The 120,156-nt window shown below is 46.5% G+C and overlaps 1 protein-coding gene across 3 annotated transcripts; it reads left to right on the top strand.

Moving 5' to 3' along the window:
• Nucleotides 1–3,070: 3,070 nt before the first annotated feature.
• On the top strand, nt 3,071–107,409 carry HisT (Histamine transporter). 3 transcript variants are annotated; one of them, XM_050188593.3, is made up of 10 exons: nt 3,071–3,272; nt 76,472–76,537; nt 83,153–83,358; nt 87,083–87,247; nt 88,014–88,178; nt 91,395–91,548; nt 93,422–93,556; nt 99,157–99,439; nt 104,017–104,234; nt 106,116–107,409. In XM_050188593.3, the coding sequence occupies exons 2-10, from the start codon at nt 76,507–76,509 to the stop codon at nt 106,187–106,189; spliced, it is 1,431 nt and encodes a 476-aa protein (XP_050044550.1). In that variant the 5' UTR covers nt 3,071–3,272; nt 76,472–76,506; the 3' UTR covers nt 106,190–107,409. The 3 variants fall into 3 exon arrangements, with proteins under 3 accessions (XP_050044550.1, XP_054932838.1, XP_050044549.1); XM_055076863.2 differs by lacking the exon at nt 3,071–3,272 and adding an exon at nt 67,138–67,228; XM_050188592.3 differs by lacking the exon at nt 3,071–3,272 and adding an exon at nt 67,398–67,699.
• The last annotated feature ends 12,747 nt before the right edge of the window (nt 107,410–120,156 follow it).

Raw genomic sequence — 120,156 nt, 5'->3', positions numbered from 1 at the left:
TTTAAATTATGCTTTCAGTTTTAAACGATGAGTGAAGTGTTCTATATATATATATATATATATATATATAGAGAGAGAGATTTCGCTGGTCTATCAGACTCGGAGTTCCTCTTCTCTCCTGCAGCAGAGAATTCGCATTCACAACTGAAAGTAGGTTCGCAACAGATCATTTCACATCAGTGGAAGTTCCGGAGTGCATCGTATTTTGCCAGTTGTATGTGACAGCTACCACCGTGGTCCAGCACGGAGTACTATTTCTACTGGTAGGTTTGTACTTGCAAAATCCTATTGTTCCTCTAGTGTTTATGCCCGGATTTCCTCTAACACTAAGGGAATTTTCACATGATAAAATGGTCGAGTGATCAGTTATGAAATGGTGTGTTTAGTAACCTATAAGTAAGGTTCTCAGTTCTCGGAATTTATTTTTGGGCAGGTTCGAAGGGTGTCTTCTTGATTTTTTTTTTATATTGATCCTCTTTTGGTGTGTTCGAATTTAACATAAAATTACATGCCTCAAATTTCAAGTTTCTTGCATTTTATTTATTCCAAAATACAAGAAGACACTGTTAATAGTAAAAAAGCTTCATTGAGCAACACCTACCAGAAATATTGTCACTGGTTACAAGTTGTAATATATCATCGTCAGCCTATTTATGTCCACTGCAGGATGAAGGCCCTGTGATCTCCAATTACCCCTGTCCTGCGCCAACCGATTCCAACTAGCGCCCGCGAATTTCCTCATTTCATCGCTCCACCTTGTCTTCTGCCGTCGTCAACTGCGTTTCCCTTCTCTTGGTACCCATTCTGTCACCCTAATGGTCCAACGGTTATCTAATCTGCGCATTACATGACCTGCCCAGTGCCATTTTTTTCTCTTGATGTCTATTAGAATATTGTCTATATGCCTTTGCTGTCTGATCCAAACCGCTCTCTTTCTGTCTCTTAAAATTACGCCTAGCATTCTTCGTTCCATTGCTCTTTGTGCGGTCCTTAGCTTGTTCGCAAATTTCTTTGTCATTCTCCAAGTCTCTGTCCCATATGTCAGCACTGGTAAAATGCACTGATTGTATACTTTCTTTTTCAATGATAACGGTAAGCTCCCAGTCAGGAGCTCATGGATGTCTTCCGCATACGATCCAACCCATTTTTATTCTTTAAATTTCCTTCTCATGGTCAGGGTTCCCTGTGATTAGTTGACCTAGGTAAACGTACTCCTTCACAGATTCTAGAGGCTGACTTGCGATCCTGAACTCTTGTTCCTTTGCCCGGTTATTTATCATTATCTTTGTCTTCTGCATATTAATCTTCAGCCCCAGTCTTACACTCTCCCTGTTAAGGTTGTCAATCATTTGTTGGAACTCATCCGCAGTGTTGCTGAATATAACAATGTCATCGGCAAACCTAAGGTTGCTCAGGTATTCGCCATCGATCCTTACTCCTAAACCCTCCCAGTTTAATAGCTTGAATACTTCTAAGCATGCAGTGAATAGCATTGGAGAGATTGTGTCTCCTTGTATGACCCCCTTTCTTTATATACAAGCATACTTTCCCATGCTTGCACCAGGAACTGTGGCACACTTGTTCTTGTTCACGACACCGAATATAGCGAATGCGGCTTCGACATTCGCCTTTGGTACTGGAAATGCTAGGAGATGCAGCACACAACATGAAAGGAGAGGCCAGTTGTGGGCATGCGTGCGTCGGAATACGTCGGATTGGCTCAACAGTTCCTTTCACATCATAAGCCCCATACAGCAAAAAGTATGCTGTAAGGTGAGGGATATCATTGTTATCTGCCACAACTAGGGCAAAAAGTGTTCAGTAAGGTCTCGGATGTCTAGGTCAAATCAGTTTTTATGTTGGGGTTTATAATTTGCACCCAGTACCAGAATTAATCGCTATTATACTGCAGTTCACTGGCAGTGTACCTTTCGACAGTCCGATTCCACTTCTCGACCACTATGTAGAAGTACTTCCTAAAAAAACCAACTATGTCACATTGCTTTTCCACAACAATGTCAAGCATGCAATCGACTTCCTCACTGAAGTTCACTAGCTTGTGTTACGCCGCTGCATGGGAGGGAGTAGCGTGGCCAGTAGCGCTTTGTCTGTACACTCCTTCCCCATCTACTTGCACTTAACAAACATTTCCTTAGCAAGGAAACTTGTTTTGATTATGTCTTTGTATCACCATTCCAGTTTGTTGCGCTATGGTATGTGGCGTTTTTCTGAAGACGCCATGCATTTCGGTGCTTGCGACGCAATGCATTGCAAAGTTAGACAAACGAAAGTTATCCCCGAGTATTTCAAGGCTACATGCCCTCGGACAGACAGATTTTGCTGGGGTGCTGAACAAAGAATGCTGAGGCATTAAAAAAAGGGAGGAAGATTGTCACAGCATTTACGCCCAGCAAGATACCGTGCTAAATTATGAAATATTAACGAACCACACTAAACAGAACACTTAAAATAACTTTTTTGTGTAAATGAACTTTTCGCTAGCCGTTATAATTATATTAATTAGTGCGGGAAACTGGACTCAATTCGGAGCTATAAACGTGTCCGCCTGTGCGTGCGTTGCGCAAGTGACGGGCTGTCATTTGCGTGAAGAAGCGACCAATAGTTTCATCTCCCAAGCCGCGTAATTTTTCAAATCACGCACCCTGGTATGTTTCTTTCATTAGTCAGTTGTTCATTGACAAAAAAGCTTAGTGCTATGACAGAAAAAAAAAAAGAAAGCACCGAATACAATAGCTGTTCGCTTAATAACGCCTGTCCCGTCGTTTTTACACCACCTCTGTTGTACTTGTGCAGTCCAAACGATACTTCTCCGATGATTTCAATCTTATTTTTATTCATCGTACACTACAGTGGTATTTCGGGCGCGTTCTAGTCAATAAGCAATCACGAACTCGTTGCATTATGCAAGGTCGTCCTGTCTATGAACCACGCATTGGTGTGCCACGACAGGCGAGGCCACGTTGTGCCGTGGTTGTGCGAGCACGCGCCGTCATTGTGTGCGGGATTCGGATTTGCCGTCTGGCAACGTTCTAGCATCCCTCAGTTCCTTCGCGGCGCTCAAGCAAGATGGGGCGTTGATCGCGAAAACATATCTCACGGTGGTTTGCGTCGTTTCCGCGTGTACACTCACAGCTGCGTGATATGAGCACACGCAGTGGCTCGCGGCTACTGACAGAGGTGATCTTGGATAGCCGTCTGCGTCCGAGGAAGGCGAGGACTCTGGTGGTAGAGGAGAGCGGACAACGTCAGTAGTGAGTATCCGAAAGCTATCTCCGTTCACGTGCTTCGCGGCACGCTGGATCGAGTACGCGCGGAGCAGAAATGAAGGAAGCGGCGCGCGAGCCTATCATCGCACGATCGACTTCTCACTTCCGCGAAATTTGAATACTCCATTGTTAAATCACGCGTGGACCGACGTTACGAAGTTCTAGCATTTGTGCCGCATCCGTTCCCATGCCGCTGCGCACGTGTTGGTATAGTTTCTGCGTTGGTTTCAGCCATTGATTGATCCTTTCTTTTTCTCCTTTTTTTCCCCCCTCTTCCTATCCGCGTGACTCTGCATTGGTTCATCACATTTGCCACTGTCAGTTCAGTGCGCTTGCTGTACAGTTTGTTTGTTTGTTTTCTTTCTCGTTACTGGCCGTTGAGCTGCTATTCCGCGATCCACTTGTCGCGTCTGAAAGTGATCGATGTCTGATCGATGTCTGTTTGATCACCGATCAGCCGATGTTCTCATCTCGTTAACAATCGTGATACCGCTGCACTCGTGTCCGCTTCGGCGTTTACATATACCGTGCCAATAGAAATTGCCGAACGTCAGCAGTAAAGTGTACCTAGCTTCACCTACTTTTGATTTGTTTCTTGTTCACTTGTTACTCTGATATCGCGTGAAGACTGCGTTTAACTGAAACGCCTTCACGACGCTCGTACGATTTCTTTTTAGGTTTTCGCGAAATCCGTAATTGTGTCGGTTAAAAAAAATGAAAAAAAAAAACGCGACGTTTCTTCTTTCCTCTACGTTTTCGTATTGTTCGATGCCCCTCAACATTCTAGCAGGCCAATCGTGTAGTGCTTCATTCAATGCTGTAGCTTCTGCGCCTGCTCTGTAAGGCGTGATACGTATATCGTGAAACCAGGGTCACCTTAACCAGAGCGCTTCTATGACGTGCTGAGAAGTAGCAGCAAGTAGCAGGGTCATTCCGCCTTGCGGCAGGCTAACGTTTGCACTTTATGCTTACCGTCCGTGATATCGTTAGGTCATGGCTCAGCACGTCCAAACAGCTGCAAGGTGGCGGCGTGCAAAGAAAGATAGTGTTTGTGCAAACCAACCGAAAAAAGAAACCTCATGTCCAACGTATCGGATGCGTAGTGGATGCGTAGTGCTCTAAGTTCAGCTCCGCTTACTTTATTATTAGTTTTTTTTACCTTGTCGCTGTCTGGCGAGTGGAAATTTTCCATTGTCGACCTAACCAGGAACGTTGCTAACCACCAGCAGCTGACATTTGTGCGTGAAACACATAATGCAACTGCTGGAATCCGCCCGGTAGTACTCTTCAGCAGAAAGTCGAAGTTCCCGGAACGAATTTGATTCAGACGTTGTTCTTTCATTCTTTCTTTCTGCACCTTCTGTCCCCCCACCCCTTTATTTACTAAATGAGATGCATCGCTATATTCTCTAGAACGGCAAAATCGAAACCGATACAACGACATAATTCGCAGCATATTTTGTGCGCTGTGCACATATTTCTCGAAGCTGACGCCATATACAGGGTGATCATTCTTAAGTTTTCCGGAATTTTTAAATATCGTCTGTAGCAGATAGCAAATAATTCTTGTCCTTGAGCTGGATTATTCGAAGAGGCGGACATTTCTAGCAGGAGAAATCGAAACAGGCATTAGTTAATTAACAAAAATATTAATTATCTTACGGCACAAATTGCAATTTACGAATTGTATCCTGTGAGTTTGCAAGACGTAACCATCTTAAGTGAATCCCTAGGATGAAACCAGTTTCGGGATATTTCCCAAAGAGTGGGAAGAAATACATGGACGTTCCAGTTACTTTTGTGCTTCATTGCACAAAATAGCATTTTCTTAAAAAGGTAAGTGGAACAACAGTGCATTTGATGGCGCATACAAGGTAAATATACCTGTAGCGAAGCTTCCATAGGAGTCCATACATACCCATACTATACCCATGCATTCAAAACATGGCGGTTCATCGGTGGGTGACAGTGTTGCCAGGTCGGACAACGCGGCGTAGCCCAAAGCTAGAGGAACTGTAGCCCAAATGCAGCCAAACACAAAAAAGGGCAAAACAAATTTGTAGCCAAATATAGCCATTGTTATCTTCAGTTTTACCTGTATTATAGTGAACTAGAACACTGTACCTGTATATACATTTTCACATTCGACTACGGTCATCCCTTTTTGTACAACCCGTCGTAAAAAATGTCCGTGATGCCATGATGGTCGACCCTTGACATCTACAACAGCTAAACATCTTGAGGGGGCAGCGCGATTCAACGAAGACAGAAGGCAGGAACACACAGGACAGCGCTGATCTCACGACTAACTTCATTCGAAGGCATACACAAACTTATGTACACAACCCACAGCCACGTGCTCTCCCATCGATGGCGCCATTATTAGTGCGGAGGCAAAAAACGCAAAACCCTGTAATCTAATGTTACACTATGAGGCGGCTTAAAAATTCAAATTCACTGTCATGCAAATTTAGCGATGGCATGCTTACACAACGCGACCCTTTTTTCCTGATATAGTGGGCCTCAATAATCTCCCTCGTGGTCTGATTTCTATTCGCGGTGGTATTGTGGTGTTCTTATAGAGTGGAGTGCACCCATGCTCAGAGCAATGCCGCGCGACATGTGAGTAGACATTACCCGTTAGCGAGCGCCTACGCTCAGACAATCTAACGTTCAGGCAACAACTTGTTTGGCCGATATAGACGTGACCGCAGGAAAATGGAAGCTCGTAAACAACTCCCATTCTACAGTGCACAAACGGGGAAGTATGCTTAACAGTACAGCCTTTCCCAGCATGAGTGGAGGCAGCCTGGGCCTAGAAATCCGCGCATATAAATCACACCGCGAGGGAGATTATTGAGACCTACTATATAAGGAAAAAAGGGTCGCGTTGTGTAAGCATGCCATCATTAAATTTGCGTAACAGTGAATTTGAATTTTTAAGCCGCCTCATAGTGTAACATTAGATTACAGGGTTTTGCGTTTTTTTTTTTTTTTTTGCCGGCGCACTGATAATGACGCCATCGATGGGAGAGCGCGTGGCTATGGGTTGTGTGCATAAGTTTGTGTATGCCTTCGAATGAAGTTAGTTGTGAGATCAGCGCTGTCCTGCGTGTTTCTGTCATCGTCATATTGCGCTGCCCGTTCAAGATGTTCAACCAGTACCAACTCGCCCAAATGTCGATCCTTCTACAACACTTTTATGTTGACCCCGGAGGCTCAAGTTCTAGCGAATCGCTGCTGAGGGAGAACCTATCGAAATGAATGCCGCACGGAAGCACGAACAAAAAACTTGGAGGACGCTTGGAGGACAACTGGCCAGAAAGTGTTGTGAGACGTTGATGGAAATGAACTGATCATGATTTATGGCGATAGAAACAGGTACGCTGTTTTGGATTGAAGTAGGGATTATAATTTTAAATTGGCAAAGAAAATCTCAAAGCCCAGTAAGTGGCGAGGCCTGGCAATGAAATCTTGGTACTTCGGATGTAGTTTATGAGATTACTGCAAGTAAGTCGGCTGTTATTAAGTACAACATAATTATTGCTTAAAATTGCAGTTGCTATTATTAGACACTTGCGCCTTCATTCTATGCTTCGTAAATCAAAAGCGCACGCATGACTACGGCAACACGCTGAACTGCGTATCACGCGTAAAATTGTCGTTTCGTTTTCAGTCCGATTGGTTTCGCTTTGACTGTTTAAATACCAAAGCAGATGGGCAGGAAACAATGAAAACACGCAGTTATTACCACAAAACTACTTAACACTTCGGAAAACATGAATCGCAGGAACGTCGAATTGTTAGACAAAATACTTTGTCACAATTACGACCGCACTTGTCGTCTGCCTCCCACTAATGCCGGCGTATAATCACCATCGCACTCACCTACCACCGCTGTCAGGAAGCTGCCAGTGAAAGACTACATCCTCACTGGAGATCAAAAAATTCTGATAAAAAATTTTCCATGGCATTTTCCGCGTTACCAGTTCCTGATTACACACTCTGACCAGTAAACTTTCCATTGCATTAAAAATAAGTACCCTGAATATTGGCTCTGAGCTCTTTAATCTTCACATTTAAGAGTGTAATGGGATAGCATTCAAAGATCCCTGACTGCTTCTCACGCTTCCCGGCAACTGCAGCGTATGCAACCATAATGTTTACCTGCAAACGCTGGATGCGAACAATATGCACGAAGGCAAGCTTTTTGGTTCTTTTTTTTTCCATTCCACTCGCATATGGCAGGCGCCGCCGCTGCTGCGGAGGCGAGTGCCATCTGGATGGTGCTGCATGGAACCGAGCGGGGCGCGCCGCTCCTGCTTGGCAGTAACCGCTTGTCCTCGTTTTTTTTCCCGTGTCCCCTTTCCTGCTTCGCGATGCACCACTCAGTCTCATGGAAAACCAACTAGCCCAAACCATCGCCCCCCCTACTGAGATGTCGAACGGCAGCTGGAAAAGGTGTTTGTGTCCGAGGTTCCCCGTAACAAACATGTTTTCTCGTATATTCAAATTACAATTCGATGCTACCATGTCTGTAGGCTGAGTGTAAGTCGTACTTTACGAATTTTCTGACGCATTTTACTTTGAGAAAATCAATTACTTCAGTAATGCATATGCGCCAGCCGAAGGGCCTACGTGGTTCGGGATCATTTTTTCACACGGCAACGGCGTCGACGCCGGATTTTCTGCGACACGGGGTCCTTAACGCCTGTCGCGTTACAGGTCATTTCACACGCAAAGGAAAATGGCAGTAAAAAGCTTACCGTGATAAACGCGGCCTAGGTCGAAAACTATGCCCAGCGCGATAATTCAACCAGACGCCTTCGCCTTGGATACACTGGAGCGTGTCATCTACCCATGCTTCCCCTCTTTCATGTCGGCGCCACGATCGCCCAACCATATTGCTCTCTGTTTCTCAGCATAACCATGTTAGTACAGTACATTGTGAAGCACCCTTCCCTCCCAGGCTCACCCCGATGTCCGGTGATTGAGCGTCGGGATAAGACGAAGATGAGACATTGCTGGAATAAATGTTAACATGGTGAAGCGCGGTGTAAATTTAAGTGCGTCAAGGATACAATCATCGGCTCACAGAATGATGCACTGAGGTATAGGGGGCATTTGGCGCACACACGCACAGCCGCGCTGCTGGCTCAGCCAGCTAAAACAGTCTTCAAGATTTGTTACTACTCTATGAGAGTCACCTCTGGAGCGTGGATTAAGGTGCCAGTCATAGCCCAAACAAAGCCAAGTCGTAGATTTTCAGTAGCCCAAACATAGCCACGTAGCCAACTCACACAAGTCGACGCCAAACATTTTTTTCTGTAGCCCAATTTGGCTGTATATAGCCAAACCTGGCAACACTGGTGGGTGAGTGGATGGATAGATGGATGGATAGATGGATGGATGGATGTTATGGGCGTCCCCTTTGGAACAGGGCGGTGGGTTGCGCCATCAAGCTCTCGCTATTATGCTGCCTAATGTCCTACCTAGGTTAAAAAAGAAAAAAAAAATGTGGTGAACTCCCACAACCAAGATAATATTTGTGGGAGATCAGAACGTGGTTCATGGGGCTTGGCGCCATCTGTGTGACGAGGGATCACTTCTGGCGGAAATATAATGTGACGCCATATCCGTTAAAAACAGAAGCGGCGTCATTTTGTTCTCAAAGGCGCGAAATTTGTTTTGGTGGCCTACCATTAGAGCTGTATATTCAAATGCCCCGCCATTTGATTTGATGGGCGTTTCGTGCTTTCAGCGCGGAAAGCGATGCTGGAAAAGGTCAGCCGTACAGGTGTCGAAATCGCACCCCTGCACAGAACATACTTTCTTTGGAGGCCGACGAAACCCTTGGGTGTAAAGCAGTGGCGTAGCCACAAATTTAGTTCGGGGGGGGGGGGGGGGGGGTGCTCACGTTGCAGGTGGACCACCTCCTTAAGAGGAAACATTAGGTCGGATGCTCCGATCTAAATACACGTAGAAGGAGAATTCGTTTTTCTCGACAACCACTGCACCAAATTTGACGAGGTTTGTTGCATTTAAAAGAAAAACTTGAATTCTAGTGACCATTTGTTTCGAATTTTCGATTTAGGTCGTCAATATTTTATTGAAAAGTAGAAAAAATCGAAAATTTTCAGAAGACGATACAATTAAGTTTACAACTGTGTAAATCAGCAATGAAAATTGATATCACAATTCTGTGAATTGCACATAATAGTACATCTACAGCGGACTAAATTGATATGTTACACATGAGTCTCAAAAAATTAGGTATTATGGAAATACGGCTTTTGCAGAACCCATGTGCATAAGATAACCAATTCACGGAAGATACAAATTGACATATCGAATTTCTCCGCTTTGAATGGTGTAATGGATGCCGTTTACAGAACCGCGATATCTGTTCTTGATGCAGAGCTATTAATACTTAAACTTCGTGCTTCTATTTTTTTCGAACTTCCGAATTTTTCAAAACATATTAAACAAAGTTCAGGCCCTAAATCGAAATTCCGCTTCCAACAGACACTAGAATTTAACATGCTGTCTCAAATGCAACAAATTTCATTAAGAGCGATTCAGGAGTTATCTCAGAAAACCGTTTCTGCGTTTTACATGTATCTGAATAGGCCGCGTCGGAGTTGGGCCCGAGCTAAAGCTTCCTCTTAAACAATTTGCCTAGGGATCAAATACACGAATAATAACTGCATTGCCATTGCCAAAGATGATGCAAACGTATTGTTGAACGCTACGCACTGTCAATACAAGTAAAATATGTATTCTTTCATAAAAGAATGTACTCGTATGTGCCAAAAATTCTGCCCAACATAACTGATGTCAATGCTTCCATGTATTTTGTCTATTTAATAAGTAAAGAAAATATCACACGAACTTTAGAACTACATCAGTTCGAAGCCAGCAAAGCAGTGTATGCCGCTGATATGAAAAATGTAAAGCCCATGGAATGAACAAGTTGAGGACAAATATGTTAATGACACTTTGTCATTCAAGATCCTTGTTTACATTCTTGTACATATGCAACGGCCAGTGAAAAATCTCAATGACGCTGTCATTTGTTCCAATGTATTACGCAGCAGCAGCTGTTACCGGTCGTGTATCGTGAGTAATTGCACCCAAATTATAGTCGCAACAGAGACCACGTATAAAAAAGCAGGAGTTCTGCAGAATATACGAGGGCGAGTCAAATGAAAGTGAGCCAATGCGAATATATAACAAACGGGGTACTTTAATTAAAAGTAGCCCCTATGAGCATTTAGACATTTGTCCCATTGACTAAAGAGTCGCACAATTCGCGTCTCATAAAGCTCCTTGGGTTGCTGCTTCAAAACGTCTGCAACTGACTTTTACGACATCGTCCGAGACGAATCTGGTTCCCTTGAGCTGTTTTTTCGGTTGCCCCAAAATGTGGAAGCCGCAAGGTGACAGGTCTGAGCTGTATGGCGGATGTTGCAGCGTTTCCGGCTTGAACTTTGCCAGTTTTGTGTTAACCACGTCAGCGACGTAGGAACGGTCATTGTCGTGGAACAAGATGACCCCATTCGTCAATTTTCCACGTAGTTTGTTCTTGATTGCGACACGCAGCCGATCCGGCGTTTCACAATATCGGAAACAATTGATAGTATCTCAAGATTTAGCAAATTCTATCAGTAATGGCCCCTGACGATCGAAAAATAAAAGTCAACAACACCTTTCTGGCGGAAATCACGGCCTTTGCTTTCTTTGGGGAAGGTGAATTTGAATGTTTCCATTGTAAGCTTTGACGTCGTGTTTCAGGCTCTTAGTAGTGGCATGATGGTTCGTCTCCGATCACAATTGCAGACAAGAAATCGTCACCTTTATTGTGATACCGGATCAGATGAGTAAAGGCAGCGCTGATCTTCTCCGTATTCTGGCGGTGGTTCAAAATCTTGCGCATCCATTGCGCACACAAGAGCCGATAACCGAGATGTTCATGAATTATGGCGTGAACCAAACCGTGACTGATGTTCATACGCTCTGCCAGTTCATCGATGCTTATCCTCCGTTCTTGTCTCATCAGCTCATCAACCTTTGCAATTTTGTTAGGGGTGATTGCACGATGGCTTTGGCCCGGTCTGGGATCGTCTTTGCAACTTTCACGTCCTTCTTTGAACCGTTTGTTCCAACGCTTCACAGTGGCCAATGAAATGTAATGTTCAGTGTACACGGCAGCCATACGGCGACTAATTTCTTTCTGGGAAACACCTTCAGCTGTCAAAAACCTCACGGCACCACGCTGCTGAACTTCTGGAGCTTCCATTACGGCACACAACCATGTTCAACCTAGTGTATGAGAGCATTAAAGAACATTTATCCTCACACCTGCGTGTCACTTTTGTAAATGAGAGATGCCTGTGTGCTACGCGCAGGCCTTGCAGATAATGCACAGAACCATAATTGTGCGAGGTGGGTAGGCTCACTTTCATTTGACTCGCCCTCGTACATTATAAATGCGAAGATGCAGTGTAATATACAAATGCGAAGATACAGCTTGATAAAGAGCAAGAAAGTGCCACTGGAAATGAAGTTCACTGCACGTATACACAAAACCTCGCAACAAGACATTTAAACATACGTATAAGTAAGTCTCCAATAAATCTACGTATCTAAGAAAAAGTCACGGTATATAATGCGTCAAACAAGGCAAATAAACATGTTGCGCAACCACAGATTAACAGAATCCTAGATCCTGCCCCCATTCCATCCACTCTCCCCGATGTATCGCGCGCGACGGAAGGCGGCGCGCTTGCTCCTCACTTTTCTCCCTTGCGCACACAAGACTGAGCCACTATCGTCAGCTCACCCATTCCCCCACCCTCCACACGCTTTCACTCGCACATACAGCATGTGGCGCGGGGTCGCGATGTTATCGCACTTGGACTTTATGCGGAACATGAGGGCGACGGCGACGGCAGGAATGCGCCTAGAGTTATTATATTATTGCTATCGCAATAATATAATAAGAGCATCCGGCAGCTCAAGCGTCCCATGGCCCATTACTTTCCGCAAAAGAAGTAACAAAATAGCACTTTCACCATGCGACAACTCGCTGCACCGGAACAACGCTTCTTTTTTCCTCTTGTGGGGCGTAATGAAAAAAAAAAGCGCAAAGTATTTTGGTTACAATAGAATGCCTACTTTGGGCAACTGATATGGCTATTAAAGGAATATCGAAGAAAACACGAGTCGCTTGGTCCACCAAGAACCATGCGCATACTGCTCGGTATCCTACACCGGCGAGACAAGACTTTCTGGAGAGGTTGCGCTCAAGCGAACGCGCTGCAATCCGTCGAGTCCCCACAGTGATGGCGGCTAGCGACCATTGTTTCTTTTTCTCGTTTGCTAGCTAGAAAACGTCCAAAGCTCTGCCGGGCGAAAATGTACTCGGCCAGAGAAAACCGAACGCGCACCGAAGTGCGCCGCGCGGTGGTCGGGGCAACACGAGAAAAACGCATGCGCTCTGGCTGGCTCTGGCAGCGCGCCGGCAGGGGAGCGAGAACAAAAAAATTGAAGAGGCTCAATGTGTCCTCGCGATTAAAAGTCAAAGTAGAAAAAATAAATAAGAACGTAGTTGCCTTGGCTCTCTTTAGTGTCTTCACTGGATGCTTTGGCGCAGGTGAAAAAAAATATTTTTTTTTTTATGTGACATGACGGCACGAATGAACCACCACAACGCTTCGTCTCGTCGGGCCTCGCTGCGGGCTTTGTCAACTTGTCTGATAGCGACGTGTTCATTTGGCTTGTCTCGTTGTATGGCCCGATGTGCGACTTTGGAAAAGTCAATGCACTTTTGGCGTCAAATGTATATGGGAGCATTAAACTTACAAAGTTCCGCAATCGAAAATCTAAAGCACACGTTTGGAAATGTCAATGCACCTTTCACATCAAAAGTTTGAGAACTTTATACCCATAAAGTTTCGGAATTGATATCCACGCGCTCCGTAAATTCCATGATAGAGTGTAGATTCCGCGGCCTCCGCGAAAGGCAGCGGCGAGCCCGTTCGCCATGAAACCATCCTTGAAACTTTGTGCTCGGATGGGGCTGCTTGCGTTATGTGACTCCCGCTGCATGGGCGTTGCCGCGAAATTCAGCCCGAGTTCGCAATTTTCGCGGTGAAATGGCTTTTCGAGCGTGAAAAAGACGCTCTAGACAAAATCCAGAATGATTTCCGGCGCCGAGGGTTGCTTTTGTAGGCGGTGCATGGACAGCACGAAAAAAATTTCGGGGGGGGGGGGGGGGGGGGGGCTGAAGCCCCATAAGCCCCCCCCCCCCTGGCTACGCCCCTGGTGTAGAGTTCTGGTCCTGTCGTCGGAAGCCAAACCCGTCGGCCAGCGCTATCACACGAAAACATCTAAAATAAACAAATGATCTAGCTGTCGTAACTCACTACTTTTAGACTGAACACGTTAAGAAACGATGAAGCTACCCGAGTCACGAAATAAACTTCGACAAGTAAAACAGCACAACCTGTCAGGGGGCGTATTGTTACAGGTGAACTTTACGAGCGCGCCTTTCTGCACACTCCAAGAACTGCATTGCATTGCAAGTGATAGCGGCGTCAACGCAATTATGGGCGCTGAAAAAAGGTACCTATTGATAATTATAAAATAAAATAGTCTTGTCATTTCTTTACTCGTCACGCATATATAAAATTGATCAGGAACTTTATTTTCGTTGAATGAATCTAACGATGTCTCATTCTAATTGCTTTTTTTAAAATCGGAACCATTCCACTTCGTGAAGGTGGATGACCAGCGGAGCTGTATATAACTATGAAGAAATTAGAATGAAACAACAAAACAATATAAAACAAATATCCAGGTTGTTGTGTTTATTTGTATTTACGTTTATATCGCGACCACAGTAATTATGGCTTTGGGGTCGCTATGATAGACGGCTACGGGCTCTTTGACGACACTGGAGATCTTCTTAGCGAACGTTACGTCTGTGCACGACCGATGGCGCGTCGTGGAGACATATTGGTCTCAGTGTAACATTAAAGGCCGAACCTTTCCAAGAGAAACGCCAAGAACCACTTTCCGTCGGGACGAGACACATCGACGTTAAAGTCACCCACAATGACGATGGGACTGCGGTACAACGAGAGGATCCACCCAAATGTGTCGATCATAAAGTCTTCAAGGTCCCGCTTTGACGTTCCGGGATGAACGTATACGGTGGCGACAACGATTCCGACCCTATATATAGTCCGTACGGCGCTCACGTCGACACATTCAACGGCAAGGCTCTCGCCCGTCGTCGGTAACGGCCGCGCTGTCGTTGTTTGCATAGATCGCGACGCACCAAACCATCATCAGTCATCCATCACCAGTTTTCCCACATTTGGCCTCAGACGCAGCTAGGACACATTATGCTTATGCCTTTGCTTATGCCTGCTTATGCCACATTATGCCTTAGGCTTAAGCTATTCTAGCTCTATAGACGCCGCCATCGCTTTTTGCGTACGCGCATCACTATACGCTGGGAACTAGCCGACAGCTCCGCTGTTAAAAAGCATTAGCATAATTCCAGTGCCGCTGTTGAAAAGCGCTTTTTTCTTTCCCGATGTTTGTTCCCTCGAAACTCAGTCGTGCTTCGATCGCTGCTCCCATCACCACCCATGCTGGTGTCGGCGACAACTTGTTCTCAACCGCTTTTCGCCAGAAGCTTCGGGACCTATTTGGACCGACCTTGGTGCATATCTCCAAACCGGTGACGTTATGAAAATTTACACCAGGTGTATACGCCTTTCAAGCTCACCGGCTGCAATTCGTAAATTGCAGTGTGTGCCGCAAGGTGATTAATGAGTTAACGAATTATTGTTAATTAGTTGAATATGCACGTGTTTCGAGTTCTCGTGCAAATAATGTCCGCCTCTCAGAATAATGCGGCTCAAGCACTAGAATCATGTTATCTGCAGCAGGCGATACTTAAAAATTACGGAAAACTTATGATCAGCGCGTATATATATATATAGGCAGCAAGTCGTATGCTTCGCGTGTTACCTTTGAGCGAATGTTGTAACAGACTTTACATATATGACGTACTGTATCTTAAATACTTTTGTTATCATTTTGGCGTTTTACAAATACTTTTGCAAAACAGTATTTAGTTCTAATCATGCGAAGAAAAAAAAAAGAAGCCTGTGAGAGCATAGTAAATTAATAATTAACTATGCTATATCTGCCCTAATTTTCATTTACTTTAATTAACTATGCTCTAACTTTATGGTAAATTAATTGTCACGCTAAATTTAAATGTAGGAATAATAAGGTAAAGGTAGATGAAACTGGAGAAAACGATAACTTGCCGCGGGTGGTGCTTAACCAATTAAGCTTGCCAAATTAAGGCATTTTTTTCTCCTAGTATTTAGCATCCGAGACACTTTCTTTTAGTATCTCGTGCACATCTGCTCAGCGATCGAGCGCGAGCACAGTGAACCCACCAATCAGTTTATGACAGTATATTAATCATGGACGTTCGCCGGTGCGAATTATACGTTGCCGATACCTTCTCTTGGATCTGTGCTGCACCGTACATGATAATCATACAAAATCTACGCGGAAAACATCTGGTAGAACTAAAGGCGGCATGTGCAGTTCTACACGAGCGTTCGTTTGGGTTTCCAAGCCGAATTTGCGCGGAGCTTTACAAAGCCGAGTGCGAATGCTCGCATCGTCATTTCGAAAACGGAGTTTGTCCAGAAAAAAAAAAAAAAGATAAGAAAAACCTAGAATCTCAGTAAAAGGCTTGCACTCCATGGAGATGGCTCTTGTCGAACTTGGCACTCTTAACTTTCGCATAATTGCCCACTCCGCAGTGTCGCATGGCGCGCGGCCATCGTCGCGTGGTCTGCCGGACTCTGATAACGGTTTATCTGCTATGCGCGGCTGTGGAGGAACTTCCGCCGATGTTGCATATGCTTTGAGTCGCTGGTTTCTCGATCTAGTCACCGCTAGACGGTATGAATGGCGCTGAAAGAAAAGCTCCCCCAGTCAGACTGCGTACGTAACTGGCTATGTAAATGATTCCTTGTAACCAATCGCATTTTTTTTTCTCGTAATTATGTATTTGATCGACTGCAGCATTAGCAATGTAGCGATGGTGGCAATGTAATTCAGTGACTTTCTTTTTCAGTAGTCAATCGGCTACTGTAGCTATCAGTTGCATTATTCGGAAAGTTTTCGTTAATGATTGAGCAGCGTATAGTTACGTTTCAATCGGCCAGTCTAGCGCCGTATTACCAACCATTTCGTTTTTCATTTTTTTTTTCTGTTCACTCTTTGTCATTGGCTCGGACGCCACGGCGCCGCTGTTATCACTGGGGTCGGCCACTCGACACATCGCGTGGCTAAAAAAAAGAAAAAAAGAAAAAAAAGGAAGGAAAAAATATGCAGTAGTACTATACACAGTTGGGGCCGTGAAAATTTCTTCCTCGATGTTATCTTCTTCATTAAGCAAAGAAATCGTCTACCTATCCGGCAGCCCTGCTTATTGATTAATTCGTTTATTGATTATTCACGCACAATCTACTGTGCTTGAATACTGCCTCGCTGCTTTGCGGGCATCGGAAACATCCCTGCGGCTCAAGATATGAAAGAGAGCATTATGTGAATGCATGGTGACGGCAGCGTGGGAGGGATATTAGATATGAATGAAAGATGTCAGGAAAGAGTATAGGGGAGAGAAAGTAAACACTACGAGATGACACGGGTCGGTATTCTCGTACGATAACTTTCGCGAGATTTCGCGCGACTTTAGCATCGGGCGCGTCGTCGTCTACGAGCGACAGCGTTTCCGTATACGCTAAAAGACAGCGTGCTTGTCACTGCGCCATGAATGCAGTTGCTCGTAGACTCCGGCGCTATATCCCCGATAAATATCACCAAACTGAAAGTAACCCCGACAGTGATCGTCCGAGGATGCATCCCCTTGGGTCCTTCATCTGTTGTCCGAATACGCTCGCTGTCACGCACCGTGGAACAGTAGTCATTGCATGGGCAATCCCGACACTTATTTGAATGCCGCCATTCTTTCATGCGCACGAGTCCAGAATTTGGCTTCGACTGCGGCGAGAGAGAGCACAGAAGCACGTTCGCTGCATCGATCCGCCGCGTGTCTCCGATTGCGGACCTATCGACGCCAGTCAGATTTTGTACCCGCTCGCGTGGATTCATATATACGGACGTTGACGGTTACCAAACTTGCCTGCTGACATGTACCACGCGCTGGCAAGAACGAATCGAAAGTTTGTACATGGTTTGTACACTCCAGGCGCGTTACTTCCTGCTCGAGATGGGAGGGCGCGCGTTTTGATAAGCCGGGCGTGCGCAGACCATATCTTGAGTGGCCAGAGAGCAAAGACGCCGAAACTAGCCGACTAGCCCACTAGCTGCCGGAGAGGCGGCTAAATAAAAGGTTATATGCCACACACACGCGCGCACGCTCTGTCTGCTCATTGGTTTCAGATGTTCAGATGTTCTGTCTGCTCATTGGTTTTTGGCTGATATGCTGTTTTCCGGCAGGCGGTATACTACTGAGGTGCAAAACGGCGTCTACAAACGCGCCGTTGAATTTAGTATGGGCGTCTTGCACTGGAGCTTTCTATAGGCTACATGTGGCAGTTACGCTACATATATAGGGTGTCCTAGGTAACGTTAGTCAAGCTGTTCAACGAGAAACATGATTAAAAAAAAAAAAAAACAGGGTGCAAGATACGAGATTAAGCCCTAGGTGTTCAGTTGTCGGTACACTGACGACCGAACACCGTTTTTTTTTTCTAATACTGGCTAACGTTAGTTCGGACACACGGGCACAGAACACAGAGCCTATAGCGATCGGAATCAGATCAGGAGAGACGCGACGCACATTCGCAACGACACGTCCGATCTTTTATCGCGAAGAAAGAGTGTCCGAGACCTAGAATGTCGAAGTGCGCAATACTGCACATGTCTTGGGCAATGTTCGCGATTAGAAGCGCGAGCATTGCTTGAGCTCGGCCAAGCTCGGTGTGTAACACAATGACAAACGAAGTGTATGGGTCGTTAATTGGCGTTTGGAATGTCATCTCATTTTCTTCGCACCTCTATAGCGGCCGGTGTCGGCGACGCTGGCCTGATAAATAAAAGCGTCGCAGGACTGACAACTTCGATAGTGGGTTTTTGCAACTGGATTTGCGCCAGCGCCACTGGGTGGCGAATTCCCCAGAACGAATGTGCTACCGATAACGACACACGTGACATGAAGCCCTGAAAACATTTAGATGTGTCGTATACTTCTCTCTGCTACAGGCAACGAGCTGTTCTCGTATCATGAGAAGCCAACAAACAAAGGCAGCAAGGAAAACACAGGGCAATTTACTTGTACTTGCTAAGTGAATTAAAGAAATGATAAATTAATGGCAATGAAAGTGGACGAAAAAACAACTTGCCGCAGGTCGGGAACGATCCCACGTCTTCGCATTACGCGTGCGATATGCTCTAACCAATTGAGCTACCGCGGCGCGGTTTCCCCATCCACTTTCTTGGGTATTTTTATGCGTTACTACTAGAACTAACATAGGGAGTGTTAGCCAGCGTCACCACTCACAAACCTTGGTGGCGGATGTGGAACATCCTTTCTGCTGCAGGCGTCACGAGTACGTGACGCCTGGAAGCTGTGCTCGTGTCATCCAACTACTACTTCTGCCTCGCTAACTCACACAAGCTTCGCGTGGCTAAGATCACATGTCGTTCACGTGTGAGCCGCAACCATCATCTCGAAACACGCCTATCTATCTATCTATCTATCTATCTATCTATCTATCTATCTATCTATCTATCTATCTATCTATCTATCTATCTATCTATCTATCTATCTATCTATCTATCTATCTATCTATCTATCTATCTATCTATCTATCTATCTATCTATCTATCTCCTCTCTCTCTCTCTCTCTCTCTCTATATATATATATATATATATATATATATATATATATATATATATATATATATATATATATATATATATATATATATATTGTTGGGGTCTCGGTGCTGGCGCCCGTTATTGCGAATGGGTCGCAAGCCCCAAGGGTAGCGTTGGCCTGGCGGCCTGGGGCACTGGAAGCATCCGAAGGTCCCGGCAAAGCATGAGAAGACTGGTAACAGAACAACTTGTTTATTCTAACATAGCAAAAGAGCGGCCGGTCAGGTCGACCGAAGTGGAGAGACGGGAGAGCACGTAACTCAACAGTACAAATCGGAGCCTCTCTCCTGGCGTCCGGGGGCAGCTGCTCTTATACTCTCGGCGTCGCGGGCCAGAAGGAAGGTCACGGGATGAGCCCACGCGACGGCGGAGCATGAGCCCACGACGGCGCGCACGGTCGAGCCGAGAGACATGGTGAGCCGAGTGTAGTGACGCATCGCCAACCCGCCGACGGACAGACCTCCTGGCACCTCACTTGGGGAGCTCCGCTCCCCGGCTGCCGCGCTTTGACAAGCGTGGGCACACACACACACACGCACATACGAAGACACGTGGCACTGAAACACGCCTGGACACGCTTGGCGGGGAGGCGTTGCGGCGGCGTCGAACGGGCCAAAATGTCCGCCGCTTTGAACGAAGCCCCGGCGTCCGTTGCATCCGCGCCGGCATTACCGCGCGTTGTAGGCGAAACGTAACAGACCGCCCCGCCGGGGGAAGGAGATCCCGATGGTCAGGGGACTGCATCCGCTGTCCGGAGGGATGTCGCTCGATGATGCTCATAACCGAAGTCGGGCGTCCTTTGGCGTTTCTTGAGCGCAGCGCACAGAGAAGGCCTCGTTCTCACGTTCAGGTGCACACAGGACACTGCAAAGTGACTTCGGGAGAGTTGACATTTTTGTTCTCGTTTCCGGCAAGCGTTAGAACTACGCCGAAAGTCAACCGCTCAGTCAGCAAGCACGGCACAACCCTCACTAAGCACTGCCAGGCTCTTTCCCCTTTTATACTGCTGCCTAGTTCCTTACAGTAGTTTAGCAGCACTCAGAACGCGTCCACAAATCGGAAAATTGCACTAGAAAGCACATCATCACTTTGAAACACTACACGAAAGCAATAGGTTAAAAATCCTGCCTCAGGAAGAAAAACATCAGTAACAAGCAATTTTGAGGCTGATTCCCACGTTAGGGGCTTCGACTTAAGCCATCGGCGTTACCGTTGAGACTCCCCTTTTTGTAACGCACCTCAAAGGAATATTGTTGCAAAGCGAGGCTCCAGCGCAGGAGGCGGCCATTTTTGGGAGAGATGGTCTGCAGCCATTGGAGAGGGCAGTGATCCGTTTCAATGATAAACCTCGAGCCAGCTAGGTAACATGACAATTTCTGAACGGCCCACACGATACACGCACACTCTTTCTCGGTGGCGCTGTACGCCTGCTCACGACTCGTCAGCTTACGACTAGCATACAGGACGGGGTGTTCTACTTCTCCATTTTCCCGTTGGCACAGTACAACGCCCATGCCTCGCTCACTAGCATCACACTGAACAACGAACCCTTTTGTGTAGTCGGGCGATCGTAGCACAGGCTGGCTTGTTAGGGCGCTCTTTAGGGCGCTAAAAGCTCTTTCCTTTGCCTCGTCCCAGACGACTGTTTGCGGCTCTGTCTTTCTTAGAGCATCCGTTAGGGGAGCCGCGATATCAGAGTACCTGGGGATGTACTTCTGATAGTATCCGGCGACACCTAAGAACGACCGAATATCGGTCTTCGTGCGCGGTTGCGGGAAGTCTCGCACAGCGGCCACCTTTATTTCAGAGGGGCGGCGACGACACCGACCAATCACGTGTCCGAGGTAGACAACCTCGGCCTGTGCTAACTGGCACTTGGGAGCCTTGACTGTCAAGCCCGCATCGCGCAGGCGGGTTAGCACTGCCCGCAAGTGCGCCATATGCTCAGGCCAGGATGCGGAGAATATCGCTACGTCGTCTAGATACGGTAAAGCGAATTCTTGCTGTCCCCGCAACACTTTATCCATGAGGCTTGAAAAGCAGTATGGCGCGTTCTTCAAACCAAAACTCAAAACTTTAGGACGGAAGGTCCCCATTGGTGAAATGAACGCCGCATACCTACTAGCCTCTTCTGTAAGTGGAACCTGCCAATAACCCCTGACAAGATCTAGGGTGGAAATAAACTGAGCGCTACTCACTCTCTCAAGGCGCTCCTCGATGTTAGGGATCGGATAAATTTGATCCTTAGTGATGGAATTAAGCCTGCGGTAGTCGACGCAAGGACGAGGTTCCTTGCCCGGTACCTCAACTAAAATCAAAGGGGAGGTATAATCACTCTCACCCGCTTCAATAACACCGAGCTGTAGCATTTTCGTTACCTCAGCCTCCATAATATCGCTCTGGCGGGGTGACACCCGGTACGCCTTGGATCGTACTGGCTCTGGGGAGGTAAGTTCTATGTCATGAGTAAGGACAGAAGTCCTACCAGGCCTCTCAGAGAACAGACCTTGAAACTCTTGTAAGAGCTGGTGTAGTTCGGTTTTCTGCTCAGGCGACAGCGATGCTTTACTTATTAAGTCACTAATGACTTGATCGGTGTCTTTCCTGTTCGTCACTGAGCCTAGTCCCGGAAGCTCGACCGGAAGCTCTTCTAACTTTCCCGCATCGGGAATTTCCTCTCCAGTATCTGGTGCCTTTAACGCTACAGGCTCAATTTTATCCCGTTCGGGCGTGCTCTGAATACCAGCTTGCTGCGCCTCTGACCCTTTCTCATCGTTCAACAACGTCGGCCCCGCAACTACCGCCTTTGCAGCGAGCTCCCGAACCTTCGATCTGGTTAAGGTCTGAACGCTAGCCTCACCAAACAAAAGCCCCTTCTCGCGCAGGAGGTGATCGGACCTGTTCGAAAAAAGGTACGGGTACTGGGGGGGCAGCATAGATGACACTGCGGCCTCCGTCTCAAGTGCTCCGAAAGGTCCTTCAATAAGCACTTTTGCTACCGGCAGACACACGCTATGAGCTTCCACTGCTTGCTTGATCCATGCGCACTCGCCCGTGAACATATCGGGTTCTACGTAAGAGGGGTGAACGACATCCATCGTAGCTGCGGTATCGCGAAGCACTCGGCACTCTTTCCCGTTCACGAGGAGGTCTCGCATGTAAGGCTCGAGAAGCTTGATGTTCTCGTCAGTGCTGCATAAAGACAAAAACACGACTTTTGGTTTTGTTTCTGGACACTGCGCCGAAAAGTGACCCGGCTTCTGGCACGTATAACAAACGCGCGCTTGCCTCGTCTCGAACCGCTTTCTGCGTTCGGCTTCGGTTGCCGCCGTCTCCGTACGTTCGGTCGGACACTGCGCCGAAAAGTGACCCGGCTTCTGGCACGTATAACACACGCGCGCTCGCCTCGTCTCGAACCGCTTTCTCATGGGCGTGAACTTTGGCCTCTCAAACTTGGAGCCAAATTCACCCTTTTGACCGTCCTTAGCTCCGCGAGCCCGACGCGTCACAAACTCCTCGGCTAACTCAGCGGCTCTAGCCACCGTACTAACGTCTGGCCTATCCAAGACCCAGTACCGCACGTTCTCAGGTAACCGACTATAAAACTGTTCTAGCCCGAAACACTGCAGAACTTTCTCGTGGTCACCAAACGCTTTCTCTTCTTTGAGCCACTCCTGCATGTTTGACATCAGCCTGTAGGCAAACTCTGTATATGACTCACTTCTGCCTTTCTCGTTTTCCCGAAACTTCCGACGGAACGCCTCCGCTGACAGCCGGTACTTTTTTAGCAGACTCGATTTCACTTTGTCGAAATCCTCTGCCTCCTCTCTATTCAAGCGAGCGACTACGTCGGCCGCCTCGCCGGGTAGCAAAGTGAGCAAGCGCTGTGGCCACGTTTCCCGAGAGAACCCCTGCTTCTCGCACGTTCGCTCAAAGTTAACCAGGAACAAACCAATGTCCTCTCCAAGCTTAAACGGCCGCATCAGGTCAGTCATTTTGAACAATACTCGTTCTCCTGCACCGTGTGCCTGACTTCCATTACGAGCGCGTTCCATCTCTAACTCGAGACGCTTCATTTCCAAAGCGTGTTGACGGTCGCGCTCTTCTTTTTCTTTCTCTTTTTGTTCTTTTAGTTCGCGCTCCTGTCTTTTTGCCGTCTCCCTCTCCTCAATGGTCTCAAGGCATTCCGACAGCTCGTCATCCTCAGCTTCTAACTCAAGAATAGCCCTTAGCAGTTCTGGTTTTCTGAGTTTGTCTGAGACATCCAGACCCAACTCTCTTGCAAGCTCCAGCAATTTCGGTTTGCGCAACGACTTCAAATCCATGGCTGCTCTGAATGCTGCTTTCTCTACTGCCTACTATTGTCTTGCCGCAAACTAACCCGGCAGCAACGACAACCACAATTACCAGCTCTGTTTCTGACACTAACAAAAGCCTGGCAAAACTCAGAAGAAGAAAGTCCCGCACTCACCAAACCTCGCAGCCAAGAATTCAGCGCAGTCGTTCCGCTGCAGGCAACCAGTCATCACACGAGGAACGCTGCGTTCGCCGAAGAGTGCGGACGTGCTTCACATGCGCTCCGTGATTTTGGGGTCCTTTGACCCGGTTAATCCCATCGGACTACCGAAATTCTGGTCGGAATCGACGTCGGAAGTGAAGAGGACCACGAGGATACCAATTTCAAGCCGGTGGGTCCCCTTTTTTCGGATTTTATCGGCATTTGAAGTTCCCACGTGGTCGGCAGGGCGTTACGTACGGGGCTCCGCGTCCTTCCCGGCTTCGGCCCGCGGTGAAGACGCATCGGAGCGATGTCCCGAACGAGCAATCCGAGCTACGACCAACCCGTGACCTTAAGACCGACAAGATTTTCGGCTGAATCCCAGGAAAACATGGAAGAAGACTTCCACGACACCATCGAAATGGCCCACATGCAGCAAGACCGAGACGGCCTCGCTGCAGCAGGGATCCAAGCCCCGGGAAGCAGCACCTCAACGATCCAACGCTCACAAGTAAGCGGAATCGACAGAGAAAAAGAAGACGACTGGATAGTCGCCATGTCGAAGAAACAACGGAAACGCCAAGACGGCGGCGGCAAGCAGCAAGTCTTGGCGGGAAACGGCCTAGATTGCGCGCCTTTTTCAGGGGCGACGAAGAACGCAGCTGGCGCGCCAGCCGCGGCGGAGAAGAAGGAGAGGGAGGGAGCGCCGAGGCGACGCCTGCCTCCGCTCCCCAGAGACGACTTTAAAATCGTCCTCCGGCCGAGAGGACTCGCAGTCAGAGACTTGCACCAACACCACGTGGCGCGGGCGGTAGTCGCGGCTACCGAGCGGGGATGTAAGGAAGAAGACCTGATCATCCGGCTGCGCATTGGATCGAACATCATAATTGTGAGCACCAGCAACGAAGAAGCGGCCAAGAAGATTATGCGCATCAAGCAGCTGAGCTTCGGAGGCAAGAACTACGCCGTAAACGCACACGTAGCGGCGCCGGACGGCACGCTACGCGGGGTGATCCACGGAGTGGATCCGGAGACTTCGCCCGAGGAACTCAAGGCAAGCCTCAGAGTTCGCACGCAAGGCGTGAAGATCCTAACAGCCAGAATGCTCGGGAGATCCAGCACGGCCATCATCACCTTCGACGGCCCCACCCTCCCGAAGCAAGTTCTCTACCACAGCGGAGAATTTTGGTGCTACCCGTACCGGCCCACGAGGCAGGTATGCTACACCTGCGGCCAACAGGGGCACCGAATGGACGTCTGCCCGAATCCGGAGACTAGGGCCTGCAGACAGTGCGGTCTCCAGAACCCGGCGGCAGACCACCCATGCACACCCAAATGCCTGCTGTGTGGCGGCGACCACGTGGCGGGCACGAGAGACTGCAAACAGCGACTCAAGTCGGCGAGCGAGCTGCGGTGGGGCCCCCTGCAGCAGCAACGCCGTAGCCGGGGCCGCAGCCGGGGAAGAACACCAAGATGGTTCCGTGACGAGAGTCAGGAGTCGGGCCGGAGCAGCCGCGGGGGCAGCCGGAACCGGAGCCAGAGCCGGGGATCCGAAAAGGACGAGTCCTTCCCACCCCTGGGCGGCAACGACAAGCAACAGCAGAAGCAGACGCAAGGGCAGAGACAGCAAAAGAAGAAGAGCGGCGGCGTTAAGGTGAGCTGGGGAGACGGCCCTCCCAAATCACTCTTTGCTCCGCACTCGAACACAAACAACACACAAACCGCACGCGAGAAACAGCTAGCGGAGGAAAATACGACACTTAAACGTGAACTTGAGCAGCTTAGGAAGCAGCTAAGCGAGGTTATCAGAGAACTACGTGAATCGAGGACAGGCTATGCCCCGCCTAGGACTCTGACCCCACCGCCTAGGGCGATGGAGACGGGGCAACAACACCACGAGGGAGGGACCTCCAACGATGACCTTAAAACCTTCATGATGAACATGCAGAGGCAGATGCAAGAGCAGATGCAGCAGTTAAAAAGCGAAATGCAGCAGGGACAACAAAAGTTTGCCCTGTTAGAACAGAATGTCAGGACGCACATCAAGAGCCAAAACACACAGAGAATAACCAATGATGCTAGAGACAGATTACTTAACGAACGCAGGTTCGGCACAGAAACCCCCAACGCAAATAATGGTAACCCATCATGGCAGAACGCCTCCAACAATTAGAGATGTGGCAGTGGAACTGCAGGGGGTACAGGCAAAAACAAGGCCTCCTGCAGCAATTCATCTATGCCAGAGGAACCCCACCAGACGTAATTATGCTACAGGAAACAAACTGCACCCCTACGCTTAGGGGCTACACGTGTCAGGAAAATGGCCGTACGGCAACTCTCATTAGCAAACAAGTAGTAGCCATAGCACATAACGAAATAAAGGACACCCGGATCGAACACGTGATCACGGAGATAATCCCCAAAAAGAAAGCACGATCTAAAAGCACTTATATTATAAACCTATACAGCCCGCCCAGACAGAAAGATGGGGACTTTATTAGGCTCTTTACGGAGGCGAAAAAGTTCGCGGGGAACAACACCCTAGTAATAGCAGGTGATTTCAACGCCAAGAGCCCGAGGTGGGGCTACAATAAAGACGACAAGAAGGGACGTGGCATTTGCGCTGCAGCAGAACAGGCAGAGTGCGAATTGCTAACCGACGAACACCACCCAACTAGACAGGGGAACAGCGTCAGTTCAGACACGTGCCCTGACTTAACCTTCGTAAGGGGCGCCAGACAAGCAGAATGGGAGAACCTGCTCGAGAACCTTGGAAGCGACCACCACATAATAAGGATCAGCACAACCGCAAACAATATCAAGCGGAAAATAGGCAAGGTCCGCCTAACGGACTGGGACGCCTTCAGAGCACACTGCAAGCAGATCAAGGGCGACATTGTATCTGCGGAGGAGTGGAGCCAGCAACTCAGACAGATCCAAGAACTCTATACTAAAGAGGTGGATAGAACCGAACAAACTCCGGAGGTGGACAAGCGGCTCCTCAAGCTATGGGAGGCGAGACGCGGCCTCACCAAGCATTGGAAAAGACAGAAGTTCAATAGGAAGCTAAAGATTAAAATAGCCGAAATAACTAAACAAGCGGAGGAGTATGCAACGCAGCTGGCTAGGCAAGGATGGCAGCAATTCAGCAACGCGCTGAACGGCACCCTCAGCACGGCCAGGACGTGGCAGATCCTCAAGTCCCTCATGGACCCGAGCAAGAACAAATCAGAAAGCGGCAAATCGATTCAGAGGCTGGTGCACCAGTACACGGGCACGGACGAACAGCTACTCGAGGAAGTCCGGGTCAAATGCTACGGCAGAGACCAGGTCGAAAGCTACCAAGAAGAGTACCAGGGCGAAGAGAATCCCACCATGGATCGGCCCATAACGAGAGAGGAAGTCGTCGAGGCGATCAGGTCGGCAACAAAAAACACAGCAGCGGGGGCGGACAGAATCAAGAACTCGCTCATACGAAACCTCAGCGATGGCGCCATAGATCAGCTCACAGCCTACTTCAACAAGCTCTGGCACGAAGGAAAAGTGCCGGCCGAGTGGAAACACGCGGTAGTGGTAATGATCCCGAAGCCAGGCAAGAAACTCCAGGTCGAGAACCTCAGGCCGATCTCCCTCACGTCGTGCCTGGGCAAGATGTACGAGAAAGTAATCACAAGAAGGATCCAGTCGCACCTAGAGAGGAACCAACTGTACCCAGACAGCATGTACGGGTTCCGAGCCCACCTGTCTACGCAGGACGTACTACTCCAACTCAAGGAGGAAGTACTCGAGAAAATGCCGAGAAGTGGCGAAAACGTTGTCATGGCCCTCGACATTAAAGGGAGCCTTCGACAACGTGAGCCACGCCGCCATCATGGAAGGCATCAACAACACCAACTGCGGGGGAAGAACCCACGACTACATCAGGGCCTTCCTGAGCGACAGAACAGCGACCGTGGGACTAGGCGAGCTGAGAAGCGACGTCTTCACCACGCCTTGCAAAGGAACACCCCAAGGCTCCGTGATATCGCCCGTCCTGTTCAATATGGCGATGATCGGGCTAGCAAGACGCCTCAAGGAAATCCCGGGGATCCAACACGCGATGTACGCCGACGACATCACGGTGTGGGTCACCCAAGGATCGTTAGGGGAGAAGCAGGACAGACTACAAGAAGCTGCGACCTGCGTAGAGACCTACGTCAGGGAGAGAGGCCTCAGATGTTCGACGGAGAAGTCGGAAATCATCAGGATCGGAAGAAATCCTACCAAAGCCTCGCTGGAAGTAGTTCTAGAGGGGCAATTGATCCCAGAGCAGAACATGGTACGAATCCTAGGCATGTGGCTGCAGAGCAGCCGAAAATGCAGCCATACCATCAGCCTGCTGAGAAGAGCCGCGGAGCAGGTTGGCAGAATGATCAGTAGAGTCTCCCAGAGAAGGTACGGGATGAAAGAAGAAGATACCCTCAAACTCGTCAACAGCCTAATCGTTAGCAGAGTTATGTACTCCTTGCCCTACCACGCAACAACAAAGGCGGAGCGAGAGCAAGCCGACTGTATTCTCAGGAAGGCATACAAGATTGCTCTACACCTGCCCAGAAACGCATCAAACGAGAAGCTACTCCAACTCGGAATCAGCAATACCTTCGATGAGCTTGCCGAGGCTCAATTGGGGGCACAACTCATCAGACTCAGAGGCTCCTCTACGGGAAGGGCGCTCCTGAGAAGGTTGGGTCGGAACACGTGCGGACTGGTAGACAGATACGCGGACGTACCGGACGACCTTAGAAAGACCTTTAATGTAGGACCCCTGCCTAAAAACATGGATCCTAACCTACACGAGGACAGACGAACAGCAAGGGCCGAGCAGCTAGAAAGGAGGCTAGGCCGGTCAGAGAACACAGTCTATACGGACGCCTCCATGTACGTACATGCAGGGAAGCGCTTAGCCGCTACGGTGGTAGTTAATAGCACAGGAGACATGGCCACATGCGCCTCAGTGGAGGTCGTGGGCATAACGGAGGCCGAGGAAATTGCCGTCGCGCTGGCGGTAGCAGAAGGCTATAGGAAAGGCCGATCCTTAAACATCTTAACAGACTCGAAAGACACGTGTAAAAACTATACGAAGGGCAGAATTAGCGGCATGGCCCTCAGGATAATCAGTGGGGCAGCAGCCTCTGCTGAGCAGACACCCATACAACACATAATCTGGGTCCCAGGCCACGCAGGAGTAGCGGGGAACGAAAGAGCAGACAGCCTAGCTCGAGGGCTTACATACCGAGCAGGCATGTCAGATGTTCTGGAGCTTCAGCTACTAGCATGCGAGGGGGGATACACAGAGACATTACAACTATACAGGGGGACTAGATTCAAGTACCCACCACCACACAAAGCCCTCACTAGGGAGGAAGCAGTCGGGTGGCGTAGGCTACAAACAAACTCCTTCCCCAACTTGTACATCTATAACAAGATGTCACCAACACAATACAGAGCAAACTGCCCCTGGTGCGGCAACACACCCACACTATACCACATCACATGGGAGTGCGAACGAAATAAAGCATTCCACCAACACGAATTCCCGAGTGCGGAGCAATGGGAGAGCCGGCTCACCAGCAGCGAGCTCGCGGCCCAAAGGGCCTTAGTGCGGCACGCTGCTGATGCAGCGCGACTCAGTGGAGCCCTGGACTAGGGGCCCAACCTTGCTGAAGAGAAGCCTCAAGTCGCCGGCGCCAAGAAGACGACGGAGGCTTCGAATCCGCGAATCTCTTAAACGATCTCATTAAAAGTTTTCTACTACTACTACTACAGTCATCACACAGGGCTCGTTGCACTGCTCCCGGATGGTCGTTGTGCTGCTCAGCATACATTCAACCGCATCTCTTCGCTGCTGGCCTACGTTGTCGCGATCTCACCGCTGGCAACCAGCTGTTGGGGTCTCGGTGCTGGCGCCCGTTATTGCGAATGGGTCGCAAGCCCCAAGGGTAGCGTTGGCCTGGCGGCCTGGGGCACTGGAAGCATCCGAAGGTCCCGGCAAAGCATGAGAAGACTGGTAACAGAACAACTTGTTTATTCTAACATAGCAAAAGAGCGGCCGGTCAGGTCGACCGAAGTGGAGAGACGGGAGAGCACGTAACTCAACAGTACAAATCGGAGCCTCTCTCCTGGCGTCCGGGGGCAGCTGCTCTTATACTCTCGGCGTCGCGGGCCAGAAGGAAGGTCACGGGATGAGCCCACGCGACGGCGGAGCATGAGCCCACGACGGCGCGCACGGTCGAGCCGAGAGACATGGTGAGCCGAGTGTAGTGACGCATCGCCAACCCGCCGACGGACAGACCTCCTGGCACCTCACTTGGGGAGCTCCGCTCCCCGGCTGCCGCGCCTTGACAAGCGTGGGCACACACACACACACGCACATACGAAGACACGTGGCACTGAAACACGCCTGGACACGCTTGGCGGGGAGGCGTTGCGGCGGCGTCGAACGGGCCAAAATGTCCGCCGCTTTGAACGAAGCCCCGGCGTCCGTTGCATCCGCGCCGGCATTACCGCGCGTTGTAGGCGAAACGTAACAATATATATATATAATGTGTATGTATATATATTTAATATATATAGTTACTTATATCACATTACCTTTTCTCCCAACATTAATCGTAATGAGTCACGCACATTGCTCTCGCTGATGTCGGGAATGGCACGTGGCAACATGTCAGGAATCACGCGGCAACTCAGTGAAATTCTCAAAGCGTAATGCAACTGTCCCGGCGGTTTTCGCTTTAAATCCGAGGGAAGCGCTCACCCAAAGACGTCACGCGCGGTCTCTCGCTGGCTGCTGGTTTGCTGAGGCGTCCTGGCGTCATCGAGACTTCAATTATCCAAAGCCTAAGTGGCAGCGGTGGCGTGAGCAGCGTTGACTGGACTGCCTGCTCAATCGTTTTGCTGCAGGTTGGTGCTGTTCTTCCTTCCTTTTTTTTTGTCTTTTATCGCAGTTAATTGTATTGCGCTACGCCACTGCTGCCATATCGTTCTCTCAGAGGCAAAAGCAACTAGGAAGTGACCTTGAAGAGCGAAGGAAATCGGGGCCGAGCTCGAGAATTGCAAAGATTCCCTGGAACGATAATTTGTAGCGAGTTCAGACAATAAATTTAATTTCAAGTACACTGATGCAAGTTCGGCGAAGTGGTAGCTGATGGGAAAACACTTGTAGAAGAAAACAAGCGCTTATATGCATAGCAAAATGTTGACGTAAGACTACGTTGTGATCACACAAAGCCCAACGAAATCTAACGAGTCACGGATCGTGGCCTGCGAGCAGCACTCGCGAAACTCCTGTATAAAAATCAAATAAATACCGCAGTTGATACTTATGAGAATTTGATGGATATAACGACGAAAATTAGGGGGAGCCTATTTTTTCCGGGGTACCGCTCCGGTACCCTGGAAGAAATGGTACGCTGGTACCCGGGCTTGAAGCCAGCCGGAGAAGGCGCACTTTACATTCCTATATTCTTCCTGTATTTGACTCCCGCCGTATTATTACCCGCCCTTTCTGCGAACGACCTCGTCGCTCCACTACGTCGAGAAGTAACCTTGCTCCTTTGCCATACTATTATTTACGGAACTGATGCCCCTCCGCCCAATACTTAGTACTTTTCGTCGTGTAAAAATAAGTATTGTTTGAGTGTATGCCGTTGTTTGGCCTTATTCGCCCGAATCGCCGTATTTGGATATATATATATATATATATATATATATATATATATATATATATATATATATATATATATATATATAGGGCGTCCCAAAATTCACGCAAGATTTGATTTTTGAAAAGAAGGATAGCGTGACTGCTGACACTTCAGGGTTATTAAAAATGGAGCGCTACACGAAAGAACAATGCGTTTTGGCAGATTTACCGTTCTGGTGGTCAGAATTGGCTGCCCAGATGATGCGATTTTACGCCACTGGACTCCTTTCTTTGGGGTTTTTTGAAGTCTAAGGTTTGTGTCAACAAGCCCACGACCACCCACACCTTGAAGAAGGAAATTGAGCGCTGTAGCAATGAAATTCAGCCAAGCTTTTGCAAAACGGTCACAGAAAATTTAGCGAAAGAATGCGTATGTGCCAGCAAAGCCGTGGAGGCCATTTACCCGATATGTTATGCCATATGCTTTATGAATCAATGTAAAATCTACGAATTTTCCATCACAATTACTTTTTGCGTGAATTTGGGACACCCTATATATGTTTGGGTGCGCGACTGCACGTAAGTACGAAAACAGTATCATACTGCGAGCTCGAACGACTTGGAGCAGCCAGAGGCATGCGCTTCTTTCTTATATCTCAGCTTTAAAAAGATTTTTTTAAAAGAAGGAAATCACCATTTCTCATGCGTACGCTTGTGCTCTGTTCAAGAAGCCTGATGAAATACACGACCTTCTTAGTTCTCGCAGTATTACATTCCACATTATAACGCTTAGCGAAACCTGGCACCATGGAGGATGATTCTGCGTGTTTTTTTTTTATAGACACTCACATACACTTTGCTAATAACTGGTAAACTCGCAGAGATGATACTATATCGCTACAAATTCTTAATTCTTTACACGCAAAAGTGATAACATTGCGACTTCTGTGTGAGATGCTAACGGATCCAAGCGATAAAGGTATTTTCCCTGTCTGCAACTACAACTCTATATCTGCAGCCTCGGCTCCCTGTAGCCGTCACGAGTTTCGTCGCGGTGAGATGCAGAATCTCGTGACATCCGATACGCTGTACATGTGCTGCGTGCGCAATCCATGCATAGGCATTCGCTGACGCTTCGAGTGGCTCCCGGCGCTGGTGAAACTGGGGAGCGTTTTCCTCGTTTCGTGCGGCGGGCGCGTTGTTCAGCAGACGGGTGACAATACATCGCTGTATACAGGCTGTGCGCACACACTCAACCTTCTAACCCCTGCAGACGAGATTCAGCAGCCATTGTAGAACGTGTGGCTTTGCGTCGATATATTTGCGCAGTGTCATAGAAATACACGTACGTACCGCTTGATACGCAGAAACGCAGGATGTGTGAGGTGGTCTGTGTGTTATAGCGCCTCGTAGATAAACCTGCAGACCGAAGAGCAGCTGCATCTATCGCGTGACACCCGCTGTGGTGGCTTTGCGGCTGTGGCCTTGCGCGACCTCCTGCTCAGCAGGAGGTCGCGCGATCATGATCCCGGCCGCGGGGCAGCTGCATTTCGATGGTAGTGAAATGCAAAAAAAGAAGAAAAAAAGGCCTGTGCCTCGTGCGCTGGTTCACGTTAAAGATCCCCCAGGCGTGCCTCATAATGAGATAGTGGTTTTTTGCACGTAAAAACCAGGAATTTAATTATTTTTCAAGCGAAGCTTGTCATAGTGGCTCACAAGTGGCGTTGTTGTGGTCACGCAAAAGCCCAGTTGCTCCAATAGCAGTGCAGCTGCGAGAAAGAGCGGTTTGATGAGTTGACAGCTGCGCCGGCGCCGAAGAATGCGTAATTAGCAAGGATTCCAGCTGCATGGGCGCGCGCTCACTCCACGCGCGCAACCAATCAGAGCCGTTTCGCTTCCGCCGGGGAGGGAAAGGGCAGGAGAGGGTATCGCGCGCGCTGCGTCGGCTTTGTTTGCATTCAGCTCAGTCTCCGAAAACGGATCGGACGGTCGAGCGTTGTGCTTTCCCCCAAGGAACGGGCAGCGTTCGACGAGCGGCGGCGAAAACTCGCCCGTGAAAGGACTTGCCGTCGTCGCGCTGATCCAGCCGTTAGCGAGCCCAGACAATCCGACAGCAACGAGAAGATCCCTAGCTGATGGAGCGGGAGGCCGAAGCAATCCGGCCTGTGGGTTACTTAACCGTGACGAATGTCAGGTGCTCGCTGGAGTAGCTTCACTTACGCCGATATTCCGGTAGGGGAAGGCATGGTCAGATTTTTTATCGTGTGCTCAGCCGTTTGTTTATTTCATCCACTTTCATTTCCATTAATTGAATTAGTAAGTACAAGTTATTTTCCCTGTATTGTCCTTGGTGTCATTGTTTGGTGACTTATATATATATATATATATATATATATATATATATAAATTAAACTCTAGGGTTTCACGTGCCATAACCACAATCTGATTTTGAGGGATACCGTTGTGCGGGTTTTTGGAATAATTTTGACCGCCTGGTGATCTCTAACGTGCACTCAACGCCTGACATGCACTCGGGCGTTGTTGCATTTCGCGCCCAATTGAAATGCGGCTGCTGCGGCCGGCGTTTGATCCCGTTTGATCTCTTCAGAACGCTGCCGACACCCGAAGAATGGTCAGCAGGACGGGTCGCCCAAATGACAAGAGAGCGAGTGAGAGCGACAGAGAATCAACTTTATTTTACGTACGGTCGCTGCAGTAACGCCTGATGTAGCGTAAATCGTAAATGTTCTCGTGTGGCGAATGGGGCTGAAACGCAGCCTCGCTGGCGTCTCTGTCAGTGTCTGCAGCAGTGTCTGAGGGCAGTGCCCATATAGACACCGCTCTCCTCCTCCTCCTCTTCCCCCTCCTCCGCCGCCGCCATTGTCTGCTGCCTGATGAGGATGTCCTCCCGGCCGATTGGTCCGCTGCGTCCGCGCGCGCGCACTTTGCCACCACCGCACCTCCGCCTGCGTCGTTCGATGATCGCTCCCGACACCTGAGAGCAGCGCTGTCGATATATCCGTGCCCGAGAACCGCGGCAGTGCGTTTTGCTCGGCGTAGAGCTTCCCACAGAAAATTGCTAGATCGAATGCTGGCGCGATCGTTCAACTACCATGGTAATAATGGTGGTAGCTGGTGAATGATACCACTCGTACATGGATTTGTGTAACCTTCGTGCTTGTGACTTCACACGTTCGTGAGTGACTTCACACGTTCTTGCGTGAAGTCACGCAAGAACGTATTTATTAATAAGGACGTACGTATTTATTTAGAATGTACTAGTTACGTTTTAGGGTGATATAAACTTTTAGGATTTTTTTCTAAACACGCGAAGGTAATCAGTCTCTACGCGCATTCACATACATGGATAATTTCTTTTTTTTGCATTTACAACGTAGTATTTTGTTAAAATGACCAATTTTCTATGTCACGAAGCCGTTTGAAACCGGAAGGATGAAACTTAGGCAAATCAATGTACTACAAGTAATTTTCATACCGACTGAACTGACATATGCCTGCAGCCCCCGTATATGTTCGTGCCTGATTTCATTCTATAGTAAAATAGGAGACTTTGTTGCCTAGTTGTTACGGGTTCATTTGTAGATGTCGATATCCTTTAATTTGGGGGCATCGGCTAAGGACAGATTAGGTAAAAAAAATTGGAAGATTTAGGAATAAAAAATTAGTTGTACAATTGGCAGGTTAGGATATATAGGTTGGAGAGAATTACGAAAACGTAGGATTAAATGGCAAACACGCAAAAAAAAAAAAAAAATACGCCAGTCGACAGTTATCCCACGATGACTGTCGACAGTAATGCGTATAGACATAACGTGACAAACCGTATTCCTGGAGTAACGTTTATTTAGCACGTGTAGTGGTAATTCTGATACTTTCCTTGCTTCAGAGATATGCCACATACCGCGATATCGTCCCACTTTGCTATGCCACTCGCCTGCCAAGGTAGCTCATGAGCATGGAGGCATGACGATGAATGTGTGACGTCGACGCAATGGCGATGGAATGAAGAAGGAATGGTATCAAAATGATTACAGAGGTGGTATAAAGACGGCGACAGAGAGAGCGATTCCTTAAATCATGACGATGGTGTAACGACAACAGCGTGACGACGAAGACGTGAGGACTGTGAGAGCACGGAGATGGCATGACAACGACACTATGAAAGCGAATGCCTGAGAGCGCTTGTGTGACGACGACCCAACGGCCACGATTGCATGACAACAGTGGCATAATCGCGAGTGAATGACGACATGATTGCGATGGAAGGACAAATAAAGAATGACGTCGATGGACCGACGAAGGTGGTATGACGAAGACTGCATGACGACGACGGTATGACGACAAATGCATAACGATGACTGTGACGACGATGGCACGACAACGGAATGATGACTAGTGTGTGATAGCAACGGCGTGGCGATGACTGTCACGCAACCTGTATGACGACGATGGCGTGACGAGAGTCGCATGATGTAGCCAGAGTGACGACGATGGCACGACTAAGACGGCATTACGACGGTGGTTTGACAATGGACGCATGACAGTGACTGCCTGACGATGACGGCATGACAAGGGCAGCATAATCACGATTGAATGATGACGGTATGATTACAGTACAACGACGAATAAAGATTGACGGCGACGGAAAGACTAAGGTGGTATTACTACAACGGGATGACGTTACTGAAGTGAAGGCACTGATAAAACGATAACGTGACGACGCCGATTGGGTGATGACAACGGAAGGGCGACGATGCAGCGACCATGACGGCATGACGACCCCGAACGCATACCTATGGCCCAAGCTATTAGATAATTTGGACCACTGGGTCGCAGTTGAAGGCATGACAACGACAGCATGACGAAAGTCGGATGACGGAGCTGAAATGACGCTGACGTGTTACAACGAATGGTGAATTGAGTTGCATGACGACTGTATGACGACGATGGCATGACGACAAAGCTCGGATGGCCGCGATGCGACGACCACGACGGCATCGAAACCATGGGCGCATACCTAGTGGCTCAAGTTATTAAACAAATAGGGCCACTGGGTCGGGGTAGAAGGCGTGACGGCGACGGCATGACGAAAGTAATATATCACGAAGATCGAATGACGACAGTGGAAATAGCACGACAGCATCACGGCCAGTACCTATAGTGGCCCAAGCAGGTAGACCGCTTGGGCCACTGGATCGGCGTAAGATAGATAGGTTCAAAACGGCTGAAGTATACGCAAAGAATGCTATTCGCATTAAAATAAAATTAATATTGGAAGAAATGGCGCAAGGAAAGAAGATACATGAGGCTATGTTTATGTTACAGGAGAACCGCCTGGGAGAGCTAGCGGAGAGCGCTGGTGTGATTCGCTGGTGTGACGGGGACGCGTGACACCATGCAACCGTGAGCGTCTTGCGAGGAGCGAGCAGATACTGAGCGTTCCTTGGGGGGACTTGAATGGCGCCTCGCTATCGCCGTAACGCGCGGCGTCGCGCGACAGAGACAGACATTTCAGCGGCGATATGGCCGATAAGGTCATGGCCGCGCTCCTCGCCTCTGTCGGCATCGGGTATGCGTTCGCGCTCTTAGGAAGAAGCGTACCGTGTGCTCCCGCCCGGCCGTGGCCTGGCGTATCGCTTCCGCGCTCTCTTTTACAGGGGTGAGGACGAAGGCGAGGGAAAAGCACTTGGCTGCTGGGCGGCTTTGCAATTTGCCACAGCATTGCCTCAGCAAGTCTTTCTTTCGTATTCTTAGGGACGGCGCCACACGACGATGCGCTGAGCTACGCAAATGGATGGATGAATGAAGCAATGATTAAATAATCGATCCTTATACATTTTGCGGTACGCTACACCAAGATGCGAGTGCTACGACTTGAATGAATGATTTGGACATTTGTTTTGTGCCACATCGTGACGCCAGGGGGCCGATCCGACCCGACTCGGACATGAAATGTTTGTATAATACAGGCAGTATTCAGAAAACGCCATAGGCTTTCTTTCTTGCCTTGCCTTAGCACGAAAAAAAAAAGAAAATGCTCCAAACTGGTGGATGGCACATTCGGTAGATCTACTAAAATATTGAAGAGGGTGTAATTAAATGGGCCCCTTGGTACAACAGCAAATCTATGTTATTGCGTGCCGAAGCAATAAGGTAATCGTACACTTTCTTTCTTTCTTTTTGTGCAACGTACGTGTGCATTTCGAAGTTGAACATCGTCTGAATTGCTTTCCTTGCGAAATGTCTCAAAGACAGAGAGCGTTTTCCTTCAATCGTGGTGAAGAGAGAGGTAAGGGAAGGCAGGGAGGTTTACTAGACGTTGGCCGTCACACGTGGAGAGTGAAAGAAAGAGAGAGAGAGATAGACAAGGCAAAAATTTACATTAATCACGTGCACTAAAGGCACAGCGTGTATATAGAGTCTGGCCACTCAAGTCGATTGCCTTCAGATACACTGAGGAAGCGCTCATACGCCTTTCTGGGCTAATGAGCGGTGAACGGGCTCCCAGGACGTTAGCTTCGCTAAAAGCCCACACGTCCAGCCTGTTCAACGTACACCGGAGAGTCGCGTTGTTCGTTTAGGCGGGAACAGTGTCAGGGAGGTGATCGATAGTTTCTTCGTATCTGCACTGAGTGCACGTAGCTGAGTCTCCCATTCCATTGCATTAAAAGAAGAGCGTCTTAGGTATACCTTATATTCGCTCTGTCACGCATACTTAGAAAGTGGGTAGTGAATAGAGGATCAACTTTGTGTTTACGGCTGGCAATGAGTTAAAGATGTGTGCCGCCGTGCAGAGGGAGAGAGCAGTTGAGCTCCAAAAGGAGACACAAGTGATTACGAAACACATGATATCATGCTTGTAGAATGCCGTAGAAAAGTAGTTTATAAAGTTTCTTTTAGCTGCGATCGGCCACAGGTCGTTCCATCAATCGCAGACTAATTGAGTACAAACGACTCTTGACTGGTGACCCGCCGTGGTTGCTCAGTGGTTGTGGTGTTGGGCTGCTGAGCACGAGGTCGCGGGATCGAATCCCGGCCACGGCAGCCGCATTTCGATGGGGGCGAAACGCGAAAGCACCCGTATACTTAGATTTAGGTACACGTTAAAGAACCCCAGGTGGTCGAAATTTCCGGAGTCCTCCACTACGGCGTGCCTCATAATCAGAAAGTGGTTTTGGCACGTAAAACCCCATAATTTAATTTTTTAACTCTTGACTGGTGGAACGCCGTTTAACCTTTCGATGCATGCCTGCGATGCAAGTGTACTCCAAGATTTGCAGACAGTTATATGCAGTTATATGCTGACGGCGTGGCATGTCAGCAATAGCGATAACATGCGTGTGCTTAAGTCAACCCTCGATTACCTTGCATAAAGATGAGTTGTGCTTAAACCGTTATCCTTCGAAAGATGACCACGCGTGTCCGTAATTATACAGGATACGGAAATAGGTTTTGTGTCTTGTTTCTTCTTTCCCCACTGCGCCACCTTTCAGTGCCGGCATTTGTGTTGCCTTTCTCGTTCTTCTTGGGTCCTTGCTTTGTGCGCCTGCCTTCCTGTGCCACGAGATTTATGAATTTAGTTTAATTTATGAATTAGCATTCACTCCGACCCTCAGCCCATGCACCAGTGTTGTTTTGCAGCGTGAGAGATTTGGTTCCTGCTGTAATTGAATTGACAAATCGAAGCGATGGTTGTAGTTCTGCGGAGCATTCAACGTCCCCTCTTGATAATGTTTTAAGGAGTAACCGCGGCGCTTCATCGTGAGCACATCGGGCGCTGTTATCGGCAAGGGGGTTATCAGCCGACGTTTTCCCGGCGCATTTGACACTGACAACAGAATGGATACGTACAGCGTTGAACTGACAATTGATACTGTATTTTCCTGAATGCAGGTATAAATGCGGTTTGTACCAGGAAAAAAAAAAGCAAAGCGAGGGGGAAAAAGAGAAGAAAAAGAACACAATCTACAGTAAACATCCCGCCGCACGTGTCACATATTTAGGGATAGGAAATTGCACTTCTTGGCACGTATACAGCGGAGTCACACTGACACACATGTTTTCCATTTTTCAAAATTTCTAGTGCGTCTATGATTTCGCTTGTAGCCGTATCTTTGTCCTTTTGCGATTGCGCGTCGCTTCATCAAAAAGAGGGAAAGAAAAGCAAAACGCATTTACACCTGTGCTTAGAAAAAGAAAGTTCCTTTGTTAGTTCAGCGCTGTTTGTTTCTGTTCTGTCGGCAGTGTCCAATGCTGTGGGAAAACATCGATTATGCGTCGCCAGCTATAGCCCAACGCTTAACCTTGGTTGCCAACGACGCTGCATTGGGTCCCGCAAGCCACCGAAAGATTGGGTCGCAGTGAAAAAAGTGCCTCTATAGCATGGATGCCGCAGTTATTACACGGCGACCAGAACAGCGCCAGTCTCAGTGGCGCCATTAAGAGCTTCGCGCCGAGCAGTTCGGTTCCGCGCGGCTCTCTTAGCGGGGAGGTCGGGAGACGTGAACCACAGTTCCCGAATCCCGACGTTGCCGAGACCGGCCACGGTCGCACCACCTGAACCTTTAGCTGCGACCTGTGGTAATAGCTTAGTGGCGCCGTGTCACTGAACTTATTAGTTCATATGCGATCGATTTAGAAATAAGTATCGCTGGCAGTGCTATAATGTCCCCGAACATCGTTATGTTCTTAAAATCGGAGATCTTGTCGGGATTGGAAGTTATAACCAAAGGTCGGTGGGCCGATTGCCCTTGGGGGAAGGAGGGGCGCTACGGTAAAACAACTGAGGCAATTCAGGGTGACATATAGGTAGGGACTCTCACGCGTATACATGACGACACGTATACGCGTGTCCGTCAGGGAAGCGCTGAAAATTAGTTTGAAGTAGGACTCAGAAGCGCGGATGAATAGAAATGGGCTTAAAGGAACTAAAATTTTTGGCGAGTTTGTACTTTTGCGTGATTGCCTTATATTAGCTCAGTGAATACGTTTTTCTGTTTTGTCGTTCTTGCGCTAATAAGGCAATCAAGAAAAGGGTGGCTAAAATGCACAAATATCTGCACTTCAAGAGCGTGGGCGCGGGCGGAAAGGAGGAAGCGGTCAATAAAGTTGGCAACCAAGTACAGAAAGAGACCGTACTATGACGCAAGTGACAGTTTTTTGCTATATTTGAGGCCCAATCTGACTGACTGAAAACAAAAGCATCCAGGAGAAAATATTCACAATAGGATTAGGGAATGCTGCTTTAAAAAATACGGAGACAACGAAGCACATTGTCGTGGGAAGGTTCAACTTCCATGAAGAAGCGTTGGGGTTCAAAATTGCCGACCTGTGATACAGATGAGAAAGACACGTTTAAAGTATTGGTTAAAGAAAGAAGACAAGAGAAAAAGAAAGCCGGGAAGAGATAGAGTAGGGGTTGTTACAAATAAAGGCATATATGTACATGTACAATATAAAGGGTGTTTCAGCGAACACTTTAAGAAAAAGCTTTTTGAACTCCCTGTGGCAGATAGCACAATTCTAGTCCGACAGCTGGTCTACTCGAAGAGGTGGACATTACTTGGTCGAAAAATTGGAATGCGTTGTCGACTAATTAACAAAGATTGACTAATGAAGTGTTTGACTAATTACGTTATGGCACTTGAATATAATTACGCATCCACTTGAATATAATTGTGTGGATGGCACTGTTTACGAGATATGCGCTGTCAAACTAGCGCTAAAATTGCGCCGTCGTTACTTTCTTACTTTCTTGACAGAGCGTCGTTTATGCATTGAAGCACAAAAGTAACTGGAACGAGAATACATTTCTCCGCAAAGTTCGGGAATGAATAGGCATTCCACAAACACAAAACACCAAATGCGGAGCAATGGGAGAGCTGGCTCACCAGCCGCGAGCTAGAGGCTCAAAGAGCTCTAATAGCGCACGCGTGCGAGGCGGCCCGGCTCAGTGGAGCCCTGGACTAGGGGCCCATCCATGGCTGAAGAGGACCCAAGCTTCAAGAATGAAGACTTCGGCCTCGACCCGCTAAAACCTTAAAAGAGTCAATAAAGTTTTCCATTCCATTCCATTCCATCTCAAAACTGCGTGATGCCATCCTGAGAATTCGTTCCGCCTCGCGAACTCCCCGGCGAGAATTCGTAAATGGCAATATGCGCCGCAAGTAAATTAGATAAAAACTTAATTCGTGAATTTTTTTTAATTAGTCGATTATGCATTTCATTTTTTTTCCCGCAAGTAATGCCAGCCTGTTCGAGTAGACCAGCTCATTGGCTAGAATTTCGCTATCTGCCACAGGCAATTTATAAAAACTTCTGAAAGTGTTCGCTGAAACACCCGGTATATAGACGCAGGCAAAATGCTTTATCGCAATACATGAATTAAAACTTGGTTGGCTCAAGAAGCCTAATGAACTATTTGTACCCGCTCTATATCAAAGAGAATGCCATTAAATATTGTAATGATAATGGTCGTCGTATATGGCGGCATCAAACCCCGACTGCTGCAGCCGCATTACGGCGGAGGCATGCAGAGCACAGACACTCTCGCGCGTTCGCAAACCGCAGGCTGTCAGACTCATAATACGGTGTCCTCATAGCCGTGTCCTGATTGCTAACGTGAAAGCCCTGGACACTTTTGCTGCGTGCACTGTCACTCGCCCCCTTTCCCCCCTCCCCTCCCCTGCTTGTGCACGTGACTCGGGAAGGAGTCGGCTCGTGGTCGGCGACAACGTGATCTCGCGAGGTTATCGCTCGAGTATATATGCATAGGCTGCCATACAAAATTACCCAGCGGTCCGCGTCGGATACCCTTTGAATGGGAGCGAAGTGGCGAGCTTCTCGAGAGAAAAACGCGTCAGAGTTCGAGAGGCGCGCTATGCCTGCGTGCCGACACGTCTACGCGTGTCCGACCAATTACGGCAAAGGGGCGAAGGACAGGGCGCACCTGTTGGTCGGGCTTTTCTTTATATCCGCCTGCGAAACGTCAGAACGCGAGAGATGAATGCGGGCGCCATTCACGCGGTGTACAGCCATGCGGACAGCGTCACGCTTAGCCGTGCGAGAGCTTTTGTTTAACGCTTCGAGGGCCGAGCGTTGCTCAGAGGCTACCACTGATCTGCCCTCTAAAGTGGAGATCAGTGGAGGCAATAATAATAATAATAACATAATAACATAATAATAATAATAATAATAATAATAATAATAATAATAATAATAATAATAATAATAATAATAATAATAATAATAACACTGTGGGTGTCACGGATAATTTCCGGCTATTTGTTGGTGAAGAGGAACGGCGACAGATCAAAAAAAAAAAGAAAATTAATAGCGCGCTGTTGGCTTGCTGGTGGCTTCTTGCGTTTTAGAAAAGTCCGCCGCGGCGGCAGAGTGGCAGTGGCGTTCCACTGTTGAGCACGAGGTCGTGGGTACGATTCCCTGCATGCCGTGGCGGGGGCGCATTTCAATGGCGGCGGAATAAAGAAAGACTCGTGTACCGAGCTTGCGTGCGGGAATTCGTGTTGAATACCCACGAGAACACTCTGTTTTTGTAGTATACCGAAAAAAAAGGTGAGTCACGCGATACCTGGCAGACACCATTGGAAGGTGGCCGCTAGTCAAGCGATAGTTTGACTAACATTATTTATTTGTTAGCTCTATTGGATCATGTTATGAAATGTGTGGGTGCTGGGACGTTGCAGTGCCTCCAAGATCGGCCCACGTTAGAAACCACATTAAAACCCTTGCGAGGACATGTGTCGTGCACAGACATTTGGTTCGGCCCACCCTGCACCACCTTTGATTACGCTTGCCTTCGGAATCGCCCCAGTTTACTTGGCCAGATAGGCGTTCGCGCAAAGTAAGGGGAAAAGCGAATTAAAGCTTCGCTTTGAGAACAGAGAAGGAACTTCGACCCCTTGAAAACGTTGGCCCCACAATACCGTGAGCAAATAGGACGGACCTACATAGACGAGAAGAAACTTCATATATGCTAAATTTCACGGCACTTAGTTCGCAATCAGTAGGGGAAAGCCCACATTCCCAGCAGTAGTTTCTAAAGACATCTGCCTGGGCGTTCATAGGAAAATGGCAAATCGCATTGAAATGCGTCCCTTTGATGTTTGCCTACACAGAGTGCTTGTACGAAGATTTTAAGTAATATTTAAAAATAGCCGATTTGAAATAAAATGATGGTTCGTACGGAGACGTGCCGTCAGCGGTGGCGACCACGGAGTGACGGGTGATACGGAATAATTAGTCGCTAATGAGCGAAAATTCGTTAACATTTATACTTTTGGTTTCATCGGGCTCATCGTAATTGGGAAATTGAAGCGAGCTCTCCCCGTACCATCCATATCAACTTTTGGACCTGGAAAAATGCAAGCACTTTTTTGCTACATCACCCACACTCTAAAAAAAGTTTACGCCCTTTTTGTTGTATTTTGTCCCCAAACAATAATCGTCATCTGTCTTGCCCGCATTTCCTTTCTTTAACGCTGCGAACCCGGTACTTCCTAGTCACGAACGACTTGCGCGTTGTGGATGGATGGACGGAATAACTTTACTGAAAGGTCCTGCGAGCTACGAGGCGTAAGGCCCCATAGAGCGGGCTACTCCCACGCTGGGACCGGGAGTAGACTCTCTGGCCGCATCGTGGGCTCGCTAGACGGCCCAGAGCTGCTCCGCCAGGTCCGTGCTGCGTAATGCTTCTTGTAGCCTGGCGGAGTCTTGATTCTTGTTTGCGTGGGTCCGACCACACGGCCAGAGCAAGCGATGTGCGTCCAGTGTGCTATGGCAATTTTCGCAACATGATGTTGTGTATTGTAGTGATGTAGTCTGTTCTGCGTGTGGTACGTGTTGGTTTGAAGTATTCTGAACGTGAGGGCTTGAGGCCTGGTGAGCTTGTTGTGGTGCGCTGTATATTTTGCGGTCTAGATAAAAGTGCTTTGTGATCTCGTTGTATGTGGTGGGAGGGTCCCGATTCTCGCTGGGATGGTCACGACCAGATAGGTGGCGTCGCGGAGGGTAGGTCTCGCGCGCTGCTGTGAGCCATCTCATTGAGATTGGGAGGGGCGTCCTCGATCTCTCCTATGTGTGCCGGGAACCAGCAGATGATGTGATGCTGCAGCGGTGCGGATGTATTGACTATTTGTAGTGCTTCTCTTGCAACGGCTCCTTTCTGAAAGGCTTTGACGGCCAAGCGTGAATCGCTGTAGACGTGGGTGGTGGTCGGGTCTGTGAGCGCGAGTGCGATGGCGACCTGTTCTGCTATCTCGGACTTGTGGGTCTTGACTGTGAGAGCGTTTGTGACTTGACCTTGCTTATTGACCGTGGTGGCAACGAAGGCCTTCCTGGTCAGGTACTGTGCCGCGTCCACGAAACAGGCTAGGATCTTATCACGTATTTCGCGCAGGATGAACGATCCGCGTGCCAGCCTTCTGTGTTGATGGTGCGCGGGGTTCATGTTCCGCAGGAGTGGGCGAACCGTGTAGGAGTTGTGTGTGTTCGTTGGAACGCTTTGGTATAGATTCTCGATTGCTGTGGTGTCATGATCTAGTTTGGCTAGGATTTCTCTACCCGGTTTGGTTCCAGAGAGTCTTGTCAATTGAGCCCGTTCTTGAGCTTCGGCGATTTCTCCAATTGTATTGTGTAACCCCAGTTGCAGCAGGAGCTCTGTCTCGGTATTCTTGGGGATTCGCAGCGCTAGTTTGACTAGCTTCCTCAGTTGTACATTGAGTTTGTCCTTCTCCGCTACCTTCTATCTGTGCATGGCCGCCTCGTACGTGAAGTGGCATAGCGCAAAGGCGTGTGTTAGCTTGAGGAGATTTTCTTCCTTAAGGCCGTGTTGTCTGTTTGCTACGCGTCGTATGAGATTCAAGGCATTATTCGACTTTGTCACGATCTTCTTTACTGTCGCGGCGTTAGAGCCGTTGCTCCCAATGAGCATGCCGAGGACTCTGATTTTGCTGACGTGCGGAATGGTTCCTCCGTCTTTTGTTCTGAGAGTAATGACGCGTGTGTCTCTGATTTCGCTCTTTGGCTTGGGACCGCTTCTCGATGGTTAGTAGATGAGGAGCTCCGACTTCGCGGGCGAACATCGCAGGCCTGTGGGAGTGAGGTATTCCTCGACAGCGGCGATCGCTTGCTGTAGAGCGTTCTCAATTGATCCCAGGCTACCTCCGGGGATCCGGAGTGTTACGTCATCTGCGTATATGGTGTATCTGACGTTCTCGATTTGATCCAGTCTCTTGCCTAGGCCGGCTATAGCGCAAGGTTAAAAAGCGTCGGAGAGATGACAGAACCTTGCGGGGTGCCCTTGCTGCCCAGTTTGTATTTCTGGGACTTGATTTCTGGGACTTGAATTGGTCTGTCGCTCAGGAACGATTTTGTAGAGTCTAGTGCCCAGGTCGAGGTTAGAGATCGTGTCGAGTATGTAGTCATGTGATAAATTATCGAAGGCCTTTTCGAGGTCTAGCCTTAGGATTACTCTCGCGTCTCTCGTGTCTGCGTCAATGATCTCTTGTTTGAGGAGCTTCATGGCATCTTGGGTGGATAGCCCGGGTATAAAGCCGATCATTCTTGCGGGGTAGATATCTTTTTCTTCGAGATGTTTCGAGAGCCTGTTTAGGACCGCGTGCTCGGCTACCTTGCCGACGCAAGACGTCAGCGAGATCGGTCTGAGGTTATTGATGTTGGGCGCCTTGCCAGGCTTTGGGATGAGCACGAGAGGGCCGTTTTCCAGTCTTATCAGCATGACACAACATTCTTGAGAGGAAACGCAAGCAAGGCAAATGACGATTATTGTTTAGGGACAAGATAAACCCCAAAGGGTGTAAACCTCTCTCTCTCTCTCTCTCTCTCTATATATATATATATATATATATATATATATATATATATATATATATTACACCCTTTGGGTGTATATTTGCCGCACAACAACAAAAAAAAATCATCTGTCTTGCCCGCATTTCCTTTCCTGAAAACGCTGTGCTGGTTGCTTTCCTGTCGACAATGCTCTGTCATGCTGATAACGCGCATGCCGTTCGTGACTTGGAAGTACCGGGCTCGCAACGTTAAAGAAAGGAAATGCGGGCAAGACAGATGACGATTATCGTTGTGTGGCAAATATACACCCTAAAGGGTGCAACTGTTTTTAGAGTGCAGCCAGCGTGCTGCATCCTTCCAGTTTCGGTTTCGCGCACTTTGATAGCGGAAATTCGTCGTGACATAGTTCCGCGGGTAATCGCATGTTTCCAGGTACAAATGTTGATATGTCTCGTACGGAGAGCTCGCTTTAATTTCCCAGTTACGATGAGCCCACTGAAACTAAACGTTTAAAAGTTAATGAACGGATTTTGGTTGATTATCGACTAATTAGTTCGTATCACCCGTAACTCCATGGTCGCCACCACTGACGGCACGTCTCCGAACGAAGCGTCATTCTATTTTAAAACGAATATGTTTAAATACTAAGGTCTCCGTAGAAAAAGTCGGTATGTAGATACCGATATATACCTGCCTCAACGTGATGCAACGGAATTTGCCGCGCACTGCAGATCTCGAGCTTCCGGGCCGTTTTTCGTCATACCGCTTTGTTGGTCGATAAGGAGGACCACGCCTCTACTGTGACATTTGAAATCCGAGTAGATAAAGTCGAGCGACAACGTCGCGTGTGTGGTAGTTTGTCTCACGCCACACGTTCAGCTGGAGGCGACGTTATCTCACCTTGTTTTCGCATTGTCCATTAGCCTGCGCTCGCTCGCGCGCTGCTCTTATCTGCCTCTGCAGCGGGCCCGCGAGGTGTTTGCTTCTGCCGCGAAACGTGTAACGTACCCGCCGTTCGCAAGCCCAGTCTCTTGTGCTTACGTGACCGAGAGTCGGAGCGCCCTGAGCGCGGGGCGGAAACTCTCTATACTTCCTGTTGGACGTTTAAAGTGCCCACTGGTCGCATTACTACGCGCTACGCCAGCGCCGCTTTCACCGGTGGCGGTTGCGGGGCGTCCTACTAAAACAAACAAACAAGCAAACAAACGAAACAATGCATTCGTGTCCAAAAGGAGGGCGCAGAAGGGTATGCTCGCAAGCGGACCCTTTCCATGAGGCGCTAGAGTGGTTTGTTCTGCGTTGGCCTATACGCACCCGTCGGGAACGCACTTGTATGGTTAATATATTTCCGTTGACAACATACACTGTCAGGGCGCTTGTGCCAACAAAAAACAAACAAACATTTCGTTGCGCCTTCATCCGTGTAGCATGGTGCATTTAAATGTGGAGCAACTAAAGATCTTTCATTTCTCAATCAGTCGAAGGTGCACACATTTCAAAGTAGAACGTTTTGGTTTTCATTCACACATATTGTACTGCGAGGTGAATCGAAGCAAGATGAAAATGTCAAAATACAGAGTCAGTTCTCACTCAGAACTCAATTAATACACATAAAGCGAACATACGTGCCAGAATGTCGCAACTAACACTAGACATTCTAGCCGTTTTCTGTGGTCTCTTAGAGAAGAAGCCATGTGACAACCAGTAACTAATGCTGAGTTACTCACGCTTTCTTTCTTCTGAGAGCATTTGTAACCGTCGGTGCTACAACGCTTGGCAAAAAGGGTTTGTTATTCTGCATCCGCGTCGCTGTAGTGGTACATGAAAACTGAGCTAACAATTACGTTTGCACGCAATTTCATCGTCACTGCATGATCTTAAAACTCAATAAATCAAATCGATCGTGATTTCTTTTTATCTATTTTACTAGGGTTGTGGATTGGGCGAGTTGGTATTGCGTTCTAAAACTGGTATAGCGCAACATAGAAAGGAAGAAACAAGTCGAGTCGGCCAGATGAAAGTACAAAGCGCTGACTTCCAACTGGTTTATTGGCAAGTTATATGAAATATATGGCTACAAGAAAGCATCAAGACATGTCATCACAACGCTTCACAAAACGTCACCCCGATAGAAGGCTACACCATCATGAGCCACAGAACGCGAATTTCTGTCATGCACTGTTAAACTGATCAAGACATCTTACTTCCTGTTGTTAAGAACGGCCCGCTGAGGTGCAAGTGTTGCCAGCTAGTTGCGACAGCGGCGTCAACTTTTCTTGGAAAGTCACCGTTACGCTCTAGCCAAACGGCGTCACTAAATCTACTGTGTGCGGAGGACAATGCCGCGTCCTCGCCTCTCCGTCGCGGGAGCCGAGATGAGTTCGACGAACCAGGCTTTATGACTGAACACGCCACCGCCGACCTAGTCTGCCGCGAGCGAGGGAGCGCCCGAAGGAACGTAGTTGGAGGTCCCTTCCCACGCGCCTTTCAAGACGAAAGACAATGGACAACCGGTAGCCGCCCTGCGGGGGTCAGCTCGGGGAATAGGATACGCCATTCCTGATGTAAGCCCCGAGCTCTGCGAAGACCGTCTGACGTCGGTGAGGACCGTGAAGCTGTGCGGAAGTGTGTGTGTGTGTGTAAGCCCTCCCGCAGAGAGGCGACTCGTTTACGATGACTGGTCGAACGTTTCCCTCACCTTGGGATCGAGGGAGGACCGAGTGTTTATAAACCGCTGTTGTGCGGCTGCTCAGTGTACTTTCTCTCGCAGTCATGCTAGACTTATGAACTGCAACGTCCTTATGTAGATACTGTAAATAAACCCATATTCCTCGTTCTCGATGAGAAGTAGTCCTTCTCTTCAACAACGTCCTCAGTGTGGATAAGTTGGACAACGGCATGGGCCAGCTACCATCTAATTCATGCCCGACTCCAATCCTGCCAACTGATTACGAGCGATGGGATTGACCTCCCAATCCTTACAACTGGTGGCAGCGGTGGGATCGTCCTACAACTCTAACTGGCTGACAGCGGTGAGACGGACTTTGCGACGTCGTGCTGTGTCTGCGGTGAGTGCTTGGTTCTTGCTTTGACTCTCTAGGCTTCATTTTGTGGTTGTTCTGTTTAGAACTGTATAGGGAAGCTAGATTGTTGAGTGTTAGCTAGGTTGTATTTTCCTAGGTAGATTTAGCGAGCAGGACCAAGGCAGTAAAGCAGCAATCATGGAGTTAAGGACACTGCTGAGAGACGAATTGTTGATTGTTGGTGAGGAACTGGGCCTAGGTGTACGCAAGGAAATGCTAAAATCGGAATTATTGCAACTAATTTCCGAACAGGCCAGTGAGGAAGAAATTGAAATGGGGTTGGAACTTCTGAAAAAGAGAGAGAAACGGGACAGACAGAGAGAGAGAGATGAACGAGAGAGAGAAGAACCAAAAAGAGAGGAACGCGATAAACATCGCTAGTTAAGAAAAATGCAACTTGAACTTGAAAACAAACGTTTGGAGTTGTCTCAAGGAAGTGAAGGGGCTCTGGGACGATCAAGTGAGGCAGAATCATACCGCATGGACAGGCTATTAAAGCCATTTGAGGTCGGGACCGACATAGGCTTGTTCCTAAGCAATTTTGAAAGGATTTGCGAGAAGATGAACTTCGGTCCGAGTACGTGGCCACAGCTGTTGCTGTCTATGTTGCCGTGTGAGGCGGCGGAAGTAATCGCCCGACTCAGTGCACAGGATGCATATGATTATGCGAAAGTTAAGGCTAGTCTCCTGAAGAAATACCGCCTTTCAGCCGAAGCTTTTCGGCAAAGGTTTAGGAGCACAGGCAAGAAAGATAGCGAGGGGTATCCGGAGTTTGCATCCGGCTTAAAGGCCAACCTAGTCGAGTGGCTGAAAAGCGCGGAAGCGTACGACATTAGAGACATGATCATTGAATGCATGTGTCTAGAGCAGTTTTACAAAAGCATCCCCCAAGCTGTGAAACTGTGGGTGCAAGACAGAGGGAATGTAAACACTGTGGAAAGGGCGGCTGAATTAGCCGAAGAGTACGCAACGCGTGGAAGTTGAACGCCGAGGACGGAAATTGGGACGGTCGAAATGGACCGCGGAAACAATTTCCGTTCAAAAAGGGTTCGTAGACTAGACGACCGGAGCTTGTAGACGTGGAGGAAAGGCCCTCAGAAAAGAACGAGGAGAAATCAAACGGGGAAACAATACCAAAGGAACAGAAAAGAAAATTCGAATCTTTCAGACCAATCCGCTGCTATAAATGCCGCAAACTGGGACATATAGCTGTGAACTGCGGAAAGCCTAGCGTAGTTTTTTCTTACGTAGATGAAAAAGACGAGAATATGGAACTTTTAAGCCCATACGTTCACGACCTGCAAGCTAATGGCAAACCATGCCGAGTTCTAAGAGACAGTGCCGCCACGATGGATATTGTCCATCCGTCTTACGTGACGGTACATGACTTCACTGGAGAAGTAGCATGGATCAAACAGGTTGTAGAAGAACACAGCGTGTATCTGCCCATGGCCAAAGTCAAAATCAGTGGACCATTCGGGGAGCTAGTGACCGAGGCTGCAGTTTCCAAAATTTTGTCACTGCAGTACCCTTACATTTTTTCGAATCGTTTGAATCGGTTACTGCGTCAAAAAGGGCTTAAACTGGGAGAGGGCGTATACAGGCATTGACGCGAGGCCAAGCTCGTAAAATCGCCTCGATTTCGGCTGGAAATGCACAAGCTGCTCCAGCGGAAGCAGCAAAAGAGATAACTTCAATAACCGTATCCGAGCTAGGCTCGAAGGATGAAAAAAAGTTGAGGAAAGCCTGCCAGCTGACCAGTTCAATGAGAGCGTATCGCCAGGGTGTCAAAGTTCACCCCAGCAGGAAGAGCCCGCTTATGCACTCGCAAGCGAGACAGGGTCATTACTATCACCGGCCTCAAAGAACTTTGATCAGCGCTTACGAGTGGACAGAGAGTTACTGGCAGCGGAGCAAAAGAATGATGACAGCTTAGCTGAATTACACCACACAGCTAAAGAAGGCATGGCTAGGTGCAACGTGACAATACAAGAGAGAGGAGGATTGTTGTATCGGCACTGCAGAGATCGAAAGGGTAGGATTCTAGATCAGTTAGTCGTACCTACTAAGTACAAGAAGGACTGTGAGAACTGTATGCCGGCAACTTTGTTTGCTCTGCGAACGGTTCTACATGAGGCTACAGGGTTCTCGCCAGCAGAACTAGTGTATGGGAGGACACTCCGTTCTCCACTGAGAATGTTAAGAGAGATGTGGGAGGAAAGAGGGGAGAGTCCAACAGTGGTTGAATACGTCCTAAATCTGCTGGAACGGCTAAGCGCAACCCAAGAACTAGTCGGAAATAACATGGGAGTAGCTCAAAAGAACGCAAAATTCTATTACGACAAGAATGCGAGGCTTCGCACGTTTAACGCCGGAGACCAGGTAATGATCCTCAAACCTTCCAGAAAGAACAAGCTTGAAGTTCACTGGGACGAGCCCGTTAAAGTTTTGCACAAACTTTGAGATAATAACTATGCTCTGAAAATGCCCGGTCGCAGGGAGGAGGTGAGGATATATCACTGCAATTTGAGGAAGCCGTATATGGAACGGAGCGGAGTCGTTAACTATACCATCAAAGAGGAGGATGGCACTAGTACCAAGTTTAAGGAGTATAGGGCGACCTCCAACTCTGAAATCGGGCTAGAAGAAGTAGTAAAACATTCGGTAAGCTCGCACGCTCTAAGACCCGAGCAGCTAGATGAGCTAAAAGGGGTGTTAGGGGAATATCTCGACAGATTCAGCGATCGGCCAGGTAGAACCGAACTAATAACGCATGAAATAGAGCTGACATCAACCGAACCCGTAAGATCAAAGCCTTACAGCAAGACAGAGAGAAATTATGGAGGCAGAGATACAGCGCATGCTAGAGTTGGGAGTTATTGAGCCCGCTGAGAGTGACTACACGTCACCGCTAATACTGGTAGAAACCTCTAACGAGGACCCTCGTCGTGTGTTTACTACAGGAAGTTAAATGCCATCACTAGGGATCAGCTGTACCCGATACCCAACATTGAGGAACGAATTGAAAGAGTTAGCGCTGCTAAATACATTTCAACTATAGATCTCGTGCGGGGGTACTGGCAAGTTCCCCTTTCAGAAAGTGCCAGCCGCTATGCCGCATTCACCTGTAGGCACTTTTCGCCCTCTCCCACTCAGCTTCGGGCTGAAGAACGCACCGTTTAGCTTCTCTTAAGTTAATGGATATTGTCCTAAAAGACGTGCAGGAGTTCGCCTTGCCATATCTTGATGATGTAGCATTTTTTTCGGACAGCTGGGAACAACACGTATCGCACCTCAAACAGGTGTTCTCACGGTTGAGGGAAGCCGGCCGGCTTAACGATGAAAGCGGAAAAGTGTAGATTTGGTTGTTCACAGGTTACTTATCTGGGCCATGTTGTCGGCCAGGGCACGAGAAGGCCGGCCGAGCTGAAAATAGCTACGATTGGAGAATTTTCTCAGCCGCGCATGAAAACAGGCCTTCGTTCATTTTTGGGACTTGTGGGGTACTTGTGGGTAATCAGCGGTACATTCCTAATTACTCGCAAATGTCAAGTCCATTAATGGACGCCCTCCGATAGGGAGCACCGAGTAGCGTACTCTGGGATAAGGACAAAGAGGACGCTTTCCAAAGTTTGAAAACGCTATTGGTTTCTCGTCCTGTGCTTCGTGTGCCAGACTACACAAAGGAATTCGTAGTTCAATGCGGCGCAAGCGACAGAGGTATGGGCGTGGTACTTAGTCAGGTCGGCGACGATAACGAGGAGCATCCTATCCTCTATGCCAGCCGTAAGCTAACCGTAAGAGAGGAAGCCTACAGCGCTTCAGAGAAGGAATGCGCTTGTTTAGTTTGAGCCACCCAGAAGTTGTCGTGTTACTTGTACGGAGCGAAGCTCATCTTCGAGACCGACCACTGTCCTCTGACGTGGCTCAATCAAATGTCACACAAAAATGGCCGCTTGCTCCGATGGAGTCTCACGGTCCAGGAGTACAACTTCTCCGTTAGATATAAGAAGGAAAAGTTGCATAGCAATGCGGATGGTTTGAGCAGGCTAATTTGAATTCTGCGTTTAAGGGTCCCGCCTAAATTTTAGGGTTACTATTGTTAATTTTGTTAAGCCAAGAAGATCCCCTTTCATTTAGCAGGATTCTCTCCATGATTGCTGAATTTGTCAGCACGAAATTGCTTCAAAAATTGGCATAGCGAAATGCAGCATTTTTTGTTTCTGCACTTATGTTTTCTTTGAAGCCTAGCCGGTCTAAAGTGAGATCCAAGGTACGTCATCTCGGCGCAGAGCCGTGTTGTAGGGTTCGTTTTGCAGTTGCCTGTCCTTGTTGGATGTTTTGGGGCGGTGACATCTTTACACAAATGGTCGCTGCGAGCCAAGGCATCACCTCCTGGCCATCAGCCGTTCTCTTCCTGCCCAGCGGTTGTCAGCGCTATACAGTCGAGATTTTCCGGGCCATGGAGGAGCTTTTAAGAACGGCCCGTTGAGGTGCAAGTTTTTCCAGCCAGTTGCGACAGCGGCGTCAACTTTTCTTGGAAAGTCACCGTTACGCTCTAGCCAAATGGCGTCACTAAATCTACTGTGTGCGGAGGACAATGCCGCGTCCTCGCCTCTCCGTAGTGGGAGCAGAGATGAGTTCGACGAACCAAGCTTTATGACTGAACACGCCACCGCCGATCTGGTCTGCCGCGAGTAGGGGAGTGCCCGAGGGAACGTAGTTGGAGGCCCCTCCCCACGCGCCTTTCAAGACGAAAGACAATGGACAACCGGCGGCCGCGCTGCGGGTATGAGCTCGGGGAATAAGATACGCCTTTCCTGACGTAAGCCCCGAGCTCTGCGAAGACCGTCTGACGTCGGTGGGGGCCGTGAACCTGTGCGGAAGTGTGCGTGTGAGTGTGAGTGTGTGTGTGTGTCCCGCCCGCAGAGAGGTGACTCGTTTACGATGACTGGTCGAACGTTTCCCTCACCTTGGGATCGAGGGAGGGCCGAGAGTTTAAACCGCTGTTGAGCGGCTGCTCAGTGTACTTTCTCTCGCAGTCATGCTAGACTGATGAACTGCAACGTCCTTATGTAGATACTGTAAATAAACCCATATTCCTCGTTCTCGATGAGAAGCAGTACTTCCCTTGAACAACGTCCTCAGCGTGGATAAGTTGGCGGACGGCATGGGCCAGCTACCATCTAATTCATGCCCGACTCCAATCCTGACAACTGATTACGAGCGATGGGATTGACCTCCCGATCCTTACACTGTAAAGATAGGCACAAAGATGGCACGCTAACGCACGTGCTGCCAGCCCTAGCTATGAGATCAGCTTCAATAATCTCCCGCGTAAGTTGTGATCGGTGCTTTTTTAGCACTTCACACCGATAAAAATTCGGCTTGCATCCACAGTCGCGACAGTGAATTCTTAAGAGACCCTGTATAGCTCGGTGCACATTGTAATCTTGTTCTTTTAGCCTTTCATTAAGGCAGCGACCAGTTTGGCCTATGTATCTCTTTCTGCATGATAGTGGAATTGAATAAACAACCCCAACAACGCAAGACCCGAAACGCTTTTTGTGCATGGTTGAACTGACAGTAGTGCGCGGATGGAGCGGATTTACTACCGTAAAGAGCCTGCGTATATATATGGCGTATCCGGCGCGGAAAACACTACTTCCACGTTAACCTTGCGGCCAATTTTTTTTTTTTAATCTGTGAGAGACGTTATGCAGTTATGGTATGGCTACCGGCCTCTCTCGTTCATTATTTCTTTTTTGGCATTCTGTGTCATTGTCCGTTATATGCTTTAATAGCTTTTCAGCTATAGCTGACAGTAGTGTAGCCGGGTATCCAGCACACAAAAGTCGATCAACTTGACCTGTAAAACTACGCTGCATGGCATGATGACAGGATTTCCTGGGGGCATTAGTAAGACAAATATTAATGATGCTTCGCTTAAACAGCTTAAAATGGGCTGAGTCAAATGATAAAAGAGGTTTTCCGCTTCTTGGTTCGTACATCAAGCATACATGGTCACGTGAAAGAAGCAAATTGAGGTCTAAAATTCCTAGGCTGTTGTCAGTAGGCATCTCATGGGTGAACACAAGCGGATGAAATTAATTGTTAAAAGTTTTCATGACTTCATCGGATGTGGGCTGGAAAGCAGTTTTGTCGAAATCTACAAGGACCAAAAAATCATCTACAAAACGACACACTTTGACGACACTTCGTTTATCTAGCATGCTCAATAGCAGCCAGTCATGATGACCAAGGTAGACGTCACTTAGGCCAGGGGCCAGACATCAGCCAAAGCACACACCACTGTTTGTCAAAGCGTCCGAGTTCCTTGTTAAAATAGGGTCGACCCTACTTTAATAAGGAACTCGGACGCTTTGACAACCTTTCTTGACCAAGTTAAAATCGACTTTGGATATTTTAATGACCAGACCTACATTCAAAGCAGTAGTGTGCGCAAGTATATATATATATATATATATATATATATATATATATATATATACTACACACACGTACACACGTATACACACGTACGTATATATATATATATATATATATATATATATATATATACGTTTTACTGTATGAAAGTCATCAATAGGTGTACTTGTTTTCTTTCATTACCCTGAATTTGGCCAGAGGGCGCTGCAACTATGAAAGCTCCGCTCCGCTACGCTAAACGTATAACTCGAGTGTTTTAGTTGAGCGTCTTTACGATACGCTGTGCTCCGAGTCGCCCCGCTAAGCCACAGTGAAGCGGCGGGCGATTTTCACGTTTTAGTTGCACGTTTAGCGTAGCGGAGCGGACTTTTCGTAGTTGCAGCGCCCTCTGGCCAAATTCAGGGTAACGAAAGAAAATAAAAACACCCATTGACCACTTACATAAAGTAAAACGTATATATGTGACTTATTTGTCCATGAGGCATTTAGACGTGCGCTTGTAATGCGTTACTGGTCCATTTTATTCAGTGAAAAATAAAGCGCCGTCTTGGGGAACGCCACGTAATAGCCAGCGAGCTTGCTTTCTGCATCCAATCCAATCCTTTCTAACGCCAACGCTAGCCAACAAGCTGCGCAGCCCGCTCCGCTCAGGAAGCTTGTAAGCGGAACATGTTTGTCGCTCCGCTAGCCCGCTTGCGGCTAAGCGGAGGGCGCATGCGCATTCGCGCTTCCGCTTCGCTTAGCTGCTGAGCGGAGCGTAGAAACGCCAAACTAAAACACTCTAATAAAACGTGAAAATCGCCCGCCGCTCCGCTTTGGCTTAGCGGGGCAACTCGGAGCGAAGCGTACACTAAAACGCTACGGCTGTGATGAGGAGGCTTAGCGTAAACGTGAGCGGCCTGCACGGTGCAGCCAACTTGGTGGCGCAGTACTCAACCACTAAAACACAGAGCTAATATTGGTGTAACCAAGTGCAAAACATTTTAGACATTTGAAAAGGCCTGTTCACGATTACACTGTTGCCTAAAGTTTGCACCAACAGAAAAGTAGTATACACTTGGTTACTGCTGTGTTAGCTCTGTTTGTCTAGTTGTGTTCTGCGGGACCAGGTGGCTGCACCCTGCAGACCGCACACGTTTGTGCCTCCGCCCACCCGGCAAAACGCTCTGTCCGCTTGCATTTACTGGAATACCGGATATACCAAAACTCTATTGTGGTAGTAATCCTCCAGCGGGAAGTGACGGCCGCAAACGCGTAGTTCATGGCGCCGATCGGATACCGACAGTCCGATGCGCTGCAGCCACTCCGCTCGTCAGCTGGCTTCGAGAGGGACGCGATGTCGCAGCTTGACATGCGGCCAATCGCTCCATTTGCCCAACGCAACAAGGGTGATTCATGGTCCTCGCGCAAAGAAACCGCGAGACCGACACTGACCTCGCAGCTCGCGTCGACACGGAGTACGTTGCAACACAATCAGACGACACGTGTACTGTGTGCAGGAAGTGTTTGAGTGAATGGTAAAGTGTCGTTGTGTGTTCTATTTCGGTTACCTTTCGTATATAAACAAATTAACCAACATTCAAAATATTACGAGCAACATTTGTTCACATTAAGTTGGAAAAGTTCTCGATCACGCAACGTGGGCAGCCAATCGGGTGGCTCGCTCAACCGACGCCACGCGCGCCCGTTACATAAACGGTGATGGGGCCGCTGAAAATTCAGGTGAGCGGCGCCGCTGCGATCGGTAGCGATGTACATTATTAAAACCTTATAATTAACTACATGGTTTACGTGGAGCGCTTAAATGTGTCACTTCATGATCAGAAGCACCTACCCTAACTACTCAGTACGTTTATACAAAATCGTCAAATTTGCTTCAAGGTCCTTTTCATGCTCTTCATTACTCACATGGTATTAGTCATAGCGCTCTATGGTCTCAGATGCCTTTGCGCCACAAACCATCAATCAGTCACTCAATACACGCGGTGTTCAATACTCACAGAGTGCGATACCCACAGTGCACAGTCGCATATGTTCTGCAGCACCCACGCTGTGCACTATTCATTGTTAACACCGGAGACCGCGGAAGGAAGCCATGAGATGCACGGTGCGTTGAAGCCAGCTGCACTGAAAAGTTGAGGTCAGACAGCAAGAACGTAATAACATGCGGTATATGTAGCACCAGGCACGTACCCAGGATTTTCTTTCAAGGAGGGGGGGGGGGGGGGCGGGGACGCGGCCCAAGTCAAGGTAACATTTATATGCAAATGAGGCGGCGGGGGAGGTACGTTTACTAGCACAAATGTGAATAATGCCCACCATTCGCCACAAAGACGCGTAAACCTGCATAAGAGAATTGACGTAAGGTGTACCTCACAGGTGCGCCTGTGAGATACACCTCTCCTTTACTTGACAAACGAGGAGCCTCATAGAGATGGAAGTTTCTCTGTCAACGTTACTTCAGTCTCATCTGCAAGACATCTACTGTCGATGAGTGAAGTGGCTGGTTTGGGAGTCAAGCCATTCATTCCGGCATCTTATACCAACAATGTTGGCAAGATACGCCATGTGCCAGTTGAGTATACGGAAGAACAGCTAGTTGACTTCCTGAATGATATTGGCGTGACATCTGCCCGCCGTCAGGCGCGTTACAATCGCCAAGAAGACGAAGCGAAAGAATCACGCCCTCTGAGAACCGTCATTCTCCGTTTCAGAGAAGACAAACCAATGCCGCAATGAGTGCATTTAGGTTTCACGAGTCATCCCGTAGAAGAATACCATGGTCCTGCTGTGAGATGCTACAACTGCCAGATATTTGTACATTTATCGAAGAACTGCCGCAGTCCACGTCGCTGCAAGATATGCTCAGAAGACCACAACCATTCAGAGTGCAAGTCTGTGTGTTAGCCACAGTGTGCCAAATGTGGCGGAAACTACACAGCTTCTTACTCCGGGTGCCCTCAGAGCAGAGCTGCCTCAAAGTTACATAGACATGAGTTGAAATACGGAAGGCTGCCTCCTCGTAATGCGCCCCCACCCAACCTTGAAACTGTAAGATACGCGCCTCCGACTCCCAACAAATAAGAAGAGCAAGGGGTCAATTTGAACTATTCTGCAGCTCTAAAGCACTCAGGTCGACAACGTTCTGACAGCGAGCGACACGATCCATCTTCGGCGAATACTACTCATTTTGCCCAGACATTGAGTGAAATTCGCCGACCTTCTCAGCAACGCCCTCTGCCATTGACACAGCAACCTCATCTAACATCTGAGCGCCTACCTCAGCATTCGCCTCAACCACACCAGTCATCCCAGCGACCATCTCAGTCAGCTCTTCAGCGACCTGCTTCGATCACACATGGAGCTTCAGCGTCGTTTGGTGATTACGCGTCTTTATCTGTGGCACAGATGATCCTGTCTATGTTATTCACAGCTGTGCGTGCAATTCTCAGTGCCATTCCACACGCAAACAACCTAACAGAGGTAAAAAGCACTGCTTTCCATGGAATCGTTGGTGCTTCCACAACAACCAACAGCTCCACGGCAGGCTTACAATGAATAATCGGTACAACAATGTTCTCATATTTCAGTGGAATGCTAATAGCCTTCGAAATAAGTCAGCTGATTTTCGCAAACTACTAGCTCAACATAACTTTCCTGTTTTATGTATACAGGAGGCAGGCGTACGTGATGACTTTCGTCTTTCAAACTATCTTAAATATAAATCATCGCGCATCGCTGGAAGTAGCAGAGCGATGTTATGCGTGAGAAAAAACCTGTCGTCCTATTAATACAGTCGAGCGATTTAGATATACCGGAGTTCGTAGCATGCAATTAAGATATCTTTTAGAAATACAAGCGTCACAGTGATCAGTCTTTATCTACAATGTTCTAGCAAAATATCAATAGACAGCTTGGTGAATGTGTTTGGTATCGCAAACTCACATGTGCTGGTTTGTGGGGACTTCAACGCACATAACGTCATCTGGGGCATGGAATATAATGATTCCCGCGGAAGCATTATAGAGTCTGCTGAAGAACAAAGTAATCTGATCGTGTTAAATGACAGCTCTCCAACGTTCTTGCGGGGGTTTCGTTACTCAAGCTGTATAGATGTTACGCTCTGCTCCCAAGACCTTGATGGCGTTGAATGGTCAACGGACATAGAAACGCACGGTAGCGATCATTTTTCGATCCTGGTAAAACATCGCCTCATACGGAGTGAGGGGACCCGCCGCTACTCAAGATATACTAATTGGCAAAGTTTTCGGCACCATTTAAGTAATTCATGGGCGAAAATCCGAACTTTCAAAGTGTTGCAAATATATTGTGCGAGTCTTACAAGATCTGCACAAAGCAAGTCATTGTTCCAAATGAATACGCTGCAGTCGACGGCGAATATGAATGCCTAAGAGCAATTAGAAGGCGCGCAGAACGGGCTTACCGCCGCAGTGGAAAGCTGGACGACTACAAGATGGCACAGAAAGTTCAGTCAACTTCGCTCAGACGCTTACAAAAATTAGGTACAAGTAAATGGCGAGAATACTGCGCGTCGTTGTCTCCGTTTACTCCAGTTCCCAGAATATGGTCCGTTGTCCTATCTTTTAGTGGTCCAGTTACCCAGAGCCATCCCTTTCGAGCCCTTGCCGTAGCTCGAAGCACTCCGGAAACATCTGTTGCTGACGACGATTGTCAACTTATATCCAGACCAGGAATTCCGTTTACTTGCCTACAATTTGCAAGTTCGACAACACTAGCAGAACAGAAGGTTCGTGCGTGCTTTATGTCACAACATCCACAATTTGATTGTGAGTTTAGATTAAATGAATTGAAAAGCGCTCTTTCGTCATGCCGTACAAAGACAACCCCAGGCCCAGATGGTGTTACGTATGTGATGTTAAAGAACCTAGGTCCAGTAGGAAGAATGACTCTTTTGGAGATATTTAATGATATCTGGATAAGAGAGACTCTTCCGGATTCATGGAAATTAGCTCGGGTAATTCCAGTGCTAAAACCAGGAAAGACTCCACTTTGTCTTGACTCCTACCGACCCGTCAGTCTCACAAGCTGTTTTTCCAAACTAATGGAGAAGATGATAGACAGTCGACTGCAATGGTGGCGTGAACACACAAATGTGTTTTCCGACCACATGACCAGTTTTCGACAAAATCGGTGTACAATGGATGCAGTATTAGATATTGCCACATACGTGGAACATGAACGAAGCTGCGGAAATGTGACAGTAGCAGTATTCTTAGACATTCAAAGAGCATTCGACACTGTAAGTCACATACACGTCCTTGCTGGTATGTTAGAGCTTGGCCTACACGGTCGAACGCTGCGATGGGTATCAAATTTCTTGAAAGATAGAAAAATATTTATGGAAACAATTGAAGGAGAAAGTAATTATCACAGCATCACGCAGGGCGTTCCGCAGGACAGTGTTCTCAGTCCGTTTTTATTCAACTGTGTCATGGCAGCCTTGCCACAAGAACTTCCGTCTGGTCTACGGTATTCTCTGTACGCAGATGACATCTGCATATGGGCCTCTGGTTCTAATATACAAGACGTTCAAACAACGCTGCAAGAGGGTCTTGATAGTATCGACACCTTTTTAAAAGAAAGAGACATGAGTCTTTCATAGGCAAAGACAGCCGTAGTTCCTTTCACTAGACGACAGTTGATTAATTTCCAACTTAGGCTTAACGGGCAAACTTTGTTGTTTGTGAAAGAGCATAAATTTCTTGGAGTTATTCTTGACCGCCAGCTTACATGGGCTTCACACATCCGCGCAATTGAAAAGCAGACCAATGCAGTAATAAACGTACTTCGGCGACTCGCAGGCACAACGTGGGGGGGATCAGTCTCTTCGCTACTACAAGTTCATAACGCACTCATAAAACAAAAAATTGCTTACTCGGCACCTATTCTCCATGGTTTATCGCAAACTTCTGAGGAACGTCTTCAACGTTTACCAGCAAGGGGGCTGCGAGTGTCTTGGGGTACCGCAGGCTACCTCGAGTTCTTTAGTAATTGCTGAAGCTCGTCACCCCACATTTCCAGTCATACGAACGGTTGAAACATGCCGACATATTTATCGCATCTTAACCCAACACGAGAAGCATCCATTAAACCTCGCGCTCACCGAAAGAAACAAAATCAAAATTTACGATGTTATTCGAGAACATAAAGCATTATTACCAAGATTTGAATTATGCAAAGTGGATGTTAGTTACCCTCCCTGGATGTTAACATAGCCTAAAATAGAGTTATCGGTTGACGGGATTATAGCTAAGAGAGACATGTTCATAGTAGCCGCACAGCAACTGGCACTCTTCCAAATTTACTCATTATATTCCCAGTACATCCACGTGTATACAGATGGTTCGTGTCATAAAAATTCCTCGACTTCAGCATTCGTCATTCCACATTTAGCGCTAGGGCAAACATTTAAATTATCCCGAGAGACATCTTCCACCGGTGGCAGAACTGTTTGCAATCCTGTGTGCTTTGCGTTTCATAACATCAGAAAAGCATTCGCAAAAATGGGTTATCTTTAGCGATTCGCAAGCCGCTCTCACATTACTACAGAGCAATAAGAAAAATTCTTTGAACACTTTGCTATTGCATGAGACGCTCAAAGAACTAACAAAAACAAGCGCAATGAATCACGTAATTGCATTTCAGTGGATACGTGGGCACTGCAATATTCCTGGTAATACTGCAGCGCACGCAGCTACGAATCAGGCGCACAATAACGCAGACAACCAATCTTCCCCTATTGCGTAGTGAAGTCCGTCTGATCCTGTGGCAGATTTCCTGTCGTCTCAGCAAAACTACCTGGTTTTATCAGCAAACTAAGAACTCGAAGTTATACTTTATAGACCCATGTATAAATCTATCAATGCCGGAAAATCTAAGAGAGAGCAGAAAATTTGAAACATCGGTACACCGCCTGCGTCTTGGTACTGCATTTACGAGGCATTTCTTGTACAGGATAAAACGTGTCTCCAGTCCGCAGTGTTCTTGTGGCCATCCGGACGAAGATGTGCATCATCTTCTTCTTGAGTGCAGGAAATACGATCCACAAAGAAGGGTACTGCAAGCAAATTTGTTGCTATTAGAAGATCATTCACCCTAAAAAAGATACTTGGCCCATGGCCAACTGCGGGTCTTCAGAAAAGAGCACTTCTTGCTATGAAAAGATTTGAGAAGACACCAACATTTTGGGAAAATATTGTTTCAGATGATCCCAATACGCTAAATGAGTAACATAAATGTTGTTCTGGGTTCACAATTGATTTATCTGGTGATTGCAATTTTTACGCAATATCTATAATTATGTTCTGTACTTGCAGTGTATTACATGTGTTGTGTGTTTTGCCTGTTCAAAATATCTGAATTTATATATGCGTATGTGTACTGAACTCACGCACAAAACTTTGCGATTCATGTACTGTTGGACTGTACATTTTTTATTCATTCGGTGTTCTACTGAGTGTCATATTTTGTGTCACTATTCTCCCTTTTTACGCAAATTTGTTTCCTTTGCCCACTGACAAGGAGTAGCCGGTGCCGCCATAAAGGCGCCAACCTCTCCTAATATTCATTTCAATAAATAAAAGAAAGGAACCGCATCAAACGTACTCGCGCATGGCAGAAGTGCAGGAAGAACACTGCCAAGAACAAGTAAACAAGTGAAAGTGTAGAATAAAGATTTCTATTAGCGTTTTTTTTAATTAGCTCTGGAAGAAATATATATATATATATATATATATATATCTGAACGAGAAGAAGGGGGGTTAACCGAGGGGCCCAACTCCCAGGGTTCTACTAGGAAACATAAATACCCAAGAAAGGGGATGGGGAAATGGCGCCGCGGTAGCTCAATTGGTAGAGCATCGCACGCGAAATGCGAAGGTTGTGGGATCGTTCCCCACCTGCGGCAAGTTGTTTTTTCATCCACTTTCATTTCTATTAATTTATCGTTTCTCTATTTCATTTATTAAGCACAAGTAATTTCCCCTATGTTGTCCTTGGTGTCAGTGTTTGTTGGTTTCTTATGATATATATATATATATATATATATATATATATATATATATATATATATATATATATATATATATATATATATATATATATATATTTGCGGAACAACCACAGTTCTTTCGGATCCCTCGTTTACTGCTCTACCAAGTGCCAAAACCGACTCGTGTTGTTAATCGGGAAGTTGCGTAACGATGCGTGGTACATCTGCGTAGAGCGCAGGACGCTGCATATCTAGACGTACTGTGCCCACCGCGGAAGGTTAGAAAAACACCCACGTTAACACAGCAGAGAAGTGGTTACGTCAGGCGGCTCGACTGATAACTGTAGAAGCGTCATTCAAAACACATGGAATTATTCTCCACTTCCGGTCACGTTTTCTCTGTCTTTTTTTAAATAAGAAGATGTTGATGGATAAATATTTTCACAAACAACGGTTAAATTTGTTAATTTTCGCTTTTCCTTCCTGTTTGGCTGTTGCCTTGGCTCTTTCCCTCGGTAGACCGCTTAATTTCTCAACTCCTTGCGACTCTTGTTTCCAGTTGTCGATTTTGCGTGAAAAGTGCTGGACAATTAGGGAAAAGCCAGACGAGGTAACGGGTGACAGTCATATTGCTTCTGGGCTTAAGGGTTATTGCAGGGTCTGATGATAAACGCTGTTTCGCATTACTTTATTTTCCACCTTATCTAACCCATATCGCGAGTATATGGTTCCGAGGATCTGCCAGCGTCGCGGCGAGCCGTCACTCGAGGAAATAATGAAGCAAAAAAAAAAAAAGTTAACTGACGTTTTCTTCGGCCGCAACTCGTTCCAAGAGCATACAGACCAGCTGACTACGAACCGAATCCCTTTTCTGGTCCCTGGATCAGTCTAAACAAAGAAGGTTGGATTAACGAAGGAACAGCGATGCGCGTGACCGTTGCCATAGATGGTGACAACTGAACTCATCTGGAGTTAATCGCGCGGGCACCGAATCGATGAGAAAACTGGCCTTCAAACCCCAGGAGATGCCGGTAACTACCACCATCCAAGAAGAGTGAGAAAATTGACTACCATTCCACTCTGTGAAGATGGAATGGCAGCGAGAGCTGACGACAGTCAAAGCTCTCAAACGAAAAGCAAAGTGCTTCACCTCCGCCACGGATCGGCCCGAAGGTATGCAATGCCGAGCCGACCCGCGGCAAAGGTGAAGCATGCGTTAGGCACTCCCCATACGTGGCTCCATCCCGAAGGTAGTGCAATGCCGGGCCGACCCGCGGCGGAGGTGAAGCAGGCGTTAAGCACTCCCCATACGTGGGCCCATCGCGAAGATTTCGAAGCGCGCGTTACAGGTTCCCGAGCCCACAGGGGTATGTGCCATTGTGCTTGGACCCTTTATGCACTATCACCAGGATCGGCCCCACGATCCCCACGATGATTTTTTTCTGTTGACGGACGCCGAAAAAACTACGGAAGGTTAGTCATATACAGCTATCGCTGTAAAAGGCAGCAAAATGTTGACCGCCGAATAGATTGATTTGTCGGCGCTTTGAGAATATGTGTGAGGAGTGGTGGCGTGGGCGGGGAGGGGGGTGTGCCGCTTAATTTGCCCCCCCCCCCCCCCCTCCCCCCCGGGCCTCCCCATGGGTACGTGCTTGTGTAGCACATAAAAAGCTGTGTGTCAACATTCGCGAGCAGTGCATCATGATAATCATTTGTAAAACGGTCATCCCCACTGGTGTCGAATGCAATATACATTTCCAGATTTCGCGTGGCAGTGGTTCCTGCGCATTGACTCCTTTGCTTTTATTTATCCTTCTCTCTCCCTTTCTTGTGGGTTGCCACTGAAAGAGCGTGGTATCTTTCCTCCAAAAGCGTGTTTTTCTCAGCGATAGATGCCAGAAAGACGCATCAGATACACGCATTTAGTTTTCTCTTCGGAAGGCGGGGAGTAGGGAGAAACAGGATGGCAATCAAACCATTGAATGAAAGTCGGCCTTTACACTTAAAACAACGGCTGTGACAGCGGTTGGAACGATTCATCTCAGAGCCCGCAATGGCCGTTTTTGTTCTAAAGCCGGGCTGAAGTGGAAGCGTTGCCGCATACAAGGGTGGACTTTTCAAAGCCCCCTGAGATTGAATTCGTTTAGCGTCCGTTTCGAGGACAGGCTGCGCCACGGTTCGGGTTTGCTGAACTGAAGGCTGCCGACTTGCATTCGAGACCCAAGGAGAATTTCGTTTTCATGTTTGCTCCGTATACGTGAGCACGCGCTTTCGATCGCTTGGTCGATTCGGCGCGAGGTCGCTCGTCTTATTTGTTAAATTACAGCAAACGCATACCTCGAATTAACGGCTAATAATCTTGGTATCGTGGACCGCGAATCCGCGAAAAGCTCCGTACTCTAATGGATATTTAATTCCCTTTTAGAGAGTATTTTAGCTAAGGCGAGTCAAGCTTTAGAGGGCGGATATATCTCGAAACTAGCGCTATATGTGGTTTCAATATTCCCGAATGGATCTGGGCCTCAAGCCCTGACCGGCTTCAATTTTCAATTGTAACAAGCGATGTATAATTAATAAACCGAAAAATATACTTTGTAAATAATTATTTCTCGCACATTCACGTCCGCTGCCGACACAGTGATGCGTTGCCGAGAGTTAAGACATCGTTATCCCCTCTGCGCAATCTTTGAAAATGTTGGCTATTCCAGTTCGAACCGCCCGCTTTAATTAACAGGGCTCGCGATACTGCAAGCTTTTACAGCACCTCGATGGCACTGCGCTAATTTCTTCCCCGCGGTGGTTCCTTAGTGGCTTTGGCGTTGCGCATCTAAGTACGAGGTCGCGGTATCGAATTCCTACCGTGGCGGCTGCATTTCGATTGGGGCGAAATGCAAAGAACGCCTGTGTACCGTGCATTGGGTGCACGTTAAAGAACGCCAGCTGGTCGAAATTAATCCGGGGCCTCCCACTACGGCGTGCATGCCTCGTAATCACATCGTGGTTGTGGCACGTAAAACCCCAGAAAATATATTTTTTAGCACTTTTATCCGAGTGCACCCGTATCCGTGGTTTTCGAACGGCAAACACATTACTTTGTCGCGCGCATGCGCGTCGACGGTGTGCCACTGCGGACGCCCCAACCACGCGGCGCTATTCACCCACTTGGAAACCTGACTGCACCGATGCTTTATGGGAGGCACAGTGTCTCGTATTGCGCCTGTGCACAAACATTAAGCGTCGTAAAAGAGTGCGGTCGCGAGCACGAGCCTCTGGAATACGGCCAGGCATCCACTCCTCGCGCTCTGCCGGCGCGATAACCGTGCAGCCTTTCCGTGAGTACCGGGTGCGAGACCGCGGAATGTGCCACGTCGGCCGCAGGGTCTCCGACGCGTTGCGGAGCCGCCGCTCGTCCGAAACGCTGCGACGTCGCGGTGAAGTCGTGTTTGTACGTCTCGCGATTCGGTTTACAGCAAGAGGCAGTTGGTCGTTGGCCGTTCCTCTCGCGGCGCCCACTTCAGACGTGGTCATGCATCGAGCGCTGCTTAAAATGTAGTTCTGCTGAACGTGGCAAGTAGCTGAGATGTTTCCCGGAAAGAACTGGCGTTCGGCCCTCTGTAGTGGCAGTGGTGGTGGTAGTGGAGTTGCTGCAGGTGGCGGAGGCGCGGGTAGTAATGGCGCTGGCAGTGGTCAGCTGGTGTCCAGAACTGGCGGCGCTGCGCTTCCGCCGCTCCGTCTGCCCAGCTCGCTGCGCGCCGTCGTCTGGGACTTCCTGTGGCCGCTGCTCTGTCTCGCCTACGGAACAGGTGAACACATGGTTGGGAATTCTTTTCGCGTATACCCAAGAGGCGCTGCTGCGCCTGTACAAAAGCAGTCACATGTGTATACATTTGCCGCTCAGGAACGGCTAACCTCCCTCCATAAGGTGTTCGCCGAAGGCGTGTTGATTGAGAACAAACAGCAGACAAATACCAGTGGGGGACCGAGCTTATCTTATCTGATACGTACACCTGTGCACACGGGGAGCAGAGTTTTCTTTCGAAGCTGTTTTCCATTTTCATGCTATACCGTGATTCGTCGCGTTCCTCTGGATATGTGCATGTATACACTTACGTAGCTGAAGATGAATCAAACCAAGCCAGATTGTGAAATTTAACAAAGTCCGAAAGAAACACGCGGTCTGCGAGAGACGTCGTATGGAGACTTCGACTGTGAGAGACTTCGGATTCATTTTGTCCAGTGTTTCGCGGTTCGGATTGGCGCCCGCTAATCAGCTACTGTTGCTGGTCGCGCTCGAACTTGGGTTACCTAAGTCCGTTAGCTGACATTCACGAACGCATGCGAGTATGCATGGAGGAGTGCCCTCGACTACGCGTCATACGATTGTGAATTTTTGCCGAAACTTCGTTATATATACTCTTCCTTTGAAGTGGCCTTTCCCTAGCAGAGTAAGTAATTCACGTGTCGTGAATTTTGTGTATAGTGTGCGTTTCTTGTCTCCGTATATTTCTGTAAGCGCGTATCGATCAACTAGCCTTGTACGACGTGCTGCTTGTGTGGTGTGTTATCGACATTTCTGCGTGATGACAGTGCATTCAGTTCAGGGTTGCCGCGCACGTATCCTACAGCTGGTGCTGGCAGAGGCGCGTTCTGACGATCGCTGTAAAATTTACGCTCTTTTTTGTCCGATCACGGAAGGAACGAGTGATCAAGCGTCTTCATTAAAAACTAAACGAACAAAAGAAACGAAGGAATCAAAAACAGTAATCGAGAGGCGCACCAGCTGGAAACCATTTGTTCTGCGTCGGCTTAGGACAGCGATCGCTGTTTCATCGCAATGTCCGTGAGCCACCTGTTGCTCTGATAATGAGCAAAACGTGAACAAGGTGAATGCAGGAGCATGAATGCAGGCTCCTGCATTCACCTTGTTCACGTTTTGCTCATCGTCTTGAATTTTCATCTCCCGCATTCCCCGTCTTTTCTCTGTTGCTCTGGTAGCGTTTCCTGACCAGAAACGATATACGACGCGACGTCGCCAGTCCAAGCATTATATGGACACGTCATAAAATTTGGAGGACGCTTAAGCTTCGCCTTAAGAGTGGAACGCGATAGCATTCAAAGATCCTTGACTGCTTCTCACGCTTCCGGGGGATAGCAGCTTATGTAACCGTAGTGTTTTAGCGCGAAACGCTAGCCACGCTAGCGGCGAAATTTATGCACAAAGGCGGAATTTCTGGTAGAAACGCGGCCTCTCACGTGGGTGATCTTGTGTTACTGTTTCGCACTATTGATATTTAAGTCTGAGAGATTTAACATAAAAGGGATGCGCTGTCGGCGTTTTGCTTTACGACATTTGTTTGTAGGCAGCCATTCTCGAAATTCCAAGGAATAACATTGTAAAGAACGTAAGACAATGTATGAGCAACTTTAGTGACAGAAGAACAACTTTAGTACCGTATAGAATATGCGTGGTGCGGAATGAGTTTTCGCGAGAAGATGGTCGACGCGGGATGCCGACGCCGTATTTTCTGCGAGACGGGTGCTCCTATCTGAATACATGTAAAATGAGAATTGGTTTTTCTCGGCAACCACTGCACCAAATTTGGCGGGGTTTCTTGCTCTAGTGATTGTTAGTTTCGAATTTTCGATCTAGGTCGTCAGTTTATTATTAAAAATTAGGTGGCGAAAACTGAAAATTTTCAGAAAACAAAACTATCAAGTTTACAACTCTAACTCAGCAATGAAAAATAACATCACAATTATGTGTATGTGAATTCCATCTAATAGTACATATCTAAAGCGGAAAAATTGATATGTTACACATGAATCCCAAAAAATTTATTACATGGAAATACAGCTTTTAATATTGCGGCACCATCGTACACAACGTGACAAATTCACGTAAGAAATGAAATGGCATGTCAAGTTTGTCCGCTTTCAATGATCTAATGGATGCCGTTTACAGAACCGCGACGCGATGTCTGTTCTTGATGCAGAGCTATTAATTTGCAAACTTTGTGCTTCTACTTTTTTCAAACTTCCGAATTTTTAAAATCTTTTTAACAAAATTCAGGCCCTAAATCGAATTCCGCTTCCAACAATCACTACAATTTAACTTTCTCTCTTAAATGTAACAAATTTCTTTAAAAGCGGTCCAGGGTTTACCTCAGAAAAACGTTTTTTTTTTCCCCCGTCGAATGCGTGACGGGCGTCACTGCAGAAGAGAGAGGGGGAGAATCAAAGAGAGAGAGAGAGAGAGAGACTAAAGATCAACAACTCACTTTTGCTGTTCGAACGCGTGACAGTGCTGACGGTGTTCTGTGAAAGAGAAAGCGATACAACATTGTTGAAGACACGTCTGCTCTTTCGAAACCATGGGGTGTTTGCGAAACGCGTACACCACGTGGTTCGCATTTGCGAGGAACGCTCTTAATGGCTTAAGCTGCCCCTGTTAGGACCAAATTATACAAACGGGTCACGAGAAAATGGAGTCGCGGAGTAATCAACACTGGCCGAACACGCGAATCCTCAGCTTTTAGCCAAACGCTCGACAAGGTAAACTTGCCTTCGTCGTATATAACATCATTCAGGCAAGTCCTGTGCCTAACATTGGCGCATATATATATATATATATATATTATTACGATATGATTCCGCGAGAGACGAGCAGCCGCGAGAACGACGAAGAAGTTGGTCGGTGCCCTCGGCACGAGCGAGTGTCAGCCTGGCTGCCTGGCTCCAGTGTAAATAGCGTGTAAATAGCATCTCTCGTCTGTGTCTTTCCACACGTAACAATATATATATATATATATATATATATATATATATATATATATATATATATATATATATATATATATATATATATATATATATATATATATATATATATTCCTCTCTAACATTACTCCTGTAATAACTATACGCATTAGCGTAGTTTACATTTCTACGGTGGCACACGTGCTTCTTGGAGTGTAGCAAGCGTGACGGAACAGAAAGACGCTCCAAAGTGTCCATTGTACTGCACCTGTTCGCGCGGGCTCACAACTTTCAAGGCGCGCAATAAGGCACGACTCGAGAGGCTCCTGAAGCTCTTTAAGCCGGCATCCTTGCCCTTGATTCCGCCATATTATGGCGTCTAATCGCCTGTACTGCGCCTTTATATAATTAAAGATAACTTGTCACGTATACTTCACGGTTGTTCCGCATGCTTAATCGCGCCACTTTGTATAGTGGTGCCTTCAGCGTTGATCGGTGTAACAACGCCTGTTAAAAAAATGGACAGTGTCGTTAAGCGTGCGTTTTGTGCTAAAAATTTAGGATGCCGAGGATGATAGCATGCGACATGATCTTTTTTTTTTCTTCTCTGATGCACTAGCTTGCAGCATCTGCAAAGCGACCAGCAGTTGAGTTATGCGTGTCGAACGGTAGATATCCTACAGCTGTTTCAAGGGCAAATAATTTCACTGCTGGAGGCATATGTGCGAAAAATGCGGTCACGCTTTTTATCGGCTTCTAGCTTTTTCTTTCGATCCTTTTAGCTTCTAATCGCCGTTGATTTTTCTCTATTCGTAACCATTGTGCTTTGTCCTTTTCTTCGCTTCAGTAATTTTGCTTTCTTGTATAATTGCTTCCATGTGGCGAGATAAATAAATAAATAAATAAATAAATAAATGTCGACGACGGAAGGTGGACATCCAACTGCCTCAGCGCGAGCTGTAATGTATACGCCCGCTCACCAAGCAGGCTCTGTACACGCAAAAGAGTAGACGCATTTGTGTTATAGCCATATGCATTGCATGTAATGGCCAAGTGGTCAGCGCTCTGCACTACTCCATGTAATTGCGTGCATCCGCAAAAGCTACACTACCGCCATCCGGCCGTTCAGCTAACGAGACGTTCGTTACTCCACCGACGCAGCGGCTGCCGTGCAATTTTGATGTCCAGCGTATGCGACGGCTCACGCGGGCTAGACGCAACAGAAAAACAGAGGCGCACGTATGTGCCCGCCCGTGTTCATGACGCAAGTGGGAGCGATCGGAGGGGGCCGCTTTTTTTTTCTTTTTTTTTTTGCGCGACAAGCCAGTGTACGAGAGTCGTCCTATGCTTTTACTCCTTGCGGTCCGTCAGCAGCTGCGAAGCCTCTCGGGCTTGAATTTAAGCGGCGCGAACGGCGGTACTGACGGTAACGGAAATGCACGAGAGAAACTTGTGAAATTCACGACAGGCTTGCAATACGACGGAAACGTCAAACAGTTCGCAAGTTGAACTTTACCTTTAATGACGACTCGTAGACATCGTATCACTGCGATGTGTGGATAAACCTAGCGGCTCGATTTTGTACCCATTCAATTGCGTTTGTGAAGTATGTGTATCAACGGTTCCAGATGGCTGCTGAGTACTCGACTTTGGGCACGGTAATGACTTCTAAGTCGAGAACTTCACGTGACGAGGGGCGTTGCGCAACTGACGTTTCGAAAAATTAAAGCTCCGTTTGCGGATGAGATGGTGTTACTCGCATGGCGACAATAATCAAGGTCCGAAGAGACTGTCGCGTCTGGTACTTGTAACAGTTAACAGCTCCCATAGGCATGTCAGCGATTATGTTGGAAAAGATGAGGGGCTTATGACGGCGTGAAATTGACATCGCTTTGCATTTGTTGGGGCTAGAACCGTTAGTCAACGGTTACACCAGTTCTAAATATTGTCTAGGTCATCCTGTAACGAGATCTGGTCATTAACGTGCGCAACTGGCCGATAGTGATAACGTAGTCATCGGCAAACGTATGAATTTCACAGGGCACATACAGAGGTAGGTCATTATTACATATTAAGAAAGCAAGAGGGCATAGTATATGCAACCTTGTGGGAAGCCTGAGGTTACAAGAAGCGGGTTGGGATTAAAATACGCACGCTGCGAGCGATTAGTGAGGAATTCTTTTACCCATGTTATGACGTCAAGGCGCCAGCTCAACTGGCAACGTTTGAGAATTAAGTGTTTATGGCCAACTTTATCAATCTTGCGCCATCAAAGAAGAGCAGGTCGATCTGTATGTGTGTTCTTATCGAACTTTAAATCAATGTCATGAAGAAATATGACTGTTAGGTTTTCACTGGAAAATGCCTTTCGAAATTCGTGGAGGGATTAATGGAAGTAGTAGTTGCTGTACAGCGTTCATGATCTGTGAGAAAATGACATGATCCATGGTTTTAAAGGGGGCGCTATTGGGCCGGAGTTCACTGGTGCATCTTTATTACCTGACTTTTAGACTGTGAAGACCTTCCCCGCTTGCTATGTCTGTGGCAGGCTTCCTGAGGGCAACGAGTTCGGTAACAGCAAGGTTAAATGTGCAGCAGGAATGTGCTTTGTATCTTTTAGGAGCTATGAAGCAATGTCATCGACACCGGCTGGTGATGATATTTTAGATTATAGTATATTATTTTATTCGCTGAAAAAAAAAGAAAAGCGTATCAGGCATTGCGAATGAAGCATGAAATGTGGAAAGCAAATCATTCGTGATTCCACCGGTGATGATCTTATAAACGATTGTTTATGTTAAATATAGGGACAAGCAGACAATCCGCAAGTTACATGTTCAGATCGAGAACGCTTACAGATTTAACAGTTTTGGTTTCCTACCCAAAATACGAAAACTAAAAGTCGAAACTCTTTGTCGCATTTTACAAATGCCGAATACTTCTTAGTACGGAGCTTGCGGTGCGGGAACTCTTCGTCGTTAAAATGGGGACAGTCAGTGAGTCATGTAAATCCTCTCAGAAGAGTAAGTCACCTGTTCAATTGCGAAGCATACATACATACAGCCGAGTACTTCTTAGTACTCGGCTGTTAGCTTTTACACAAGCAACTCAAGCTCCTCGGTACATGCTTTCACACAGGAAACTTTTAAAAATTTGCTGCATTTATAAAAAAAATACAAGCACCTAAATGACCATGATTGGCGCTGACAAACACGTTCAGGGTCGGATTTTCTACACGCACATAAACCTAGTAACAGTCGTCGCCGTAGCTCATTTGGTAAGAGCATAGCGTGCGCGTAATATGGAGCCTGTATTCTTCTAATATACCGAGGTTGTGGTTTCGGCTCCCGCCGGCGGCAAGTCGTACTTTTTTTTTTTCGTCTACTTTCGTTTTCGTTTCCCTTATCATTTATACACTTCAGTTGAAGTCAACAAGTGACTTCCCTTATGCTTTCCTTGGCTTCATCGTTTGTTGGCTTCATATGGTGGCGACTAACAAAAATTGCCCCCCCCCCCCCCCTGTATCCTTTATTCTCGTTCATTACATGCAATGTGTCGATGCTTTACCGGAACTGTAACATAAAATCCTTAGACAGCATATCTCACATTCGGCGAATTTCCTGCGCCTGTAAACTTGCTCGTGGTGCAATATAGCCGAATCCGCTTCTGCGCCAAAGTGTTGAAAGCCAACCTGTTGAAAACCGTCTGGCGTGTTCGTATTTGAATCTTTTGCTCAGGGTGTACTTAATTCGGTTCCTAATGCATGTTTCGCAGTTGAACAGGTGACTTCCTTTTCTGAGAGCATTTACACGACTCATTGACTGCCCTCATTTTAACGACGAACATTTCCTGCACCGAGCCTTCTGACCGTCTGCATATCGCAAACTGTGCAAGCTTTTCCTTTTCTAAAAAAAGAAAGAAGTTCCTACTTCAGCGACATGTGCATAGTTATTTCAGACTCTGACGTATCTCCTTCGTCATTAAAGTTAGCTGACGATAATGAAAATTAGAGAAGCCACCTGCACCGTAGCGCTTACATTTAAATGAGATTAATTTTTATTGATTTAAAGAGAGAGAGATAAATGAAATACGAAAGGCAGGGAGGTTAACCGGAAGATAGATATCCAGTTTTCTACCTTGCTCTGGAAAAGGGAGAAGGGGAGACAGAAAGAGGGGGAGATAATAGAAAAAGAGGAAACACACACACAGACACGCCCATACACACGCACACACACACTATTGATTTAACGTGCCCTTAGAACCAGTGCGCACTATAGAGAGCAAAGCCAATAGAAAAAAAAGAGAAAAGTTATCGAGAAAAATCTCAAGCAGCAAAAATGAACACCAAACAATAAACATTCCATTTAAACACTTTTTTTCGCCTTGACATTCGTGAACAGGTGGTAGTCATTGATGGTTATTTCTGTAGGGCAGTGATTCCACTATTCTGGTTTCCGTGGTAAGAATGGCTGAAAAAAGGGAAGAAAGAACAAAACATCAGTTTTGCATAAATAAATGCTAACCTTATTTTCATGAACCAAGCGAGATGAGGCATGTTGCGGAGGCGATATAAACTTAGTGCGGAGGTTAATATGACGATGACCCGTTGTGCGAAATGTGCTCAATCGAAATAACTTACGGCGGTACGCTAAGGACGATAGGTTATGCTTGATTTCATGGCAGATGTACTCGCAGTTCTGTCGTAAGAATAAAACGAACAGAGTTATTCTGAACTATTTCTATAGAGTGCATTAAACTATCACTGATTGGACCCACGCTGTGGCTTGAACATCGGTAATTTTAATTGTGAACGTCGTTGAACGAAATTACGATGGAGGAGGTATCCCGAGATTCGATTAGCATCGCTGATTATATACTAAATGTGGACCACCCAAGAGAGGTTAGATGTAACGTGAATGTGTATGAAAACACGTGGTTTCTTAAATATGTGTTGTTGATGTTGTAAATCGGGGAAACACGGTGTTCTTAACATGCGCGTATATTAACGTTTCTTTATGTTAATTCCACAAAGCCCAAAGACCATTCCTCAATCAAATAAAATTCGCAGAACCTGTTAGTAGTATTTCTGGCCATGGAGAGTACATTCTCACATAACCAAGGAAAGTAATAGTGAGTATTAATTAATTTGTAATTAATTACTTAGCGCTAGCGTTTCTGTGCTATCTACAACTGGAAACTACTCCAGCGTGCCAAGACGTTATCCCGCATATGCGCTTTCGTGAAGTTCGCATCGCTTAAACCGGAATTTCGAGGTATCAAATCCGCCGAAAAAAGCAAAAAAAAAAAAAAAAAAAGATACGTTGTGCGTTGTGGTGTTCAAGCCTTCATGTTCCTTGTTTTATGGTGAAGCGCAAGAGTCTAGAGACTAGGAGAGAAAAATAAGGAGGACGAAGTTGGAATAAACCGAGACAAAATGGACGCCAGTTCCACTGCAAAGCTATAATTGCGTTGTGTCCTTGTAATTGTGAAAACGCCACACGTCATACTATACCCGTTGTTAAATAGTTCAACTTGCAGCGTCTGCATGCGCCGCTGTACAGCGTCGTTTAGCGGAGAGGTTCCGGCACACCCCGGCAGCGCCCGTTTTCTCAACGGGTACGCGCTAGTGTAGACAAGAGCGACATCAAATCGCGGCTGCGAGAGACTGCTGCGAGGCTTCTTTCGCCGTTCCGCGCGCGGAGCTGTTGACACGCTCCATTCAGCAGACAGCACGTGACACGGCGCGCATGCACCGCGTGTTGGTTATTTACATATATACTAAGCGGTGGCGCGCGCGTCTCATGCTTGCTGTGCCGCAGGTGCCACCGGAGCCAAGGCGGTTCCTCGCAGCGACATGGAGAAGAACGGCCAGCTGAAAGCGCACGGTGAGTTTCCGGAGCATTTGGCCAACAGCGCGGTTTCACCGTCTTCGTTGTTGAGGGCTGCTTCGCTTAAGAGCGTTACCGGAGCAGCTTCTGAAGTACTCGCCAAGTTCTGTGCAGTGCAGCGAAGGTTATGTAGTGTTTTTGTCAACCAGACAAAGGAGGAGGGCCGGCCCATTGTGGCAAGAAAAGGAAGCTGGCAAGAAAAGGAAAATTGAATTGCTTTAAAACTTAGCGTAGGATGGTTGTCCGAAAAAATTTTAGCTCTGCGTGAGTTTTAATTTGAGAGACTTGTTATTATAGTGAGGCCAGCGTTGGGATGGGGTATTTCTTTAAGAGGAGGCTTTAGCTCTGGGCGAGATCCAATTTGCACATTCAAATGCATACGGAATGAAGAAACGTTCGCGTTATAGCCAACCGCTAAATCGATTTAAATTAAATTTTGCATTTGAGTGAGAAAGCTGAATTCCGTCGACCGTTGAGAGTAGAAGTTCTAGTTAGGATCTCAAATTTTTGTACGACAAGGTTGCCTAAAATTGTTGTTTAAAGGAACTTGAAGCACAGGGTTTACAAGCCCCTAACTCTGCACCAAAAACAGATGTCCAGTTCTGTAAAGTGCATCTTTTAGAGTATCTGAAGTGGACAAATGTGATATTTGAGTTAATAGGTTACGTGAAATTGTTACGATGTTTAGGAGGGTTTTGCAAAAATCCTAGTCACGAATTAGTGGCATATTTCGGAGTGGTGTACAGTTAGGTTTTTCGCTTTAGCTTCTTCCGCTTTAGTTAGGCTTTCCTCAACGTGTGTAGTTCAGTTTACAGAACTGTGATATCGCTTTTCTTTTAATGCGAAAGCATTTTACGCCCCATTTCGCGAACATCCGGCGGCGGCGTGACCAGAACAAGGAGCCGAAAATGGCCGACGGTGCCGCGAGTAAAAGCACGTCAACAAATGCTCGGATTGAAGTCAAATTTCTCGGTGTCTTACACAACCCGGCATCGTGTCTTCCCTACACGCAAAAGCTCACGCAACACTTTGGATGGCGTGCGGGTCATCGTCGCCGTCTACCATCACGTGCTAACGATCCTTCAATACGAAATGTCACCGCTGCGCTCCGCGTATCCATTTCTTGGCCAATACCCCACAACGGGTAGGAGCCACACACGTGATAGGGCACGTCACTCTCGATGTCAAACGATGAGTGTACAAAATGAGGTGTGCACATGTCTCGAAATGAACGCCGTGCAAGTTTGCAACGTGCACGACGACATGCGGATGACTACCTAAGCGAAAACATTTCACTAAAGCGACTACAATAATTTCGCATTCCCACACGTAAGCAGTCTTATATATCTCCGCCGAATTTTTTTTTATCTTCTGATTGCATAATAGTAAGGTTGATTCAAGCAATTACATTTTGCGATGTTGAACGATTTCAGTAAAGAAGAAAAGAAAAAAGAAAGAAAAGTGATGGCCTAAATAAATATCTACTCCAAACAGTCGGTAAATTTGAACTCCTGTTGGTAATCACAGCGCAGCAGTGAGTTGCCGGTCTGAAATTGACGCCTCATCAACAAGAGCTGTTTACCCGCCGTGGTTGCTCAGCGGCTATGGTGTTACGCTGCTGAGCACGAGGTCGCGGGATCGAATCCCGGCCACGGCGGCCGCATTTCGATGGGGGCGAAATGCGAAAACACCCGTGGTACTTAGATTTAGGTGCACGTTAAAGAACTCCAGGTGGTCGAAATTTCCGGAGTCCCCCACTACGGCGTGCCTCATAATCAGAGAGTGATTTTGGCACCTAAAGCCCCGCAATTTAATTTTAACAAGAGCTGTTTAGCGTCTTTTGGGCACATAGTCAATAAACTGCGAATTCTTGGCAACCCGTGTATCTCTTAGTGTTCGCTTATCTTTCTTGCATTGGCCTTCAGGAAAAGTTTCAGTCAGTGTTGGCTTCCTCCAATATAAATTCCTCACTTTCTTTCATTCATCCTTACATCTCTTTCATTCTCATCTTTATTCGCGTACTTGTTTCCCACGCATGTCGCTCACGATGGCGAAGTGTGGGTGTCGCACGAAATCCACGCCGAGTCTGAAGCAGCCGAGATGGACAGAACAGCATTAAAAGATAACAAAAAGACGCCGAATTAAAGCAGAAAGAACATGACGGTATACCCTTGCCTTCATACCTCACGTTTGCAGCGAGAGCAGACGGCGCAACTTATGACTGACTATGTGGACCTGCACACACGTGCAAATCTTGTGGTTTATCTCGGGCTTATCTTATTTGCTACCCCTTGTCGCGCCTGGCTGCGTACAGAGAGGGATATCTATGCCAGGGAGGGGCTGTCCACTTCGTCCTGTACGTAGGTATGCTGGCGTCGCGAGGTGTCCCACCTCGATGCCGTACGTCTTCTCCGAGCCACGCGACACCTGTACCGCCTACGTTTGACCAAAAATGTTTACGCTTCTTTTGTAGGTGAGTACGCGGTATACAGCACTTGTGCCCTCAGCGTGGCCCCGTGAATTACTCTCCGTTTTCCCAGGGAACCCGCCGCGACATAGCTTAGCGGCTGTATGCATGGCGCGACGCTTCTGAGCTCGAAGTGTGGCGAGTTCAATCCCGGCCGCAGCGGCCGCATTTTGATGGGGAGCGAAATGGAGAGAGAGAGAGAGAGAGAGAGAGAGAGAGGCTTTCACGCACTGTGGGAATCTGTTATGCGAAGCATTTCACACGCACCTCGCTATCCAGCATTGTCTCGGCTTCCGCAGAACGATACCAGGTGGACCAACGTGTCCCTGTAAGTTCCTGTTGATAACGCAAGGGGTGGGGTGGGGAGGTGTCTTGCTATTTGAGATTCGAGCCGGCTGCCTGAAGACAAGAACATACCGGAGCAAATATGTGCCACAGGATGAGACATGTTTGTGCTGCAAAAAGAAGAATTAGAAGGAAAATGAAAGTCCGGAAACGACCCGGCACATCTAATAGAATGCATAGATATTCACCCATCAAGACCTGTAGGGAATACCCACATTCCAGAAGCTTTAGGATTAAAAGAAGATGGAAGGATCAACTGGTCAGCCCTCGAGCTAAGTGCTGGACGATTAGAGTATTGGTGAAAACAAAAGAAAGAAAAGCAGGGAGGATATTGATAGAACCGGAGTCATTGCAAGCATATGTAACTGTACAATATGGTGAGATAGGTTTTAAACACGAAAGTTATTGAGATCGAGATCAGATAGGCAAAAGGTTACATAGCGATATATATAGTGAAGCCTGATTGAACTAAGCAGGCTAGGTGACTATTTCTCCCTGTTCTGTTTCAAAGGGGATGCCAATAAACATAATCAAGTTGAGTAGTTGCGTGTGTTTGTCGCGAACGCACGTGTATGTGACACCAGCACGACGACATGGCACGGCGATTGTTAGGTTTTACATAGGCAGTGGACGGGCGTAAGCGAGAGAAACACGTATTGCGACGCCATCAGCGACTGATATGATTAACAATCGTACGTACACATGGCTATCCCATGAGGTGTGTGTTAAAACGACGATTACATTTGTACTTTGGCGAAATATTTCGCACTTCTGCCTGAAAGGCGAAGCGATTGCGATAGCAAATTAGTAGATAGCTGTAAGAAGTAAGGATAGTAGTTTGAGCAGCCCTATAGACTTGTAAACATTCGCTTACTGTCTAAATTAACAATGATAGAATATGTAAGCGTGAGTCAACGAGGAAGTAGAAAGAAACATACACACAGAGACAGCACTGTCTTTGTGTGTCTGCTTCTTTCTACGTCCTTGTTCAGTTACGCTTACGCATTATACCATGGAGTCAAACCAACCAGCCCGTCATCGTGTTTTAACTAAGTTAACCAGCATGGCGTCATGCGCGCACCGGTAAGTATGAACACATCTCGCTCGATGACAGCGGAAACTGTCTGTGAAAACGCTGGAGTTAGGAATCGCGGCAGCCGCCGCGAGCCAATCGACCTCCGTGCATCTGTCGCTTCAAAGCGAATGAAACGTCGAAAGCACAGCGCATACGAAGCTACTGGCACTACGCGCACTCTGCAAACATCGCAGATCGCTTTGAAGATGAGGACCTCGCGGGCGCGCACTTTGGCCACGTCGTAGATCGCTTTCAAGACACACGAGCGCCGGCAACGCGTCCCTACGGCGTCTACTACGGCGTCCGCGATTCGCGTGACCAACGCCATAGTAGACGCCGCGGTTGTGTCCACTCTGTACGGAGCGGCGGGCGATGCGCCGTAGCAGCCGCCGGAGAAGAACGCCCCTTCTCACTCGCCTGAACCTTCTGCCTCGCGCGCCACAGCAGAGGCCACGTATCTGGGCGGCATTCCTCGCTCGCGCACACGAGATTTATTTATTTATTTATTGTACCCTCAAGGTACGGTTGTACATTGCAGAGGGGAGGGGCAAGGTAAATACAGAGGCAAATCACAGAATAGTTGATTACAGAAAAAATATTATAAAAGAATTATAAGTACAAAGAAGCAAAAACTTTCGAAGAAAGCGTCAAAGCTAAATACGTGGACGTCAATAATTAATAAAAAGAACAAGGAAAAATAAGGAAGGCAACAACATGGCAAAAACATCGCAAAACATGTTATACAAAATAATAAGATTGAACCGCGTTCGCCGGCTCACCCTCGCACGTTTTCACTCATACGGAACATCACGGCGACGGCGACGCCGACGGTAGAAATGTGCCTGGAGTATTCATGTAATTGCTATCGCAATAATAAATGTTAAAACCTGATTAACTTTGGCGATCACTGGGCAAAGTGGGTCGGTCCCGGAGATAGTGCAGAGTCTTTTTCACATGGTGCGAACTCAGCTGCGTTTTCGCACTTGCGAATTCTCAGTTGCGGAAAATGGGCGGTCGGATTCTTCGTCTGCGCGATTTTTCGATGTTCGGAATGCTGAACTTCTCCGCGAAAACGCACATGCGCCAATGACGGGAAACCAGTCGCAACGTGGATCGTGGACATGTCACTGTGGCCTGCTAACTTAATTTTTGTTTTTATAAAGCAACGGACTCAGACACAGAAAGAATTTTCACAGAAACAGTTTCGTAAGTTGCTTTACTTTGTTCTTGCCGAAGTGAACTGAGGCCAAGAATAATAATCCAGTCATCCGTGCATGTGGAACGGTAATGCGAAGTTCGCATTTACGTAAATCGTAGCTGCGAAAAACGCAGTGTAAAATCGCACCATGTGAAACAGGCTTACGGTGCCTCAAGTGGTCGAGCTGTCACAAGAAAAGACGACGACAAAGATGCACTGTGTGCATGCACGCGCCGAATGTTTTAAAGACTTGTAGGAGGCTTTGAAGCGAGAGAAGCGTGCGTTCCATCGTGGCATGTACAGTAAAGGCAAAAACATCTGTGCTCGACGGCAGAAGATCGGGTCCCACATCGGCCACGCATTATTTTACTTGAAGCGAGGCGAGACACCATACTTACCGCAAATGGCTAAGAATGAGACAAATAATCCTTCGCATTTAAACGCACTCGTGTACTTAGATTTATGAGTACGTTAAAGAACCCCAGCTGGTGGTCAAAATTAATCCGTAGTCCCCTACCACGGCGTGCCTCATGGCCCAGAATGTAATTTAAATTGTTTTCTAGGGTAACAATTATTGTATTCCTTGCGGAGCGAACATCATTCGACCATCTTAGCGTCTGTAGCTGATTTCACTAAACGTAAGAGGCAAACGGCCAGCCATGCTGCCATCCAGCGATACGCAAGCCGTCGGAGGCGCGCGGTATCTGAGCGTGCGATACGCTTCCAAGGCGACGCGGAAGCGGTAGGCGCGTGGCAGGCGCCGCGAGCCACTCGGCAAACGCACGCGTCGTGAGCGTCCGATGGTCGTCGGGACTCCGTCCACCCCCGCGCCGCGTCTATCCGTGCGACGCCGGGCCGCAGTGGCTCCGTCGCCGGTTATGTGGACACTGTGCACACTTTACGAAAAGGGCCAGTGAACGCGCGGCTTTCGGCGATGCGGGATTCGCTTGGCGCCGTTCATTATCGCCCAGCCGGCGGCAGGCCTCGGCGTGGGCTTCGGGCACGCGCTCTGAACGACGGAACCGGCCTTGCGCCTGCCTGGCCGTCGAAAGATAGAGGGCGGCCGCGAGTGACAGTAGTTTCAAAGATCCAGAGCGCCGCGGTGGAAAATTTCTGGAGGTTAATTACGCACGCTTAGCCGTAAATCGGACAAGATAGCTCTTCGGCTGCTCCCGTTGTCCCAGCCCCGCTGTATGCGTCACTTAAGTTCGACGAGGTGCTTGTCTCTCACCTGGGCATGTCTCTGTAGCCGTCAGTGCTGTCGGCTGGCTACGTGCAGCGGAATTTTTGAAGGCATCGTCTTCCACTGTCGTGTACAGGGCAACGGATTGGCGGCGGCACATTGCCTAGAAGCGTCCCGCTGATGTGTGTCCCATTGATGCGACTTCACCCTCCTGTGAGTCGATGCACGGTCTCTCGAGAATGACCGCGCGGTCTCCGTTTGCATCTCGCCGGAGCCGGCTTGTGTGAAGTACTGTACCCGTTTCCGGTGGTGTTAACGACGCCTCTTATTGCCTGGTGCGGCAGGTGGGGGCAACGACGGTTCGGCCGCGTCCTCGCCTCTGTCTCCGGTGGCGGCCGGTAGCAGCGGCGCCGCCTCGTCGACGGACATGGGTGACATGATGACGCGCGTCTACGCCTGGCGGTTCGTACAACTGACCCTGTTCATACTCTACTCCATGACGAACGCCTTCCAGTGGATCGAGTACTCCATCATCACCAACCTCGTCAAGGTGTGTGAACTCCTTTAATCATCATAATCATCATATGTTCGGTTTACTGGAACCAAGAATCTCCAATTACTTCTGTGTTGCATCAGCAAACTCGCCTGTTCACTGTGCATTCTTTTAATAATCAGTCCAATTCTGTGCCACCCTCAACTATGTTTCCCTTTCCTTGACAGCCATTCTAGCAGTTGCTCTGATAAACAGCTGGTTAGGAGTATCATATACAAGGTGTTCAAAATTAACCTTTGTGGTTTTCATAAGATTAGGCCCTGGGAGGCACGCGAAGACCACCTGTAAGTTATGTGTCCAGGGGGACATAAAGTGAAATGATAATTATCGATGTCAGCAGCCAAATTAACTAAAATTGAATAATTAACTATTTGTTGACTGCAGTAACTGGGTATGTTTGTATTGAAAAGTTAGAGGCAGTCGTGTTTCTACACAGTATCAGTTAGAAGAATTCGTCTAGCATGTCTGTGCTTCGAGATATCCGACTCCAAATTTTAATTGTAGTTCGCATGACTGCGCCTGCAGGAGAATTAGGATCGGCGCAAAGCTCGTCCCTGACGTGACGCCGCTGTTGCATGCGGTGTTTAATCTGACAACGGGGTGGAGGTGTTTACAAAGATGATAACTGTTCCCCTTCCCCTCTCATCTGGCAAAATTAAAATCGAAGAACCAGGGAACTGCTGTCGTAACACGTGACCACGCAGCCTGTAATGATGGCGACAGCTGCCATGCCGAGATAATGGCACGAGTGGAGAAGCCAAAGGGCAGTGCTCGTGTCTAATGGTGACTAGACGAGCGGGCATCGTCCTTGCCTGGGCTATGCAAATAAAGTGACTGCTGATTTCCAAGTATTGTGAGCTTTTTTTTTAAATCAAGAGCAACAACTACACGGCACACCATGCTGTCATATCTTGATTTCGCCAGCCGAGAAGGAAAAGGGAACAGTTATCATCTTTGCCTATGTCTCCGTCCTGTTGTCGGACTAAACGCCGCACGCCACAGTCACGTCTCATCAGGGAGGAGCTTTGTGCTGATCTTCACTCCTTGCATGCATAATCATGCAAACGACAATTACAGAAATAAAAAAAAAAACATAAAGCTTAATTTTGAACACCCGGTATGATATAAACCATTCATCCTTATTTTTGGCTACTAGTGTGCAGTTTAACAATGCATCTTCTGCGGTACATTTTGTACCAATTTTCTTTCATGGTCACTATAGTCATGGTGAATGCATTGTAAGAGGTCATGTACACTGAAAGGTATTTGCCATTGGTAATAACATAAGCAGCACTTTTTTGTGATGCCATTACAGAGGGAGGCAGAGAGAAAAAGAAGTTTAAATTCGGGTGAGCTGTATCGGACACACAGCCGCAGTGGGGTACGGAAACGTCTTGTGCATGCTGCTGAGGTTGTATGGGCATTAGGGTACAGAAATGATGTTATCAAATACACAAGTGACATTTATTCACGTATTTCAAAGCTTACATGCTTAACCTATGACACGTCTAGCAGGGGTCCCATGGTCTAATCTTGCAGTTTTGCTTGCTCCGTATATGTAGTGGGTCCCTTGTAGCCAAAGTAGGTGAGCGCAGATTGACATCCCTCTGTCTTGCTGGCCAAGTCTCTTCACACCGTCTTTGGAATCGTGTGTGAAGAGACTGAATCGTGTGTGAAGAGAACCTGAACAACCATCAAATTTTTTCAGCAGATTGCGCACTTATAAGCCTTATAACTTCCACTGAGCACGAGATTGACTTTGATGAATATGTCTACTATGGCAGACTAAGCTCTCTCAAACACAACCGCTCCTGCTCGAATTGACAAATGTACTGCCGAGCTACGCCTCATATAGCTGAGTGGGAGGCTAAATTTAGCTTTGATTATGTCACGCACCACGTGACAATGGTGCAATCTGTGCATGCAACATGTGCATGATTGAGTAATGACTTCTTTCCTTTACACAAAGATACCAAAGCAAGGCATGTGGGTATACAATTACAAAGATGTAAGTGATTAGTGTTTCGTCTTTTCGCTACATTTTCTTACATATGGCTTTAGCAAGCATCCCCTACGTTGAACAATATGAAAGATGTTTCACGTAAGAAAAACTTCCAGCCATTGGCCAAAGTTATGCTGCACATGATGAGATTGAATATCTGGGCTGCCATAATAAAGAACACTTTCATTTGTTGCCATTGCATTTGAAAAAGAAACGGTTCTGCTTTTGCTTTTCATTTCACCTCTGCAAGAGCCTCAAGGAACAAAGAATGTTTGGTCACTTAATATTCATGCAACATCTGTCATAGTTGGGACACTGCAGAAAAAAAAAAGAAAAAATATTGAAATTCTGTTTTTTTATATGCTTTTTCTGATTGCAATCACATCAGTCGCCCTCTTCTAATTTAATTAGTGTTTTATTTCATTCATTTGCCCTGTTATAACCGTTGTCTACTGCTAGTAAAAAGGGGTCATTAATGACAAGGGTTGCCAACTGTCCTGAATTTTGCAGGACCATCCCGGCTTTTGAGTGAAGGTCCCAAGTCCCGACTTGACCCTGTCTGGATTGCTAAGTGTCCTGACCTTAGCATATTTTTTCATGGAATTACAACCAAAAACAAGATGTTCTTTTTAAAATGCCTGATAGCTCACTTGCACTGTCTTCCATTTTGTCTCCTGTTGCATTGTCATAAACGTAAAGACCTGCCATGGTGGCATATGGGCTTTGGCGTTGCGCTGCTAAGCCCAAAGGTACAGTATCAAATCCTGGCTGCTGCAGCCGCATATTGATAGAGGCAAAATGCAAGAACGCCCGTGTGTCGTGCGTTGTGTGCATGTTAAGGAACCTCAGTAGGTCAAAATCAATATGGAGTGCTCCACTAAGGCGCGCCTCATAATCAGATTGTGATTTCGGCGTGTTAAATCGCATAATTTTTTTTAAACATAAAGGCATTTTTGTTTTTGTCACAATTCTAGTTCTGTTGTATGCCCTAGCCCCAATTGTTCACAGTACCTCTATCTGTATATCAGTGGCTATGCTGGCCTGCCATCTACTGCACCTTTCATGTTGTAAATTGCAATATGGTAGAACTAAAAAGAAAAGAAACGTGCAACTTTGTTGCCCATACAGATTCCAACTGGTGGCCTCTGGCAATAACAAGGTCGACTGTTAACAGCTCCCTACTGTCTTTCCCTTCACCGATGCGACTTGGTTCACTGAAAAGTTGGCAACCCTATTCATGACTTGAACACTTGTACTGTGCAAAGGGTAGCAAGTAATGTATTGTTAAAGCATAGATTCTGGGCTTGAGAGATTAATGCTCATTTTCAAGTTAACTTCTTCCGAGTTGCATCTTAAAAGGTAGAGCTGACTTTTTTGTCACCTTGCTTTATTTAATGTGATTTGTATTATGAAGCATTGTGCATAGTAAATAAATGTTTCCTTTAACATGCAAAAATGCATGAAGTAACATTGCTGCAACTTTTGACCAGCACTCGAACAACAGGTCTCGTTTTCTATCTCTTGCTTAAGACGCTCAGCAACATTGATTAAAATTCAAAACATCTGACAAATTACACCGGTGGCACTTTGCTTTTACTAGCTGCCGCAATCATGGGCTCTTTACTTTTATTTATTTTAATCTATTACAGTTACTGATGTTACGTTGTCACTTCAGAGAAGTGGTTTTACTTAGATTAGATTAATGTGTGTTGTATGCAGGACTACTATGGCATAGATGAAATCTCGGTGAACTGGACTGCTGTGGTGTACATGGTGACCTATGTACCACTCATCTTCCCAGCTTCCTGGCTGCTTGAGCGACGAGGGCTTCGATTTGTTGTTATCCTAGGAGCACTTGGGACTTGTGCTGGCTCATGGATCAAGGTCTGGCTTCATCATGGCTTCACGTGTTTATTATATCACATTGTTTTTGGTTTGGAATACACCTTTTCTTTTAGATGAGCTTTGAATTGGTAATTCACTCCACTGATACCTCTATTAGCCGATAACTGCCTCCTGAGGAAGAAAGTGTGAAGACGAGACAACGAGTGAATCCATTAAATTTTTGGAGTGTCTGTCATTAGTTTGCCAGCATCCAGCTGAACTCTCTGTTAGAAGAGCCAGAAAGATGTTGATTAATTGGTTACTTTTCCAAAACACTCACAATGTTATGGAAAAGCACTGAATGTCTTCCTAATGATAATGATCTCACTTAAAAAGGGTGATGTACCCTGCACATTGCCATTTTTAAAGGGCACAATTTAGCATCAGAGCTCTAACCATGTATGTTTCAATGTTTCGACAGCTTGCACACCCACACTTGCCACTCGCCAAATGGCATGTTGCTCACATTCCTGGTCTTCAGTTGTGTTTAATTAACATTTAATGGCACAATAGACGCTAAGGTCATCTTGTGAAAACTCTAGTTGTGCATCTTTGAAAGGTGAAAAAGACAGAAGAGGATGAAACAATGAAAGAAAATGAATTCAGCTCCTCCTTTCCTAGTTGCGTAGTCACTCTATCTTTGCTTTGAAGATGGACGTCCACCACCTTTCTAAGCTTGCAATCCTGCTTGAGTTGCACCATACAGAATTCACTCAGCTTGTCTTTGGTCACACTTCACTTGACCAGTGACCTACATGCCTTGCAGGTACTAAGTGTGGAGCGTGACCGGTTTGCGGTGTGCCTGGTGGGCCAGACGGTGGTGGCTGTGTCACAAATTTTCATCCTGAGCATACCACCGCGCCTTGCGGCCGTCTGGTTCAGTGCACAGGAGGTGTCTCGGGCATGCTCCTTTGGGGTCTTCGGCAACCAGGTATTTTGTAGCTCATGTCTCAGGGCGCTGGACAAGAACGTTGAACATCATTAGGATGGTTTTATTTGTGATAGCAATTATACTTATGCTCGAGGTACGTTCATGCTGCTGTCGTGCTGTTACGGTATCTATGCTCAGTCCGTACATGAAGAATTGGAGTAGAAACCCCCTACCTCCTCCCGGTGCCTCGCGTGTGGCTGAAGTTCGCTTTCAAGATGGGACCTGCGTGGCTATGCCATATGCAGCAACCGCCGAGTAGTACATACCCCCACCCCTCTCCCCGGTGCCTTGCACGCAACGGAAGGTGGCACGCTTCCTCCCCGCTTTCCTCACTTGCGCGTGCGAGATTGAGAACTTGCACATACAGCATACGGCGTGCGACGGTGATGTTAGTGCCCTTATACTTTATACTGAACATCACAGCGACAATGATGGCAGGAATGCACCTGGAGTGTCCATATAATTGCTATCACAAAACAAAGGAAAAAGATTTTTAAAAAATATTTGTACTTGCTGTAAGCTTAGTGGCTATGGTGTTGCGCTGCTACGTGGTCATGGCTTTGATGTCCGGTTGCAGTGACCACATTTCGATTTAGGTTAAGTGCAAAAATGCTTGTATGCTATGCACTAGGGGGCACGTTAAACAAACCCAGGGGGTCAGCATAGTTCTAGAGTCCCCCGCTATGGCATGCCTCATAACCAGATCGTGGTTCTGGCATGTAAAACCCCAGAATATAATTTATTCTTTAATTTAACCAAACCTGATTGGTCTATTGAACTTAGCTTTATATGTCACTGCAAGTTGTCTGTGCCTGTGTCTCTCTTTTTGCGACTGCAGCAAAGCACACCTGCAGGGGCTTTTTACATATTTTGGCCATGTGTACGTCGAAGGCATGTAGACAGAACCACTCCAAAGGGTTTCAGACTGCAAAATAGCTTCTTGATGTTTCGTGCCTAGCATTTGCTACCATAGTTAGATCAGTTGTCCCAGCTAATATAGAGCCAGCTAAAAAAGAAGTGAAGCTTTGAAATTAACTGTGCTTTTAGCAATAACCTAGGAAGGCCTCCAGTATTTTTTGTGTTCTTATCCATAGAGTAATTATTACTGCCTAACCCTTTCTCTACTGCTCATGATTATAGTTTGGTACTCTTTTCGTCATTTCTTGTGGTATGGGAAGGGTTAATTAACCATCTCTTCAATTATTAGCTTTATGGCCATAATGTCAATGCAAGTTTGTAGTGTGCATTTGAACATATCATATTCAATTAATTGCTGTATTTACCAATTCTGCAGTTCTTTTTCGTGCTTAAAGGGACACTAAAAGCAAATGTTTAGTCGAGGTGAAGTGATAGATTAGTGCTCGAGAACGTCTAAGGCGTCAATATATTATCGCAAGCAGAGCTTTAGTAATTGAGAAATTGAGGTAAATGCAAGACGCTGTTAGAGACTCCCCCGGGATATTCAAGTACTAGCCCAATGACAAAGGCGCTCCTCATTATAATTCTGTCATCAGTACTCAACCACTCGTTGAGTGGCTGCTTACTAGATCATTGTATTGCACGTAATAGATCATTATAGTTATAGATCATTGTATTGCATTGCAAGACAAAAGAAAGTACTGCTTGTCCAGTTCTATTTGATATTTGAAAAAAAAGAACTCATTGACGGGAACCTTGACAATTGAACAGACTATTGAACAGACCCTTGACAATGAGGCGGGAAGTCAAAAGGTTTTGTTTTCTCTCCCTGCTACCCTCTGCACCGGCCGTGCATTTGCATTTCAGTAGTTTCATTATCGTGTAGTGCTGCGCTGGTCTTGCTGGCTCTCAAAACTCGCACAGACTGCAAGTATCAGAGGATGTCATGTCCACGTGATGTCGTGGGATTCCTGAGTGCTCCATGTCACTTGACCAAGAGCAGCTGCAGTGGCAAATCCAGTGCTCTCTTTTGGCTTGGTTTCTCCATGGCCATGCACTTGCATTTTGTGCACGATACCATAGCGCTGTCTGTTGGGCGCCGTTTTATTCACTGGTGGCATTAAAGGGTGGTGATGGCCTATGCAACGTCACCACTCCCCACTCGAACAGTAACTCATCTAAATCAACTGAAAGCAATGTTTTGAAATGTTTCGTACAATACTTGTGGTCCCGTCGTGGGCGGAGCCACCAACTTGATTGGGGAGCCTTTGACTCCCCCCAGTCACGTTCCTCAGGACACTTCAATAAAGTTCTTGTCAATTGTCAATACTTGCATTGGCATTGTAGCCACAAAGTTTGTGATTAAAAAGTTTGAGAATTAAACCATTACTAAAACAAAATATACCGGCGGCTTCTTCAGGAAACTTCTAACATCACACAATTGGTCTCACCCACACCGAAGTCTTTGCTTTTTTTATCTTTTTTTAAAAACAGACTGTGTTAGCTGGGACACTTGTATTTCACAAGATCTTCAGTTATCAGCGCTCTCAGGTAGCAATGGCTTGAGAATTAGGAGTGATCTTGCAGTATGCCAGATGTCAGATTTGTGCTTGTTAGCTCTTCACAACTCAGTGAGCTTAAAGAGGACACCAAACAGAATAATTATTTGAGCTATATGAGTAAATTACCCTTCCACACTAACAAAAAAAAAAAAACAGAAGAAGGTCGTTTGTCATGTAAAGAGGCTTGGCAATCTAGGAAAGATGCAAAAACGAAAGACCGGTGGTGACGCTGTCTTGAAGTTCCTGCACCAAGCCGCCATGACATCATTGATCTTGATGGTGTCTGGTCGGTCTTAATTTTTTATTGACAAAAGCAAAAGAATGAAATTGGAAAGTTTCAAGAACATTTACAAAGCCACATTGGCCACGTCATGGATGGGGGGGGGGGGGGGGGGGGTAAAGACATTTGATTTTAAATTTTCTTCTGTAGTAGTCAACCTAGTACCGTGAAATTAATGAGAAAAAGAGTTTTTAAAGAATACTTTGTCAGTATAAAGTGTAGTGTTTCTCTTTGGTGTCCCTTTAACATGCTAGTACATACTCCACATGCAGGGCATACTTGACTTTCATTTTAGACATTTCTTCCACACTATAGTATGTTTTGCTGAAATAAATAGCATTATTTTAAAAGTTGTGAGAAATTTATTATAGGCACTGGCTTACTGGCGGTTCATATATGAAAGTGTATGAATGCAAAAGTTCCAATTTGTTGCCTTTTGCTGTTTGCTCATTACAGTTGGGAATTGCCTTGGGATTTTTGATTCCTCCCCAAGTGGTAACTGGGTCTCCAAAAACTGCTGAAGGTTTGGAGGAGATTGGCCATGGCTTGAGCATCCTATGCTATGGGGTGGCCATCTTCAGCAGCATAGTGCTTGTTGGCATCCTGGTTGGTAAGTCAAGCTTTGTTGTAAAGCAGCACTTATTGCTGTTGCGTGGATATTACATATTCCCACACCCACAGGGCGCCCCAACTGTCATGCACCAAGTTTTACAGCATAAGCTGTTATGGGCTCATTCCAACAGCCACTCTGGGTGGCGGAGGTGTCCGCCGCCACCGCTGGTGTCCTGTGTCCGTAACAGCTGTTGCCAGGAATAGGAAAAAAGAAATGCCCAGTTCCCGCAGGGATAACACCCGGGCGTGCTGCATGGGAGTCGGCTACTCTATCACTGAGCCACGCCAGCGCTTGCTAGCATGCCGCAGAAAAATGCCCTTTAAATGTGCCCTAGTGTGCGAGCAGAAATGCGATGTGACATGTGCGCCGCATAGCGTCAATAAGTACATGTTTTGCTTGCAGTTGCATATTATTACACCAAGTAGAATGCTATGTAGTAGATGCACAGGTAGTGGTACAAGGCAGTTAAATAATGTTTGAGATGGAGAAGAAGTTTAAGGAGATGGGTATAAGAATGATTGAAAGAATATGCATTGTGTACCTGATTAAATCGAGCTGGCTAGGTGTCTATGTCACTGCCATGTTTCAAAGGGGATGCCAATAAATCATCATCATCATCATCATTAACATCTTGCCATGTGCCTTGCAAGGTGATATGCGCGCCGTGTAGCGTCTGTCATGTGCCCTTTGCATTGTAGTTGCATATTATTACACCAGGTGGCACGCCATGTAGCAGTTGCATAGGTAGCGGTACAAGGTAGCTAGAGAGATCTTGAGGAAGAAAAAGAAGATTATGGAGATGTATAAATATTTCTGTAATGAAACATGTATGGCACACCTGATTAATTCAAGCAGGATAGGGCACTGTTTTTCTCCCTCCCATTTCAAAAAGAATGCCGCAATAAATGCCGCTGGCAGAATGCCGCTCGCAGTAAAAACCTCAGTTGATGTTTAGCGCTCGTCCTGTCGTCCTCTCTGTCTTTGTCCCTGCTATTTTGCGCTAGTCTTTTGAATGATGATCTTTAACGCTGTCACGTTAAAATGTTAGAATGAAAAGCATGTACACCATACCTGATTAAATCAAGCAGGCTAGGTGATTATTTGTCACCACCCTGTTTAAAGGTGATGTCAATAAATCATCATCATCGGGATAGATTCGTCACTGAATGAAGTTTTCTTCTTCTTGAAAGGAAATTGTAAGTAAGTAGTAAGTAAGTAAGTGCTTTATTTCCTATATACAACATACATTTGAATATGGACAGGTCTTGAGGAAAAAAGCTGCATCAGCAGCTTGACTAAGTCCTAAAATCCATTTTATGGGTTTGCTTCCGCAAATCTCCACACATATGCTTCCGCATATCTCCACATGTGTACTCCAATTGATACTGCATGAAACTGAAATACGTGCTGTGCATAATAGACATTTTCCTGATTTGCAAGTCTCCTTTTCTGCACTGCACATTTGCCAGACTAATGGCAGCACCAATCGACATTCAATCGAAGCATGTACAGCTAGCAAAACAAGTACTAGCTGCACTTGCTGTGGTTTGTCTCGTGTGCATGGTTTCATCATGAGAGTCACGTCTACGCCTTTTATGACTTAATATGAGCAAGCTGTGCATGTGCTCGCTATTTGCAGAAAGGACTAAGCTGCCATTAATTCAGCAAACTGCCTTGCAGGAAAGTTAGCTTATGGAAAGGGTCTATACTGTGCTAGCTATTGCGGAACAGGTTTGCATTATGGCCATGACCTCTTAGAGTCCCTTTAATAAATCGTTTTCTTCACTTACTTCTTTATGCTGGGGTTCAGTGACTCTGGGTGCCAATCCTGATGTGTGCCGATTCCCCCCCCCCCTTATTTTTTCTTCAGGTTTCCGTGATAAACCACCTCGTCCACCTAGCAGGGCACAAGTATCCAGAGAACAGGCTGATCCAACAGGGTACTGGCACTCCATGCAGAACCTGCTACGTAATGTCAACTACATGCTGTTGCTGGTCACGTATGGTCAGTATGCCAAGTTACTTTATAAATCATTTAGGAGGTCTGTAATACTTAAATATTAAAATGGGGCAAGTAAAGACCCACACTTAAGGAGAATGTTTTGCGCATTCTGAGTTGTGCCCAAATGCAGCAAGTGCATAATATGCTTCATGCTTTGCTTGTGTATGACGGTGCACTTAGAGGCAATCAGCATTCATGGACCATTAGTATGTTTTTCTGCAACACATTACCATATTTTGCCAATCACACCTGCTGCGGTGGCCCAGTGGCTATGGTGTTGCGCTGTGAGTATGAGTTCACAGGGTCATTTTCCAGCCGCTGCAGACACATTCCGATGGAGCTGGAATGCAAAAACACTCATTTACCATGCTTTCAGTGCCCCTTAATAAACTCTAGGCATTAAAATTAATCCGGAGCCCTCTATTGCAGTGTCCATCATAGGCAACTGTGCAGCTTCAAGACGTTTAACGTCGCATTCTTTTTCTTCATCATTCACATTGCAAAAGCTTGGCTTTATTTTCTTTGTGTACAAATGTAGCCAGCACCATAGTCAAGTATGGTGCTAGGCTGTAGGTTAATATGATAAAACCTCTACATAACGAACTCGTATAATGAATTATCGTATATGACAAATCAAATCTAAAATTTGTTTGGTCATGCTTATCTTCAATGAGTATCCTACTGCTATAACAAAACAGAAAATGACATGTTCGAAGCAATATTGGCTGCACTATTGCAAATATTTGTTTGCTTGCAGCTCATGTAGCATGTATAGTCTGCTAGCAAGAGCAACTATATGGCAAATTATGGACGCACATGCATTTGGGCAATGGCTTAACTTGGCTGGCTAACAGCCAGGAAGCCAACATGCCAATCATGTGGGACCACACCTATCGAACAGTTGCATATTAACGACGGTGCAGAATGCATTTGTATTTTAGCATTGTTCATATAACATGTAACCACATGGCAAGCTGCCAACGGGTAATCAAAATCGATAGGAGACCCTTAAATACGGGCCTGCCACAGGCATGGCGCTTGCGTTTCTTTTTCATGGACCCAACCACATTTTCTTCTTTTCATCGATATCGACAGGTACGGTAATATTGAATATTGGGTATAATTAAATTATTATTTGTATTGAATGCAACATTGTTGTAACGTGATTTGACTAATTTTGTTTTGCGAGTCCATAGTGTCACTTTACTGAACCTTGCTTTCTCAGATTTAGCAGAACTGTGGGAGTGAAAGCTTGGAAGTTTGCAACGTGCAACTGATAACACATACTTGTGCCCAATCCTCTGTATTAGTTTTGGCTTTGATAGCTTTGCTTACCCAAGGAAGTATCTAACCCATCTGGCATCATGTTCTATAAGCCTAGAGTGTTCATATTAATGCAGATCTCACAGGCACGCTCGAGCAGATATGGCATTTGGCTTTACATCCATTTTTGCTGTGCAGCTCTGTACATCAAACGTAGTCATGCATCTTCAGCTCTGCCTGAGCTTGCTTACTAGCTTGCTTACTAGCATTTTTACTGTACTTATTAAAATATAAAGTGAGGCTTTTTTCCCCAGAATTCGTAGGTAGATGCCGCTTTAGTAGCTGCAGACCAATGAACACTGACGCGTGGCTACGAATTTGATTTATTATAAAATAATAATTTGCAGGTTATATTGAACTTCTTGTTCATGGCTTGGCGACGCATACACAGAGCGTAGCTGTGTGACATGTACTCCCCCCGTAACCGACGGCCCTGGCACTGGCAGAGTGTGAAAGACAGACTGCAAAGCAGCAAACCTTACGTTATATGCGCCTGACACACGCCAACCATTGACGGCAAGAAGCTGACGATTCACCATTATGGACTCTCTGTTGTCTGCTATGATCCAATTTGGATGGAAGCTTAAAGACACACTAAAGGCAAATATTAAGTCAAGCTAAAGTGATAGATTAGTGCTCGAGAATCTCTAAGGCATCAATATTATCGCGAACAGAGCTTGAGTAATCAAGAAATTGAGGTAAATGCAGGACATGATTCCAGACTCCCCCGAGACGTTCAAGTACTTGCCCGATGGTGAATGCACACCTCATTTAAATTCTGTCACTAGTATTCAACCAGTCATTATAAAAACATCATTGTATTATATTATTGTAAGAAGCTAACAAACACTGACACCAAGGACAACATAGGGGAAATTAATGAAATGAAAGTGGATGAGAAAACAACTTGCCGCAGGTGGGGAACGGTTCCACAACCTTCGTATTACGCGTACGAGGCTCTACCAATCGAGCTACCGTGGCGCCGTTTCTCCATCCATTTTCTTGGGTACTTATGTTTCCTAGTAGAAGCCTGGGAGTGTTAGGCAGCGCCACCACTCACAAACCTTGGCGGCAGATGTGGAACATCCTTTCTGCCACATGCATCACGAGAACTTGATCTCTTTGGGTGAAGGCAACAGATCAATAAACCCACATGTGCTACCTGAAGGCATCAATGTTGCTGGATTCGAGACCCTTGTTTAGTAATGAACAAGAAGAAAGGGGGTTAACTGAGGGGCCCAATTTTTATTAGTCATATCGTAAGAAGCCAACAAACACTGACACCAAGAAAGTTATTCTTGTTGTTAATTGTATTTCATACACTTTCATTTCCATTAATTTATCGTTTCATTATTTCATTTATTAAGCACGAGTAATATCCCCTTATGTTGTCCTTGGTGTCAGTGTTTGTTGGCTTCTTACGATATGACTAATAAAAATCGGGCCCCTCAGTTAACCGTTTCTTCTCGTTTATTGTATTAGTGCATTGTAAGATGAAAGAAAATGTTCCTTGTCTAGTTCTATTTCATTTTTAGAAAAAAGGACTAATTGACATTGCCCTTTGACAAGGACACGGGCGGTCGAAAGATTTCATTTTCACTCGACGTTGCGCCACCCATGCTTTGGCGTTTGAGTAGTTTCATTATCGCGTAGTGCTGTGCTGGTTTTGCTGGCTCGCGAAAGTTGCACAAACTGTGAATGTATTGGAGAATTCCACTTCCATGTGATGTCGCGGGATGCACGGACGGTCCATGCCACTTGACCAAAAGCAGCTGCAGTGGCGAATAGATGCGCATTTGCATTTTGTCTGCGTTTTGTGCAAGAAATTGCACCGCCGTCTGTTGGGCTTCGTTTTTCTCACCAACAGCAGCAAAGGGTGGTGATGGCATATGCAATGTCACCACTTCCCAGTTGCGTGGTGGGAGATTTGAATTGTGATAAAGGTATTCGGACCCTTTAGATGCAATTTTCTCATAAACTAAGTCTTTTATTGGCATGAAACAAGTGTTGCAAGCTTTCTGGAATGGTATTTAAATAGGCCATGTCGACTTAGTATTTGCCTTTACTGTCCCTTTAAGTGGCGATTAAACAGAGCAAAGCATGTCGTCTCCCATAGTACCAGCAAAGGCACATATAAAGTGCGATTCCCCAGCATCTCACAAGATTCTCCAGTAAAGTCCTCAGATCTCTCTCTAGGAATTTTCTGGCTTGGGCAAACACGAGAAAGAAGCTCTCATATGCGAGGCTGATGAATTCGGTTACCATTTCAATATGGTGGCAGCAGGGCTGGCTTTCTGGCAATCTACATTTTGGACGGTAGTGCAAATTCTAGAAACTAATAAGTCTTCACAGCTGTGGCAATGCTGTATCTTTATGTGTACAACCCGTGCCGAGAATTCAAAGAATGAACAGTACTTCACAGTGTGAATTTCACCTTACGTTGTGGTTTCATGGCAGCATGGCATGTGCTGCCATAAAGTCACATTATAAGGTATAATTCATGCGTCCGCGAAGTCGCACCTCAAGGCAGAATTCGCATATAACCAATACCGATTATTCCAAAGCTTCCAATGATATGATGATGATATGTTATTTGGGAATAATCCATCTGGTACTCTGTATATATCACCTTATATTAGTTTGCATACTCAAGTTTATTTTCTTGGCTCCTCCAAGTGGGCAACCTTGCCTTATAGATTGTGATCGCCTTATAATCAAATAAATACGGTAACTTGAGCATGCTGTTTCTGTTACAGTAGTACTGCTGAAGACCTTGTAACTTGTCAGCATGACTTATGATTGTGAATGGTGGTGGTACTTTGCTGGGCTTAAGCTATCGGGAACATTTAACGAAATGATACTGTACCACACTGCACCATCACTCTAGGAAATCAGGTTAGGATGTATGCAGGATGAGTGCTTGCTGCAATACCACGTAAAGCAAACTGATGTTTCCGGCTGACCAATGATGTCGTGCCACAGTACCTGTCACAAGCAGCAGTCAGTGTGGATATATAAAATGCATCTCCTACAACAAACAGCAGCGCTGGTGGTGATATTTCGAGGCACTGTTATCATCTCTTACGAGCTAAAAGCATTCTTGGACTGCTCAACTGTTCTTTTTAAAGGGACACTAAAGGCAAATATTAAATCAAGCTAAAATGATAGATTAGTGCTTGAGAATCTCTAAGGCGTCAATATTATCGCGAACAGAGCCTTAATAATCGAGAAATTGAGGTAAATGCAGGACATGGTTAGAGACTCCCCCGAAACATTCAAGCACTTGCCCGATGACAAAAGCATTCCTCAGTTAAATTCTGTCACTAGTACTGAGCCATTCGTTGCAAAAGATATCTTTGTATTGTATAATAAGACGAAATAAAATGCTACTTGTCCAGTTCTCTATCATGTTTTGGAAGAAAGAACTCATTGAAATTACCCTTGACAATGATGCAGGCGGTCGAAAGGTTTCACATTTGTTCGACTTGGCGCCACCCACACTATCACGTTTGACTATTTTCATGTCACCTAGTGCTGTGCTGGTTTTGCTGGCTTGTGAAACGCGCAAACTGCATGTAGCAGAAAATTCAACTGCCATGTGACGATGCGGGATGCCCGAACGGTCCACGCCACTTGACCAAAAAGGAGCCGCAGCGGCGAATCCACCACTCTGTCTTGGCTCAGTAGCGCCGTCTGTTGGGCGCGGTTTTACTCACCGACAACAGAAAAGGGTGGTGGTGGCGTGTGCAATGTCACCACTCCCCCGGTTGGGTAGCGGGAGATATGAATTTTGAAAAAGGCATTTGTAGCCTTCAGATGCAACTTTCTCGTAAACTAAGTCTTTTCTTGGCACAAAACAAGCGTTGCGAGGTTTCTGGAATGGTATTCAAACAGCCCATGTCGACTCAGTATTTGCCTTTAGTGTCTCTTTAAGTGTGCTAAAATACTTTCATGACGATCATGTTGCTGCCAACATGCTTATGCCAGAAGTGGAATGCAGTGATTAATTTCAGTGAAAGTTCTGCACACTTCATTATACACCGTGTCATTTTATGTCACCAACAGCACTGTTCCTAAGGTCTGTGCCTTTTTGTATCCTCTTATGCATCAAGCTAATATGTCTTTGCTATGCTAAATCTCTCTAATAAATTATTGAAAGGATCCATTACCTCAGATATGAGAGACACATTGTTGTCGTGAGCGCATAACAAAAAATGTTGTTTCTCATTGTGTTCGTCAATCAGACCATAACTTCGTCCTTTCATTTTTTTGTTGTGCAGGCATCAATGTAGGCACCTTCTACGCCATCTCAACGCTGCTCAACCAGGTTTTTCTGTCGTATTTCGAGAACCAAGAGACAACTGCTGGCTGGCTGGGATTGTCCCTTGTTATATCTGGCATGGTTGGATCAGTCATCTGTGGCATTGTACTCGACAAGACGCACCGCTACAAGGAGACCACGCTTGTTGTCTACGTGTTCTCCTTGGCAGGCATGGTGGCCTACACATTCGTGCTGGATACGGGCACTCTGTGGCCTGTGTTCTTCGTCACGTGTTTACTTGGGTAAGGACCAGCTGTTGTAATGCACTTCTACTTACTCTTCAATTGATTAAAAGGCAACTACCGGAATATTGCAGTCTCCTAATTACATATTAGCACCTGAGTGGTAGGATAGAAGTGGCAAAACGAGTGCCGTGAGCATGCGTTGGCACCTCTAGAGATTCTTTGGAAATCGCCAAATGGCAATGCAATATTATGGGCCTAGAGACGTGATTCGCAAGCTTTTGTTGCACTGTAAAAGGTTGATCCTCTAAATTTTTCTTGTGTAAAGAGTTTGTTTAATTGCCTTATAGCAGGTGGAGGCTTTTGGCCAGCCTTGCGAACAAGAATTAGTGTACCAGGTGATATGGAGCTCAAAAATTACAAATATGTAGGCATGGGTGATCTCAACAGGACTGACGCAGGTCGCTGATCATATTTTATTTTTCTGGAAGTGTGAAAATTCCTACTGTCTGTGCACGGTGTAAAAAAAATTTCGCTTACACATCGTTGTGTGCAGCAAGAACGCAAGAGCTGCAAGTAAATTGCTCGGTTGCACGGTCAGCACTTGTTTAATTATTGCTTAGGTTTCTAAACAACAGAAGAAAAATCAGCTGAAGAAATAGAAACCAAACAACTTTATTGGCGACGGGGTACTTCACTTGTGAATACACTTAGAATACACTAGGAAGTGAATAACTATTTAAGGTTACAATGCACAATGAGAACAAGTGCCACCGAAATAGCAACACTGCGATTCAGTGTAGAAAAGTATGTTATTACAAGCTCTCCTACGCCTATTGATGTGGAGCACTAGTTTACAGCAGTTTTTACAGCTTCCCAAGTTTTTTTTAGTTTACTTCTTTGTGGTATCGTTTTTTTTTCCTTTCGCATTCTGGCGCATATTCATTGACACATAATAGTGTAGAAGGTTAGCCATGGTTGTTTCCTTGTATGTTGTAGACATAAATTATGCATATGGTTCCCACAGCAAAAGTAAAGTATAATTGTCATTACTGGTTGCCCCATATAAATGACAGCATTGAATATAGAGGTCTTGAATTTTGTGGCCGAAATTTAGCACATAATCCTGCCATTCTTTCTTGCAAGTTGGAAGCTCCATGCTGGCACGAAAATTAACTGTGGATGGATGTCGCCGTGCTCACTTACACTCAGCGTTGCAAATGACAGGCTTTATATTCTTCTTGCGCTCTAAGGAACACAAGAAGCCACTTCAAAAACAACATTAATCATTGTAATAATAATAATATTAATAATGCAATTAACACATGAACAGTAAAGTTTCCAAAAGCAGTTAAATGTGTTTCCGCATGTAAGCTTAGCAAAGTGATTGTTGTCATTAAAATCAAGGATGTACTTGGTAGTGAACATAGAAAAAGTTATTTGTTTCAACCGTCGGCACTTTAACAATGGCGCAGTTTAGCGCTCAGAACCAACCGATGTTCAGCAAAATAAATAAGCAAATTAGCAGGGAGCAAACAATGCGTTGGCAATGCAGCATGTGCCAACACGTAGTAGCAATCTATTATAAGCGACAGAAACTATTCAGCATTATATAACACATGATGGAAAATTAGTTTGACTGCACATCACAACCACGTTTACATACTTTCACATGTGGCGGAATGGGGCCGGACTACCACTGCTGCCATCCTGTGCAAAGCGGCGGCAACTCGAGAGCAGTTACGACGCTCTTGGAACATTAGCGAAGTGATGCCATTTGACCACCTCTCCTATTCTACCACCATGCACCAGGCACTAGCCATTTTTACATAGCGCTGTTGGTTCACTGTTATAATTGTATTGTGCACAAAGTGGAGTATGAGCGTCTGCTTATCAGTTACATGGAAAAGTTGTTGACTAAGCGTTCAAAAACTTACAGAGCATTTCGCATGCAACCTGCACCAAGGAAATGAATATGGAAAGTTGATATTTGCTCTACATTGAATTTATAACTACCCCTTTATGGAAAAATGTCAGTGTGGCAGCTTTGGTGCAAGAGATTCAGTGCCAAGACAAGAGAGGCGCAATTTAGGATGGCAGACAATTAGGTGATGTGATGAGATTAGGAAATGCACAGGTATAGGGTGGAGGTAACTGATGCAAGACAGAGGTAAATAGAGGTCACTTGGAGAGGCCTTAATACTGCAGTGCACGTAAGTTAGGATGATCAAGACAGAGGCTGATCTCGGCTCTTTATTTTTAAAATTTTCCAAGCCCTGTATCTCTTGTGCTAGCATTTATTTTCCTGTGTTCAGATGGCCGTAGTTGGAGCTGTGAGGTTGATTAATGGCAGATACAGTTAATTATACCTTAACGACCACTTACATTCACTTTAAATGCCAAGTGTGAATGCTTATCAACTGCAGTTACTGATGTCTCCTGAATGGTTGTCATCACTTCATAAGGGGGAGATTGCTGATCTGCCACCACAATGCCTCACTTCTCAGATAGAACACAAGCTGCACTTTGCAGATGGCCTTCATCAGCCTGCAGCTCTGCACAGTCTTCTCTTACTTATACCTTCATGGAATTTCTTCCTTTCACAAACATTGTATGATCACAATTTCAGAACCATACACAACCCATTCTGTTTACACTTTCGCTGTGTTTTTACAGTGAAGCTGTTAAGAGAAAGAGTTAAGAAGAAGCTTTAGCCCGGCCCCAACTCCGACGTGGCCTATTCAAATACATGTAAAACGCAAAAACATTTTTCTAAGATAGCCCCTGGACCAATTTTAATGAAATTTGTTGCATTTGAAAGAGAAAGTTAACTTCTAGTGACTGGTGGTAGCAGAATTTCGATTTAGAACCTGAATTTTGTTAAGAAGATATTCAGAAATTCAAAAGTTTGAAAAAAATAGACACATGAAGTTTACAAATTAATAGCTCTGCATCAAGAACAGATATTGCGGTTCTGTAAACGGCATTCATTAGATCATTGAAAGCGGACAAACTTGACATGCCATTTTAAATCTTACGTGAATTTGTTACGTTGTATACGAGGGTTCCGCAAAATCTGTATTTCCAGGTTAATAAATTTTTTTAGATTCATGTGTAACATATCAATGTTGTCCGCTTTAGATGTACTATCAGATGAAATTCACAGAATTGTGATGTCATTTTTTTTTCTTGCTGAGTTACGGAGTTGTAAACTTGATAGTTTCATTTCCTGAAAATTTTCGTTTTGCAATTTTTGATAAAAATTGACGACCTAAATAAAAAATTCGAAACCAACAATCGCTAGATTTTAAGTCTTTGTTTTAAGTGCAACAAACCTCGCCAAATTTGGTGCAGTGGTTGCCGAGAAAAACGAATTCTCTTTTTATGTGTATTTAGATAGGGGCCCCCAAGCTAAAGCTTCCTGTTAAGCAGCTTTCTAGCAGTGGCGGTGGTGGCAAGTGGCGGCACAGTCAGTATCAAATGTCAGCCAGAAAACAGTCATCAACACAGCCTGTGTTGCTACTTCAAAGTGGCTGTATGATCGGGATGTTGGTGAGATTGCACAGCTCATAGAGATACTACTCATAGAGATGCTACTCGTAGAGATAATTCATCGGTGATGAATTATCTCTATGAGTAGCCAGCAACACGGCCTGCATCACAGTGCTATAGCAGCCATATGTCTAGGCCATCAGAACGTGTAACTGGATACTGGCATCTGCAGAGCTGCCAGGCTGCATACGACGACATGCTCATTTCGCTCCCCTTAGCAGGAACCCCTCGTGTCAGCCCTGGTGGTGAAATATAGCTAAAAAGTAACTACTGCAGAAGTGAAAGGAGGAAATGATATAATGCAGCTTGAAAAAAAAGAAAGGAAGAAAAAAAGCGGTTCAAACACACATTCTAACTATGGACCTCTTAATCACGAGCATGGTGGTGTGACCTCTATGCCACAAAAGACAAATGGAGGAAGAGCTTATTCCGGAGTATTTATCCTTGTTCTCTGAGTGTAGCTCAGCTAGGGACAAACAGGCAAAAACATGTCCGTGTCCATAGTACCAAGATGCAGACTGCACATTTTTCTCTCGCAACTCATGCATGTTCACGCATGTCAGAGAAACCTGACGTATCTCTCGCGTGTCTGTGCCGTTGAGAAAGCGGAAACAAATAAGCGTTGGGTATAGCACAGAGTATAGAAGTGCAAAACTTAGATTAGTGAAATCTTTTAAAAGACTTACTAGGGTTTTTAGAATGAAATGCACCAGATATAATGAAGCATCTGCAAAGGCTTGGGTATGTTTTGGGCAGTGGCAGTCTGGACCTATAGGATTCCAAAGGGTGTGAGAAACTTGGTTGTACAGCTTTGTTATTTTTAATGTAGGAGTTGCTCGCATTTGCATATAATCTGCAATTTTTCTTTTGTTCTGCAAAATTTTACCCTCCACCCATTGAACCTGTCTCTACCCATTTTGCCACTCCCCACAGCTGCTGACCTATGTGCAGGGGTCAGGCTTGCACTGGGAACATGCAGTGCACTTGGCAGTTGTTCCTTTTTTTCTTACTGACCGATGACTAGTCATAGTTTGCAAGTGCAAATAAAACAACCCATGTTTGCGCCTGTGTATTACATGTCGCAGGTTCTTCATGACAGGCTATCTTCCACTTGGATTTGAGTTTGCAGCTGAGGTAACCTTTCCGGAGCCAGAGGGAACGTCATCGGGCCTCCTTAATGCCTCGGCACAGGTTTTCGGCATCCTCTTTACCATGGCTGCTGGCCAAATGCTTGTCGTATACGGGGATCGCACAACAAACCTTGCACTGTCAGGTGCTCTGCTTGCTGGTTCCATACTCACAGGTACGTGCATTTGGGCTCTGTACAGCATGCATGCTCAAGCCATCCTTCAGGTAACTTAACTTGCTTCTCACCTGTTATTCGTATAGTTTGTTAACTGCTTGCTCATTTCGTTCCAAGTGCAGGATCATGAGAAGGAGCCTGTGTATAGCCAGGGCCACCTGTTGTGTAGTGCTTTGTCATAAAGTACATTATCTGTGAAATAAGCACATTTCTCTTTTAGACTTTGGTGTGTTATAACATATTATTTTTAATTGATTGTAGTGTGTTAAGCATTGTAATGGCATTCAGCATTCCTTGGTTAGCATGTCAGGTTGCTGCACAAGGATACTTTATTTGACTATAAAGGTGAATATAAAAAAAGATTGTTTGGCCATGTCCCGGGATACATGCCAGCGCTCTGAAAGAACAAGTTTCTGTTCCAGATGTAAATTTTAATCATATTTCAAAACATTTGCATGCTAAGAATTCTTTCTGCTTTTGCACAATAACCTGGGGGCCAGCCACAGAGGCAGTGGGGGCAACCCTTAACTCCCTTGATACATCTGGCACTTTCTCCTGACACAAGAAAAAAATGACTGTAATGTGCAACAAGTAATGGCACCTTCCCATTTACTATTTGTGGTGCTCATTTAAGCATGAACCATTCTGTTTAGTCATTCTTCTAAATATTTAGGTTTTGTCCAATCCTGAGCACCATTGATCTGTGTGCATTGTAATCCTTTGTTGCACGAATGACGTCAGTTTCAGGAAATTTACTCTGGCATGCTTACACTTTTGGCAAATGTATTGTGAACACAAAAACATGGAATAAAATCAATTCTAAACGCAGCAAAAAAAAAAAATTTTTCAACATAAGTTGCATGACCTAGATCACTTCAAAAAGAGGCTCTCAATATGAGGTAAAAGCTTATTCATCCTTTGATACTGTATTAAAGCTTGTACAGTTAAGTGTGCATGCACACACACACAGTTGGCAAATCATACAAGTGGGGATTTAGTTCACATGCTAATATACCTTTAGTGAAATTATTACATAGGTGCATGTTTGTGTTCTATACAGTAGAACCTCGTTCATACGTTTTGGAAGAAACCGCGAGAAAAAACATACTAACCGCGAAAACTTACGATCCAAAGTAACTAAAAAAATTTGATGGACTCAACTATTGTTGACGTCTATGTAATGCGAAGCGTCGTGCGGATCACTGCGGCATGACGCTGGCGCGCGTCGAGCTGGTGGTGCTCCAGCGGCCCGAGAGGCGTATTGTTGTTTTCCTATTGCGTGGTGTTTTAAGAGAGCGATGGGAAACCGAAATGAAATCGTGGGCGACGCCAGATGCCACATGCCACTGAAGCGAAACGTGATGCCCACATCGCATCGCCTGCAGCAGGGAATGGTGGCACGTTTGAATAATCGCCTACTAAAAGTGTGCAGTACGCACTATGCACCACGGCGCTGTAAAATAGATAGACGAAGATGATTATTTGGCGGCGTTAGCTGTGAATGCGGTACCCTACGACCCGGGCGGAGATTCGCTGGTACCGGAATAAGAAACTAGGTGTGCAGTCGTTTTCACGTGAAACGGGCGGCTATATACTTTTCTCAATCGCGCACGCCTCACGTATTTCTTGTTTACATGGGATCTAGCGACCGGAAAACATATCATATGATCGTAGTTTGGCGACGTACTGAACGCTGGTGCCAAGAAATTTTATATTGCAGGAACGTATGAACTGGTAAAAAATGAGCATAACTAATTTTTTTTTTTTTGTCTCGATTGCGAATGTTGGCACCGGGAAAACCTACGTAACGGGAACGTATCAACGAGGTTCTACTGCATATATTTAAGGATGGGTCTGAAACACACTGTTTTTCATTTACAGCTTTGATTCGCTCAGACTTGAGGAGACGTCATGCCCAACTGCAGTCTGAACCATCAACCATCGTGTCCACATGACTGTTGCGACTTGATGACCTCGACAGCATCGACCTTTTGTAGGCCAGCAGCCTCATCACTTATATCAACAGCTGTAGCACTAGCAGCAGTGTGGGCATCACAAACTTTCCATACCTGTGCTGCAACCGCTACTACCATCTCCTCTCAGGCACACCAGGAGTGCGCAGCCAGAGACTGCATTGACTTGTGTCATGAGGAATGGTGCTCGACTGGTGGGCGCACTGCTTCAGTAAACAACATCACAGCGAAAGAGAAAGGACCTTACAAAATTGGAGTTGAGATGCAGTTGCAGGTCAAGCATGACGACAATTACCTTTCGCCTGCTGACTCTCCCACTGTGCGATCATTTACACAAGAGACCTTTGACTTACATTGTGAGCATTGAAAACTGTACGGCTAGGCATGTATGTTTGTTTTGTTATTGTTTCATTAGTTTTTAAAATATTGTGACTCTTTTAGGCTAGCTATACAGAACAGAAGCTCTGAAAGAAATGCCTTGATTGCAAACAAGCATGGGACTTGTTCGAAAGCTATCATGATGTCTTCCCTGTAGCAACAAATATTTGAAATTTCATGTTTAGGGTACAGCAGTGTAACCCTGGACAAGACATATTTATGGGATCTACCTTCCTTCAGCATGTTAGAACAGCTTAAAGGTGGCATACTAGTGTTAATGTTTAAAAGTGTGTGGAGCAGGACGCAGAAAAATGAGGGATTCTATGTGCACAGCTATATTTTTGAGTATGTTGCTCACTAGTATACTAGCATGAAAGTTGCTTATATGTTAGCTGTAGCTGAAGATGTAATTAAGACATCGTTGATATCTTCCATTTTCCTGTAGCATGTATAGAACCAATATCTGTAATTAATGTTGTTAAAACTTTAAATGTGACCATAGAAGGGTGTGACCGTGTTCCGCTACTTCAAGCGTTCTAGTCTAGAGACCACCCTGTAAGCTTGTGAGCAGCCAAAAGGCACATTCAGGGTATTGCAGAGCTGTACTTGTCTTTCATATTTACAGCAAACTGTGTTCACAGATTACGTTCTGCACGATCTCTGGTGTCATTACTTCGGGTAACACAGAATGAACAAAAACTTCAGGTGCTTCCACAACCATGTGCTTTCATGTAATAGCTGCTATTTGAAGTGCTTCCGTTTATGATGCAGCAGGATTTGATGCATTGTACTGATGGCTTTATATAAATGATTGGCTTAATCTGTGTCCTCTCTGTGTGTCTTTAATTGAACTGTGTTAGTGCATCCATTACATCCATTACAGGCCTTGGTATGACTCAGTACCAGTAGAGAAAGATGGTGTAGTACATCACTGCTACACTAAATTCATGTGATTGACCCAGTGTAGGAGACGGCACATTTTTTTTTGGGTCATCGTGGCATGTTCTGTCATGTGTCCCAGCTGTGACTCATATCAATTCTGAGCAAATTTATGTGTTCCTGATAATCTTAATGCAACCTTACTTTATGCCTTTAGCAAGCAATTTCGGCACTCCTATTAAAGGTCATATCAGACTTGTACAAGATTCTTCAAAAATGTATTTAGGATAAGATACTGAGTATTGCACAAAAATGTATTTGAGTAGAGTACAATATACTCAATCAGAAAAGTGTTTAAGTATAATACTAAATACTCCTAAAAAGAATTTTTTTACTGCATCAAGATGGCAAGTTGGGCCAGTTGGCTAGGATTCATTGTAAGGTTCGTAACAGTGCAACACAAGAGACGGACAAAAGGAAGGACAATGACATGGCACCGGCTATTAACTAATATATTATTAAGATATAAGATGAATTGCCATGATGAATTCGTTGGAGAGCTTGCCCCTGTTCTTATGATTCCCTCTACTGAAAATGTGCTCAACAGATGTGCTCGATGGGACAGCAACGTTATGTCGCAGGTACAGTTCATGAAGCACAGGGTACTTCAGCACGATTGCCAACCGGTAATTCGGGCTCGACAGAGAGGCTGAAATAGCGGATTAACCAACAAATAAGTGACATCATTAACTACACCTGGCCAAAGAAAGGTGTGCCATATTCTTGGATTATTACTTCTGGAAATACCTTCAAGTTTGCGTTACAATCGGCCGTGAGATCAAACAGAGTCACTCCCTGTCGGGCGCTGGCTCAACCACAAAGTGTGGATTGCACGGCACATCATCTGCAAGTGCTGTGCGTTTAGGTGTGCATGTATGTGTTGTGAATATCTTGAAAAACCGCTTCCATATTTGTAGCAGTCTTAAATGCTAGTCTGCAGTTTTTGAGGGTGTGCAAAAGCATTTAGCCTTTTGCTGTCATCTTTGCGGTGCAGTAAGATCAGTGGCTGCTCATGTCGAGCGCCGATGTGCGATTTTCACACTCTCCACTCACCACAATCATGTAAATTTTATTATCGCTTCATGTTTCGTGTACATCACAAAAAAAAAGCATTTTACCTCATTTTAAACAAATGAAGTGGTAGCAGTGAGACATGAATGCTCTGCCGCGCTTTAGTGACATGTCACAATGTGTTTAAGACTCCTCAATCTGTGATATGACAAAACATGAATGGGGTGATGTGAGCATCACTCAGCAATAGAAAAAATATTTGTAAGCATGCACTAATATCATATCAAGCCATACACTTTATATTATGGTAACTGCATTATGATACTTGCATGACTCACTTAAGGAGTATGCGATTAGAGGTGTTCTTTTAATGCCACTGAGGTGAATTCATTTCGCCTCTCAATTAAATTGTTGGCTTTTATAGTTCGATTTGCAGCTACAAAATGAATAGGTGCTTTTTAAGCCTGCTAGACATGAAATAGTTAGTTCTCATATCTGATGTTCCTGTAGTAGTTCTTACATGGAGTCTGCATTCTGTAAACTTGACAAAACTCGCTAAAGAAATGAAAATTCTTATTCTATTCTGCAACTGTGTGCTTTTTACGATTCTGGAGAAGTAAGAAATGCGGTGAAATTAAGTTTTAAATCAACATAATTGGCGCCTGAAAGGGATATATAGAACAGATATGTGCACTTTTGAACGTGAATCAACCAATTAACTGCGCATATGAAAAAATTATTTTGTTGCAGAAAGGCATTATAGTGAACTACGACTACCGCGAAGACACTGATATTGTGAAATATTTTCCCTACCCCGATGACTTCTACTGTATGGATAAATGGATAACGGACAGTTCCAATGTGGGTTATTGCCTTTCCTTTCAGCCTCGAATATCGCCTAAGTGAGGGCGAGAGAAATCAGGCGGTCTTTCTTGTAGTGCGTTAGAGAAGTGAACGTTTTGTGTGTGTCTTTCTTTTGTGAGTGTTCAATTGCGGCAAAAAACATGTCTTTTAGCAAGCACCAACTAGGCGAACAAGCAGTTCTGTCTCGACAGTATCTTCCGATGTATGGGAATTGGAAGACCGAGTGACCAAGTTCAACGACACCACCAACCATTACAAGTTGCAAAAAGATGCACTTATCCACCACCCCATCCACAACTCAATAGATCGCAAGCTGTTTAGTGGTGACAACTACAAACGATCATACAAGACAATCATACAAATCATACAAGAGTCCGACACTAATGCACGCTATCTATCCAGAAGTATACACACAAGATAGTTTCAAAGTTTGTGGCACCAGAGCCATGCTCGAACACATGCTATGGGAATGCCAGGGACTAATACACGATAATGAGAGCGAGACCCCTACCGACAGCCTCCGCGCGCGATGACATGGAGCGTGCTCAGCTCGAACCTGGAAGATCAACTCTGGAGAATCTAGAGGGCCAAGGAAGCCGCCCAGAGGCAAGAACTCATGGCCGTAACCTCGGCGGGTGGCCCAGCCCACTAACTCACCGGATGTGAATCGCCCTGATTCGAAATAAAGTTTTCTCACTGACTCACTGACTCACTCACTCATTCACGTGGGCAATCCTCCTTTCCTAATGTGAAACACACAGCCGGCTCTTGTTGCTGATTGGCTGACACAAACCCTCGCTGCACAGAGCGGAGATGGTAGGGTGTGACTTCGCGCTGCATTAGTCGCGAAGCTCTCAACCAAAACCTGCAAGACGAAATTCCATCAATGCGCGCGTGGGAACCGAGAATCTCTTTGGCTCGATAGCTGCTCAAGTTTCTCGCGGGAACGGGCATGTAGTGGTGCTGTTATGACTCACACGTGCCGTTTCCCTCCATAATAATTGTTTATTAATTTCTATCCAACATGATAATATTCCAAAAGAGAGGTTGTGCCCTGCTATAGTCATATACATTTTAATGCGAAGCATAAGCTCAGTCTCGGAAGGGAACAGCAGTTTACAATAGGTAGTGAGGCACTGGAAGTGGTAAGGGAATACATCTACTTAGGACAGGTAGTGACTGCGGATCCGGATCATGAGACTGAAATAATCAGAAGAATAAGAATGGGCTGGGGTACGTTTGGCAGGCATTCTCAGATCATGAACAGCAGGTTGCCATTATCCCTCAATAGAAAAGTTTACAACAGCTGTGTCTTACCAGTACTCACGTACTGGGCAGAAACCTGGAGGCTTACGAAAAGGGTTCTACTTAAATTGCGGATGACGCAACGAGCTATGGAAAGAAGAATGATAGGTGTAACGTTAAGGGACAAGAAAAGAGCAGATAGGGTGAGGGAACAAACGCGAGTTAATGATATCTTAGTTGAAATCAAGAAAAAGAAATGGGCATGGGCAGGACACGTAATGAGGAGGGAAGATAACCGATGGTCATTAAGAGTTACGGAATGGATTCCAAGGGAAGAAAAGCGTAGCAGAGCGTGGCAGAAAGTTAGGTGGGCGGATGAGATTAAGAAGTTTGCAGGGACAACATGGCCTCAATTAGTACATGACCGGGGTAGTTGGAGAAGTATGGGAGAGGCCTTTGCCCTGCAGTGGGCATAACCAGGCTGATGATGATGATAAGCTCTAAGCGATTGGGTCACACGAGTAATTTCTAATTTTTTGTTTCACCTTAAAGAAAATCAAATTTCCGCTTACACATTCGACAAAATTATGCTTCACTCTTAAAGTAGACCTAAAAATGTCTACAATATTCAAAACACGAGGGTATATGCAGTGTTTCATTAATGAAATTAAATATGAAGCTCTATTTTTTGGTTTTGTGAGGAGAGGGAAGTGATAAGGTTACTCAGGAGCTTGAAAATAGTCAACCTGTAATATCTGTGTAGTAAGGGTTCAATAAAGGTGAGTAACGGTTCACACGATAATTCGGGAGAGAAGGGGGGGGGGGGGGAGGGGGCTCCTGGGGTCTATGGGCACGAAGGCCACATCACCTGCAACAAAGCTCGGAGCTCCGCCCACTTTGCGCGCGGGAGGCGCAGCTCACCGCGCAAAAAAATGGCGCGCACTTGCATGACACGGAGGTGCGCGCTCATTGGTGCAATGATGGGACACCGGGCGCCGCCCGACACTCCCCACCGCTGCTCTTGCTCTCGGACTGCAAACATGACTTAGCCAAAGAATGTTGCTTCTACGTCATGCGCCAGAACAGCCAGAGATATGCAACGAAACCCTAATCTAACCCTTTCGATCGGACCTGAATTTTTTTCCTTCAGCAGAGATTTTTTTCTTTTGCTTGATATATTTAGTGCGAAAAGGCTTTCAGAAGCATGATGTAAAAAGAAAAATGCAAATTTTACAATCTTTAGCAAAGTTACGGCTATGGCGTCAAATGACGCCACCAGAACTCACAGGTTGTGAATAAACATGTGACGTATTCTTTGAAAAACGTACGGATTTATTGATGTATTATACGTTATATTGCAGGGGCTGAAAAAGTTAGATTTTATTTCCGTCAAACCTTATGTTGGCTCTTGTAATGGTCAAACAAAAGATATAACTTGTGGGGGTTCCACTCTGCGTGCGGCTAGGGCTGAAGGCGAGCTCCGGATCTAGCCCCACGCAGTCGCTTCGTGGTACTCCCAACCCGTAGCGCGGAAATCGCGGCTACGCCGGGTTCGGACGAATAAGGCAACCAGCGGTGTCAACGGTAACAACGTTTATTGCTATTAGCAATCGCGAACACTCGCAGAGGGACGCCCTCTCCGTAATAGTAATAAGTAGTCTCGCCTCGTTGCCCGGGATAGTCAGGCAACGTGGTCACTCACGGGTAGCAGCAGGTACTCCAGTCCGGCAGTCCAAGGGGTCGCGTCCCAAGAGAGAGAGCGTCTCCCCCGGTCGCGCTGTTTTGTCCCTTTTTAGCTGGGCGAGGGGAATGTCCTCCTCGCCCGTCAGCTGCCTGCCCGCGAGTCGCGGAGGAAGGGCGCGTGCGCGTCGCGAGAGCGAGGGAGAATCGGGAGAGGGCATAGTGTGCCTCTCCCCCGTCTATGCCGGCTCTCGACGCGACGGCGCGGGGGAAGATGGGCGCGTGTGCTCCCCACAAACTGTACCAAATAAAAAGAAGCTTATCACAAGGGCTGAGACCTCCTGTTGTAAGTCGCAGTTCGCGCTGTGTTCTTTATATTCGTAGGCCAAAGTCCTCGAAGCGATCGTCAGTTCCTTTTTCATCTAGCAAACATGTTAGGCACACGAGTTCAGGGAATCTTCTTTGTATCTATTCATGAATATACACGCACGTGAATGTCCTAAGGGGTTCTATCAGATTTTCAGCTATACATAACAGTCACAAACGAGTAAATATGCCGAAAAACAACAAAAATTCCCATTATGCTTCTATAAAAGGCTTCGGGAAACATATGAAAGAAAACTAATTGAATGCACAGCTCTCGAAAGGCAGCACCTGGGCGATGAAAATTCCGGAAGGTCAAACTTGCCCGCACTCACGCGCGTGTCTCTGCTGACCGCCGACTTATGGCCATGCGTCAAGGGCTTCCATTGCAAAAGCGCCGAGCTGGAGGTTTTGTCACGAGGGTGGAAAATATGCGGAATGTCGGCTTCATGGGAACCGAGAAGCTCAGAAAGGTGTATAGTCCTAGCACACATGAGAAAGAGACGAACATTGTTTGAACACTTCCGCGACTGGACCATGATGTTGAGGAATGATAATTATGCAGTTTGTATAGGTTGGTAACGGGGAGTGTTTCCTTTCCATTAGCGCTGCTGCTGCTGCTGTTGTTGCTTGTGAGAAGAGCCTTGCATCGCGAGACTAAGCCGCGCGCGGTATGCATTCGAAATTAAGCTCAGCCGCCTGTGCAAAACAGATGTCTAGAGAGCCGGTTACTGCGTCATCGCTGTCGGTGCCCGAAGGTTGCAGGCACCGTGATCGGCGGAAAGTTCTGCGGTTGCTGAAGACAAGTTCATCTCTCGTGATGAACCAATAATAAAGGACAGCCAGACCAGATGCAAATGTGCAGTTAATGCGGTTAAACCCTGAGTACAATAATAAATTAAATGAAGTAACAAAGCGGATAACTCTGCTATATACGTCTTCTACACAAGACCTGCACACATTAAAAGTAATTGAGCAGTTACTGAAAAGTAATCGGTTACTGTTACGTTAATTTCCTCCCAACTTTTATTAACATTGCATAAATTCAGTAAACAGAACAAAATGGCCTGGCTGTTTTCAGCGCATCTAAAGCACCCTGTTGTCTACCTTCGCTAACAATTGCTTTTCAAAATTTTCGTCTGTCGTCTGCCGTCGTTATTTCTTGTGAAGACATCAGGGAAGCGACAATGGAAACTCGCTCGACTGCTCGACTTGCGCGCTGGAGGGAAGGGCAGTGTTGTGAACAATGAACACATTACACACAAGATTCTGGTTATTCAATGCCGCGATGCTTGCGTCTGGGCCTTATGAAGCGCAGCGCTTCATTGTTGCGGGGACTAGGGGAAGACTCTCCCGATTTGGCCAGCGAAAGAATAAATAACAATAAAAACGTACATGGGTGATTTCCTGGCATCAGCGTCCGAAGTGGCCATCGGTGTCGAGCCATAGAAGCACCGTTTTGATTCACGTCCTTCGAAAAGTTGGCCGAATATTTAGCGGTAATTTACAGTTCAGCTGCGTATTATTCAGCCATAAAAATGCAGTTCGTATGTTACACTTGCAGAAATGGGTGTATGTGGGTCGCGTATGTGAAGTCATAGACCATACACTAAACGAAGAACTGAGCAGCAGCTCTTGCCGCCTATGAAGGCCGCTTAACAGCGCTTCCAGGAGAGAAAGAGAGAAATTTTATTATTTAGGGAGAAAAGCTGAGATGTCGGACTTCCAAGAGAGGCGTTCAAATCCGCGAGTCTGCCACGTTCAAGTGATCGAGCAGTGCTCTTTAGAAGGTGCCAGAGCCACGCCTATAGCGCCCACGCACTTGTGAGGTCATGAGGAATTGTCAATCTGCTCTGTTGAGTAAGCTTGTATGTCGTTTTACAGTGATAGCTGTTAAGGGGGCATGTATGACGTGCATACGTTCTTGGCGTTTGTCTCGGGATTCGTCATTATACGTTTGCCAAGTTTATCGCCACGTTTCCTTGGCGAAGAATTCGCCAAATGAAACTCTCACCGTTGGTCCCCAGGAATATTCTATCATGCATGGTAAGCGACGTGTTAGTTCTCACTGTCGCTGTCGTCGGCGTTGACGTCGTAGCCGTGCGTTCATCGCCGTTACCATGCCGACCGACGACGTCGTTTTTGGCGTTATGTAGTGTCACGCCAGCTTCCGGCGTTTAGGTTGCACAACGTTTCTAGGAGGGGCTTTACCACGAATGTGTTCGGCATCGTTCCTTTTAACGTGGTTCAAAAGGAACGCTCAGAAAATTCACCAAAGTGCGTTCCTATTAAGTCACGATCAGAAAATTCTGGTGAATTTAACTAGTGAAGCTGCTATGTGACTACAGTTTGTTTATTTTTACGCGTTTTCCAAGGGACAGCGCAGACAAAAGCATGGTAGCACGAGGAACCGAAGTTCCGATGTTCATCACAATAAATACGGCGTTACAAAAGCTGTTACGATGTACAAATGTATGTAATAGTTCGCCCAATTTCAGGAGTCTACTCGCGCAGTACGAGTTCCTTTAGAAGATATTTGACCCTGAACTTCAATCAAGGCTCTTAAGACGACTACCACGAAATTTAGGGACTATTGGATCTGGAGGACAATCCCACCGCTGTCCACCAGTTATCTTGCCGTTGAGTGCGGGAGTTGGCCGACGTTGAGGGGGATTTTGAGATGAAAACTGGAGGTTTATTTACATTATTTACAGTAATAACATGAAGTAATTAACAGTCATAAAGTCATTGATGGCCGGCAGCAAATCGGACGCTGCTGCCCGTGACAAGAAGCCCGAAAGAGAAGAATGAATGAAGGAATCCTTTTCTCGGCTCCCTGTCTCTCGCTTTTAACCCCTTCGGTGTCTCGGGGTCACGTAATTCTTGGCCAATCGTCGAGCCCGCTCAGGTGTCGTCATTTTCCACCAATGGTAGGCGCCCGTGCCAGTGCCGTCACAATCGGCGGATGGGGGTTGCTCCAAGGGCTCCACTGTAGGACGGGTGACTTGCCACCGGCGTTGCCTCATGGCTTGCAAGTCACAATCGACGGATGGGGGTTGTTTTCGACCGAACTTTCAGAGCTGCAAACAACTTCTCTCGGGACCCAGGTTACCTGGAACAGTGCCAGGCTCCCGTTGCACTTAAGGGAAGAGCCAAGCAGTGGGACAATAGCTCCACGTGCGGCGCACGAGGAGGGGGTCGCCAACTTGTCTGGAAGTGCATGCTGCGCCTCGGGAACGTGTTAGACGCGCTTCTGCGCACTTTAATTGGGTGCGACGGCGATTGGATGTGGTCTGGTTAACTCTAGTGATGTCAGGAAAAGAGTCCGTATCTAACAGGACTCTCTATCATCGGCTACGACTTAACATCGCGTAAACAAACGACCACCTCTACCGCCTTGGCCAAATGACAAATCCCTGTTGCGAAATCCGTGACTCTGGAGAATCGGTCGAACGGATTCTACTGAGTCTATAGAGCTTTCAGTTAAAAAAAAGGCCACATAGAAGACAAATGTGGCAACACTCAGTCAAGGCCTTTTGATAATCAGGCGTAGACTAGGTCCCTGGCACTCTCCATCAATGGAACGTCAAGTACTCGATTTCTTGTTTGATTACTTTGAATCAATTGGCTGTCTTTCAAAACCCTAACTGTCATGCAGACCCTAATGTAAATCACATAAAGAGCCTACAGTGAAATCAAGGTGACAAGTCGAAGTCAAATGTTCATCATTGAACATGTCAAAAATGAAGTGAATTAAGATATCAAGTAGTTTTTATTTATTTTAAATTTATTTTGCATTCTTTCTTCTATAGGGACCCTCTCTACCCTCGCCCCACTTTCTGGCAGAGTAGCATGCAGGCGAATACTACTACGCCGGAAAGCCCCTCTGCTTTTAAATAAAAAGCTCACACGCACCCTCTTTCTCTTTCTATTGCCATTGAGGAGAGATATAAACATGTGGACACACACACGGGGCATTACTGCGTACCTCACAGTCCCATACCTGCCAACCAGTGAACATTAAGATTCGTAAAATCACACGAACAGGACACCGAAGGTAGACGCGATGATAATCTGAATTTTTTTAATGCTTGCTTTGAGTACGTGTCTTCCTGAGGGATACATACACAGCTTAATAACAATTTAGCTTTAGACTTGGTACACAAAGTAAACAGCAGCAAACCTCGAAAAGCAGATAGTCACAAGTAACGCATTGTTTCTAGGTTACAGTGACTTTTTCAGTCAGTTTGCTACATCCCATTTACACTGTTTCAGGGTTGTCTGCACCACATTACTTGAATCAAGCACACCTCTGGTGTCACCAGAAGACTTCCAAAGGAAGGTTCGGAAACCCAAGAGCGGCACCTTTTCCGCAAACAGAATTTATTTTTCGTAGCTATTGACGCAACACTTGTAATAACGTAAAAAGGTCGTACCCTGATTCGTAAACATTACGAAAAATTCGGGAGCGTCGGCATGTATGCGATCCGGCCTCACACAAGTGTATCATCGACCGGATGTCTGAAGGTCTGAGCTTCGGAAGCGACTTCTAAATTTAAGTTCATGAACATAATGCTTGCGCATTTATCACGCATAGGGTAACCGTATAGAATATATACCGTGTAGAAAGCCTGTAACGGGTGCTGCCACTCCAGTCGCGATAGCATATAGTTACAGGAGGCCGCACTTTCTTCAGCCGTCGATCGGCTATATACATCGTACGCAACATGGCGAGTGTTTGCAAATCGTGACGCACACGCACGGGCGCGTATACATAGGCTCCGAAACTACCAAATTCTCGACCCTGACTCCGCACCCCCGAGAAGTGTGCGCGCCGTCTGTTTTTCAGCCTTGGCGATGCCGTTAATCGCCGCCTTCTGCACGTATACGTATACGGCCGTGTACGAGAGCGGCGGCCGGCGAGCACAACCAAAACGCTCCGGGCCGAATACTGCATAAGTTTCGATGACAAGGACTCGCGCAACACGTGCGTAGACCGCCGTCGAACTGAGGGGAAGCCCGCCCGGCTCCAGCACATGGAAAGGACGTTCGCCGACGTCAGCCGGCGCGCATTACGACGCAGTCGCTATCAACTCGCCAAAACGGATGCGCGGAGGCGGCGTTTGTATCGCCCAGAGAGGTCGGAGGCTAGCACGGATGGACCGGAAAGCGAACCGCTTATAACGACGCCGCCATTGTCCTCAGGCATATACGCCGCGCGTGACCGCTACGGAGCGCTGTGATGACGCGTTTCCTTGCCATTTCTTCCCTTTACAAACAACACCGAAGCTGAGGCACGAGAAAAAGAAGAAGGATCTTTCGTTCGCGTGAAACTCAAGAGGACATTGACCTGACGCCGCTTGCTTAAGATGCCGCTGACTTCCAAGATAGTAAACGGCGTTACATGTGGCCGACAACAGTAAACGTTGATTGAGAGGAGATAGGTTTTTTATTCGCATGTTGCAGATCCGGTGCCCAAGCAGCGCCCGCCAATCTTCGACTGTCATGTTTGAGAGCATTGAGTAACCTGCACAATTTTCGTGACGTGTCGAGGTACCCTCTCAAACATCCTGTGCCAAGAAGGAGCGCGCTGCATTTGGCGTGTTTTTACCCAGAGATGCTATGAGCTATTCGCTGCGCCGCGTTCGACGCACGCTGGCACCATATATATACTTGTTATGCGGTGTCGGCTGCTATCTCATTATGCGAAAAATAAAAAATAAAAACCAAAGAAAACGGTACGCAAAATTTCTGTCAGTGCTGTTTTAAAATGGCACGCATTGTCCAAGAATTAAAAAAACGGCCGTGGATTAGCTTGGTTAAGCCTGGTGATTGCGAAGCAATAGTGTGTTATTCTCGGATCAGCTGGTAGTATGGCTGGTGGTAGTCTTGGGTTATGCTAGTGTTACGGCTTACAGTGAATCATCTAAGAGGAAGTCATCCGTCGAGAGAAGTCATGCCTGGTGAGAGGAGCGGGAGTTAGGCCGCCGTTGGCACGGCCGGTCTCGAGGGGTGCGCGCGCTTCTCTCAAAGCGCGCTCTCCCCTAGAGACCGGCCGTGCCGTTGGTGGCTACCGCCTCGCCTCGCGACGGCGTGAGATGGGGCCCCGTTTTTACACAGATGGTATGACGTCACTCTAGGTCACGTGGTGTGACGTCACGCAGCGAGGTCACGCGAAAGGTCAATGGTGCCTACCACCGCCTCGCCACGGAACGGGCTGAAGTGCGACCTAAAGTAGTATTGCTTCGCAATAAAATTTTAAGGTATTGCGTGACAAAACAACAATGTGATTTTGACGCATGTTGGGGGGCTCAGATTTAATATTGATCACCTGGGTTCTTTGACGCGCACCCAGTTAACGGTACACGAGCATTTTTGCATTTCGCCCTCATAGGAACGGCCCACTCGAACCCGCGATCTCGTGCTCAGCAGCCCCGCCGTAGCCACTGAGCTATCACGGTGGGTCATTGTTCGATGATGGCGGCAGGCACGTCGACAACGATACCATGCGTCGTCGTCGAAGCTGACGACGGACAGAACGCTTAGTAAGGAATCTAGTCATGGATAAAGGGCCAATTCCAGCGGATAGCATCACTGCTGAACTTGCTTTTTTTTTTCGAGGTGTGTACGGCGTCGTAACAGAGCCGTGGTCCAGTGGGTAGAACGGCCAGCTCAACTGCGGGAGTTGCGTGGTTCGATCCCCACCGCCGGCCACCCATCGAATTATAACACGGGTGCAAGCAGCCAGGCGTCCGGCATTTCAGGGGTGAGCACTGTTTGGCAAAGCTTCGTACATACCGCTGTGCTTGCTTTGCAAGAACGAAGACAAACAGAACAACAAACCTGGGACGATTCTGAAGGCATGCAGTGCAGTCAACGGCGTGGGTGGGCCGATAACGCTATCCCAACTATCGTGTTACACTCACCGAGGTGTATATCATGCATATCTATAACTTTTTTCTGCCTTCTCTGGGTTTAGCGAAGGTGTCTCGCCGAGTAGATGTAGTGGAAAATCTTTGACACAGGTATACGAAGGACTGTTCTCTGATGTCAGCGCGGAAGGGGTTTGGAGTTCCTCGAAAGCAGTTGCGTATCGGCACTGGTTTATACGTCACAAATAGTGTTCGCATAGTTCAGTGCGACTTAAACGATAGCGTCCAATGTCTCCCCGTGGGTGCTGCAGTTGATTATGCATCTTTGGATGTAGACGTGTTAAGCGTCAACCATTTTCGTATTTCTCATTACGCGCATCCGTACTTGCAAACGCGACGTTGTGCGACGCTTCCCAGCCGTTTATATATCGCACGCATGAAATGTATGCTTGTTCGTCACTGTGGTCACCATTCCAGATCATGAGACCACTAGCGACAGCAATAACCCCTTTTCTGGCTCGTAGGACTACTCCAGTCCCGTTTCATAATTCGCGCAACGGCTTCTACATCCACGTGTTACTTCAGTGTTCAAAGGAA

The sequence above is a fragment of the Dermacentor andersoni genome, chromosome 2, assembly GCF_023375885.2.
Source record: "Dermacentor andersoni chromosome 2, qqDerAnde1_hic_scaffold, whole genome shotgun sequence".
NCBI lineage: Eukaryota > Metazoa > Arthropoda > Arachnida > Ixodida > Ixodidae > Dermacentor > Dermacentor andersoni.
The sequence above is the reverse complement of the archived record's forward strand: the minus strand, read 5'-3'. Positions and strand labels throughout refer to the sequence as shown.

Bases quoted from the DNA above. Each gene is read 5' to 3' on its own strand.
- HisT (XM_050188592.3), top strand. From the start codon at position 67,477: ATGTTTCCCGGAAAGAACTGGCGTTCGGCCCTCTGTAGTGGCAGTGGT. The intron at 67,700-76,471 runs GTGAACACATGG...GCTGTGCCGCAG, and splicing joins CTGTCTCGCCTACGGAACAG to GTGCCACCGGAGCCAAGGCG. The intron at 76,538-83,152 runs GTGAGTTTCCGG...CTGGTGCGGCAG, and splicing joins CGGCCAGCTGAAAGCGCACG to GTGGGGGCAACGACGGTTCG.